The 139,217-nt window shown below is 47.5% G+C and overlaps 14 protein-coding genes and 4 non-coding genes across 31 annotated transcripts; 8 read left to right on the plus strand and 10 right to left on the minus strand.

The window, feature by feature from the left end:
- Positions 1 to 1,825: 1,825 nt before the first annotated feature.
- Positions 1,826 to 66,229, minus strand: LOC1269819 (homeodomain-interacting protein kinase 2). 9 transcript variants are annotated; one of them, XM_061640621.1, is made up of 11 exons: positions 66,126 to 66,229; positions 64,039 to 64,259; positions 48,359 to 48,469; positions 25,827 to 26,098; positions 16,159 to 16,479; positions 10,603 to 10,703; positions 10,314 to 10,523; positions 9,799 to 10,245; positions 9,123 to 9,725; positions 7,751 to 9,033; positions 1,826 to 7,685 (listed from the first exon to the last, which is right to left on the minus strand). In XM_061640621.1, the coding sequence occupies exons 4-11, from the start codon at positions 25,989 to 25,991 to the stop codon at positions 6,748 to 6,750; spliced, it is 4,068 nt and encodes a 1,355-aa protein (XP_061496605.1). In that variant the 5' UTR covers positions 25,992 to 26,098; positions 48,359 to 48,469; positions 64,039 to 64,259; positions 66,126 to 66,229; the 3' UTR covers positions 1,826 to 6,747. The 9 variants fall into 9 exon arrangements, with proteins under 9 accessions (XP_061496605.1, XP_061496604.1, XP_061496608.1 ...); XM_061640620.1 differs by having other exon boundaries at positions 64,905 to 66,216; XM_061640624.1 differs by having other exon boundaries at positions 25,827 to 26,101; positions 64,039 to 66,216.
- Positions 66,230 to 66,641: 412 nt separating this feature from the next.
- LOC1269830 (coiled-coil domain-containing protein 102A) lies at positions 66,642 to 78,945 on the plus strand. Of its 5 annotated transcripts, none has more exons than XM_061640663.1 (6): positions 66,666 to 67,151; positions 74,509 to 74,619; positions 75,144 to 76,154; positions 76,220 to 76,494; positions 77,018 to 77,831; positions 78,106 to 78,945. In XM_061640663.1, the coding sequence occupies exons 1-6, from the start codon at positions 67,053 to 67,055 to the stop codon at positions 78,112 to 78,114; spliced, it is 2,319 nt and encodes a 772-aa protein (XP_061496647.1). In that variant the 5' UTR covers positions 66,666 to 67,052; the 3' UTR covers positions 78,115 to 78,945. The 5 variants fall into 5 exon arrangements, with proteins under 5 accessions (XP_061496651.1, XP_061496647.1, XP_061496652.1 ...); XM_061640666.1 differs by lacking the exon at positions 66,666 to 67,151 and adding an exon at positions 74,393 to 74,415; XM_061640667.1 differs by lacking the exon at positions 77,018 to 77,831 and having other exon boundaries at positions 66,642 to 67,151.
- LOC4576724 (lysozyme c-1-like) lies at positions 67,429 to 70,892 on the minus strand. Its single transcript, XM_061640685.1, has 4 exons — positions 70,418 to 70,892; positions 68,024 to 68,699; positions 67,796 to 67,948; positions 67,429 to 67,723 (listed from the first exon to the last, which is right to left on the minus strand). The coding sequence occupies exons 2-4, from the start codon at positions 68,154 to 68,156 to the stop codon at positions 67,587 to 67,589; spliced, it is 423 nt and encodes a 140-aa protein (XP_061496669.1). The 5' UTR covers positions 68,157 to 68,699; positions 70,418 to 70,892; the 3' UTR covers positions 67,429 to 67,586.
- Positions 68,997 to 69,789, minus strand: LOC1269833 (lysozyme c-1-like). The gene is made up of 3 exons (XM_308483.5): positions 69,511 to 69,789; positions 69,284 to 69,442; positions 68,997 to 69,191 (listed from the first exon to the last, which is right to left on the minus strand). Exons 1-3 carry the CDS (start codon positions 69,635 to 69,637, stop codon positions 69,043 to 69,045), a joined length of 435 nt encoding a protein of 144 aa, XP_308483.3. The 5' UTR covers positions 69,638 to 69,789; the 3' UTR covers positions 68,997 to 69,042.
- Positions 70,698 to 71,374, minus strand: LOC4576725 (lysozyme c-1-like). Its single transcript, XM_001237085.3, has 3 exons — positions 71,213 to 71,374; positions 70,987 to 71,145; positions 70,698 to 70,892 (listed from the first exon to the last, which is right to left on the minus strand). Exons 1-3 carry the CDS (start codon positions 71,370 to 71,372, stop codon positions 70,744 to 70,746), a joined length of 468 nt encoding a protein of 155 aa, XP_001237086.2. The 5' UTR covers positions 71,373 to 71,374; the 3' UTR covers positions 70,698 to 70,743.
- LOC4576754 (lysozyme c-1-like) lies at positions 71,780 to 72,499 on the minus strand. Its single transcript, XM_001237084.3, has 3 exons — positions 72,277 to 72,499; positions 72,063 to 72,218; positions 71,780 to 71,985 (listed from the first exon to the last, which is right to left on the minus strand). The coding sequence occupies exons 1-3, from the start codon at positions 72,404 to 72,406 to the stop codon at positions 71,837 to 71,839; spliced, it is 435 nt and encodes a 144-aa protein (XP_001237085.2). The 5' UTR covers positions 72,407 to 72,499; the 3' UTR covers positions 71,780 to 71,836.
- On the minus strand, positions 72,814 to 73,610 carry LOC1269831 (lysozyme c-1). The gene is made up of 3 exons (XM_308481.4): positions 73,329 to 73,610; positions 73,110 to 73,262; positions 72,814 to 73,032 (listed from the first exon to the last, which is right to left on the minus strand). The coding sequence occupies exons 1-3, from the start codon at positions 73,459 to 73,461 to the stop codon at positions 72,896 to 72,898; spliced, it is 423 nt and encodes a 140-aa protein (XP_308481.1). The 5' UTR covers positions 73,462 to 73,610; the 3' UTR covers positions 72,814 to 72,895.
- Positions 78,946 to 85,965: 7,020 nt separating the features above from the next.
- On the minus strand, positions 85,966 to 86,038 carry Trnav-aac (transfer RNA valine (anticodon AAC)). Its single transcript has one exon. It is a non-coding gene; the product is annotated as a tRNA-Val (tRNA).
- A 2,168-nt stretch (positions 86,039 to 88,206) lies between these two features.
- On the plus strand, positions 88,207 to 88,279 carry Trnav-uac (transfer RNA valine (anticodon UAC)). The gene has a single exon. It is a non-coding gene; the product is annotated as a tRNA-Val (tRNA).
- A 2,189-nt stretch (positions 88,280 to 90,468) lies between these two features.
- On the minus strand, positions 90,469 to 90,541 carry Trnav-uac (transfer RNA valine (anticodon UAC)). Its single transcript has one exon. It is a non-coding gene; the product is annotated as a tRNA-Val (tRNA).
- A 1,843-nt stretch (positions 90,542 to 92,384) lies between these two features.
- LOC1269826 (retinaldehyde-binding protein 1) lies at positions 92,385 to 93,563 on the minus strand. The gene is made up of 2 exons (XM_308476.5): positions 92,762 to 93,563; positions 92,385 to 92,675 (listed from the first exon to the last, which is right to left on the minus strand). The coding sequence occupies exons 1-2, from the start codon at positions 93,479 to 93,481 to the stop codon at positions 92,400 to 92,402; spliced, it is 996 nt and encodes a 331-aa protein (XP_308476.5). The 5' UTR covers positions 93,482 to 93,563; the 3' UTR covers positions 92,385 to 92,399.
- Positions 93,564 to 94,678: 1,115 nt separating this feature from the next.
- LOC1269825 (alpha-tocopherol transfer protein-like) lies at positions 94,679 to 98,741 on the plus strand. Its single transcript, XM_308475.5, has 2 exons — positions 94,679 to 96,744; positions 98,137 to 98,741. The coding sequence occupies exons 1-2, from the start codon at positions 96,028 to 96,030 to the stop codon at positions 98,398 to 98,400; spliced, it is 981 nt and encodes a 326-aa protein (XP_308475.4). The 5' UTR covers positions 94,679 to 96,027; the 3' UTR covers positions 98,401 to 98,741.
- Positions 98,742 to 100,188: 1,447 nt separating this feature from the next.
- Positions 100,189 to 102,118, plus strand: LOC5667212 (retinaldehyde-binding protein 1). The gene is made up of 2 exons (XM_001687900.2): positions 100,189 to 101,205; positions 101,278 to 102,118. The coding sequence occupies exons 1-2, from the start codon at positions 100,507 to 100,509 to the stop codon at positions 101,536 to 101,538; spliced, it is 960 nt and encodes a 319-aa protein (XP_001687952.2). The 5' UTR covers positions 100,189 to 100,506; the 3' UTR covers positions 101,539 to 102,118.
- A 3,539-nt stretch (positions 102,119 to 105,657) lies between these two features.
- LOC1269823 (alpha-tocopherol transfer protein) lies at positions 105,658 to 107,530 on the plus strand. The gene is made up of 2 exons (XM_308473.4): positions 105,658 to 106,554; positions 106,627 to 107,530. The coding sequence occupies exons 1-2, from the start codon at positions 105,814 to 105,816 to the stop codon at positions 106,879 to 106,881; spliced, it is 996 nt and encodes a 331-aa protein (XP_308473.3). The 5' UTR covers positions 105,658 to 105,813; the 3' UTR covers positions 106,882 to 107,530.
- Positions 107,531 to 109,386: 1,856 nt separating this feature from the next.
- LOC1269822 (clavesin-1) lies at positions 109,387 to 117,074 on the plus strand. The gene is made up of 3 exons (XM_308472.5): positions 109,387 to 109,652; positions 114,387 to 115,129; positions 115,934 to 117,074. Exons 2-3 carry the CDS (start codon positions 114,401 to 114,403, stop codon positions 116,186 to 116,188), a joined length of 984 nt encoding a protein of 327 aa, XP_308472.5. The 5' UTR covers positions 109,387 to 109,652; positions 114,387 to 114,400; the 3' UTR covers positions 116,189 to 117,074.
- Positions 117,075 to 121,091: 4,017 nt separating this feature from the next.
- Positions 121,092 to 126,953, plus strand: LOC1269821 (clavesin-1). Of its 2 annotated transcripts, XM_061646626.1 has the most exons (3): positions 121,329 to 121,347; positions 121,403 to 121,565; positions 125,244 to 126,953. In XM_061646626.1, exon 3 carries the CDS (start codon positions 125,244 to 125,246, stop codon positions 126,216 to 126,218), a length of 975 nt encoding a protein of 324 aa, XP_061502610.1. In that variant the 5' UTR covers positions 121,329 to 121,347; positions 121,403 to 121,565; the 3' UTR covers positions 126,219 to 126,953. The 2 variants fall into 2 exon arrangements, with proteins under 2 accessions (XP_061502609.1, XP_061502610.1); XM_061646625.1 differs by having other exon boundaries at positions 121,092 to 121,565.
- A 4,943-nt stretch (positions 126,954 to 131,896) lies between these two features.
- Positions 131,897 to 137,718, minus strand: LOC3290357 (uncharacterized). Its single transcript, XM_564869.4, has 3 exons — positions 137,634 to 137,718; positions 137,325 to 137,543; positions 131,897 to 134,018 (listed from the first exon to the last, which is right to left on the minus strand). Exons 2-3 carry the CDS (start codon positions 137,325 to 137,327, stop codon positions 132,207 to 132,209), a joined length of 1,815 nt encoding a protein of 604 aa, XP_564869.4. The 5' UTR covers positions 137,328 to 137,543; positions 137,634 to 137,718; the 3' UTR covers positions 131,897 to 132,206.
- A 1,295-nt stretch (positions 137,719 to 139,013) lies between these two features.
- Positions 139,014 to 139,086, plus strand: Trnav-uac (transfer RNA valine (anticodon UAC)). Its single transcript has one exon. It is a non-coding gene; the product is annotated as a tRNA-Val (tRNA).
- Positions 139,087 to 139,217: the final 131 nt, after the last annotated feature.

Raw genomic sequence — 139,217 nt, forward strand, 5'->3', positions numbered from 1 at the left:
TATGTTAATTTTATTATCACAAATATGTATTTCGGTTTGATGCGTTTCATTGTTTTTTTGCCTACCTCCTTCCCTTCCAACGCGCTTCTGCTGCTTTGTCTCGCGTGTTTGTCCTTTGTTCTGTCGATTAAAGTTGGATTATTATCTGCTTTTTGTTTGTCGTGCTGTTCCGGAACTACGCTCAAGTCAAACACTGGACCACCATGCTGATGATGATGAAAAGCCGGAGAGAAAATGGAGATAGACATGATAGATGGTTAGGGGGAGGGAATGTAAGAGATAGAGAGAAAGATTTATGACTACTACCGAATGGAATTTGTCAAGAAACTTCAAACGCGATGAGTTATGCGGGGGAGAAAGAGAGAGAGAGAGTGTGTGTGTGTGCTGGCGCCGTATGTTTTTGATTACAAAACGAACAATTCTTACATGGGTTTTCCCTATACAGTCAGTTTTACAAGCATTAGACATACAGACACAAACACACAGGCGCATACTGCAGTGTGTTCGTAAAAACGGGGTTTGTTTCATTCATTCAGAACCACAAATAGACGAGTAGAAAGTACAAAGGTAATTATCATATCTCACAACACACACACACACACACTCGCACTATTTGGGAGCTTTTTACTGGCTTTTTTGCTAAATCCTCTGTGTGTCTCCGAACGATTATTTGTGTTTTGGAACGAACATGCATGTGTTGGATTGCGGCCCACCCGAGAAGACCGCGGGCGAGTTTGCATAGAAAACGGAGGGAACCATTTAGAGATAGAGAGAAAATACGATTAAAATCCTGATTGATCCTTGATCCACATTTACGTATCAACACACAGACACAGACACAGACATACGTATACACAGCCTACAAACACTACTAATATCCGGCCTTCGTTACGTGCCTCTTGTGTGCATTGAACACTATTACTGTTACATACATCTATCATCTAGCATCGTGTTTGTTGTTGATTATTTTCTTCCCTTCTCGTGTTGTAACGTCCAGTTAAAACCTTCCCTTTCAGCTGCCCCTTCGTTCTTCTCTCTCTCTCTCTCTCTCTCTCTCTCTCTCTCTCTCTCTCTCTCTCTCTCTCTCTCTCTCTCTCTTGTCTCAGTAGTTGTACAGCCAGTTTAGTACTAATAACTCGAACAAGATGCAAAAGAGCCACCAACAAAACGCTACTATTAATTCTTGTTTGAATTTCACCTCTATTCAATGTGTTTGTGTTCTTGTAACTCACTAGTACTCTCAGCAAACAACGGAGCAAGGAGCCTTTTAGTACTTAGTCTGCCCATTTAAAAATACAAACAGTCCGAACATTGAGATAATTTTGGGTTTGCCTTGTGTGTGTCTCTTTTTGTATGTCTTATTATCTGCGTTTGCATGCACATATAAAAGCCCACGGCAAACAAACGATCCCTTCGCTCAAAAAGGTAGCATAGTTTTGTGTCTACGAGTGTTTTATGTTTTGTTTTGTTTTTTTAACAATAAAATTAGAGCTAACAGGGTCTCGATTATTTGCTTATATACACAATACGTACATCCAAATTTGATCACATTACTATCGTTACTATTCAAACTGCTTCTACTGTGTCACGGCTATATTGTTCAATGCAATCAAACCGAAAAGCTTCACACGTAAGTTCATTACATTAAAATTAACCTGAAAAAAAAAGAAAAGAATACAAAAAAATTAGAAAACATACAAAAAGTAAAAAAAACGAATACCTGTGTAATAATGTTCGGAATAACGGAATAACATTGAAATATATAAAAAAAGGAAACAGAAAAGGAAACAAAAAACAAAATCATAAGGACGCATAAAAAAGGGGGTTTACGTTTTGTAAAGATTTTTTCACTTTTTTCTTTTGACTTTATTCACTGCCCGAGGGCAGAGCGTTTTGTTGTTTTGCGTTTTGCGTTTCGTTACCATAAACTTTTTATATGCATATATATATAAACGTTGTATGTTGTTATACATTTTACCAATTATATTATACTCTTAATGCTTGCTTTGTATGCTTTGTTTTTGTTTAGTGAGTGTGTGTGTGTGTATCGTGTTTTGTTCTCTATAAGTGATAATAGGGTCAATGCATTTGTGTCCACCAATATATCGCTTCCTTCCCGTTTCTGTTTGTTGTTTGCTTTTAAATTATCTTGTTCCATTCTTTCACACGTATAATTATGCGCGTATTTTATTTTACCGAGGGTATAGATACAAAAAAGAAAACTGATACAACTATTAACTCTGAGCTTGATTATTTTTCCGCTTGTAGTATTTGTTGTAGTATGTCATATGTTTTTCTCCTAATATAAGGCAATATTAATAGTTACATATCGTACAAAATAGGCAGACAGGCGGGGTATGATGATCGGGGAGACGTTTCACAAATATATATTTAAAAAAAACTAAACTAACCGTGTTGTAGTGATAAAATATGATTTTTTCCGCCCATTAATTCGAACAATCCAAAGAGCAACCCTGCGACGGACCTGTGCCGTGCTTGTGCTCGGGGGGCGAAAGTGTTGGAACTACACAACAACCAAAAACTGCCCCACTTTTAAATGTTTGTTGTTTGTCGGTTACGATACAATTGATAATCGAGCTTGTAATGGCTAGTAGTAGGGTGTGTGTGCATTTAGTCAAAAAGCAATTTTTTCGTTTAATTGTATGAACGGACAGCGTTCTGAACTGACACGCGTACACGTACAAATGTGTATATATATTATCTATATAGAGGAACCCTTCCTAGAGGTGGCCGAAAGTACAAAACACGAATATATGAAAATTAACCAGTTATTTTAACGCTGTGTTTGCTTGCCTTCTTCTCTCTCTATCTTGCTCCTATATCACTCGAGTATCGAGCATTTATTGGCTTGGTTGGTGTTTTGTTCTACAGTGTTTTCCTAGTGTTATGTTTATTGTTATAATCCCGTATCAGGTATACCATCTTTTAAACTGGCTGGCGCGAACGCTAATGATGCGCTGCCGCTCTGCTTGCTGTTTTGATAAACGTAGTTATATTAGTTGTTTTATATAAATTGTGAGCACAAAATAAGGTAATCGATTAGTAGTAAAACAGAAACGCATTTGTTTGTAGAAATAAAACGAACATTTGTTCCGAATAGATACAATACACAATATCAACCATTTTCCCTTTGACCGTATGCGTTTGTGTTTGAGTGTGTGAGTGTGGGTTGCCGGTTGTACTACAACCACACACCACCGCATTTTACCGATTAATCTCGTGAATATTATCATATGCATAGAGTTACGAATACTGCTGTTCCCCCCGGGAAACAGCTAACACTAAAGTTTTGTTTTATTTGTAAGGAAAAGTGAAACACTAAATGAATCAACTCGCTGGCGAGCTGCCTAACCCCAACAACGGAAGGTACTGTACATATAGAGCCATATTATTGTGCCCGGTGTCAATCGAGTCATCAACAACAAGCACAACGAACCACAAACCGATGAATTACACACGTGAGTGAATGAGAAAAGGGTACAGCAGTAAACGATAAAAACCTTAACACAATAAGCTAATGAAGTAATGTTATAGCCAGTCTCTCTATATATTGATTAGTTTGTTTGTTTGTTTGTGTGTTTCTTATATGATTATAATTAAAACAAAAACGAAAACGCACGTAAAATCACTCGAATGACAAATGAAGTCACCGATCAAGATGATAGCTTCCCTACTGCTCTCCTCCTCGAAGGTGCGATGGAAGGTGATTCGTTACATTATTATAGATATATATTTAGCACTTATGCATGTTTAATAAGAAAAGAAAAACAATACGTAAACTAGGACAGTCTGACTCTGCTGATAAACGGTACCACCTGCGGGTTGTGAATCAATAGTTGCTTTTTTCCAGTATGCGACAACCCGTTAGCATAGTTTGGAGGACACTGTTCTGCAGAAACCGGTAGAGATCTTGCTGTGGACGTGTGGTGAGCGAAAGCGTTTTCCGTTTTCATACGTGCTTTCACACAAATGCAGCTGCAAATTGGGCTTGCACAGCGCCCAAATGCTGCAACGAAACGTGCTATGCAAGCAAGCATAAGGAACGCGCTTCGTAGGTTTAAAAAGACTTATCTCACCGAAGCAGCATGAAAAGCGGGGGAAGCGAACTTCCGTTCAGTCCATATGCAGTGGTGTGTGTGTGCAAACTATTCTAACATTAGCCCGTACCTTTAATACAACGCAAAATGATGATAGTTTTTACATGAAAGATAGCTCCCGCAGGATGATACCTTCCCCTATTGATAAAACGAAAAAAAGCTAAACCTATATGTACCCCTGTTAGATGTTACCACCAACTAAGCCCCTCTTCTCTAACTCTCTCTCGCTCGCTCTAGTTACACTTAATGTAGTTGTAATTGTTATTTTTTGTTTTGTTTCATACATAAGGCAATTTTCTGTATTAATTTATTGTTGATTAAACATTGGTGGATATTTCCACATGTTTGTTTTTACGCATATTAAAATAGAGTGTTAAATTCATCCCATACGCTCTCAACTAAACGAACGCACACAGCACAACAAGCCAGTTCGTGTGCAGTTCTTGTTAGCCTGACTAAAGCCATACGTGAGTGTTACCGTCACTTGATGTGCCCCAATGGTGTTGGTTGTTCTACACTGTTGGATATTCATGTTCATGTAAATTAAATGATTTTACTTTAATGATCCCTTTTACTGTCTGACATCTATTGTCAACAGAGTACGCAAAGCAATGCGTACTTGCGTCTCCAGCAGAACAATTGGATAAATACAATAATGCATTTCACAATACGTGATCGATAATCATACAAAGCTGGTCAAACGCACTACACGCGACAAACAGATCATACAGGGACTGCCATCTTCCCGCTGATTAAAATTGGAAACAAACATCACAAAAGACAAATTTCTGATTAAGCTACTACACGCACACGCACACGCACACACTGTGAGTTTTCCTTCCAAATACTTAAATGCGAATTGTTATGCTTCCTTTAGACCTCCCGCTGCTATAATAGTTTACAATTGTTCAACAGGTACCAACTATTTTGAAACGTGTGCCGTTGCGTTGCGCTACACGCAGGTATACGATAGCCTTTTATATGCCCTTGCTTCCATCGTTCGGTGCTACATGTACTCGAGTTATACTTATGGCGAAAGTGAAAACAGAGCCAATTCAAAAGACGATACACAACCATAGGTGCAAAAAACAAATGTAATGAAAACCACATTTCCGCCATACAGACACGCGCACTGAACCTGCTACAAACATACATTTATCGCCTTGTTTTCGCATGTTTTTGCGCTACTGAATAATGTTGCAGTGAAACGTTTTCACCCAATGCTATCTCAAAACACAAATGCCTCACACGTAAGGTGTTTCTCTAGCTATGTACACACACACACATATCCTCTCACTCTTGGCCGCTACCCTTTCGATCAGTCGTTTAACCGTGTGATAACTATCACTGCCTCACTCCTCTACCATATGTTGCTGCGTAAATTAGAGAATTTTAAAAATACAATATAGAACTAAACCCCCTTCCCCTTTCGCTTTCCGCTAAAGGTAAGATAGTTTTGCACTATTAAAAGAACCTAATCGGACAAATATAGCAAGAATGCATTACCGTAACATCGCCTCCTCCTCTGAGCCATTCAGTTCTTAGTTGTGTGAAACACCGAAACATTCATGAACAGTATAACGTTTATCCTAGCTCAAAGCTGCTTCCTTCGTTTCCTGTACAATTATTATCAATGAATTCAAAGTTTCCCGCTTGTAACACGCCTGCACAGACGGGTTTGCTCGAACCAACGGCTGCCGGCTGTTTCCAAACAAACAAGAAAGAAACATCGTGTTCAACATACGTAGAGCAATGGTTCTATGTGGTGCAAGGGACAGTTAGAATACTACTTTGCATGAAACGTAGCACATCTTTGTAATGTTCGCTATCAGAGACAGATAGACATACACACACACACCATACACTCTAAACACTAGTACAACTTGCTGGTTTTGCTCGCTTCAAAGACGCGATACACTAATGCGATATTACAAAATATAGATTTCAAACTGAGAAGAATGCTCCCGCAACAAACACATTCAATGCTGCAGGCAAATAGTAGACAAAAAAGCACGTTGAAAAATGAAGTATGAAAAGAGCTAAGTAAACATAATCCTCATCTCTATGTAAGCACTACCGAACGCACCATACGTACACGTGTACGTGCGATTATTCAAACGATGGGCATATAAAAAACGGGAACCTACAAAACTAAACAATTATCGCTGACATGGACACAGCTACTCTAAACGCCCTTCGCCGTTCGACAAACAATTTTACATCCCATGCTTCTACACCAATCGTAGAAAGAAAAAGGAAAAAAGTTAATACACAAAAAAAGTATAACACCCTGTCCTCTCTAACGCTAACGCTCCCCAGTAAAACTGCTCCATATAAACGCGCCAGCATGACCACAAAGAACACCGGAACACCCCAACGTCGGCCTGCTTCACATCCTTCATCCCGTTGCCGTTGACGGTTGCCCGAACAGACGGGTTGCGGCAGAGATTACGTTAAGACGACGACCAAATACGTGTTAAAACAGCACACAAATAGACACACACACACTAGTTTAGGGGACGACGACGTCAACGGTGTCCGAGTGCTTTAGGATGCGTGCAGTTTACGCGAGACGGAGACACGGCGAAAGAGAGATAGAGAGAGAGAGAGTGAGGGATCCCCGAGCAGCTTACTCGCCGAACCAGGCGTAGTGGTGCTTGTTGGCGATCTGTGCCGGGCTCAGCGGTCCGAACTGGCCGTACTGGGCAGTCGGGAACTGAATGTGCGCTGGCAGCGGGTGTGTGGGCAGCACCTGCAACGGAAAAGACGGGAAGCGCTCAGTGCTGGTCGTGCTGTCCTTGGACGCGTACGGCGAGCTAGTGCTAAGCGGTGTCTTCCGCACCTGTCGGCTGGAGGCGTTGTGTGCCGGCGGCGGCACCACCCGATTGTACGCCGTCTGGTAGGGGGCTGCCTGCGAGACGAATACCGCCGATCGGCGGTACATGTCCCCCTGGGCGTACATGTCCTGCTGCTGCTGGGCCTGATGCTGATGCTGCTGCAGGATGGCTCCGGGCGAGCTGCCGAGCGGCGTGTTGGCGCTCGGCTGATGCTGACGGTACACGGCCGCCGTCGGGGGGCCCCAGGAGGTCGCCCCGGTCGGCGTGCTCTTGGCGTGAGCATGCGGCGGAGGAGCATGCCCGAGGGAGCCTCCGCTGCAACCGCCTCCTCCACTGCCGCCACCCTGATGTTGCTGCTGCTGGATGGCTGCGGCGGCGGCTGCTGCTGCGGCTGCCGTTGCTGCGGCCAGCGAGGACGAAGACGATGCTGAAGACGACGGGATGTACGAGGACGATTCGCGCTTGTGTCCACCGCCACCGTAGTGGGAGGACGAGGAGGACGATCCCATCGTTGGTGGGGCCCACGAGGAACGCTTGTCGACCTGCTGCTGCTGCTGCTGCGAAGGATACTCGTACGCGACAAACTCGCTCGGCTCCTGTTTCGGAACGTGCAGTGGCTGCTGGCTGCCACCGCTGCCGCCGGACGAGGGCAGCAGCAGACATTCGTTCTGGGCCATCGCAAGCAGACGCTTCTTCTGCGACTGTCCGGCGTGCTGTTCGTACTTAATCGCTGTAAAGACAGAGGCTACTGTAAGTCAATATTATACAGAGAGAAAACGTTCAAAGGAAACTTACGCTGATGCTTTGGACTGCGACGTTCCCCTTCGCCATCGCTGTCCCCGAGCGTAACGCACGCGGTCGCCGACGATGACACCGCCGTCGATTTGCGCTGTCGACCACTGCTAGAGCCACCGCTACAGGATGCACCATTGCCGCCGCTACTACCGCCACTGATGACGCTCATGTGTTGCTGCTGAGGTTGTCCGTACTGCTGGTAGGACGACGGTTGTGGTTGTGGTTGCTGCTGATGGGCACCGGATCCACCGCTGAGCTGGTTCGATGCGGACGAATTGTGCGCAACGTTTGAGGAGGACGAGGACGTCTTAATACCCCCGCTGCAACCGTTTCCGCCGCTTCCTCCCCCTCCTCCACGGCACGAGGACGACGATTGATGTGTGCCACGCGTACACGCCTGACCCGAGGCCGCGTTGTGCGACGAGCCCTTCGAGGACGAGCTCGTGCTGTGTTTTACCTCCGGCGACTCATCCTCACTGTCCGAGATCGTAATCACAGCCGTCGGCGACGGTGTATCGTGAATTGTGATCGTCTGCTGCTTGCTGCTGCCGCCGTAGCTTCCGCTGCCACCGTGCCCGTGGTGACTGCTGCCATGATGGCCCGCACCACCACCACCGCCATGATGAGCGTGGCCGTGTCCGTGATGGATGTGTCCACTGCTGCCGTGGTGATGGTGGCCGCTGCCACTGTGGTGGATATTTCCACTGCCTCCCATCACCACAGACGATCCACCAGCACCGCCGCTTCCACTGCCACCGTACGACGAGGTGGAAGATGACGAGTGATGCAAATTGCCTGCACCACCGCCACTGATCGGACCGGACGAATCCACCGGCTGATAGTGCTGTTGCTGATGGTGATGGCTGTGGTGACCACCGCTGCCACTGCTACCACTCGCCAGCTGCGGCTGCTGCTGCGAATGATGATGATGGTGATGGTGCTGCGGGGCCGGAACCTGAGCCTGTGCCTGGGCTTGTTGTACCGGTGGTGCCTGCATCTGCTGGCTGCCACTAGTGCTCGGGACCTGGGATTGTTGCTGCTGCTGTTGCTGCTGCTGCTGCTGATAGAACGCGGACGTCGACGAGGACGAGGATGAAGCGACCGCACTGCTGCTTCCGGCTGTCGCACCACTGCCCGTACCATTGTCGTGGTACTGCGGGCACATGTGGCTCCGGTTGTACCGCTGGTGGGGCGGAGTATTCTCCTTGACACGCTTTTTTACCGGCGACAATTGGTTGTTTTCCTTCTTGTCGTGCCGGGAAACGCTGGAATATTTACGAACACTAAACAATATTACAAACCACGCTCTCGGAAAAAAGACCCGCAAAAAGATCCCACACAAGCCCTATCGGGGCCCGGGGCAGATACTTACACCAGATGATGTACGGGCGACTCCTTCTTCGGCTCGTGATGGCTCGTTTGGATGTTGAGGTGCGGGTTCGGGTAGATTCCTTCCAGCTTCAGGAACGGTGCCGAATCGACAATGAGCGAATGGGCCGGCCCGGGCTGCTGCGACCAGGACGGTACGATGGCGACCTGTCGGCCCGACTGCGGCCACGCCACGTTCGGCTGGACCGCGTTCGTGAGCAGCATCCGCTGGCCGGAGGACGGTTCCACCATCGACACGGGGACGGGCACGTTCACGTACTGCTGCGGCGGCACCTGCAACGGTGGCTGCATCGACGTACCACCGACGACCACGTGCTTCGTGGGGCTCGGCATCGTCTGATAGCCGGGCGGACACAGTATACTCGACACGAGCTGGTGCTGGAACGCATCCGGCCGGGCATTGCTGTACTGGCGGCCCACGTTACGCCCGCCGTAGATCTGGTACAGATGGTTGTCGTAGGTCGGGGCACGCTCGCGCACAATCCGCTGCACCTGGTTGTTGAACGTGATCGTCATGTTTTCGGTCGTGTTCGGCACAAAGTTCGTCACCAGCGTGGCCGTCGTTGGTTGCACACTCAGGTTGTAACTGGAATGGTTCAAATAGGAAACGTTTACATACGTTTGCCAACACAACCCAACCTTATTGCACAATTACTCACGTGTGAATCATCGAGTCCGTACGGCGACAAACCTCCATCATCTGTACCGACGCCTTCACGTTGTTACAGTGCGCATAGTCCACCAGGTGGGCCAGCGTCGCGAACGAGTGGTTCAGAGCCTCGCCCGGCGTAATGCGCCGCTCCTGGTCGATCGTTAGCATGCGCTTCAGCAGATCGATAAACTCGCGCCGGTCCGTCTTTTCCGCCAGCAGCTGTCCACCCTCGATGTCGGTCGGCACGTTCACCTGCCCGATATCGTCCAGACAGTTGAAGATGTACTTGCGCGCCTCCTTGCTCTTGTTGTTCGTCTCCGCCTCGTGCTCCTCGGGCGTTTTCAACCGCCAGAACGGGTACGTCGAGTCGACATCGCGGTAGAAGAACTTTGCCGTCTTGCTGGCACTGTTCAGCATGTGCTCAGTCGGTAGACCCTGTGTCTGCGATATGTACCTGTGGAATATGAGCATGTACAATGGTTAGTTCTGCCGCCTTCACCTTCCCCCACTATCCATACGTACCGGATTTGATCATACTCAGACGATCCGGGATACAAGGGCCAACCCAGGAACAGTTCCGCCACCACACAGCCGAGCGACCACATGTCGATCGCCTCGCAGAACGGCAACCCGAGGATAATTTCTGGTGCACGGTAGTAGCGCGACTGCAGGTACGTATTGCACACCGTTTTGCTGACGTGCGACGCCGATCCGAAATCGATCACCTTCACGCTGTTGACGAAACGAACAAAAACACAGAATCAATCGATAAGTATTTCCACACGGCTGCTTCCAGTTCCAGTTCACTTACCGGTACGGTTGTCGGTTTGGATCGACCAGCATGATGTTTTCGGGCTTCAAGTCAGCATGGATCAGGCCCAACTGCTTCAGCTTCAACAGGGCAGTCAAAACCTAGAGTTGGTCGAGTAGAAGAGAAAAACAGGAACTTTATTAGACGAAACGTATTAACAAAACCTCCATATGCTTCCAAAAAATGAAACAAAACCCCGCCCTAGGTTCGACAAAATGTACAGTGCCGTGCCAAAAACCTTTACCAGACGAACTCCATACCAAGCTCCAACTTTATGAGAGTTTTACATTTTACAACCCGCTTTTATTAGCCCATCCCGTCCCGAACAAAACATAAAGCACAGCATCGCTCAAAACAATGATCTCGAACAAAACACACCCATTCGAACGCGCCCGGAACCTTGGAACCACCGCCAGCAGACGCCAAAGGGTCTGCCGATTGGTCTAGCTTGCCCGGAGCCAAAGCAGCCGTCTTCTTCCCTTGCTAATCGCGTAAGGCCCCGCTCTCTCTTCCTCTCCCTTCATTGTTGGTCGGAACCCATCAAAAAGTTGCAAACTTTCCACATCCACTATGCTTGCATCTCTCGTGTGTGCGTTTGCATCGCATCTGCGTTGTGCAGGGCGCGCTTGCTAGACAAACCGAAGGGTAACAACTGCTGCTAAGTACATTATGACTTAGCGACCGGGCAAAAGTGCGAAGAGTGCGTTCGCCAAACGCACCGAGACACGCTCATGGGGTGGGACTTTTATCGACGGCGAGAGGTGGAAGCATAAAGCAGTCCACGATAAGTGAGAGATGGAACGGGCGCGGTACACAGGCGACACGGTCCGCCCTAAAAGCATTATTGGCAAACCGTCAAACCCGACCCGACCGCTCGCTGCAAATGCAAACGATCGGAAAAGTTCCCGGCCCAGGCCAGCCGGGATTAGATTAAGTATTCATGTTCCAAAAACTATGCAACCCCTTTACCCGTCTCTAACGCTCGTTGTTCCCACCACACTGCCATTCATGCACCAAAGGGGGAGGCACACACCGACACGCATCGCCGATGAACACACACACACACCACCACCAACCATTCAGAAGCCATTCAGAGGCGTAATGAGAGCGCGGCAACGGCACACAGAAAACAAAAGTTTCGTCGACTAATTTATGCAATTTACGGTATTCAAATGATACCGTACGTTCCCTCCCTCCCCGATATGCCGACCCAAAAGCGCCCGAGGCCCGAGTACGATCTCACTTTTTCCATTTTGAAACACGTCAGCGCCTCCATCAATTGCTGCCTGTTCGTTGGACTCGACGGTTGCAGCAGCATCATTAACACCGTTGTGTGTAGTCGTCGTCACTGTCGTCTTCGGCGGATAAAGTTATCATTGCCATCAAATGAATATGGTCCTCCCGCGGTCTAATGTTAGTCAAATGACGCACAACAACGGGCTCGATGTCCTCCCTCTGTCCGTGTGTGTGTGTTCTGAATTATTTACTCCCATCGGTCTGGCGACGACACGGGACGACCGTTTCGTACAGAACATCTCCCATCCCCCAAATCGGTTACATTTCACCTCCGAATACACTAAATCAAGCCACCAAACGGACTTAACATTGCTCAAAAATAGTAAAAAAACACAAACCTTTACGAAAGCCCTCTTCCTCCCTCTCTCTCGCACTTCGCTTCACAGGGAGAGTTCGTTACAAACCTCAATTCAATTGCAGCCACCTTACTGTAACACACTCGTGCAATTACGCCATAAATTCAGTTAATCGTGTGTGGTGGTGGTGGTGCTCGGTTGGATGCATATGATTTAAATAAAAATAACTGCTGCTGTTGGACAATAAGCGCTGCACAATCTGGTTGCTGCTGTGTAACATACACACATCGCGCACAACCAACGCACAATTAAGTCGGGCTTGAAACACAGATTTAGTTGCACATCGCGACCACAGAGAGTGTGTGTGTTAAGCCCAGCATAAATTTGCTGCCAGCCAACAGCGCTTTCTATTGACTGTGCTACGCAAATGCAACGGCTGCACGCAAAGGTGCGATGGGGAGAAGCGATGATCGCTGATGATAAAGCAAAGTTTTGTTTTATAATTTCAAACAATCAGTGAAACGTCCCTCGGTCTAATGTGCATAATGAAAGCTAAAGACCTTTCACAGCATTCCAACCCTTGGGACATCCAGGTGCACGCTACAATGTATCGGTGGTAGCAGCAGCCGCCTTATGTCACAGCGTACGCACACGTGTTCCCTCTATATTCCGCATGTCGATATCATCGCACCAACGCACACACCACAAGGCCCCCAAAGCTGTAGCAAATGTCGCCGTACATGGCGAAGAGTCGGATTGGTAACGCGACGTCTCTGGCCTCTTTTAACGCGTCCCAAACAAGATGAATGGCGACCGTCCTGTGTGTGTTTGTGTATCGAGAATCTCGTTATACCATGTAAGGAAGCTGAATCGCGGGTGTATCTCCGTATTAACTATGACACAACAACTCGCATCGAAGCAACTTGTCATATTCGAGTCACCCGATGAGGGATTTTGCACCGAAATTTGGTAACAGCGCACCAAATGTGGCGACTCACTTGCAGGGAGTTACCCATTGCACTAGTGAGGTTCGCAGAAAATTGCGGCAGAGACGCATCTACACGGTCAACATTAAAAGCAAACTGTAATGATAATTGCATGCTGCCTGCCCGGGAATACCGGGATAAGAGACCAGTGGGTGTGTGGGACGCTGAAATTGATGATGATTGCGCTTATCTATCATGTGAGGTGAATGATGAGAATCCCTCCTTCCCTTAGACAGTCTTCTGCGTGTTGCCGACGCACAGGAGGTCGAGACTTCAAAGTAGATGCATTTCCAGGCACCAGGGGGTTCTCCAGGGCGGTAGTTGGAGCAGATGGTTCTCGATAGTGTCCCACTATAAAGCCACTGCTAACGGCAAATCGATGTCAATTAAACCTGGAAGCCCTGGACATCACCGCATGGGTAATTTCTCGGCAACTTCCAAAGGGTCCTCCTCTCTCTCTCTCGGTGCCTGCTCCAGAGCTGTCATAATCTGTGGGCAACATTGATGTGTACCAGCTGTCACTGGAACCTGTCTCCTGCTGCCCGTATCGATTGATTTGTATTCATCATTCCATCTCCGATGGACTGATTCCAGCGGCAGGGTGGGTTCGACGAGCATCGTACACATAAAAACGCACCGATCGGCCCGGTTGGTTACCGGTGGTGGTAGTAGTAGCAGGCTCCCGAAATCCCGTTAGCAATCCGCAATCGGGGTAGTACCCTCCATCATCAGCGGAGTTTTATTGGGTCACCCAGACGATCCTCCAGACACGACCAGCGTCAGCATCTGCACAAAATGAAAGCTGAAACGCAACACCAGCTTAGGCCCTCCATTCGACAGACACACACACACACACACACACACACACACCACAATCAAATGCTATTGCCATGAGTTAAGATCTTGCGGTTCGCGGTCACCCTTTTTTGTGAAGTTGGTACACAACTCGTGACCACAGGCGGTGGTGTAAAAAGAGGTCTACAGAAGAAGCAAAAGCCCCCAAACCAATCGTCCCGGAGGACAACCTCCACATCCACCAAATGACACACCGAGTTGAAGAGGACGACGACGACGAACACACAGATTATTTCTTCCTCCGCAACTCGCCACTCAGACAACGAGCCCGCATGCAAATTTCTCCGCCTTAAGGGAAAGAAAGATGAACTCCGAAGAATTGGTGGTTGTTCTTTTTCACCCATCGCTAAGATTTGCCTGGAACACGGGAGAAGGAGGATCATAAAGAAAACGATCTTGTGTGCGACGGAATCGAGCAGGCAAATGCGAACTTAAATTGACGGTGACGGTTGAATGGAAATTGGGCGAAAACGGCATGTCCTACATATTCGTCGTGATCCCATCCGTGCTGGGTCGTCAGATGGTTTTTTTTAAAGCAACCTCTTCCTCTACTTCTTTAGCTCCGCCAGTCTTGAGATGGCGAAATGAACACCGATCGACAACGACTTGATCGACAGCAGCAAACCAAGCGATCACTTTCATGCAGCGCAATCTCGTGAAGCCACACACTATCAGAATGCATAAGGGCATCTCTCCAACTCCATTATCATGTACTCCCTTCTTTCCTTTATTACGCACATTAAAACCATACTATAAAGCCACATCAGTGCATTGAAAAAACCCCAGGCATTGATAATCACTCTCCCCCGTTCTTCAAGCGCTGCGATGTGTGAGTTGAATCGAAAATGCTGATCACTCTCCCGGGGTCTCCGGTCGGTTCATGTCGAAACATGCAACAACAAACAAGCCATCGCTAGTCAACCCATATACACTGCTGTGGGGTTGTTTCTTCAGCGCAAAACAAATCTCTGATCGTAATCGCGAAGCAATCGGACGAAAGGGAAGTCACAATAACTAAACGAACGGGGGGAACAAAATACCCCACGGGGGGAGAAAAAAAACCCTCACACTGTCCCCGCTCTGGCACAGGGTAAACCAGATACGTCCTAAAAATTAATGTACACTCGCCAAACAGGTTCAGCACACACGCCTGTGGTGTTCGTGCGAGTCAACAAAACACACATTCGACCATCCCAATCAGTAAGGTTGATTTGGGAAGTTTTGTTTTTATTTACGGGTGTGCGACAACCGAGCAGGGAGTGCAAACAAATGCACACACCAAGCCGTACTGTCCAGGCCAGGCCAGGCACGTAGCAAACGAACCTCGGAGCTGGACAAACAAACGATCTTCTCCCTTGCCATCATACTTCATTTGTTCGATGCATTTCTCCCGCTGACATCAGCAAATTGTGGTCGAATTGATGCAAACCTGCTCTCCTGGGTTTTAAAATGTTGACCATTTCTTTTTTAAAAAAAAAACCCATTTCCCGTGTGCCATTTATTATCCTCATCCTTTTCCGCCCTTTTCGGTGACCGAGAGGACTAGACCAACAAATGAACCTCATTAGGCGACATCATTGCCAAAAAAAGGCCCCCTCTTTCAACGCCACAGGAAGAAGAGCAGCGCGCGCGTTCTTTTTTTTTTTTTTGGGGCCTTTAGCCTTATCTTTACGGCCCGGATGAGCACATTTAGGGGTTTAGAGAAGAAAGCAAATCCTGCGGGATGAAGATGAGTTAGGTTCGATACATGGATTAATTAATACCGGGCAGGAAATTGAACTCAAGAGTGGGGAGCCTCCGGGTATTATTGGGTTCAAACAGCGAGATGAGGAATACATTAAAAACGCTGAGCGTCTAGTAACCACAACAATCTTCACATTTCGGCTCTGTAGAAGATAACAGCAAACAAAAAACCACAGACCACAGACCAAACTGTGCTCTTGATGAAGATTACATTGTGGCTTTCCTTCGCTTCAACGCCCAGGAAATTGTGGGTTCTCTAAAATACGTAAATCACCGCCTTTTACGACCGTCATACCCGCATACGACTTCCGTTCGTACGAAGATACCAAGGATCTATCAGATGTTTCCAGAGAGAGAGAGAAGAGGACACGACAGCTTACCTGTTGCAGTATGGGCCTGATGTACTTCAGTGGAAGCGGCGAGAATTTGTTCTGCTTCAGAAAGTCGTACAGGTTCTGCTCGAGCATCTCGAACACCAGACAGGTGTGGTTCTTGTGCTGGAAGCACTCGAACGCCCGCACAAAGTTGAACTCGTCCGCATTCTCCTGGCTGAGCCGGCTGAGGATCGACACCTCGATCTGGCCCTGCCGCGCATAGGACGGATGGTTCTTCAGGATCTTGATCGCGACGATGTCGCTCGTGCCCTTCTTCCAGCATTTTACCACCTGCCCGAATGTGCCGCGGCCAAGAAATTCTAGGACCTGTGTTGTGGAGAAATATAGAGAAGTGAAAGAAATGATTAATTCATGCGCGTTTTTTTTTTCGTTGTCTTGGCGAGAAAGTTACGCTAATAGGTTCCGATTTAATACAACGCGCCGAACTGATCGAAGCAAACGGCCCAAACAAGGACATGGACCTCGAATAACCGTAAACGATGATGACGCGGGCACATATGTGTCTGTGCGTTTGGAACGGGTCACAGCGATATTAAGAGTTCATGCCAAAAACAGAAACGCACCCGACTCCTCTTTGTTTGTCTGCTCTCCATCACCACAGAACGAAGTCACTCAAGACACAAGTGGCGGTCGCCACTGCACAGAAGCGATTTTTTGTGCATCCTTTTTCTTCCTCCTTCACCTTCCTCCCCACCAATCACTTCAGCCAGACACAGGAGGTGGAAGGCCATTAATTTTCCCGATTTTGCCTAAACTGGTCAACCACCGCAAAGCGCAACCGGTTCTGCTGCTGCTGTTCTGTGCAATAATTCGCTCACGCCGGGTACGCGTACGATCGCCCCTGGGCACCGGGGAGCAGGAAAATGCTATAAAAATTCGCCTCAGCACCCTTTCGTAGGCAGTCACAGTGTCGGCCGATGAAATTGTGAAAGTAGCGCGAATAATCGAAAAAACAAAATCAAATCGACCCGCGGACGCAAAATATGAAAGAAAGAAAAAGAAACACCCGGTCGCGAACACCGGGCCACCAGCAACAAGAGCACACCGAAATGGTAAAACACGTTTCGTGTTTGGTGTCCGCTCAAAGGGTCCAGGTGTGTGTGTGTGCGCCTGCTGAGTACGCGGTCACGAATAAAGCGAAGGTAAAAGGTTCTTGTTTTTTTTCGGGCAAAAATATAACCCCCGAAATGCCCGCTCCATCTATCCTCCTCTCCACAGTTCGGCGTTTGGTAGGCACAACGCGAGGAAAGATTGTTTTTGAGGTCATGCTTAATGACTGAGGGAAGTGTGGGCCTGTTTTTTTTTCGTTGTTGTTGTCGATGCTGTTGTTTTGAACACGGTTTCCTTAATTTTTCCGGCAGCGTGTTTTTGCTTGTTTTTGTCCTGCGCGAAACATAACCATAAGGTGGTGTAAAAAGGAAAGGCTCAAGAACACGGCCCCAAAACGGCCCCAGCCCAACGCTCCACAAGGGTTCAAGAAACCTGTCCGGTTGTTGTGAGCGTTCGATAATGGGAATCAGTAGAACCTAACTGGTTCCGGCCGTTCCACAAACGGGACAGCGACGACGACAAAGCCGATTAATTCATTTCTATTTGTTTTCCTTGCTTTTTGCATGCCTCTCTTCCCCCAGGGCAAGAAGCAAGAAGCAAAAGGCAGAGAGTGGTGGTAGCCGCCTTTCCTCCAAAATTGGAAAACTGCTGCTGCTGTTGTGCTGTGGACGTTGCACCTTGCTCTTAATTATGAGCTGTTTTATGAAAGTACACAACAACAAACCGTGGGCATGGGGGGCAGGTCGGTCGTCGGCCGGTCGCTGCAACAATAAATTCCAGTTACTCTTGGTAAGCATATTTACACCAAAAACGTTTGCCTTCGGGCCATTTTTGTGCAATAGCTTCTTGCTCGTTTTACCTCTCTTTTGCAAACCACCTTCTGTTAACCTGAACATCATAAACATCTGATAACCATCTTGCGGGAAACCCACCCCGTGTGCTTTACGGGACACCTATTTGTTGCACCGCGCGCACCGAGTTACACACAAACCCCGAGAGAGAGAAAGAGTGTGAAATCCTTCGCACCGAATTGTCCCATAATTCAAAAGGCCTGGGGCCTGCCTAATGCTCTGTTTTGCCTAATGTCTTATGTGAATGCGCCACAGAGAACAGGGTGGCTGCTGTGCTGTCTGTTTGCAGTAGAGTTGGCTGCAACTTTTTGCAACGTTTTGTAAGATCTTGATACATTCGCGGATGAATTTCTAAAGCTCACGCTGCTGTAAGTTATGAAGCAAAAGCGTTCCAGAATTTGGGCTAGAATTGAATGCTAATTTGTATGTACCTTTATGCGCCACCGCAGCTTGCCCCAAAAACAGTTTCTCAATACGAAAAAATCCAAACAACAGATAATAGCACCCTCAACAAAATATCACAGCAACGTGTGTCGACATACTGCTGGCACCTAGGCACAACCAAAAGCACTTCAGTGTTTCGGGGTGCCACACCAGACCGTACACAGTTGCACCAGCAAAATGGTTCGCCATCGTTTCGCCATTTCCCACAATGCCATCTACCAGAGAGCACCACACTGCCCAAATGCACCCAGCCACAGACAATTATCTGGCAGCGTTTTACAGCCCGTTCCCTCCATTTTCTCTGTACCTGTGAGTCGAACACGGAGACACTCTCTTTTTCACAATTGAACAAAAAACAAAATCGAAACGGTAGCAGCAGCAGCAACAGCAGTTCGATTGGCCATCAGTAGCAACCTCTAAGCATAGCACCCGTCTGCTCCAAAAAAAAACATCAATGACTCTCCCCGGTTGGCCAGCCAGCCAGCCATCCAACACCAACCGGTGGGCAGTGTAGGTGGGTAAGATTTTGATTGGTTTGACCAATCTCACATGATGTTTGCAACAATGGAGAGCACAGAGCGGGATCGGGTTGGTCTGTTGTTTGCGCGTTCGCCATCGTTTGTTGACGCAACCAGCCACCCAGGGTATACACGATTGCAACCCCTGAGGGGGGGGGGTGGTTATTGCAATTAATGGGGTTTTTGAACTCGCCATGAACTGAGGGAGCTGCCGGGGTGGAATCTTTCGAAATGTCAGACGAGGAAAAAATGATTAGGAAAATTTTGCACCCAAACTGGAAAGTGAGTCGTGACAAGGGGGGGGAACTACTTAGTAGAGCCCCCTATGGATTGGAAACATTGAGTTGTGAGGGTCCCTAAATGTGTTTCCAGAATGAAACAAAACTGTGTACCTCAACTCCAAATTTTGAATCCAATATCTTGATTAGCATCGCGATGTACTACACTTTTGTAGATGTAATTCCCAACAAATTCCAATAAACATTAGTAACTACTCCCTAACCTTCATTCTCATTTCATCAAGATCGGAGAAGGAAACATGAACTCCAACTCCACGGTTTTATGATCCTTACTCCGGAGCACGAGACCCCGCAGCACCCGAGATTTCTATTTCAGTTTGATTGACTGTACCTCTCCACAAACGTTCGTTTTGTCGGACGCACATAATCTCCGCTACAACATCTTTGTTGCTTATTGCTCCATCAGCCGCCGCTCCGGGTTGCTACACCACGTCCAAACAGTGGTTTGGCTTTTGCCCGTGGCAATCACAGCCTGTACCCAATTATTGCCAAATTTATCAGCTCCCCTCGCCTTCAGAACCACACACATCAAGACCTACTCTCTCCTCTATCACACTCGTAATGCGAGGCCTCACACTCCATCTATCACGGAGCACAAACGCTCACGGGCAACTTCGAACACCGTCCGACGGTTAGTAGCAGCCCCCCGCTCGTGTTGTAGAGAGGAAAAAGCCAAATAGCAACACATGCGAGATTTGACGGGCACAACAATAAGACGAGTTTAGTGGGTGGATTTCGGCCGCCACAGGCGATATTGGTTAGGTTAGGTAGTCAACGATAAGATAGCGCGGTTTTGGCGAGTGTTTTTTGAAGATATTTTGCATTGTTGTATCGGGGTACAAAAGGGTACAAACAGGAGGGTCTCTCGTAACGGTCACACACACACACACCCCTCGAGTAACCCTGCCTAATCCCACTTCTCGCCCTTATTGTCGTTTGAAGTTATCGGACGTCCCGATCAAAGTAACCTCGGTCGACCTGGCCCGGACGCCGAGACACGCCGAGATCTCCAGCACTCCATGCCAAAAAAACTCCCGACCCGCCTCACGCTAATCTCCTAGCTCCATTCCACCGCCGTGTGTCAATGCGTCAAAGTTGAGGCTGTCAATTTGCTCCAACAGTCCGTAGAAAAGCGTGATGCACATAACAACAACGACGTCCCTCCCGCTATTGGATGGTGTGTGTGTGCGGGACTTACGTAGATTATAGGAGAAAGTTTCGAACATATCGGCAAGCATATGCGCCGCCAACAACGACGTACAGCAGCTACTTCTCTGCTCCTCCTCCTTCTCCTCTTTCTCCCTTTCACCATATAAACTGCGAAAACACAGAGAGGTCGCGCTGGTCCACCGTGCGCACGCCACCGTACACAGATAATGAGTGGCGGCGGGTCCAACAGACACACTCCAACTCACACACTTGGGCCAGCTGGGCGCGATATTCATGGCACATCATCCAACCGACCACGCGAGAGACTCCGATAGCCGGCCGTGTTTGGTGGAGGAGAGTGTGTGCTATGGAGGGACACAACTATTTGTTTGCGTTTCATCACACAACGCGCACAGTGTGGCGGCGGTACACAGTCCTTCAGTAGTCCTCCCTCCACTGGCGAGGAGGTCGTGAAGTCGATGGATGTTTTTAATGAGCTCTCCTGCATCAGCAGCAGCAGCAGTAGTGCCGCACATAAGACAATGGAGGACGACGATTGTTCAGTAAAAACCACCGACAAACTATGCCCGCATCATTCATATCGCAGCATGACGGCGGGGCAAAACGACGACCAAGCGAAGAAGAACTGCGTGCGGAAGAAGCATGACCACCACTTTGCATATACATCGACGGGCGGGCGGGCGGACAATTTTGAAAACAAGAGAAATCGCCGTCGATCACAATTTGCCATCCGAAAATTGTTCGCTCGCTCGGGCCACATCTACACCACACTACCACGGTGGTTATTGGGAAAAACGCGACATCTGTGGAGGGGAGTTTTGAAGTTGCGACGATTATTATAGTTGTTTTGGTGGAGGGTCGTTTTATTTTCACAAACGTTCGCATATACTGTCTGCACCTGCACTGAAATTTGATGAGCACCAGCCGAAGTCTCATGACGTGTCTATATTTACCTTTCCCATCACACATACACCTGGACGAGAATTAACCATTTGTGTTCCCAAAAAATGCAACGTGTACACACCCTAATGAAGGCACACACACACACACACACACATACACATTGAATTGCAAATGTAGGAACTTCTCCTGATGACTTGCCGATCATTTAGACTCCAAGTATTGAAGTTCCTGAATTTCATAACCTCGCTTTATTTCTGATTACTGAATCTTTCTATCAACACTTTTCAATCCCCGTCTGGCTTCGTGTTCTATCAACCTTCTCGTGAAGATGTAAGCTTGGATGGAAATCGCTCACCACAGACACCGGATAGAGCACAGACCGAGAGATTGGATATCTTCGGCACTTAAATCAGAAAAATCTGATGAAGATGTTGCGTAGGTTTGATACAGGCATTGGGACACGGAGAGAGAAGGAGAGAGAACTAACAGGATGGACAGGAAGATGTATCTTCAGAGCATACCCCAATGTTTATTTCCAAGGTTTCCTTGGTTTCCTTCCGGGCTGAGACAAACTTACTAACCGACGACACTGATGACCACAGATGCATATCTGAAGTATCGCACAGGCCCGCAACCACAATACCCCAACCTCTCCCTCGTTGACTTCGGAGTGTATGATGCCAATCTGACAATGGCCATATTGAAGCATATCGACTCATAGCTCCTACATCCCTTTTCCTCGATCGAACCCTCGACGAGACCAATGTCCTCCTCGACCACCGGGCCGTCGTCGTAGTCGGATTTCTTATGCAAAGGTATCGGTATCGCTTTCTTATTTGCAAAACCCCTGCAGCCGGACACATTCTAGTTTTCTCCTGCGAGCCCCGGGACCGGAAAAATGAAAGAGCGAAACAGAAAGGAACGCATATCCAGTTTCGCGTCCAGCATTTTCCTAAAGACAAACCCTCTTACCACCGAACCCCGAAAGCCTTTACCGTCACGGCCGAGACGACGACGCTAAATCCTACAGATTATGGGGCAGACTGCTTTGGGGACTCGACTGCTGCTCCGAGGGGAAAGGTTGAGCAGTTTAGTCCCGGTAGCCTCGTCGCTTCGTCATTTTATGTCTGGCAAATTTAACACGATGGGGAGAATGGGAAGAAAGGAAAGGCGTTAGGGATTTCTTTGCCGTGTCGAGCAACACTTAACTCTTGCCGGGCCGGCGGCGGCCCAAGAACACAACCCGAAAACAGTAGCCCCTCAGCCAGCAGTTCTCTATTATCGGACCCTCAACAATCTATATTGCCGACGCTCAAGGTGGCTCTTTAGTATGTCTGGAGGACACTTTCGATTACCAAATCCGGCCCCAAAAGTTTGCCGACTCGGCGACAAATCATTGAGTGCCTGAATTAGCAAAAAACCGGGCGTCTTGCGTTACTCGAATGGGAAAAAAGGAAAATTTCACCCAAAAGCATATATCTTGATAATGAAACTTGCTTGTGCTGCCTTTATTTACACAACCCAGTCAGTCATCTGCATAGTTTGTGCAAGGGATACTCCTACCAATATGTTAGAGGGTTTATGAATGCGCAGCCACCGTTTTATGAGTGAAATGCGTACAACATTTGGTAGCTGATTGAGAGACCGGAGCCAATTTCTTCGGAGGGCTACGTTCTGTGAATGTGTATCCGGTGTACGTTACTGTTTCTTTGCACTCTGCAGAGTGCGAGACAACATGGCTTCTAACATTAAACATACACATACGAAGACACAGACACACCCAAGGTCGAACGCAGTGCAACACAAAACGCGCGCCCGCTTTAATACACTTGGCATCATAAAAGGCACAACATTGCGCGACCAAGTGTGCTACACACCCTTTCCTCCAGGGACAGTGTAGTGTCGTCGTTGGTCACCCTTTTGCGTCTCTCTAACCACTATTAAATGATGACAACGACAGCAACGATTGCATCCGGAGCCTTCTGTCCTTCTCGGTCCTTCGTCCCCTTCGCCCCAATATGCTCCCCAACGCCACACCATCAACAAAACGAGCTGCTGCTGCCCTTCGGTTATTCTACAGCCATTTCTCGGATAACAACGGAATGGGAGGCGTGTGGTCTACACTCCACACGAAGCAAGGGCAATGAACGTTGCAATTTGCGTCAGCTAGCGGGTTTTCTCTTTCTTTTATCATAATGGTTGTTTGTTTTTGTATTATTGATATTGCAGCAGGCTCTTGCCATGGCGCTGCTCCCTTTTTGGGACGAGAGCTTTTGCCTGAGAGGTCGTCGAGGCGTTTTTCAGGAATACAGGAAGAAGAGAAGCCCATCACACATGAACGGACACACCAAAGGTGCAAGGGCATTTACCGTTTGCAGCCAGAGACAGTTATTATACAGATCTGTGCTTGTTGTGGTACGCAAGAGCGGCGACGAGCTTCCCGAGGTTGGTTTTTGCGCCCTCTGGTTTTAACTGCAACCAGTGCGCTGCTTTCCGTTATCTTTTCTAGTGCCCGGGCGCCACATTGCCCTCTTCTGTCGGGGGTTTTTATCGACAAAGCGGGCTGCCGGCACAATCACGCTTGCTTGCTAGACTAGCAGCCGAGACCTGTCTTAATGTGTGTATGTGTGTGTTACTGCTTCAAGCACAGGAAAAACCATTCCCCAGATTAATTAAACAATCGCCACCGACACGACTTGCTTCGGGTATTTTGTTCTTCCTATCCCGCACCCCCTTCCAAGGTTCACGCGTGGAGCAGGTGCTGGTAGAGCATTAAGTTCTTTCACCGTTTGTGCATAAATAACATAGAAAAAAACAAGTAACGAGCTATTTCACCCACCAACAGCACGAGTGGAAAAGTGACCCTCACGCCACGTGGGGGACACGACGCGGCACTACAAACAGACACACACACAGGCACACAACGACGTACGTTGTCTAATTTTAGAAAGCCGCACCAAAAATCGACCTCACACAAAACCAGTGAGTCTCCAATAACCCTTGGCCACACACACACAGAAACTGGCTTCAGTGCAAATGATGTGAAGTTTGTGGTTTTTGGAGTTTGGAGCAGAAAGAAAAAGAGTACGTCCTTGTTATGCTGGCGAATTCCAAACCAAATGCTATTTCACTAAAGGACCTGTTTGAAACAGCAACTCCAAGGAACGTCACAAACGACGAACGCATAAAACGCGAAGTACGCCTCTTGGAAGGACACACACAACGCCCTCAGGTCCATTTGGCTCGCTTTACCCCAACGCGTGCTGGAGATCCAAGCGAGCCAACGCCGTTAATTCGACCGACACACGCGCAATCACACCCCGGCGTAAAAGCCTTCCGAAAAAGGCATTCACAAAACGTCCATACAGCGTGTCCTCCGAGGCGACGGACGGCGCGAGGACAAAACTTCCCTTTTCCTCTCTTTCACCCCTCAGAAAGGCGCTGTCGATTTCTCTAACCTGCCAACGACACTAAAACACACACAACCACGTACATGCTGGACTCACGGGCAAAGACGGACACAACGCGTTTAATGGCCGTCAGTCATTCGTGGCCCGGGCACTGATTTACGACTCCGACGACGAGGACGAGTGGCTTCTTGTCTTGTTCAACTAGCTGCAAGCAATGGACGCTTTGCGAAAACAATTATCACGAGCCCAATATTCTGAGCCACTGTGTTGTGTATTTTCGCTTTAACAATAATTTCTTGCCAGATCGTAAGCCAAGCCACAAGAAGACGGCAGAAGAGAGCGTGTGTGGAGTAATCCACCAACAACATCCAAGAAAGAGGGGAGAAAGCTACGGCAAACAAACAGAACAACTTCTCGTCGGCCACAGTCAGCAGCAGCAGCAGCAGAACGAGCAGTGTTTTTCGGGGAGGGAAAAAGCGTAATAATTTGCACAAACATTCATTAACCTACAAAGTGGCACCATAGGCGCGCAAAAAGTTTGGAGCGGAAAAGTTGCTAACGTTCCTGTCAGAACGCGAAACAATAATCACACACAGCCACTGCCAAAGCCTGCTTCAGTGTCAGGGCAAAGCAAGGTGTACAGTTAAGCGTAGATGTAGTTGAAGGAAACGACGCTTGTTCCGACGACAGCTAATTACCAGCTCAGGTACAATGCTTTTGGGCTTAATTTCGGTCTAGGAACCGTTTATACGCGTGAAATCTTCCGTGAGGAGCAACTAATTACACTGCCAAACTGTTATAAAACTGTTATACAGTAATTATTCTAGGTGTTGCCCGCAGAAGATCTCTTGGATGGAGGGCTATAGTTCGTTGCAGCAACATTTTTGAGGCAGCATTTTACCATTATGTCCCCCGAACAGGGTCAATAGAAGCGTTTTTCGTAACATTTAATCATTGTAAGCATAAAATACCCTTTAATATAGAATCCTTTTCACTGTTTACACTTACCTCATACTGGGCGGAGAGGGAGTAGAGCACCTCGTGCTGTACCAGCTGGTAGTCACCGTCGGCACCGCTGCTGGAACGCTTGCTGGAGGTCTGCGTGTTGGCATGACCTCCTCCGGTTGCAACCTTTGAATGTGCCGTCTTGGAGCCGTTGGACGGGGCACCCATAGCCCCGGAAGTTGCAACCGTGCCGCTGCTGCCGCTCGGTACGCCGCCGCCGCCGCCGCCGCCGCCGCCACTGGTTGCACCACACTCACCGCAACCACAAACGCCCTCTGCTGCGTAAAGGAAACAAACAGAAACGGCGTTACATCACCTCATTAGAATTTATAACACAATTCGAATCATGATTAGAGCGCGCACACACACACACAAGGGCGTTCTACATATGGGAGAGGAGGGTGGAGCATTTTTTTGTATTGCCCCGCACTTACTGCTGATTCGGAGCTTACAGCACATTATTCAAACACACAACATACAGAAGAAATACAGATATAAAAAAGGAGCACGAGAATTAACTATCACATTTCGTTGCTTTTTTACGTTCCACTTGCTGCTCGATAAGGGGAATGTGTCATTAAAACTCGTTTTACTGGAAACACAATTTTAAACTATGCTGTCATGCAATCCTTTCCCTCCTTTTTCATGTCTGTTTTTGTGTGTGTTGTTGTTGTTCTTCTTTCCACGTTAAACCTGTTGTTCCGCTGCTTCGAAGGGTGGACAACATTGGGAATTGTTGGTAACCTTTTTCGTACACCAAAACAAGTTCTAGCGGACCTCTCTAGAACCAACCGGTCGAGGCAGTAGCACACCATTCAGGAGGACATGCACCAGATAGTTACTGTTACTTTTACAAACACTTTTTCATAATTGAATTAACCCTACTCCTTAAGAATCAATACACAATTTCCCTGCTTTTAATCTCCCAGGTCGTATTGATTCAATTAAATTACATAAACCCATCCAGCGCAAACCATTCTACTGCCATTCGTGCCTAGAACTGTGCAACGGGTGGAAATGGGTGAAATATTTATCCCTCCGCAGTAGCAGCCAACCAACCACCGCCAGCCATAAGTCAAAGCAAATGGTAACACAAAGTTGGGTGGAAAAATTGGTTTATTTATAAAATCGAAACCCCGCCTGTGACGCAAATCGGGCCCCATCCCACACACAAACACACACGCCGATGATGTTGACAGCAAAAAAAAAGAAGAGGGAAGCGCGTTTGTGACGCGCCAAAACCAGTCCAAATAGGTGGCAAAGAGAGAAGAAGGCAGCGCTCGCTGTTGATGTTAGTCTTTTAATATACCCTAGGAGAGACGTTCCTAGGCCCATATTTGCTTCGCGAATCGTTTTTGAAGGATATGTAACGGGTCGTCGTGTCAAAAGAGCAATGGGTAACGCGGATGCACTCGCAGCAGAGTTCACATCTTGTGCGCCGACCATCTGCAGTATAATTTCGAAGGAAGAAAGGGAAGAACAGGAAGCAGCTCTTCGTAAACAAAGGGCAATCTAGCCGATGATTGTTGTTTGTTGATTTGCATAAGAAATTCATATTACTTGCTGGATGATCGTGGCTACGCTTCTGGCTTTGCCATCTTAAAGCTGATTAAATCCCCCCAGAATATCAATGACTTTTGATTCGGAGCGAAAGAACAGCCTCGACGACTTCTATCCTTCTATTCTTTGGTACCATCAATCATTGGATTTTCCCCCCACCCTTTCGATTGATGACTATCTATTTTTCCCATGGGAAAATCAATCAATCCATGACCGTCAGCGTCTCTCTTGGCGAAGGAAACCGTTCTGACAGTTACATAACGTTCCATAACGAGCTCATATTAGCTCCAGCTGTGAAGCATAATTAGTTGATTTAACTTTGGAAAACTGATCCCCCCCCCCATGGATTATCGTTCGCAATGGAACAAACAAACCCTACGAAAAAAAAAACGCCACACATTTTCACATTTTTCCACGCAAACGCGCAAACGGAAAGCTGAGAAAGTGGTCTGCGCGCGCTTGCGATTTTAATGGTGACGCGGAATGCGGTAACAAATTGTAACCAACGCTGGCTGGCTGTCTATTGCACACGCGTTCACATCTCATGCGGCGGCGCTCGCCACTTTCTACCGATAAAGTGACAAGTAGCAGCAGTTTTGAGGCGGCGGCGCATTGAAAACATTAAGCGAGCGTTGAGGTAGCAGCAGCAGCAGCATAACGCAACTACCGTCTGATTTCTGTTTTGCAGCAAACAAACAATAATAGCAACACCAAGCACATCTGGCTCCGGGTGTTTTTCCTTCCAACCGCGTAACGGTACGGGACATACAAGGGGAGCCAGGCCCCAAAGACATTGCGCCGGTGTCAATCAAAGAGGCAACCAGCAGCATAATATCAAGCACGAGAGAGAGAGCCTTTTACGGCATGAGACCCTAGCAAAATTGTACTTAAAACTGTGAAGAAATTGCTTACCCAGCAGCAGTAGGAAGGAAGTCGCAAATCGTCACCTGCACAAAAACGACCTGCCGACGGTACATCCGGTGGCGAATGGGCAAAAGAAGACACGGCGGCGGGCGCAGGGAGAAGAATGTGTGGGACTGGCAATTAAAAGGAAATTTCAATCCACACACATGCAGCCTTTTCTCAGCGCACAGTTTTCACACTGTCTTGTGGCGTTTTAGTGCACCACACACTGTAAATCTTTACCGAAACGCATGCTATTCTGACCGGAAAGCAGAACCGGTTCTTCAGCACAGCACACAAATAAAAATTTGCGACTGTGGCTACGATCGCCTCCCTGGGACGACCTTTCTCCGAGCCGAGTTCAGAAGAGGCAAAATTGTGTGCGATCAGCGAAAAAGTAGGCCAACGCAGAAAGGCCAACTCCTGCACAGACACACCGGAATCGGAAAGGAGACACCTTCTTCTCACGGGCGCGGATTCAACGGATAGGATAACAACAGCATCAACCCAACCAAAACCCGTCCAATTTATTTTATTTCGCTTAATGCCCTTTTCCGATTCCGAGTTGCCGTTTTCATTCGGCTTGGTTCTGTGCAAAACACCCTTTCCCCAAACAGATTGTAATACGAACATACGCCATTGACATATAAAAAGAATTATCGTTCGTCTCCTAAATCCCACCGATATACTAGAAATATATACATGTGTGTAAAAGCCTTCCAGGGCGCCTGCTGTCGCTTTCGAAATCACCGGCTGTGTGTGTGTGTGTGTGTGTCAACGCCGGCTGTCATTTGTTGGCGAACGAAAAAAACCTGTATGCTTATGAAGCATGAATCTTATCACCATCACCACCCTTCACCACCTTCCCACCGCAGAGTCAAACACACAGACGTCAGTGAGGACGATGTTGTCGATGCAGAAAAGCCATTCCGATTGTGGAGCACCCGCCGCCCCTGCCTGCAATGCCCCCGCCCCCCACCACAACTCGCACCGTTTTCTAATGACCTCTGGCAATTGCGGCGCAATTTCGACGTTCGGCCATGCGAGCAAAACTATATCGCGTCGCATCATAAACCACATGCACACACACACATAAACGTATACGTAAATGCCACCTCTTACGATGAGCCGCGCGTGTGTGTACACTCCCCCCACATACTACGCGGGACCAAACTGCGCCGGTGGGGAAAAGCAAACAGCCAAATAATCATAACCGTTACATGGGGAAAATGGGCTGGATGAGACACAACGCACGACGCGCGGACACACAAAAAAGGGAGGTGATAATAAATCGAATCACGAAGAGGGGCAGGCAACAGCAGGGCAAAAAATATTCCAAATATCAGCAAAATGTTGTGCCTGCTGCTTCCCCTTGCCCGCAAGGGGGCGACGACGACAAGACCCTTCAATCAAACGGCAAGCCAAAGGCGAAAAAAGGCTCGCGCGTTAGGGCGAAATTAAACCGTACGTATCAGCGAGTTTGATACAATTTACTGGAACAGTTTTTTGTGTGCAATTATTGCAAGAATATACCAAACAGTGTCTTTTTTGTGCGTTGAGAGGGACGTGTGTGTTGTAGTGAGGCAAAAAGCAGTCTTACACAAAGCCAACATTTCCGTCTTACTTTGTAATAAAATGCGGCCAAAGAATGTAGCATCGTGGCGTGCAGAGAAGAGATGGTTCTGTGGTGCCGTCACACGCGGGGGACGTTTAACGACACACCCAGCGGAACTGTTTTATAGTGCGATATTGTTGTGGAAAATCATTAAAATCGTGCTCGTAATTTTCAAGCATCATAAACTCCAACTCAACCCCAAACGGCACCAACGCACACGTGCTGGAAAGCGAAAATTGTCACAAAATCGGTTACAACACGAAATGATCTTCGCCGGTAGTGGGATTTGAAATCAAAATGACTACAAACGCAGGAAGGGCATTTTAAGTACCGAGCTAGTACAAGGCAAACATGTTACTACGGAAAAGATGATTCTCTTTATAGGTCAACATACTTCAAGGATCTTCTACCCCGTCGTGTGGACGTCATAACTCCAGCTTCTCTTACAATGTACACCACCAGCAGCAGTGTATCGTACGCATCTTATAAATAGATACTTTTGCATTATCAAAGCACGAAGATCCATCTCAATTAACGTCTTATCATGACAGCCCACAAGAAAGGACGCCTATTTTTGCATCAAGCCTCATCAAAAGCATAATGGCATCGAACTCGCACGCAAGAAAAAAGCACGTGAGTGTGTGATTGTATCTTCAGCAACTGCAAAAACGGTGCCTAGACAACCACCCAGGTTTTGCAGAAAAGCGACCAATGTCCTCTACCCTCTCTTAGACGAAGTATCATCATGTCCCTTTCTGTCCGATACAGAGTGCTTTGACTATCCCAATACCAGCCAGGACAAGGCAAGGCAAGCCAGCACAATGGTTCCATCGTTGGTGCGCAAAAATAGCGCATTGTTGCGAAGAACTCTGCGGCTCGATCGATTATAGGAGAAATATTGATAAACGATAAGTAAGTGAAGCGAAAGGGACGCGCGCAAAGAGAGGTGTGGACTGTGGCACGCTAAAGCTTCCGACGTTCCTGTTCCCTTCCCCACCACAACACACACACACGCACGTATGACTAGAATAGAAAATGTTCCCAAGTTCACCCATTCCACCTCCTACACCAAGGTCATCCCCACTGAGGCAAGGAAAAAACAATTTTGCAAGGCCCCGACAAACATTTGCTTCCACCAACAGACGGACGATGATGACGGAGACGGTGCCCGCTGCTACTTCGACTACTACCACCCGTGTGTGTTCCAGACAGTTTGCTCGCTGTGTATTAGGGCACACAATAACACACATCTATCTTTCCGCCTTTTGCTATTGTTTGCGCAAGATGTCTTCGCTTCTCTCCACGATAAAAGCGCCACCTGAACGAACCGTGGGTGTGTGTGTGAGCAGACACACGCTAGTCCGGGATTTACACGGTGCCGCGCTCAAACATGATTAAGACTTGACGCAGCGAACTGACGCAGAGAGAGCCGCACGCGTTACAAACTTTTTCGTGGAAATGTCAGTTTTCGTTTATTCCACCCTGTAACTAACAGTTTCCTTCTCAACGGGACCAAAGAAAGAGGTGGTATGGAGTTAGGTGGGGGGATCATCGTTATTTGATTTACACGACAAGAAAAGAATAGATTGATGAGACGAGCGGAAGTTTGACTTGTGAAATGGGAGGAAAAGGCAGGCATCGCCCGCGAACGAAAGGAAAAGCTTCCAAAGAAATCCGCAAAGGACAAACACCCCAGGAAAGGGCCGCTTCAGATTGGTAGTTCTCTTTCTCTCTCCCTTCTCTCTCTGTGCAGAGGCTTTTTCCTCTTTCACTCTTTCCCCTTCCTTGGTCTTATTATTTTATTCGCTTCAAATGTAATATTTTATCCAAGGTTTACATTACACCGCGCCGACGATGACGTCCGACAGTATAAATACACACAGCCCAGCCATCGTCTCTCTTGGGGTGAAAATTTGCCAATTCGGGCGTTGCGTGTAACGAACCGATTTAGAAAGACTGCTTTTGGAATGCCACCTCACAAAATCCACACTGCACAGCACAGCCCAAAACTTGCCAGTGTGGAACCTCCAGCAGCGCTACGACAGCACACAAACACACACCATAATGTTTGGGAAATCATCCACCCAGAAAGGGAGAACGGTTTCCCACTTAGAAATCGCTACATAATGACACTTGGGAATCTAAGAAAAGGTAATTCTTTTGAAACTCAAAACGCGCTAACAAAACGCACGATCCCTTCAATGTGCCCTTGACGGATGGTGCTGTGCCCGCTGCTGCTGCTGCTGCTGCCAATATAACGAACCGAGGTTAAAAATAATAACTTCCAACGAATAAAAGCAGACGACGCACTCGCACACACATGCGTACAGTGCGAAAGAACAGGAGAATGGCGAAAGAATAACACCCAAACCGGAAAAGCATCATTTCTCGGGAAGGGAAAATACCTTTGCTATTTCCGGCAGCGGTGTTTTTAAAGGTGAAGCGCGAGGTGAAAGAAAAGATGGCGTAAAGCAATTACGCCGCTGCCCGTGTATGTGTGTGTATTAGATTAAATTATTTGCACCAAAGTTAACTCGAACACGGTGGAATTGGTGTTCGATAAATCGATTATGCTCTTAAGTTGCAAGATATATTGTAAGGCGCATGTGTACGCAGCACTTTACATGAGAATGAATCGTTTTAAACCAACAGCACACTTAAACCTTTTCAGTTTTTACTCTACCCAACCGTAGGATCAGGCCTCAGACAGGCGGCATTTGGTTTTGGTGCTATTAACGAAGCAAAAGTTTACCGATAATTAATCCGCGTGATATAGGACCGCTGCGCCAACTAAGAATCCACCGATAGAGCCCCAAAGGGAGCAGCGGCGACTGACTGGTTTTCCTTCAGATCGGATCTCGTTTTACCAGCATTAGTGCCGTCAGACGAGGGCACCCATTCGATGATGGAGGCCACCACTCGTCGTCGTGGAATCGGCGCCTCCAGTACCCTTCCACATTAACCACCTGCAGCTGCGGAAGGTTGTTGACGACGCGCGTGCTGTGTGGAAAAGTATTGACATTTGTGCGTGCGCGATACCTGTCAAACGCTATCTGTCAATGTCAAAGGCACGATCGCACCAGCCATTCAATACATTATTTTAATGATTCTTTAAGCTCATAAGCACAGAAAGCTTACACATACGAGGCTTTGTAGCAATCCCGCATAGTGAAATGTAATTTTAATTAAAATAATTCCATATCATTTTCATACAGCGTACGCTCGCTTGTTGCTCGATAAATAGCGGTGCAAATGATCAATTCCCCGAACGCTATAAAGGCTTCGGCGAAATTGGATGCGATTTTTGGAGCATCAAATACGAAAACACAACGCCACAACAACGCCGATGCGGTGCGGAAAATTCATTTCCATACGATAGATAATAACTGTGCGTGAGGCATCAAATAGCACACTCACACACATTTCAGCACACATCGTGCGGTAAAGGGAGTGGGTGTTTGTGTGTGTGTCTGTGCTTGATGATGTTGTTTTGATGCTTCTGTGAATTATGGAAAATTTGAAATCTGATACATTTTCATTTCACTCCACTCTCGCATCCAATTTCGGAAAGGCTGAAGCCTTACCGTACGCAACTGTAAGCGCTTCTCACAGTGTAGCGCGCCCGCTTGGAGTTAAACTATTCCCAAATGCGGTAAACATTTATTAGCACCTTTCGCTTTGCCGCCACGGTGCGTTTGGCGAGGATAAATCAACCGTTGAGCCAACGGCAGCTTACACATTCCCACTTTAGTTCCGCTAACTACAATACCGGGCAGCTGCCCAAGATAAAGGCACGGAAGGTTCACCTCCAATCGAAGCTCCCCCTTCCGCAATAGCGTATCGTTTGCGCCCGCGTTACAATTAATCGCGACGGAATGAATCTGCACAGACACGTGATGTTCATATTTCTTTCTTGCCTGCGATGGGGGGGTTCAATTTAAAGGAGCACAAAGAAGAAACATACCATCCGGTACAGTTACATCTTTGCCTCACGCACCGCCCACCGCCTCTCGCACTTTTGCCGGCAAACCGGTACGATTAACTTATCGAAGTGAAATAAATTTATTAGCCTAGTCGAACAAATAATCACGTTTCAATGAAACGCACTTTTTTTTCGCTTATTCTTCACTCCGCACACAAGTGTACACAACAACGGAAAAAAACAACAACAACCCTACCGCAAGCAGAGGCGTTGGGAAAAAGGCTTTCTCCTTTCTGTCCGGAGAACTTTTGTGCCGTTGTGCGGAGCTTTTTCACTTCCTTCCTCTACGAACGAACGAGGAAAGAGCGGGGTAAGGGCGGGTTGAAAGATATCGGTGTCATGTCTGAAAGCCAACGGTGCCCGCGCGCCCTGCTATTGAAATTATTTTACAAACAACATCTGCGCGCCGCTGCTGGTTTGTCGCTGGTGTGCAGCGCCGGGAAAGAAAGAGCGCCATTTGACACGCATTATTTCTTCCCCACTTCCCGCTCACTGTCTGTAAACTAATTTGCTATCGCTGTGTGCAACGAGGAACGGGTTTTCGTCCGTTTCCCGTCTGCAACAACGGCGACCATCAACCAACCAACCTACCACCCCCCCACCAACAATGACAAACGGTTCCCAAACGCAATCTGCTGGGCCTCTGCAAGAATCTCTCCAAGTTGTGTGCGCCCACGTTAGGGCCTACGACCATTTTCAGACCTTGGAAGTTGGAAACCAGATCAGACAACGGTTCAGACTGTGCCAAGCCCGCATATCAACGGTGCCGACAATACGTCTCCGTTTACTTAAGCGACGCAATTATCTGTGGCCAGAGTGTTTCCAATATCTTCCATGGCGAATGCAATACTGAGCTCTTGTAGAAGAGCTGAAATTAAGCTCACAGATCTGGATCTTTTACTCTTCTGTAGCATAAGGCGAAGACGAGTATTTCAATCACATCAAATGTCCAAAGATCTTCAGAAGATTTGAAGTGATGAAGGCTTTCAATTCTGAAGATCTACAAAAGAACAAACCATTGGAGATGTTGGGATGTATCTAAGACCAGCTGTAGTATACAAGAACGATAACGTACTGATAAAAATAACATGTCATCTTGGAGCATCCGTTAAGAAAAAAGATTTCCAATAACACAGGTAACTTCCATGGAGACATTAAGCATTAACTATTACAAGGTAGTTCAGTGGTAGTGCTGTCACTTCTGTTTCACAGCAAAAGCCACAACACACACACTTCTTGCTGACAGCTAATGAGCCAATAAGTGCCAATGAAACAAAAACACAAAATCAATCCACCTAACCACTGGCCTGCACTCCCGGAGTAAACCGGCAACCCGCTGACGCTGCCCTTCGGCGCCGAACCGAAGACCTGAGAGCACGGGGTGGGTCCGGTCTGTGCAGGGTTAGTGTCAAACGTGACAAATTGCCCTTCGCTCTCTCTCGCGCTAGGCAAATTCAATGCAATCTCTCTTCGCTAATTGCACCTGATTCAAAGGCTGATCATGATGATAATTTTTAGCTCACTCCCTACCACTGCCACCGACGACCGCTTGCTATCGTATGCGCGACACTATTGCAGAGCCAGCCATTTGTCAGCAGCGAATAAATAACGGACCTCGAAAGCCCTTATGCGCGCTTCAGGGTCGGAGGATTTATAATCGAAGCTCATCAGCGCTGCTCAGTGGTGCACCGGGAGCGAGACGATGCACCAGGCAGCAGCTCAGCAACCAGCAACAGCGCTAATGGAATCAGCGCGCCAATATTGCGTAGGCAAACCTGATTTTTGTTTATTATTGAAATCGGAGTGCGATAGCAACTCGATGAAGCTCTGACCGTACGCGAAGGTTTCGATCTGCTGCCAGGCAAGAGAAACTTGTTCTTCGTTCAATATGGCGGTGTCAGATCTGGTTCTAGGTTCTAGATAGCCGTGATCGCGTTGACACACACAGTCCCAACACAGAATGCACACACACACACACACGGAATGCACGGCCATACCTGTCGACCTGGCAAAGCAATCAAGATCTGTGCTAGATCCTAACATCTGTCACATCTATACGACTTCAAACAGACGCACGGCGACCTCATGAGACAACGCATGTAATATTAGAATAGATTGGCACCATCCACCACAAACCGCATACTCAAACGTCTCGATTATTCACTCCTCTGATCTAACGAAATGCAAATAACCGCCAAGTCATTCCGCGCCCGGCACACTATGCCCCATCTCCCAGCAGAGACACGCCAAACAGATATGAGCACAGACGACGATGGCGACTCGCCCAAAATAAATTGAAACGGGGCGCGCACACAAAAAGAAGGAAGAACACCACCCCGAATTGACTGCCAACCTACCGACAGTCATATAAATGCGGCAATGTCACAGCAGTTTCGGTTCGGTATCTTTGGGTTAAGGGCCGCCGAGTCTCGCACTCTCCAAAAATGCACACACAAATAGGTTCATCAAATTGCCATAATCTCCATGAGCTCAGCAAGAACGTGTACTGCTGCTGCTTCTGCTCCACTCATTCGCCGCATTCGCCGTGTATGACAGTGACAAATGAAGGATCGCATTTTCGCGATCCATCTCGACTCTGCCGGTTGCCGGTGAGTCATCAGCCGATGGCACCAGTAAATGTAATGTCTTGCTGGGCCCGCACAAGGCAATTGGACAGGCCACACACCCACGTGTGCCAGCAGTCTACAGGTGAGCAAAAAACAATTAATAATTACACTGAGCATTGAATGACTCGTGCCAAACCAATCATCTGAAGCACCAACGCTTGACACTCGGGGCTCATTAATATCCCAAACTGTGCTTTCTGGTGCCTCACAAGACGCGCTCCCGCCCCTAAAACTACACCCTATGAGCTCGCGATAATCGACACGCTCACTTTAACTTTACACAGCCTGCTCTCCCACCGTTTCGGAAACCTTTCAAGACAAGCGTTTATCTACCAGCGTAGTTCCTCAAATCAGCAGTAAGTCACGGGAGTTCCAATGGAGAGTGTTCCAATGTCTTGGCAGAATACTGATGAATTTAAAACAGACGTCATCACACCTTACCTGCAAAAAGATAGAGCAAAACAGATGAAAACAGATTAATTATTTATACTCTCCTCCGGGGTAGGTGCGAATGGCATTAGTGTTGATACTTGTGAAACGGCGAAAGAAAGATTAATGAGAAATAAAGTACCTCTTTCACAGAGAGGCCAGGGAAAGACAAAACTAAAACTAAATCACAAATCTTTACTCAAAAACATTGAAACTGATTGATAAAATAGAAAATCTTTCACGCCTAAGGCAACGACGACAGAAAAAAAGAAAGGGAAAAGCTGTCCGTACAAACAACCTGTCCAAGCACTGGGGAAAACTGCCGTCCAGCGTCACCTGGCGCACGATGATATTGAATTATTCATAGGAAATTGAACAAAATATTGTTTTGCCGAGATTCGCTTCTCGTTCTTCGTGTCCTCGTGCACATTTCGTTTGCCGGTCCCTTGTTCCCTTGGACGCTTATTCTTCTTCTCTGTGTCTTCTTTTATGATTGTCCCCCTGTCTCTCTGTGGCTAGCGAGCAAGGGATATCTTCCACTGTTGATGAGGGCCCTGGGCACAGAAATAGACTTCTTACCGGGGGCAAATTACATTTATATTGCCTCCATTGCACTCGCAAACCGACACTCACCTGCACCTCTCTCACCACCACAGAAATCGACACAGAAAATCGACAAGCCTTCCGCAGCGAACTCTCTTGCGGCTGCACATAAAACCAGGTGCGACCCTGACCGAAGCGCGCACAACATTCGACGAATATGCCTAGCGTTAGTAACACAGACTCTAATTTCCCGTCACTTCCGGACGGGGCTCTACAGCTTCCTGCTTCGTGCTTCCACGTGCCTTGACATGTACAGCTTGCCTTGTTTGTAGGTAGATTGTGTGTATGCATTGCGCAACAAGTGCACACGCAACCTTGCACTTTACCTTGCCTCTAGCAGGATGTCATCGGCAGCCTCGGCCTTCGACAAACCGATCCATTTCCCCTGGGAACTTACATCGAAAGACGCTCTCTGGAAATGCGGTGTGTACGACGTCAATCAAAGGTCTCACCCGGACACCACCAGCAGAGCAAGGCTATCGAGTAGTCAGACTAACACACGTATCAAGGACACTATAAGCCCTCGTCGTTAGACAATCAGTCTGTCTTTTGTGACATTAAAGGCAACACAACTTCTTGTATCGTATCGGAACGTTTACAGGGAAATTCATGCAAGCGTAGGATGAGGACACATAAGCAACACTAAGCAGTGTTATCACATTCCCAGGAACTTTGGTGGACTTAATGTTCGGCGTGTTCGATAATAGATATTCCAATGACTTCTATTTCAATTACGAGCTACGTGGAATCAGCGTACATACAGTTGTATCTTTGGAGCTCATTGGTCCGTAAGGATGTTTCCGATCAGTTTCGTTCCAGGATTAAACCTTCCAGAAATTAGTTTTCCCCAGGCATCTAGGGTTTTAGCAAGAACTTCCTGCCCTTCCAACATTTCGATTTCGCTCTGCATCACATCACACAAGGGGACATTGGAATGAATATCTTTTCCACAAATAAAATAAAAGTGTAGCAACGGCCTTTACCCATTCACTCAAACCATTCACCAGCATTTCATCAGAAAGTTAATCAAAAAACGCCATCATGCAATAAATTCAACCGTCGCACACTACTTTTCCCCTTTCTGTACTGCAAATTGACGTCACAAGAAGCGTCCAATTCCCAACCCAACAGTCCCAACAAGCACTCGGGGTCTAAAAATCAGACTTCACACGCCAGAGCGCCCATAAATCGTTCGACATGTTTGTTACACCACAACACACCCGTGACACGTTTGCTGCCCCCACGAAACAAAGGGATGACAAAACAGTGAATGAGTGAGGGGGTGGTGTGCCTTGTTATTTTGTCTTGTATCCTTTTTTTTCGAGTCGGCAGGTTCGTCGGTCACCGTGGGTACGCGGATGGACGAAAGTGATTTATGCTTCGTGCTTGCAAGCAATGAACCTTTTTCTCTCCTAGCGAGCAAACCCGGGATGATAAATTTATTCTAATCATTCAAGATCCTATTACAGCCCGCTGGAGGAGCTTTTTTTAAAACTGGAAACCCCTTTTTCCCCCCGTCTGTAACAATGTGCGTCCAAGCGAAAACAAAAAGCCCTAAAATCTTAAACAAAAGCTAGCCCAATATCTCCTCTCTTGCGCCAAAACAAGCAATCGAAGGGGACACCGGCGCCTAAATCCCCGGCCCGGATAACTAATGATAATCAACCAGGATCCTTATCATCATTATTGGGGATGTGTCGCATCCCCCCCCCCCCTCCCATCCACCAATCGCGCCGCAGAAAAGGTCACCACCGTTCGAGGGGTGTCGTGTGTACTCGGGCGGGATAAAATTGTTGATTGCTTTCCTTCGCTGATAATGAATTCCCGATAACACAAAGAACCCTTTTGCTTTGGCGGGAGTCTTCCTTTTTCGGCCGGTTCGATAATCAGATGGTGGGCAGCAGTGTAGCACTGTCCGAAAATGATACAAAATAAAGCCGGCTCTATATTTAGAGGATGCAACCGGAAAAAAAGCAACCGCTCCAGCCATCATTCGGGACCGGCACAGAGACATCAAACGTAAGCTCCCGCCCTGTCCACCCTGAAAAGGGCACCAGAAAGACCAAGGACCCTTTGCTTTGTTGAAGAAACAAACAAGAAACACACACAAAAGCTCCAAAAGAAAAAGAGCTTTTCCTTTGCTCGGTGGAAATTATTATTTCTTCACGCTTTTCCAACGGATAATTGAAAACCATCTGTGCGAACCCCGGCCAACGGTTGATGGGGGGTGTTTTCATTGCGGTGGGTTTTCACCGCAAGGAAAATGTGGCTCCCTGACCCCCTCTTGGAGGCAAACAACAGGATCGAAGCGCAAATATATGTGTGTGTTGTGCTATGAATTGTTTCTCACACACACAAAATTGCTGCAGCAGCGCTATCTTTTTACGATTTGGATTTGTTTCGCTCTGCGTTGTTCATCGTGTGCGCCTTCTTCTTGTATATAGTGTGATTTATTTCCAACTGAAGAATATATTTCCCCCTCCGCCCGGGGCTTTCGGAAAAAAGGTTATTTATGTATTTATTCGAGTAACAAGCGCGTTGCGCTACAATCGTAAATCATACACTCATCACGCCCGCCGGTACACCGCGCGAGACACCGAACGCATCAATACTAAAGACACTCACACACACGCTTGCCTGGCAACAAACACGCTGCGCTTAATGCGTGCGTGTGTAAACCCCGAGCTTCTTGGCAGTTTTTCCGACCATACCCCTCCCTCCCCACTTATATAGTGATGGGGGCGCGCATCGCATATGTTGTTATTTTTATAGGAATGCGAGCGAGCGAGCACCACCACCAGCAACTCCCCAAACCCACAAATACAGCACTCACACACACTCTCTATCGGTCATTGCGTTGGGAGTGGGATTCTTCTGCCACCCGGGCCTTCCCTTCCCATGGGGTGTCTGTTTTGTTCCATCGACACACACACCCTCTCTCGATACGTGTAATTGGCGCTTCGTCATGTGCAACACTTCTGCAGCATAAAAACAGTTTTCGCGCTGAAAAATAACTTACTTGTCTCCTTAACAATGCATTATAATGGTGATAGTAATAAAGCAACAATCCGCAGCTGCTATCGATACACGCTGCCGAGGGAAAAGCTTCACACCAAACCAAGGTTGTCTACATGCAATTTCCACGGCATGATTTCGTTTCACCGTTAGCAAATCGAGTGCATTTATTATAAGTAGAACAAGTTCGAAACTTTAGGCCTCTTTTAGTCATGTTTAGTAGCCAAATAATTCAACTTTTACTGCAACATTGTATGACGACAGTTGCTTCGGCAGCCGACAGACAGCGTTTGCATCTTATACCGCACCGATTTCTTACGCAAGATATGCTTCGATGTGCACCGGCTGTATAAATAGCCGAAGCACCGTGTCTCACGCCGTCTTACAAACACTGCACACTGTCCACCACCTTTGCCACTTACTAAACAGCCGCTTGCCAAATGACGAACCGGTCCGATTAGCTTTTGGGAACCGTGCCGAAAATTAACCCACAGCACGTTGACCCCCCTGGCTGCTTGCTGCTGCTGCACGACCCACTCTTGGTACCACAACCTCAACTCAATGATTTGTATTAAAAACAAAACAAAATCTCCGATCGATTGCATAAAACAAGTACGAACTCGAAATTGGTCACACTCCAAAGCGATCTCACTCGGTGGCGCTTTCCATTTGCTATCGATGTATAAATACATTAACGACTTACTTACTACATTGAAGCAGAGAGCAGAGATAGCAATGCTATCTGGGGGTAAACAACAATCAAGCCTTCTGGCTGAAGCTCTCTTTCCCGCCCACACACTATCCACTCGAAAAGCATAATCTATCAATCAAATGAAATGCCGCACAAACGGCGACACTGTGTCACTGCTGCTGGGAAACTCGATCGAACTTTTATCGTCACGCCCCCTTCACTCACCCAAACGGAAAGAGAGCTGGGAGCCCGACCAGACCTTATCGAACACCGATTCGATAGGGTTTAATTAAGTTAGATCTACACCTTCATCTGCCACAAAAACCCGCCCGCTACATCTCAACAACACGTAACACGAGTCCGCTGCGTGATTGTCAATTACCTCTTGCTCGGTCGCTCTCTCTCTCTCTATCCCTTTTAGTTTATGTGGAAACAAAAACAACATACAAAAAAAACCCCAACAATCATCAGCAACCCAAAAGGATTCATTTTACATAAAACAACCAACGTTCATGATTGAAGCCACTGAATGGTATCAATTTGTACGCTTTCAATTCATTCCGCCCGTGGCTCGAGTGAAGTGGGTGGCACACTTTACTCCTACCCACACCCCGTTTTACCGCTTCCTCTCTTAGATGGGTGGAGAAGGCTTCAAAAAACGGGTGGATGGTGAGAGGGGGGGGGGGGCTAGATTTTTCGTACAAATCCGATATTCCAAATTGGATTTGCCAAATGCTATTATTTCACCTTTCCTTTCGTGTGCCAACGACCGGATGGGACTGCCGTCGCCGGCTAGAAAGTAGTCAGCAAAATGTCGAATTTCAAACCCATTTGCCATACACTGTAAGACATCAACACACACACATGCAAAAAAACCGCAAAAAATAACATCAGCAAAAAAAGCCATCATACATACGCGCTGCATGCTACAATGTTACAAAAAGTGACACATTTTTCCAAACGACCGTGAAGCAACTCACCCAACCCCCATTTCTATACGCGGAATGAAACATCAACATACACTAAAATACATACATGTACAGAAGCATGTTGATGGGACGCGCGCGGCAGACCACTCTTGCATTTCGCATGTCAATCAGGCGTGACGGAAAAATTATTCCACGCTTTTGCACAATTATTTGCTGAGCCCCCAAACACCACCACCAACACCGGGAGCGGGAAGATAAGGTGCTGGGACGTGTGGGACGGCACACAGTACACGCACACGCGTTCTAGAAGTTGAAATAATATTGACAACGTGCGTTCGACGGCAAAACAAACTGATGGAGTAATGCGTTTCGTTAGTGACAAACACCATCCTCCTCCCGGTACTGGCCAGTAGCCAGACATTTTCGAAATAAGACCCGTTTAAGCAACGCACAACAGCGTAATTTGATGCGAAATAGCAACGTATTACATTTGAGCAGTAAATTGTAGAATAACGAATCGTTCTATTCCTGAACGATTTCAATTATAAAGCGATATTAACGTCAACATGATGAATGTGTATTGTGGTCGTAAGCGTTGCAGCATGGTTTAACATCCCAATCGTCCTAAGATCAAATCTCAACTGAAGCTCCGCGAACAATTCCGTTCTCGTGGATCGATCAGCACATGATGCTCTCAAGTGCTGATAAATAAAATAAATTAATTCATGTGATAAATTAAATGAAATAATTTAAGTAATGAAATAAATACAAACCTCTGAAATACAGAACGAACTCTTTCGTATAAAACATTTACAACGGCCCATGAATGGGAGGACATCTTCCTCTCTGAATCTCTCGAATAAAACTAATCACAAAACCCAATGTCTGTCACTAATGCATTTCAATCCCTCACCAACATAGAAACAATCCTCTTCTTCGCTTTATCTCCCCTGCAGCTTTGTGAGCAAAAACGCAATCTCCCAAACACACCCATTACTTTTCCTGTCCAGACCAGGACAAAGAAACCTGCACCCCCAACACTCGATGATTTAGGCAGGCCGGGCAGCTAGCTCATCATCATCAAAACAGCAGAGGACGACGACTTAGCCCGGCAACCGTTTTCCTTAACAAGTTTGGCATCGCATCATGCCCCCGATTATATGGCGCGGGCGCGCGCACTCAACTATAAACCTCACAAGAAAACTAACAAAGAGACCCATTTCCCACTTTCCATTGAGAGGGTTCCTTCTCCATTCACACACCCGTATCGCTCGAAGACAGAAACCCTTTTTCCCGGAGGCTGGTGGCATGATAATGATTGGCGCGCTACTTTCCTCTCATCGCACAGGGGGGCAGCGCAGAGCAGTTGACGTCATTCGACAGCCGGAAAATTGCCATTGTCTCTCGCTCTCGCTATGTGTGTTTCACGACGGATTCCTAGCGACAAAAGAGCCGTGCACACAAAACGGTCACACAAAAAAACATCCCGCCATAAAGTGAATCAGTCTTATCTCTTTCCTTCCTGCAGTGAAAACATTCCAGCGGCTCACCAGAACCGTTGATAGTCATTGCCGGGAAAAACCCCTCGGCAGAGTACAAGAAAACTCCCGCCCCGAGTGCCCAACCAATTCGCCACTGTGGCCGGTTTTTCTTCCTTGCTTTCTTGGGCGCCGCCTGGTCGGAAATAGGAAATAGTTGCCGGTTTTTTGTTTCTTGTTTGGAGCAGGACGGGAGGAACCATCGGCAAGTTTTCCCGCTTTGATTTAACTGCTTTGGCGCGTTTTAGTTCACAAAGGAAAATTCGCCCAATTTGCTGGATGCGCGTCTGGATGGCGAGGGAAATGGGAACGAATTTTGCGCAAAACGCAACCAAACAAACACATCCGCCTGGACGGAGGGAAGACTTCCAGTTCTCTCGTGCTCGCACACTTTTTGGGCTTTCCCAGGGTGGACCTATTTTTCTATGGGTAGTTTTTTTTTCATTTCCATTCTGCTTGGTAAGGAGCCAGGGAAAACCCTTCGCGCGCTCACAGAATGAGTCACCGGTGTTCGTGGTTCGGGAGTGTGTGATTTGGCAGTCACAACCGGCCCTCTTCCCTTTATTCCTTATCCCTGCCATATATCCTGAACGGACGACTTTCCCACCCGTGCCGGCGCACGATTTGGGCAACGCTTCTTATTTCACATTCTCACGCAGTTTCGACTAACAAAGCCTATCCATTTTATTTTTGTTTTTTTGATTTGGCCTGCCAAGTCGATCCTAGAGCCCTTTTTCACTGGGATACCCCTCATGGCTTGTGGTTCTTTGTGCGATTTGTGAGTATGTGTGCCATTCCAAAGGGGCAAACACTTCTTTACTTTCACGGGCTTCTTCCCCCCGCATGTATAGTATAAAACTGGACAATGGGAGAATTTTGTACGGCACAGAGTTTCGTCTTTGTTGCAACACCAACCCCGTCTACATCGACGTTGAGGTTCTTGTTGCGGGAATGGGATGGGGAAGTACTTTACCTCATCAATTTTCCCACCAACTCATTACCAACTCACCACGCCCTTGTCAGACCACCGCTGGAGCCACAGCAATTTGTCGTACGTTCTGTGCGTTCTGATTACACCAACAAAAAAGGAAGCCACACACCATCATACCAAAGTGTCCATAGGAACCACATTTTCTCTATTGAAATTCATTGTTCTTTGTTGTGGCCCAAATTGTTACCAATTTTATGCTCCCGATTATGGCTTGATCACAGACGTTCGGTGTCCCTTCAGCAAGAAAATTGAATTTCTCAGTAATTAAACAACAACCTACAGCAGCGTGAGCCTCCTCCCAAAGGGCTGCAAAACACACACTATTTCCTTCCTGCGAAACGTTCCAGCATAGAAAAATGGCCGTTTTTTAAGAACCTCTTGAGAGAGAAGAAAAGCTATAATTACCAAGCAAAAGGTAACCATCAATACAATGGCAAAAAGAAGTGCTTATGCTTCTTCTCGAGTTCGAACCAACCATTCGGCGATCCCTGAACACAAGAAAATGTGTGCGATTCTGAAGCACTTCTTTCCCCCGGAACGTGCAGTGTTTTTGGTACACAATTCCATCTCTTCCCCCATCTCTTTATGAGGTAAAATATGAGCCAAATGGCGGTACACGGAAGGCTACAAATTCCTCTCAAATTATAATTACACGTGCACTCCATGGCTGTTGTGGGCTGGGCGAAACACTTGAAACACAGGCACAGCATGGAGGAAGGAAGCCTTTGCCAAACTCTCTCTCTCTCTCTCTCTCGCTGATCAAAGAACTTCTCTTCGAGGGGTTTCAAGTTTTGTGCAGAAGTGCTTCGCAGAACATTGCTCTTTGCAAACAGAAGTTGTGTAAAACAATAATCGATTAGCTCGTGCTGTAAGGGAGCCACTATTATATATAAAGCTCAATATTGATTTTAGAGATTTACCTTAAAAAAGATCACAATAGTTCAACAGAATAACATGATAAAAACCATGATCAAAAGAAGAGCAATTTATTTGTAATCGAAGCATCACGAACACGAACACAAAACGCACTGAAGCGTAGTACACACAGCAATTCCGGAGTGGAGAAGAATTTCTACAAACAATTCCGAACCGATCAGTCGCAATCGCAAAAACACCCAACACCAATCGACGATTTTTCGACGATCAACGGAGGGAGGGGTTGCTCTCTTCTGTTGGCCATCAAAGTTCCCCGTCACGCTATTTTGACGTTGGCCTTTTTTGGCCTTGAAAATGCGATTGTACCTCAAAAACGCGAGCACGATTACACTCAGCGCACAAACACACACACTATTCATCCCCCCAAAAAGAAGCACGCCCACCACACCAAACTCAACCCTCTGTGTGTTACACACTTACAACCGGGATACGCGGAGTATATATTGCGAAAAACGTAATCGTCACCACGCACTCGCGCACGTTTTACCTTTCAAATTCGGCTGGCAGTCAATCGAACAAAGACTCGCTTTAATTCCACACCCCAGAGTTAATACAACATCCATCATTGGCGAGAGTAACACTCGAGGGCAAGGATCAAATTGCCCCCCAACTAAAAACGCAGTTAAAATGCCGTCATCTACGGGAAAAACTCATCCATCTTCAGAGTGCGGTTGAAATTAACCCTAAGACAACACAACACAGCAAGCACAAAACACGACTAATTGATCTGGGCCCCAAAAAAAAGCTGTAATCTACACCGCCAACGCCGGGAATCGTAAACAGTTACGCAACCGTACTGTGGGCGGCAGGATAAAAACAACCAAATACGTTGAAGGTCGAGTAGAATAACTTTAATTTATAGACATGTGTACCATGGTTCTTAAACAATAGAAAATTCCACCCCACATCTCAAAAACGGGATTGTAAAAACATTTCAATCGAATTCTTTCTCAGCAAAAATCGAAACCAAGACAGCAATACCACAGCACACACATTCCTTTTAGCCAACGAACCACAAACAAACGGAAAGTTAGTAAATATAAATGCTGTTTTTTTTTGCTTGCCTGCTTCTTGTTCCCACCCTTCGCTTTGCTCGCGCTTTGGTAGTGTTTTCATTTTAACGACCTTGACTAGTCCTAATCATCGGGTTTGACTCTAATGCGACGCACATACCACGCCTAAAACACGTTTCACACACACCGGCATGACAGACGATACCCTTGCTTCATTTTATTTTATTTTTTCTCCCTTCTCTTGCTTGTTTGCCCCATGCAGTTCACACCGGTTAGCTATCAAGCAGCCCCCGAGGGAAAAAGAGGTCTGGAAGGAAGAGTTGTTGTATTTGCTTTTCCCAACGTTCTGCCAGCGGTAAAAACGTTCTTTTTACCACCCCGTGTCCATGCGTTTTAGTATTAAGACCTTAAACGACACACATACACAGCGAGAGCGGGAGAGTGAAGTTCTCTAACTATTCAACATGCCACGCCGATTTCGATGGGAAGGTAAGCCGGTAAATACAAAATAACCAACAACATCACAACGGCCCGAATGGACGGCCATTGCTTCAAATCAAACTGTCAACCATAAATGGCCACATCGCGCGCGCTTTACCATAGCCACTCTCCCCCCGCCGTTTTGAAACCGTTTTGGACGGCAGAGCAACAAGATTAGGGTAATTGCCGGGCTGGACCAATCGGCCTACGCGCGTGTGACGCAAAGAGAGTCGCCGCGCAGCCAGGGACTGACTGGCTGGCAAACGATGACAACTCTGGCCGCTGGGATGATGAGGTGCAAGATTGCAGCAAACTCTCCCCCCCCGACCACCCCACCTCCGCCATGGGTCGTCCGTAGCCATCTGCCTCGAGGGTATATGACACCGAAATGCTTACTTCACCAAGACGTTTCAAGGCGAGCGCCATGTTCGATGTCATCAAAACGTTTTGTACGTGCGTTTTTTTTTAGTTCTCGTCATTGTTCATTGGCATATTTATTTGTGAGTTGTTTGTTTTTTTTTCCTCCTCCCTCTGCCTTCTGTGGCAAGCAGATAAGTAGTGCTCGGGGAATGAGAAACCATCGAACACGATGACGCGATGATAGATGGGCGCAAGCCACGAGCAGAGACCGGTGCACCTTCAACTGAAACCCACATAGGGGCGATATTGAACCGGCTCTGGGCTCTCTTTTTTTGGTTCCCATAATCTAACCCTTCCACGGTTTCATCTTACCGTCGTGGTCGTCGTCGTCGTCTGTCTCTGGGAGGTTGTTCTCGTGCTAGTCGTGCTATCACCTTGAACGGGGATCGAAGGAATAACATCCCCGCCGTAAGCAATAACATCCCCAACACCAAAAAAACTCGGCCGTCCTCTGCCATGGCTTCCCCCCGTCGCCCGACCGACCAGGTTGCATGACACAGAACTGTCAACACGAGTTCAAGGATGCTGATTTGGAGCGTCAAACCTCGCCAAACAATCGTGACGATCGTGACCCGACCAGCAGAACTAACTATATTTTTCTTTTTGTTCCAAATGTTCCAAAGAAACTTTAAATCTAAACGCAACAAAATGGAAGGCACCACAAACAAAAAAGCTCATACAAAACGTAATTATGCTCACGCATGTGTGCTTTGCAGAAGAACGTACAGAACGGAAGGAAAAAAAACAAGATGGAAGAAAGGTAGAAGGAGCAAAAAGGAAAATGTGCTTTTCTTTTCGCTTACCTGACAATACCTCCAAAATTGTGGCGGTTTTTGTTGGATACAAGCCAAGTGGAAAGAAATGCTACCCTATCGCGCGCGCGTACGTCCGCTTACTGGACCATCAATGCTTACCTGTAACGAGAGAGCAACGAATAATGATTAGATAATTATTTTTTTACGATTAGAAAACATAACATATGCTGCGAATTAGTGTGCGTGGAGCTTTATTGTATTTATGCACGCTTTAGCAAAAACAAATACTCAAACCCCACCCCGCTCGAAGTGACATTGTTGTGCGAAGGGGTTTTCCTTTTCGAGTTCAGGTGTGTGTGTTTGTGTGGGTATATTTCGCATAACAAAGTCGGAAAACATGAAACTGTCATTTAGCGTGCACCCGCACACATGTCACTGTCGCGCATAAAAAAGCTGTTTTTAACTTTATATTGAGATGGGAAACACCACGGAGCTGAAAAACACACAGCAGGGCCACCCCCCTCCCCCTTGTTAAAATGAGAAAAACACGGCCAAATCTCACTGTTTGCGAGTAGGTGGATGAGGGTTTTTTCCACCCTGCTTGTGGCCGCCACGATCGCCCCCGATGATTGATAGGTTATTTACGGCGTCACAAACATTCGCCCGAAACCACATCTCGCTAGAGCTCGGCAGTGGGATGGCCCAGACCTTACCTCTGCGAAAAAATAATCTCATCAATGTTACAACAATTTTCAACGCAATAATTTCACGCCCGCCATGCAAAGACGTGGGTAGAGAGAAAGTTGGTGGAAAAAATCGGATCCACTTCTAGTACAAGAAACATCAAATTTTCCATCATTTGCGTCGCGTACAAACACAGACACTTCGAGAATCCATCCTATCAATACACACATATCGAACAGTAGCTCTGGGCAGTGTAAGATCTAATTAGTACATTCCCCGAGTGGAAAAATCCCAAACACAACAACATCCTCCTCAACAGCGGGAACGAGGGAATTGGTTGTCGAGGCAGAGCGCGAGAGTGAGAGAGAGAGAGGTGTTCGTTGAACAAACAAGCTGCCGAAGGCATCTCGAAAGGTCATTACTAAACGTCGCGTCCCACACGCACAAATTTGTCGTCCACTTGTGTTGCCGAGACAACGGGAGACTCTCCGCTCGCAGCATCTAATGGATGGCTTCCCCCTCGCAATCTAATGGAACTCTCCCCCCATTGCGCTCGTCCAATTCCCAGAGCCATCTTCATCCTCCAAAACAGTACACAGAAGACGCAATGCTCTCATTTACTTAGCTGCTCTGCATTTGTTTCGTCCTGACGACAATACCATTAGCAGCCCAGCAACTATATCCATCAGGTTACGGTATCCACACGCACACAGCACCCCGACAACAAATGGACACAAAAATTTGGACCCAAGTAAGTGTCTCCCTAACACTCAGTCTTCTCACACGCTGTTGCCTACCGGCAGATGGTGATAATAGCGAATAAGCACAGCTTCTTTCTTTGCTGCCTTTGTTCCAGTTTCGAGATGCCGCCCCAGTATAACCTTTCCCCGATCGTGCGGGAGTGAAAGGAATCGAGGCCAAGCCGGGAAGACCTGAGAAGAGTCTTCCCGGGTATACGCGCCGATAATCCATCACCCCGAGGGCGCCGCCACGCAGTTGTTTGGAGGCCATCGAAAATGGAACACACTTTGCCGCTCGCTGCGAGGCCAAAGCAGCAGCATCGTTAAATGATGCACGCCAATCATTTGGCACACTTAGGCCCTCGCACTCACTTGCCCTTACATATCAACCTTTGGATAAATGCGTTATTGTGTACACAACAACAAAAACTGTAACCATTCAGAGAGATATTGGGGGCTCCAATATTTCCATCAAACTCCAACAAGTCAGCGGGAAGTCCCAAGACTTTCACTTTGCGCGTGTGATTGAGAGGGTGTCTGCATGGTGTTGAAAGACTAGCGTAGTGCTCTTCGCTGTCAACTCGCAAGATTGTTCACCCAGGAAGTTGATGGCCGACGCTCCTGCTGCTGCTGCTCTATTTGTCCAAGGTTGCCTCAGCGAAACAACACATTGACAGCCTATCATAGTCGCCTGAGTGCTCCGCTCTGTCAGAGACATATGCGCACCCACCCTCGCCGCCAAGGATATGCACCAGAATGAAGTGGGGTTTTGGATGGGCTATTAGAGCAAGGACAACAAGTCTGGAGGTCTCTGAGGCCTTTTTCGGAACCTAAGTTCCGAAAGCTACCAAGAAGACATCCGAGCATTGTATGAAACAATCAACCTGCTTTCCTCGTCGGAGACGTTTCTTTGTGATTCTTTTGCTCGGAATTATGACGAATGTACTTCGAAATCGCAAAATGAACTCTTTTTATTGCGCTGTTTTACATCCTTTTTGTAAAGGCAACATCCTGGTGCCACACAATGTCCTACCACACGAGTAACAACCATGGCTCAAAACAAAAGATCAAACTGGAATTCAATATCCCATTTGTCTTCCGTTTTCCGCTCACTTCCTGCAAGAGACAGAGTAGTAGGAAGAAGAGAGTTTATCAGAAGCACCCAGAGGAATCTTCATCTCCTAAAAAAATGGAAATAATTCTCTACGTCTTCTTGGCAACTGGAAGGCACCACATCAACACACACCTTCTGTCCCTCGTCGCTGTGGTAAGGAAATGAAATATTGATTTTAAAGTAAAGACTTTGCCCGCCCTGCTGTATCGATGGACGCGAACGTACCCGAGGCTCATTTGAATTGCAATTTCGAAACTTTTCGGTCACGGTTTCAACTGTTCTCGAGGACAACTTCGACTCCCCGAACTTGGGAATAATTCGTTAAGAATGTCTCAATAAATGGTAGGTAGCGGCGTTAAAACATTGAAACATTCTCGAAACATGTTGGAAAACATTCGAAACAAGAATATGATCTAACCGCGCTGCAATATTCGTCTTTAGATGTAGAAACTTCCAAGAAGCTATTGAATCCTTGTCGTCGTCTGTCTTATGTAACGTGAAGCAATCTTTCCAGCATTTTCGAGAAGCCCCTTCAAATGATTCTCGGTAAGCAATCCAATCTTAGAAGCACAAAAACGTCCAAAGTTCAAAGTTTTGAAGCCCTTCAATGGTTTCCCTGACCGAAACTGTTGCTGCTAGGTGACCAAAACTCACGCAACTCAGTTTCCTTGATAACGGACCTTTTAAAAAAGCACCTGGATTCATATGCTAAGCAACGGTGTTACGCCACAAAATGGTACCGCGCGAGATGACCTCCACCCGAAACCCGAACTTTACTCATTTTAACTGTTGATAACAATTCCAGCAAATTCCAGTCTCTGAACCACAAAGAAGATGCAATGTTTTTTTGTTAACCAAACCACAGCGAACAGAAGTACTTTACCTTTTTAGGAGACGTCAGATTCGAAAAGGGTATGAATTATTCAGCCGACAGACTTCTGTGTACTGCCTGCACGGAACCCATTCGTCGGCGGCGCACCTTTTGCAAGCTTCGCACATTCATTTGCATCGCATTCGAATATAAATCATCTTTGGCACCGGATGCACTTTGTTCAAATTATCAACGAATATCTAACCGCGACTGCTCGGGCGGGTCTCCTCCTCTTCTCCCTTTACAAGATTAACTTCTCGCTCCTTCTGTGTTTGATGTTGATGGTTGAAGGGATGATTGTGTCACTTAATTCAAATGCAACCAGCCGTGGCGGTACATGTTGTTGTGCACATGGTAGCAGACACATTGTAACAATTTCCACAGCAAACGTCTTTATAAAACAAAGCGCAAACAAACTTGACGATCGATTCACCCTTCAATTCAAGCTGAAGTAGTAGAAATGACGTTTCATCTCCCGAACCACTTCCTTTTAAGCGATTCTCGCGACCATTAGCACATGTTGCACAACCGCGACCACAGTTCCTCATTAACGCGAGCGCCCGTTCGTCCATTAGCGTTTATCGTTCGATTAGTTCTTCCAGTTTAACATACCCGATTGCAGTGGGGAGAACCACCACCCCAAAACCGGAAGCTTTCAGAGCGCCGAACCCTTTCCCTTTTGCCGGCAAAACGTGTACTTGCAATATCTGCAAATAATGCATTTCCTTCTATAGAGACCAACTTTGTCCATCGTCTGTAACGATTTTTCATTTTTCAAACTGCCTCTGCTACTGCTACGCTACATAATAAAGCGAACCCCAACCCCAATAGCAACCCCCGGGGGAGTCAGCTCTCTTGCGTTGACGTTGATGACTGGCCCGACAGAATAAAGTTCGAGACCTCTCCTGCAGCTGGGGGTGGGATGTGGTGTGCACCAAACGTCGACAGTAGCAAAAAAAATACTGTACGTCAGAACCAACGGATTTTCCCTTCAATGCAATCCGTCACATGTAGCCGCACATGATGCGGATGCAACACACACACTCACCGAACAGGGCAGACGGTGGCCGCAGCAAACAGGCTTTCACCACCTCTCCCCGCGTGTCATTTGTTTTCTCCGCTTTGCCTTCCGTTCTGTTTCGCCGTCATACACCTTCATTCCAACACACCAAACGAAACGAGAGGTTACATGGGGAGAGCAACCAAAACCGGGTTACCCGTCAGCCGTTACTACGCCATCCCTGGGCTGGGGTGACGGATTTTGCAAAACACAACTCACCGACCGGAGACGTGGAGGCATGAAAAAGCCGACTGCTAAAAATGCATCATTGCGCTCGATGCAACGAGTCTGTGTGTGTGTGTGTGTGCTTGGAGATTTTTCCCTTCCGGGTGGTCCACGTGAGTGCATTCTATCTCTCTCACACACACACACGTTCCATCACTTCACCTTTTTGTCGACGCAAAAGCACACACCGACACGCTTTTCTTGGAGGGAATAAAATTAGATGCAAACCTATTTACGAAGACGCCGACAAAAGCGCAGTGTGGTGTGTGTGTGTGGGTGTGTAAAGGTGCAGCGCTCACGTTGTTCTCATAAACTGGTTGACCTATCCGAAATTAGAATCCATCCCGAAAATGTGAATCAGACGGTGGACATTAAAAGGATTTATGTTGCAGTAAACATTCGTTTTACTTTGTGCTGTTGGAAAAGCTAACAGTTTGAGATGAAAAATGATGCAAATCAGGAAAAAGGAAACGCGACTTTGTCCATCGTAACGGATGCTTTAACACAGCTCTATCGCAGTAAATGTGCAAGAGATGCATAAAAAGTAAAAAAAGGGCCTCAGCAATGTACTGAAGAAGATCTTACTTTAGCTTTGCCCACTCTTGAGCCTTACAGGGTTTTCCATGGGTACTCATAGTTGTGGGACACTTCCTAGACTTTTTCCCATTGGAGCTGAACTTCATGCGTTGGAAATTGAACTCAATGGCACCCTTTTTTGAACAGGCTCGTTGAAAATTCCTATTAGATTTGTCTAACAAGGGTGCTAGAGAGACCAATTCCAATTACAATAAATTCATTTCATGTACGAAAGAGTTACTAAAGTTTCCCACAGCTATGATAACTCCTGGAAAACCCTGTATAACCACCCTCTATCAATTTTTCATTTTCTCTTGGCAACGAATAAAACTAAGAAAGATACAAAATATGATGTGACGTTTTTCCTTGCTTTGGTCGCCAATTCCAAAGCAAAAGCAAACAGCAAAACGGAAAAGCTGGAAATGGAAGTTCAAGGCTGCCTCCTCCGTACCCTCCAGCTGGGCAGTAGGTGGAATGAGCCTCTATCTCCACGGCGGTAGGCAAAAACCTTCCTTCCCATTGGGTTAATGGTAAGTAAACAGTTTTCATCCTGCACTCAAGGGGGAAGGAGCATCCCCACACACACACAAACAGTAATAGATCTCCACTGCCGAGCAGAGACACACGTGGTGGTGGTGATGGCGGACTGTTGGTTCTGCTTTTTGTTCCATTTGCTTACAAAATCTGACAAATCCTTGCAAAAGTACAGTACGGAAGAGGAAAACGTGATTTAATGGTGGGGAGGGGGAGTTGGTGGTGGAAAATTTTAAAAATAAATCCCACACTCCGGGACAGCACAACAGCGCACAAATGGAGGTCGAGTAATGTTCCATTGCAACGTGGGTTTTCGGGGCATAATCAGCTTCCCCGTGTGCTTAACAGTGCCAACGACACACAAAGACACATACACATCCCGTTACAGGTTGTGGCATTGGAATATGTGTGACAGTGCCGACGTAATGCGAGATGAAATTTACTAAATGTTTCGAGTGGGCCCAGCAGTAATTACAGACTCGGTCGCCGACAACCCGGACTCGGGGCTGTCATCAAAGGCCCACCACAACAGCGATCGAGCGATACAGTGTGTCGAGCTCTGGGACCGATGGAAGTACGTACACACGCACTGTCGAAAATTAGATGCGCAAGAGAATGCAATTAGAAGGACGTTACCCACCGTTACTCCCCCCACCAGCCAATGGATCCAGCCATTCCGCACGTCACGCATAACCAACAGCGGGGGGGACGACATCACATCAACGGCACACACACTTACACTATTAACCTAAATTGTCAGCCCAGTGCCAGTGTGTGCGAGACGACCCACAACCCCAACACGGCTCCTCCTGACGACTTCCCGAGCGCATATTAGCGCATCAGTGACACCCCGGGAGCAGCCCAAGAATGGAAGCTATTTTAATTGGAGAAGAGCTATAAAAATAACCATAACAACCGAAACAAGAGACCCCTATAAGGTTTGGGTTTCAAAAATAGAACACAGAACCAATGGCAGCAATGAGCAATCGGTGAAGTCATCACTTTAGTTCGCTACCATTCCAATATTGCACTTCCAAAATTACTTCACACAAACTGTTCACTTCAAAAAGTTTTGCCCAGCGCAGAAACGGAGCGCCGCCACAATGCCACTCTGAAGTACTCTCACAAACTCAGCAACCAAATCGGCACAAAATGCATTCCGACACAACAAAAACTGCTCCGAAAACACACAGAAATAGATGCGCCGCCTTTCCTTCCAACACTGACAGCTGTCAGATTTAACCCAAATTCTGCTCAGCCCGTTCGTCCAAAATAAGTACCGCGCCCGAGAGAGAGCTAACGGGGTAAAACAAACAACAGCAAAAACGTCTGCTGTGTGAAGTTATTATGCTGGTGGTACGAAGAATATTACGTTTGGGGTACCGAACTTCAGAAACCTCATCAGGCAGCATATTAGGCTCGAACCATTTGCAACACAATCGATTGAGACAGAGGGAGCGAGCGTTGTTTTGCAAATGAGTTCCAAGAATTTTGAAGTGGAAATCTATTAGGAAGCATGTTTGCATCTATTGGGTAAATGGAGACAAACACATTTCCAAATATTGCCCTACACTTTGATGGAAGGCCCTACATTTGACGATTCTTTTCCAAAACCCATCAAATTTAACACACCTTTTCATAAGTTTTCAATTAAAAGTTTCACCCGATGTCTTGCCCCCAAAGATCCAAACATCCCTTGTTCGAGATATTCAACACGTTACGCCTACGAGTCGGAAAATAAAGGTCCCAACCTTACAGAAACTATCAAAGCGAGCCCATTTTCGTTCGATACACAAGCCAGTAAACGCTTCACAGCTACCCTTCTCCGCCTCTGAACCAATGAACCGTAACATCCTCCAGCAAACTAGGCAAGAAGAAGCCCCAATTACCACTCGCACAGATCAGAGAATGAAAAAAACATGCTAGGACAGCAACAAAAAAAACCCATTCACACCCCATAGCGCAACTTCTTGCCTCGCTTTGGAAGACATTCAGGTTGTGGTTGGTGGTGGAGAGGGGGCTTCGAAAACTAACGCACGGAACAAAACAACAACAACAAAGAAAGCAGGCCATAAAAGAAGGCGCCATGATTATTTCCGACGATGCCCCAAAGCCCACGGCCAAACGCTCCCGGAGCCATGCCAGGCCAGGCCAGGCCACCTTTCTTTCGCTTGCTCTATTTTCTTGGGTCTGTTTTTTAAGCACTCGTCTTTCTTTGTTTCCAACACCAAAGTTCCTATTCATATGGAAACTCATTTTCATACTACTACTACTACTAGCAGCACCCCAACAACCACTCTGCACATATTCAGACGCGGAGGAACGCGATCGCGGAAATAAAAACAATCGCAAATCGTTGCGCCGTTAAAAGTGGGCCTGCAGCTCCCAACACCTCTCCCCCCTTCGTGACCTGACCGATTTTGACACGACGTGCAACAGATGAATGGTGAGGGGATATTGTGGAGGTGTGTGCCCCCACTGTAACAAAGCACCGCGTACAATATATCACTCCCAACGCGTACTCCCAAACAAGGTAGCCGACCTGTAGGTGCATAACACATGCAGGAGATGAGAATCGAAGATCTCACTCGGTCTTCCACAACCCCTTGAGGTGTTGTTGGTGGACTGGAGGAGCAATGGGTATTAATGGCCTTTGCTCCACCGGATGTTGACTGTTTGTGTCGGCCTCATATCCCGTCGGAAGCCTCCGGAAAACAGGAAGAATCACTTCACTCTAGCAGCGCTGCTACCGGGATTCGACCTCTCTATGACCTGGAATATCTCTAGACGTATTGATGGAACCGTACAAGTGCAAGACCACCGGCAAGACATTTTTGAAATTCAACAAAACTCCGGACTAGCAATATTTCCTTCATCCCAAAACTCCACCACTCAATCTCAACCATTGGGAACAGTTCTAAAGTTGAAGACATCAAGTGCGCCTACTGCTATACAAAATTTCTTCCACGGGCTAACAAGGTCTTCTTTCCTGCCAACTGGGAAAAAGTTCGTTGCCAAGCGTAAAGGTTCCTCTCTAAACGATCGTGAAACACTTGAAATTTATACAGCGATCTGTATAGAGCTGTACATCTCACGTAGGCACAGTAGTATGAGAATGCCCAATGAAGCCCAACACCGCCCGGGCACAAAAGGTACACCCCACCAACACACACAATATAGCCGTGAAGTTATTCAACTCTCTCTACGGCCATCCCACACACGCCCGGGCACAGCGAAGAAACAATGTAAAAAGATCAACAGAACTTCTGCCTGCGCCGCTAGCAATAACATCGCCAGCCGCCAACATTTCGCCGGAAGGAAAGAAGCCCTGAAAGTCATATACAAGAACGTAATAAGGCACCACCAGAGCACACCTTCATACACGCCGAGCAGAGAGAGAGAGAGAGATAGAGAGAGCTAAGCAACAACAGCACACACAAACCGAGGGAAAAAAATCACACCTGCGAGACCACGCAACAGAATTCTGCTTTTATGGAGGTTTTCTCCGCTTCTACACCTCAGCAGCACCTCTTTCGATACACCTCAGTAGAGTGTTGGTGTTGAGCGGGGAACACTCTCGACAGGAAGTAGCGCATGGGCTCCCGGGGAAGAACGCGAGCCGAGAAGTCTGCCGTCCTCTCCGATCCGTGGCGTTACGAAACGTACTAAAGTTACACGGGAAAACCAAATTATCTTATGCTGCTGCTGCTGCTGCTGCTGCTGCTACTACTGCTTCTTACAGCCACCTTCTCCTCTTCTCTAGCGTGAGCTACGAAGAAATCACGCCTCAGAAGACTTCCCTCTTCCAATGGCTCGCCGCAAACTCTCCACCCTTCGCCGACCACTGTAAGGCTATGTGTTCCGATGCGGTTGATTACTGCGCCTCTAAAGAATCTCCAAGGAAGTGGGCTCTCCAAGGAAATCTACAGCGGAAAAAAATGCCTATGCTAATGGTTGGCAAATTTTAAGCAGCTGTTCTTTGATGGTGGGAAATGAGAAAATTTCACCCACTCCATGTACCGAGGGAACGCGCTCTCTTCGGCCGCATCAATAAATGAAGTAAATCAAACGCAAATGATGCGTTGATTCGTACATAGAGCCGCTGGGGAATTATTCAGTGGGCGATGGTTCATTCAAGTAGCACATTAAGCTCTTGGATGTTCAAGCAGCCACATGGTTTATTGGATACACGCGCTGGCTCCTACCATTGATGGACGAAGTTCAATTCCCAGATCCAAGGAGGAGACACCATCCAGATGCGGCTTAGTTATCATCAAGTCCAGAAGGGCCTACATAAAGTCCAATAAAAAACCTAAAAACATGATACTCCAAACGATCATAAAATGACAAGTATTTAATCTCATGCTTATCAAACTTTGTTTAATCAAATATATTACGACCCCAGCGTCTGTTCCAATTTCAATAGGACCTAATCTTTCTCTCTCTCCCTTTACTCTCAATATCAAATCTAATCTTCGGTCAGCTTCCAGTCAATTCATTAGTCTCCACACCACCACCCAGGAAGACCTCCAGAGAGAGGACTTCAGTGAATGTGTGTTTGGGTTTCTAATAATGCTATACATGTTTTTTTCGGACACACAACATTTCGAACGTTTCAATCTAGATCTCGGGAGTTCCCAAAGAACAACCGTTGGTTTTTTGTTTGTGAAAGCGCATACTACAGCCTCTCTTCGTTCGTTGGGACTTTCTCTGTGGAATCGCTTCATCTCAGAATAAATAACCTTATCACGCTCGTCCGATCGAAACACCCAAAAAAAAGACGATTTGATGAACGGAGTAAATAAAAACTCTGAAACGGAAATTCAGACCAACCAACAAAAATCTCATCGCACACACACACACACACACACACTCTCTATATAATAAGGTTTCTTTTCCAGAATCTCAGGGTTTCAAATATTTCAAGCATTTTTTTAAGTTTCCAGTTCAATTCTTCTGCGCCCTTTATAACTCCAACACTGCAATAAACCTTTAATATAATGTGATCTTCATAAAATACAAATATTATAGCACACATTCAAGACACCTACGTCAAAAGCGCCCCCTACAAACACACCTCTTTACTTCAACAACCACGCAAAACCAACCAATTACAAACAAAACAGGTTTTTACTGTGCGCTGCCAGTGCATTCGCAATAAAGTATTATCTTCCACCATCATCTCCTTACTTCGATCAACACCATAACTGAACCGACGCTGAGAGGAGGAGCATGAGTACCAAACCGTGTCTCGGGCAGCAATAAAAAGATTAACTTCTTCCACACAAACACAGCCGCAGACCAAAACGGAGCGGAGGCTCCATCATTACACCTCAAAAGCCGTCCGGTGTACACTACACACCTTTACCTGGGGAATGGTAGTACCTTCCTATGCCCTTCGCAATGGTTCGCCGTCTTCTTATCTTCTGCGCTATTGTGTTCCGTGCCTGCCTGGCTCACCGGACTGGCTTCCCCCTCCCTCAAGATTACATTGTATGACGCGAGGCGAATTTATATAAAAATATATATTGATCCATCTCGAGCGCACCATTCCCCCCGCGATCACGTTTCAATCAACGGTTGAAGAAGTCAAACAAACAAATTCAAGTGCTCCCTAAGGGAGGGTATGTCTTCTTCCAATTATATTAAGAACCCTTTGCAAGGGATTAATTGAAAATAGTTTCTACTTGTGAATTCGAAAGAAGAAAAAAAACACATTTCAATTCACACCCGGTTTAATTTGACCACGGTCCAAAAGTCAATCAATCTTTCGGTCTGATCACCTACTCGCCCGTGTGCTCGTGATCTTCCTTCGAGACAGGGCCCCGAGGCCGGGTTTAGAGTCGAGAAGCCGATTACGTGTTGTTTTCGTGCTGCACGGAAAGCGAATCCCCGCACCGAAACGCGCAAGCTATTTTCGTCATTTGGCTCTACTGAGAAGCTTCGTGCAAGTATAAACATTAAACAGCAACCCATCGCAACAACAGCAACAACGAAAACAAAATGAGAAAAGTGATTTAATAGGAACACTACTTTGTCACGAGAAGAGTTGAAAGAAGATAAAACAGTAAATATATAAAATATTAAAAAATGATTTTTGAACAAAAGTTAACATAAAACTCCTTCATAGAACGAACTAATGATAGAACAAAAACATTAATTCGTGCCACTGAAACAAAGCATCACCTCTAACACAACCTTGACAGATTGTTACTTGTTATTCGTCCTCCCACCCCCGGGGATAGAACATCTTCTTCGTCATCGGAAAAGCCCAGCCAAACTAACTGCGCACCAACACTAATACGACACAGAAAAGCCGGCAATCGAGGAAAAAGACAAATTTGCTGTGTGAGTGTGTGTGAGCACATTGGCTAAAGGAAAATTCATTCAAGACCACGTCCGTTAGAAGAGAGCCTCCCCGCGAACATGAGAAGGAAAAAGCATGTCCAACTCATCGCCATCACACACACACACACACAGCCGTGCACGCGCACGGGGTGGATTTTCTCATCGAAATTTCCCATCGGAAAACCGCCTCCCACACACACACACACACAAATAATGCCATTGGCCTGGGCTGGGAAAATCCAAAACATTCTTTTTCCTCCCATCCACCCACCCTTCTTCTTTGTGCCAACACAATACAAACACACATACGAAGCACATCGATACTGCCGAGAGCCGGTATATGCGCGCGTTTCGTCCTGGGCGCGCAATAGAAAGGAAAATCATATCAAAGGTCAACAGCATTTTCCCGGCCACACACACATACACACACATACGTACAGCAGGAATGCGTTAGATGATAACGCTCTTGCGCTCTCCTCTCTCTCTCGAACGCCTGCGCTCACATTGAAAGGATGCGTGGATCTTTGGTTGAAAGTGAGAGGATGTGAAAACAGGACAGGGTCCTGGATGATTGCACTTCCTCGCCAATAATGCGTCACACCAAACGGGGAAGGGAAAGTAAAAATAAACCGACCGATTCAAAATGGAGCTCCGGTTGGAGTCGGAGAGGCTACGAGCCTGGGGCCATCATCATAGCCTTGGGGCTGCATAATAATCCTTGTAAAATCCGGAGAAAGAGAGTTTTGGCGTTTCTCTGGACAAGCAGCAGAAAGAAAAACATTCTATGGCTGTGTTGGTGAAGACAAAGGCAAAGAAAAACAACACACGTCATAGCGAACGAGAAGAACAAAAAGGATTACGAACAGAACGACGGCGCGAGAGATGAATCGTGATTTGCTCAATGGCTCGCTATGGGCGTGTGTGTGTGTGATTTTAGGGGGCTCCCGAATGGAAGAGCATGAATGAATTTGTCTCAGAATGAAGCAAACAAATGGCCTTCCTAGATAAAAGTGTCGCAAACCAAACTTTTCATTCTTAGCTGGGGCTCGATTTCGATGGAAAATTGTTTCTCTACGAGATAGAATTATAGATAGTTGGCGATTTAAAATAGATATTTATTTTTTTAAATGTATCTTAAACAACAATATGGGAATATATTTTACAACATATTTTTTCCAACAATATCTGATCAGAACGTCATCTTGACATCAAATGATCAGTTGTTTTTTTCGTATGCTTTCCCCAGAGCAGCTATCGTTTGTAGAATGTTTGATATAATTTCATAAATGCGTAGCATAACATACACCACATTCTTTGTCGATATTTTTTCAACACTAACATTAAGCCCTTTTTAATAACAACATCGGAATTGCTGCTGCATTTCAAAACAAAACGATAAAAAGATTTAATAAAGACATAAATGTGTCCGAACAGCTCAAAGTCACTAAATCCTCCGAACAGTCTCCACTTGCCCACACACACACACGCACCAATGCGTCGCGAGAGATCAAAAATAAACCACCCCCAACCTCAAACGCCACGGCAACCAGGAATGTAAAAACCAGGCAAACACACTCAACCAACAGCCGGGGAGCATGCAAATTGCCAGAGAGGAAAAGGAAGAAGAAGAAAAAACCCCAACGTCGATTATAATCCCACACCCCTTCCAAACCACCCCCAACCATTCCCACAAGCAAGAAGTAGGAAGAAAAACACCCCCAAAATCGCATTACCCAACCGCAGAAACGCTCTACGTGACGGTCTGTAGCTGTGTGCGTGTAACTCCACAAATACCAATACACATCACACACACACACTCACACACAGGTTGTACAATTTTCGTTCTAGCAGGTTTTCCCAAAAGGTGTAAGCTGCGAACGTTTCAAAGATCGATCGAGACGGCACTGACGAGGGTGATCGTGTGTCTGTCTGTGCTAGTGTGTGTTTCTCTGCTTGTATGCAACAGGCTTACTTCCACCTGCACCAGCGAGCTCATTCTTTTGTTCCAATTTACAATCACAATCACCGACCTACGCCTGCCTCCCTTCTACTACAACTCGAGAACAACGGGTCACATGAACCACCCTCAACCCTCAGAAAGTGTAAAAAACAACGATCAACCAGAACGGGGGCTGTGTTGAACTGTTTCATATGGTTTGTGGACCCCCGGATGTGTGTGCGTGTGTTTATCGTGGTCTGGTGCAGAGGAGCTACCACCACAGCGGATCCTCTGTGTGTTATTTGTTCGTCTTTTTCACCAAAAAGCCGCCCATGGAAAGGGAAGCGAAGATAATGAAACTATCCGCTGGTCATTCCGCGGTCATTTGCAACCCTTTGCCACCCTGTTCGAGAGGAGTATGTGGTGGTGGTGGTCAATGGTGCGCTCGCACACACGCACCCAAGCACGCACGTACGCACGCACAACCCCCGTACAAGTGAATGTACACCACCCGCTCGCTCTCCGGGGTCCCCACACCCTTAACCCTCCTCCACCTCTCAACCAACAAACCCACCCTGGTTGAAACCAAACACAACACATACCAATGCAGCGGCTTACCAACACCAACACAGCTACGTGCGTGTGTTGTTTGCTGCTGCTGCCACCATTTTGGGTTTGTCTGGCTTTCGAGTGGCGCGCGGCAGAGCAGGCGGCGACCACACACACGCAGTAAGGGCCCGAACGGGGCAAAACGCGGCCTACGTGCGTATTATTATTATTTCTCATCGCTCACCCCAACCCAACAACCACAGCCACGATTCCCAATGAAAAATAGAGGGCATAAGCGCACACTCTCACACACACACACACGAACAAACGTGTACACACTCACACTCTGGTGTGGTGTGTCCGAGCGAGTGTGTGAAAAGGTTGGAAAATTAAAACGGTTACGATGCGAGAAAAACAACACCAAACACAAACAGCCAGCCAGCCGAGGGATGGATAATTGGGCGAATTCTAGGAAAATTTATAAATGGTTTTTGGGGAAATTTGTTAGAAATAAGCTTATTAAAAAGAAATTGCATTTCAAACGCCAGGTACGGTAAAGGTCGTTAAGTTAGTTTTTCATTTCAAAACCACCATGAAAAAAGGGATGGAAATGTAAACTACTGAACATTGAACATATTTATTCTCACAACATGATCAATTTCTATGGTGAATTTAGGAAGCTTAGTACGGTGCAAACAGGTCCCCCAAGTACTGAGTTCAAATACAACCAAAATTTGGCAAAACAGTCTACAAATTTGACCAGTAAAATAGAGAATTGTGAGGATTAAGGACTCAAAAGCATGATTCCATCATATGCCGTTCTATATTCTAGTTTGAAAAATGCATTGAGGAAATGTATCCTATTGGAAAACACATTTCTGAGGAATATGGAAGATTTTTGGTATTAATAAGAGTGTTTTACGAGCTTCCCAGAGACCTTTTGTATTGGAAATCACCAACGAGAAATCTTCATTGCAATACTTTTGCTCCACAAAATCAAGTGTTTCATCTTTAAGAGAGTTTATAATGAAAATACTTAAAATTATCCCATAAAATAATGCTTTTTTCTCTGCCTTTTTCACACTTACTCGCTCTTGTTCACGCCGCCGTCGGTTACGCAGTTCGCAGTGTGCGTAAATTACACGGCAGCTTTGCTCTGGTTTGATGTTGGATGTTGTTTCGTGGCTTTATTCTGTTCACTGTTTCGTGAGTTTAACACTTCTGCTGCTGCTGCTGCTGCTGCCGCCTGTTGCCTGTTCTGCTTCGTCCCTGGAGATGCAACAACAACAACACGTTGCCACCACCGTTGCTGAAGAGTAGGTAAGGAAGGAAGGAAGGAAGGAAGGTGTTGCGTTGTATGATTTTGAACTGGCCCACTGGTCAACCTCCCCGCTACACACAGCGGCCCTCGAGGGGGGGTGGAAGGATTTTTCAAACTTGGAATCGTTATGTTTTGATAGACACGGGAGGGAAAATCTCGTTCTTCTTTGCTGGAGAAGGGCCGGGAGGACACGTTGGCACACGTACAAATGATATGCACACAAACACACGCACCTCGATGAACGCACACAGAGATAGAGAGAGAGAGAGATTGGGATGGGACACACAAACAACACCTACATGCACACACTCACGAAAATGATGAACAATTTTGCCTTTTCGCTTTCTTCTTTTCTTCTTTTGCTTTTTGCGATCGCCAAGAGAAAGCTACGTTGACCGCACACGCACACGAAATACAAACTCATACACACACACAAACACTGTACGCACACACCGCACGCAATTTCGGGACACTGATGGAAAGGACCGACCGCGAACCGGAAACAGGGTGATAATGACGGAAAGAGAAAGAGGAGCTGTCCTTTCGGAAAAGCCGGAAATGATTCGAAAAATCCAACGGAAGCAAAGAAGCAACTTCCCTATCAAACACACACACACAGAAACTAACACTCACATACAGGCAGATGGACGCGGAAAAGCCGGTGAAAATGCGTTTGGCGTTAATTCAGCAGCAGCTGCTCCTTTAATTGGCGCGATGACACGAAGGTGATGAGGAGAAACTAAGAAGAGAAGGCGCTACACCACATCTACAGGACTGTTTCGTCCGCTGCTGCTTCTGCCTCTTCGCAACCGTTGTTGTTGTTGTTGTTGTTGTCTAGCAGCGCTTTTCCACCGTAAGGACTGCCGGTGGCAATCCCGCTTGCCATACTGTTTTCCCTCGCCAAGGGCCAAGGGAAGCTTGTGTGTGTGCCGGGTAGTGGTCACACGCTCGCTAGCACACCCACACACACAACTACACACACACACGCGAGCGCGTTCGATGCGATGCCGTCCTTACTACGCCTTCGAAAAAAACACTTCAGCTAGCGGGGCGAAATGCTGGAAGGAAAATGACGGCTTTTCCTCCTTCGTTGTGCTTCGTTTGACTCTTTTCTCGTTCGCCGCAGTAGGCCTTGCTCGGGTGAAGAGACGGAGCGGAAGAGAGTGAGTGAGATCGAGTCAGAGCGAGAGCGGGAGAGGTTTTTCCCGGAACTGTCCCTTCGCCCTTTCGGACCAGGGAGTTGCTGGGCAACGGCGGGGTCCCGTTTTTGGCCTGTTCGCTTCGTACAAGTCGCTTCCTCTACAGTGGGGGTTTCCCCGCTTCCCGTCCGCGGATGCCGAGGATGGTGATGACTGCTTCCACCCACCTTTCACACCAAAGTTGGGACGTTCTGTGGCAGCGAGCTGAAGGATCACGTTTTTTCACGCTCCTGCGACCGACCAAAACGAAAACATACGCCAGCAACCAACCGAATCGCGCACACACACGCACACACTACCACGATTGCGGGCGCCACCTCACCAGAGCACTCACACACTGCCGCAAACCTCGCTCGTACGCACGTACCCACTCGCGCACACACATACACACTCTACCGCATTCTATACACACGCTCGCACACACACACTAGCGCTCGTTCACCTCTGCGTTGCTTCTTCTGTCCCGATGGGCACCATTTTCTCGGGCACGGTTCACGGATGGGTTTGGGATGCGCTGTACGGGTGTACGGGTTTTTCCTTGCCGTGATTTTCCACCGCCGCAGGGGTTTCACATGTGCGCAGTACACTTTCAGGGGATGGGGGGGTTACGAGTGATGCAAATTTTCTCCACTCCAACTCGACGCTTCACGCTTACATCATATCTTCTGCTTCGCACGAACGGAGAGGCCTTCGCTGTACGTCCTCTCGCTTCGAATTCTGTTTGACGTTTGAGCTATTTTTGCCTTTCGCGTTTGACGTTTCCTTCGGGGCCTTTCTTTTCCAACATTGCATTCGCTATCCTGCTCACGCGTAGGCGATTCGGGCTTGGACTGAACAGCAATGTCCGACGGGAACATAGCTGTCTCTTTTCCCCCTTCTTCGTGAAAGCCTTTTGAAAGCCAGGCTGGCTCACCACACACGAATTGACAAGTAAACTCCACTCGGCATTATGACGGCATAGAAATTTTCTCCAAAAATTGTTTTCTAGATCATTATTTAACATTTGTTTTCTACCCTGACGGCAAAAACGTAAAAAAAAACTATGTTTTTGGCGAGTTTTTGCCGTTTTTTAATAATTTCTCCGTTTGTTTACAAAATGTGTTCAGCCTTCCCAGTACTCAACCAAGCAATCAAAACACACCTTCATTTTTTCAGTTTTTTTTTTGTTTTCGTTTGCTTGTTGTCATCATCTGTCAAACGGGTTTTTTCATCGCCCAAAAAAATGGCAGACCGCTCGTATCGATTGTGTTGTTTTTCGGTGCAAAATCATGTATAATTCAATTAAAAGTGCCCGAAATCGAGATGAAACAGTTTCGCTAAAGCATTCGGCGATGATATCTCAAATTGCATTCTAAAGATCGTGTCCTCCGTCAAAAAACACGAAAGGCCTTCGCCTAATACAACAACAACAACCGTGTGTGTGTGCCAATTGTGCACAAATTACCGCTGAACACTGAAACGGTACTTGTGTGCTGGCTGGAATATTGGAAACACCCGTTAGCAGCTCCAGTTTTGGCCAATCTAAACACACACACGCAACCTGAGTTTGTGAAACAATTCCCGGCTTCCCTTCCCGATCCAAATGTCGCAGAGTGCACCGAGACGGCATCCTCCCAGTGGCAATGTCGAGGTCAGCAGCATGTCAGCCAAGTTTGTTGACACCGAGTGGGAGGCGCGGGAGGTAAGTGAACACTTGAACGCATCACACACACTTACCCTTTTCTTTCGAACTTTTCCGGATCGCTAATGGCACGGTGGAAGAGGTGGCACCACCCTACCCACTGCTTGGGACGGTGTTCTGCTTTTGTCCGCTGCACAGTGCAGATGAAGAATTTTCACCAACCAGTCGAACATGTGTCTGATTGCGATAAAAGCGACACTGACACTCTCTACTGACCGGGCACGTTGGTCAAAGAAGCTGCTCTTTCAAGAGAAACGATGTGAAACACTCACCAGTGTACGATTTGCGCAAGTTGTTATTATTTCCAACCGGGGGTGTAGCTAAGAATATATCGCTCAATGTGATGGCTGGTCATTGCCGCATGGTTTTACAACAACCGATGACGACAGACTGCAGCAATGCACTTGTACCGAGTAGGACAGGCAAGAACGCGCACTAGAAGCACTCGCGGATGTCGGGCAATGCTTTTCCTCTGCAGTGGTCCACCCACCCGTACCAGGCGTTGAATCCATGGTGGCTGTAAACCATCTTGGCACACTTAATATCTTCTGAGATATCGTCGGTCAGCAGATCTGCAACAAACATTCACCAAGAGATCATTTTTGCCACACCGGCGCGCGGATGGTCGGACCACTCGAACTTACTTTGGCACGGTATATTGCACAAATTGGATCCGTAGTGCGAGTCACACCAGTATGCGTTATTGATCTGAAAGATGCCATAGTCGGTCGAACCGTCGGTGTTTTTGTGAGTCGCCGTGGTACTGTATGAGCTTTCCCACTGCACGAGACAGGCCCCTTTTGAGGATGGATAAGTCACATCATTGTAGGAAAAGGAACAAAATCTTCTACAAGCCAGCTCTGTATACTTACAATCCGGCAACAATTTCTTCGAAATACCCCTGCTGTACAGCGCTTTGACCAGCTCACACTTGGTAAACGTTTTAGCCTCACCAACGGAACAGCTCACAGCGATGGCGATCAAAACTGCGAAAGCAAACTTCATTGTAAAACACTTGCTGAAGAACTGCAACACAAAACTGATTTGCTTTCTGATGGTAGCTCCAGTTTTTATATCACTTTTCTTACTGCAACTATACTTCGCTCATGTAAACATAATTCAAATTCATTACTCACTTTGTAACATAACTAAACTGCAGAGATTTTGCTGAGTTTGTGTATATATTGATAGCGAACTTCGGTAGGCTTATCATACCCACCCTCACAGCTGCATTATGTTGTAATCAAACATCCATTGGGAATTCCTTTGGGAAGTTGTATAGTTGGGAATTCCTGTTTTGTTATGAAAACATTGACTGTTTTATGCCAACAAGTGAATGAATGAACCCTCTCCGCCGAATGAAATGAAGTTTGTTATAGTTAAACTATTACAATTCGCTTATTCTCGCCTTTCATAGCCGCCATTATGAACCTTACCAGATCAAATTTGGTGCAAAGTTTTCAACTATTTGTTCTCAAAACTGTCAGCCAGACTGCCACAAAATACAGTTCCATGTGGATTTATGTAATTTTGAAACTCTTCTAATACCTTCCTTCAACATTTTTCATTTTATACCCCCAAATTCCGCATCACGCAAGATCTGTTTCATTGCCCGCCTTTGCTCACTGACGGTGTCGAACTATAGAAGGTATGGTAAATATTTTCCGCTTTGCGTATTGCCATCTTCCTTACGCTTATTTACACAAGTGTGTAGTACTCCAATCGACCTCCAAACGATCTTCCAATATCGATCGTCCAAATTGAATCGTTGATCGTTGAAAAATTGTAAAATATATTTAGATAAGAGTGATATGTATTGCACCTCCAATCTGGTACCAAAGTATGTTATATCTCACAGTGCCGGAAATTTATTTTCAAACCATTGCTGCAATCATTTTCCCGCTGCAAAACATTCGTCCACGGAAGGCTTCGGCTTTCCGCGGCATTTGTCCTTCCATGCATTCCAGGCATTGAACTGGTGGCGCCGGTAGATAAACAGAGCGCATCTCATATCATCCGCAATGTTATCATCACGCAGACCTGTTGATAAAATTGGTGGTAGAAACAACAATTCCATCAATCCATTGTCCTGTTTAAGAAGCTGCATCTGAAGTGACGGCAATCGGACTTACTCGAGCATTGCAGCTTGCACTCGTTGGCTCCAACCTTGCCCTCAGCGCACCAGTAGTAGTTGTTGATCTGGAAAATGCCATAATCCTTGGAACCGTCCCTATTTTTTGTGTTCAATGCACTCGTATCGTATCGGCTCTCGTTCTGAATCAAGCAGATCCCTGTGGAGAGAGGGGGTCATTTGTTCGTTAGCAGAGACAAAGATAATAATTTCAATATTTTGACTTACAGTCCTGAAGTTGACTTCTAGGGAATCCATTCGCTGCTAACAGGCGGACCAGCTCACATTTGTTGAAAACTTTCCCATAGGTTGTGCCCAGAACGGCCAGCAGGATTGTCACGAAAAACAGTTTCATCTTGATTGATAGCACTGCGCTTGCTGAAGTCTTCCTCCAGAATGTCGCATTTTATATCCCAAATTTTACACCAACTTCTGCTAAATCGTACGATTGTGTGGATCTGTGTTTACTACCGGGGGCTGTGTTTACCCATTGGCTGTGTTTCCGTACGAATTTAGCAAATATTGTCCATCTTCGAGACGAAATATGGGAAGGGGATCCGAGATTTTTCCGCCTAAACTTTCGTTGAGGAAGTGTAATCGTCATCGGTTTAGACACAAAATGTTTGGGTTGTGTGTTTCATTTCGTTACTTCCTGTGGCTAGAAGTGGGAGGCATAGTTTGCACAGATGTGTACGTACACACTAAACGACCTCTAAAGAATTCCTCAAACTTTTCAAAACGAATCTTGGTTCTCTATTGGTTAGGAGACTGTGGTGGATTGCTTATTGCATATCTTAGTTGTAATCAAGTAGCCATTGGTTACAGCAACCGTGGTTACACTGAATATCGAATAAATGTAGTTAGTCTTAGTTCACTCTTAGAACGGTGTATATCGTCTTTCAATCGCTCCCACATTGGTGACCCCGACGTGATCTCCGGATTGTTATTAGTTCTCCTAATTTGAAAATTCGTGAACGAACATGTCTACCGAAAACGATTCTAACGAAGAAACTTCCCCTGCTACTGCAGCCGTTTCGTTTAAACTACCGGAATTCTGGAAAAACGATCCATCGTCGTGGTTTTCGCAAGCTGAAATTAAGTTTTTTTTGGCCTCTTTTTGAAACTCTTCTAATACCTTCCTTCAAAATTGTTCATCTTATACCCCAAATTCCTCACCACGCAAGATCTGTTTCATTGCCCGCGTTTGCTCACTGACGGTGTCGACATATAGAAGATTTGGCAAATATTTTCCGCTTTGCGTATTGCCATCTTCCTTACGCTTATTTATACAAGTGTGTAGTACTCCAATCGACCTCCAAACGATCTTCCAATATCGATCGCTCAAATTAAAAATGATAACAGATATTTAGATAAGAGTGATATGTATTGCACCTCCAATCTGGTACCGAAGTATGTTACATCTCACAGTGCCGGACATTTATTTTCAAACCATTGCTGCAATCATTTTCCCACTACAAAACATTCGTCCACGGAAGGCTTCGGCTTTCCGCGGCATTTGTCCTTCCATGCGTTCCAGGCATTGAACTGGTGGCGCCGGTAGATAAACAGAGCGCACCTCATATCATCCCCGATGTCGTCATCACGCAGACCTGTTTGGTAAAATTGGTGTTAGAAAGAAAAATTTCATCAATCCATTGTCCTGTTTCAGAAGCTGCATCTTTAAGTGACGGCAGTCGGACTTACTCGAGCATTGCAGCTTGCACTCGTTGGCTCCAACCTTGCCCTCAGCGCACCAGTAGTAGTTGTTGATCTGGAAAATGCCATAATCCTTGGAACCGTCCCTATTTTTTGTGTTCCATGCACTCGTATCGTATCGGCTCTCGTTCTGAATCAAACAGATCCCTGTGGAGAGAGGGGCCATTTGTTCGTTAGCAGAGACAAAGATAATAATTTTAATATTTTTACTTACAGTCCGGTAGCTGACTTCTAGGGAATCCATTCGCTGCTAACAGGCGGACCAGCTCACATTTGGTGAAAACTTTCCCATAGGTTGTGCCTAGAACGGCCAGCAGGATTGTCACGAAAAACAGTTTCATCTTGATCGATAGCACTGCGCTTGCTGAAATCATCTTCCAGCATGTCGCATTTTATATCCCAAATTTTACACCAACTTCTGCTAAATCGTACGATTGTGTGGATCTATGTTTACTACCGGGGGCTGTGTTTACCCATTGGCTGTGTTTCCGTACGAATTTAGCAAATATTGTCCAGCTTCGAGACGAAATATGGGAAGGGGATCCGAGATTTTTCCGCCTAAGCTTTCGTTGAGGAAGTGTAATCGTCATCGGTTTAGACATGAAATGTTTGGATTGTGTGTTTCATTTTGTTACTTCCTGTGGCTAGAAGTGGGAGACATAGTTTGCACAGATGTGTACGTACACACTAAACGACCTCTAAAGAATTCCCCAAACCTTTCAAAACGAATCTTGGTTCTCTATTGGTTAGGAGACTATAAAAAAGGTCTGCATTGGATGCATTCTGTTTCAAATTGTCGCGTTTTTATTCGCAGAACATTGTTTAATGATTATTATGATCATTTTCCAGTTGCAAAGCATTCGGCTACGCCAGGCAATTGCTTTCCTTGGCAGTTGTTCCTCCATCCTTCCCAGGAATTGAAAAAGCTACGGCGGTAGATACTCCTCGCACACCGCATATCATCCGAAATATCGTCATTAACCAGACCTGCAGGCGAAATGGATCGTAAGTTAGTTAGGAAGTTCATCAGTAGCTACAGGTTTCGCGGTGATCATTCATCTTACTTGAGCATTTCAAATGGCACTCATTTCCAGCCATCCATTCGTTGCAATGATACGCGCTTTGAAGCTGAAACAGTCCATAATACTTGGAGCGATTCTTTTTAACTGATCTAACCGCGGTCGTATTGAATCCACTCTCGTACTCTACAAGACACATCCCTGGAGGATCACAAGAAATTACCGTTACACAATACTAACTCGTAACCATTGCACTTACAGTCCGGTAGCTGCTCCTTGGGAAATCTATTCGCTGCCATAAGCCTTGCCAGCTCACAGCGGTTGTAAATTTTGCCACTGCACGAGCCCAGAACGGCCAGCAGTAAGGCTGATACGAAAAACAGTTTCATTTTGGCCCCAAAAATACGCCTCACAGCACTGCACTTGTTGAAATCTTTTTCGTAAATGTCTAATTTTATATGCAAGAGCTACTGTGTACTCTCCGGCCGGGAGTTTCTGCACAGTTTGACAAATGCAAAGCGGTTACCATATATTGGGTCACACGTGGCAGAACTGTACTGGTCTGATGGACTAAAACAGCAAATGTATGTGTTTTGCGTCCAATATTCCTTCTTCATTTGCTTGTGCTTGGAAGAAAAAAAACACACACAAACGAAATGTAGTTTACACAAGTGTGAAGATACGCTCTCTCAAGACCTCAATATAATCTCCGAATCTAGATCTCGCAAAAGGAACACCAATCCGAAGTTAGTTGAGGCGTTTCTTTCTCAAGCATAAGACTGAATTCGAGTTGTTGTACATCTTGGTGGTTATCTTATTTACTCAACTAATGGCTTTCCTTTATTACTACATTTTAAAATACTGAAACAAAAGCGTCCTTAAAAACAGGAACTAACATTCGGCAGCTTCTTGCCATTGCAGTGGTTCTTCCAGCCGTACCAGGCGTTAAATCCATGACGTTTGTGGATCAGCTTGGCACACTTGATGTCATCCGTAATATCGTCGTTTAGTAAATCTGCAGAAAACATGTGCACAAACACAGTGAGCGTGAGGGTTGCTATGACACCCCTGGTCCCGGCAGGATACACTTACTTTTGCACGCGATCTTGCAGTCGTTTGAACCGTAGCCCGAATCGCACCAGTACTTGTTGTTGATCTGGAAGATGCCGTAATCGGTCGAACCGTTCTTGTTCTTGTTTGTCGCCGATGTGCTGAACGCACTCTCGTTCTGCACCAGACAGACCCCTGAAGAGTGTAGAATGAGTCAAGAGTTAACGCTGCTACAACCACCAGCACTGGGGCGTCACTTACAATCCGGCAACGAAGCTTTCGCGATGCCATTGTTGGCCAGTGCCTTTGCCAGTTCACATTTGCCGAACGTTTTAGCTTCGGCCACAGCACAACACGCGACGATGGCGAGCAAAACTGTGGAAAACACTTTCATCTTCGAAGATTCGCTTTGGCGTACGTACCTCTGAGTGAACAACTTGAACTGGGAATGATTCCTGTGAATGAAACGTTGTCGGGTTTTATACCGATGCCGATGCCACTATGAGCCAGTATTAGTGGGCATAATTTTAGCCTCAACGTCTTCTACTATCAAATGTTATTCCTTCCTTTTGATAAGAAGGTTACAATGGTGTGGCCGTGTGTGCGTAGGAAGTAGTATCTGTCTCGTACAGTGGGTTTGTTCTTATCTCGGGATGCTATGTTGCATGTCTACAAGCCTTCCAATTACGATCGTTTACATTGCAATTCTTTACTATATTATGCCACAAAGTATGAAAGTTTGATAAAAGTGTAGTTGAATTTTTAGTAAATTATTTCAAAATGATCTTCCGGTTGTATCAGTGTGTCGAAATGCTCTAACCAAACTGTCATCAATTACACGTTAATTATTCATACTATTTTACCCTTGCAACTTGCGCCACTTCTCTTTACACAGCTTGTCGTCGGTATTCCAAGTTTGTTTGACCAAAGTTTTGCAAAGCTAAAGTCCCAATGTGTGCACACACACACATACCGGAAACCCAGAAACAGAAGCAAAGGCGAAGAAGCAACCAAGCCCAGCAGCTCCCCCCCCCCCCCCCCCTATCTGTCTGTAGGGGTTGCGCTCGGGGATTTTCTTGACGGTTTCGGTTCGGGGATTTTTACCGGCATGTCGGATCTTCTCTCGTTCGTACTCTCGTTCCGGACACGTTTTACTAAACAAAATGACTTATTTTTACGACTGTACGTTGTAATGTCTGTATTTTGTTTTAAATCTTTTTTATTTATTTCTGTAACGTATGCATTGCTGCAGCTTGTTGCGCCCTGTTTGTACAGCTGTCTGGCGTCATGAGTGCATTTCTGCTCAATGTTCCCATATTTCGAGATTTATTGACAGAATGTCTAGCATGTAACAAATACAATATTTTCTAAAAGAAAAAAAAAATCGTAATTAGCTCATCGAATAATACAAATAAACCCAATTCATCTTCTTTATTTGCAGTCCCAGCGCCAGCGCGAACTGGAGGAAGCACGCGCACGGGCCGCCCAGATGGAGAAAACGATGAAATGGTGGTCCGACTGTACAGCCAACTGGCGCGAAAAGTGGAGTAAGGTAGGTCCTGTCGGCGGGGTCCCTTTGCGGAACCAAACACAACACAAGTCCATCGCGCACACGACGATTCACGTTGCAGGTGTGTGTCGTTGTTTTGGGCCTGGGAAGCGAATAGGAAAATATTAAATCAATATTGTTACCTCGAATGCCGCGACTTTTGCTCGTTAACGGAATATTCCCTGTCCTCTCTCGCCCCGCACCGCTAACTGTCTTCCCATGGCTGGCCATGTTTGACCCGAGCAGTCGTCGCTATCGGAATGTAGCATCATGTTGAATGCTACCAACCGTTAGTGCATAACAGTAGGCTATGGGAAGTGGTTCAGAGTAGAGGCAACATTAACTCAATTCGGTGCTAGTTAAGCGTTGCAGTAGTTGAGCAAAATGCAGTCCTGTTTTTCAGAAATGCTCGAAGAGCTCGAGAAGGACACTTCCCGTGTTTTATCGTTGATGGTGGTACATTTACATGCTCGTCTAATTGTTGTTTTGTCATAACTAATTGTCTTTGTCCTTTCTCCACTTTACAGGTACGAACCGAACGCAACAAGGCCCGCGATGAGGCGAAACAGCTGCGCAGCAATCTGGAGGCGGCCATCAAAGAGTCCAACTCGTACAAGCGGGAAAAGTGCGAGCTGGAAATGCAAATCACACAGCTCAAGAAGGAGATGGAAAAGGTGCACACGCTCATGATGAAGCATGCGGGCCGGTTCAACAAAGCCTCCCTGGACGCAGCGGACGAACCGGACCGTGATGGGCGCGGTGACAACAACTGTTCGCCAGACATCTCGTCCGACGGGCTGAAGAACGTCAACAGCGAGGATGGTTTGGTGACGAAGCTGCCGAACCTACCGGACGACGGTGCCGGTGTGCCGGTGGCCGCCAGCGCGAACGCCGATCTCGACATCGAGGAGTACATCCTGCAGGGTGGCGCCATGCCGAAACATTCCGTAGAGTTTAAGGACAAGAGCGAACAGATGGCGGAAGAGCGCCGGCTCATCCAGCAGCTTTCGAAGGACGACTACGACGAGGACTATCTGCTGCAGAAGATCACTATGCTGCAGCTGCGGCTGGACGATGCACAGAAAACGATTCAGATCGAGCGGGAGGAGAAAAATGCCGTGCATCGCAATCTGGAAAAGACGCGCCAGGACATGCAGGAGCTGCGCGACAAGTGTGAGGAGCTGCGGGCAGCGAAACAGGATGCCGTGCGCGAGCTGCTGACGCTCCAGGAGCAGCACCGGGTGGAGATGCGCATCACGCACAACTCGCTGCAGGAAGAGAGTATCGCACGGGAAACGCTGGAAAGACGGCTGTGCGAGCTGCGAACCGAGCTGGAGCGACTGCAGGCGGAAAATGCGGCCGAGTGGGGCAAACGGGAGCGGCTCGAGACGGAAAAGCTCAACATGGAGCGGGAAACGAAGAAGCTACGGGCGGAGTGCCAAGATTTGCAGGAACGGTTGGAGCGCAAGGGACGTCCGCTGGTGAACAGTGACGTGGAGCTTCGCTCCCTGCAGCAGGAACTGCTCGAAAAAAATAAGGTAAAGTGGAGGACTCCTTTCGAGAAAGAGCGACGCGTTTAACAAAATCTTTTCTTGCTTTTCAGGAGCTTAGTGACATTCGTCATTCACACAGCAAAATGAAAAAGATGCTGTCGGAGGCAAACACCGAGCTCGGTCACGCGGTACGCCGGGCGGAGCAGTACGAAACGGAGGTCAAACGGTTGCGATCGCGTGTGGAAGAGCTAAAGCACGAGCTGGCCTCCGCGGAGGATGAGCTCGATGCCGCCTGCAATCACGTGCGTCGGCTGCAGCGCACCAACGAGGAACTGAGCGGACAGACTGAAGGCTTGCAGGTGCAGATACAGCATCTTCAGACGAGGTAAGACACGCGGCGCACACACTTTGCCGCACAGCATTGCTTGAAGAGTGGCCCGTAACTTTTTCCGACTCCTTCTCTGCACTGCATTAGTGAGCTGGCACAGCGCTTAGACAGTTAGACAAACAGCTAGACACTCCACTCCTCAATAACACACTGTGGCAGAATTGCGGTTTGTACATGGGTTTTTGATTGATTTCTTCCTATTTTGTGGCCCTGAAACACGAAGCAAGCGATACTAACAATGCTTATCTGTCTCCCCAATTGAGTCCCCTTCCATTGACAGTGCGAAATTTCATTTCATTCCACCTATTTTCTGTACAATTGTGTTCTTGTTTTTCTTTTCCCTTCTGTTTTCTACCCGATTGGTCCTGGTGCCTGGTGTACTATTAACAACCTCTGATTCCACTGGTACTACTCAACATCTGCTTTAAACCTTTAAACCGTACTAACAACGATGCGCTCATCGCTGCCTTACTAACCCCACTACGTTCGGCGACTACTAACGCCATCGCAAAACGCGCAGTGGCAGTCCCAAGCAGCACGAGGTGGGCAACTATAAGGCCACCAACCGTTCAAACTACACCGCCAACGTGAGCTACAAACCAAACATTAACGATCTGAAGCAACTGTTTGACAATTCTGCGTCACGACAGTTTAGCGATCGTGATCGCGCTGGAGCCGTCGGTGGTGGTGGTGGCCCATCGAAATCGTCCGGCCTACCCGTACGCGAGCAACCAGCGTCCCTTTCGTCCAGCGTTAACCCACAGCAACCCCCATCGTACATCCCACTCTCATCCGGCTCCTATTACGATGCCAAACCGAGCTACATCGAACACGATGCACCATCGCCCCCTTCGCTCAACAACAACAAGTACGAGTTCGAACGTGCCAAGCAAAAGTTCGACAATATAACGCGTGCGGCGGCAGCCGCCAGCAATCCCGGCGGCCACAAGACGCGCGCCTCCTCGGGTGGTAATGGGCAGCCATCCTCCAAGCAGCACAACGCTGCCGGTGGATCGGCCATACCGAAACGAAACACTTCCTCCAGTGGACCGGTTTCGTCGTACTACGAGCCGAATGTATTCCCCAGCGGTGGTGGCAATGGTCGGGCAGCTCAGCATGCAGCCGATGATATGCCACCGACGAAGATTCAGAGCCACATCAACGAAACGATACAGCTGTTTGACGTTAGCCCGGGTGCGTACGATCAGTCGCCGAGTGCAAACTGTCCTCCACCGAGGGGAAGTATGGGACAGCAACAGCCCCACAAACCGATCAACATTGGCAAGATGAACGATGTCAATCTGGATGGGTTAAAGGTATCGGAAGACGATGAAGTGAGTACCGCCCGTCGTCCGCTCGCCCGTTAGCAAGAACGCCCTCCGGCATGCCCGGGGCTTCCGTTGGTTTTTTGAATGTGTGTGTGTGCGGTTTGCGGTTGTGAAGCTGCCGTTTTGTAGTGTTGTGCATGCTTAGGCGTTGGGATACTTCTGCATGCCTGTTTTGTTCCATAATATGTAGTTGTTGTTTGTTTATCCTCGAAGCGACCGACGTGTCGGAAGTAGCTGGCATACTAATAAGTGCGTTACCGTTGTCTCACCCTCCCAACAGACTCCGTAGCTCGCACGGCTCGACCAGTCTCCTTTCGGCCAACGAAGATAATAGCGATAATGAATGATTTGTTAAGCGACTTGACTGGACGACTGGAGGACCGGTGGGAATACAACGACACACAAACTCTCAGGCAAGAACGACACAATGGTACAGGATATAATCGTCCCAACATTGCCACTTGGGCCACAGTATTACCCAAGAAGTCTTACATACATCATCCACTACTGGTATGCTCTCTAAATGAAACCCCAATTAAGCAGATGCAAACGACACTTAGGTTCAGTCGTAAACTCGTAATACTCTCGTAGATACTGTAGCAGAGACCTCAGTACTTATGCGGTAGCGATAAAGAAACAAGTATTAATCACGCAAACGATGATTCCTCATCAAAATTTACTTCGGTTTTCTATTTCCTTACTACCCAGCAATATGGTGTAAACTCTCCAACAAAACATATAGTACAACAGCTCGTCCCCAGTTTTAGCGAGCTACAGATCATAGCTTATTTATATCCCTTGGAACAGAAAAGTATTGCCAATACGCAGTTAGCTCACAGATCATTCTCGTTTTCGTGTTTGGAAAGGTTTTTTTTTTAAATTATTTTGGTACCAAAAATATTCAAATTTAACAAATAATATCTTCTCGTCTTTGTCTTGAATTATTAATTTTGATTCAAAATTTCGATAGTAAAATAAGATAAGAGCGATAGTGCTGAACAGAGATTATTACAAATAGCATATCTTCTTGGCGTATTGTTTTAGAGTGTTAGAGTGTTGGCGTGTTTAGTAGCTATAGTTTATCGTACTCTTACAAATACAAAACTCCTTATACATGCAACTGCAGAGTCAGCCACGACAAGTTAACATCCGAACGATGGCAGTAGACACACAAACACACGACACATAGTGTCAAATAATCCTATTTATTTACTCCATTCGTGAGTGTCGCTTAAACAAAACAGTTACAATTAATTGGTGCTGGGCAATCAGAGGTTGCATTATCTCCGAAAAGGGTGTATATATTTGATTGTTTGTAAGTAATTGTAAGGCTTGAAAGTAGCCCATTCCGGTGCGAACCCCTTGTGCGGGGCCGGTTACATAAAGAAATAACTCTCCCTGCCCCCGCTGTGCCATTGTGTTGTGCAACGGGGTGGGAGTTTAACTGGCAGTGTCGCATTTAGACCCAAACATCAAAACCCTCACTCTCTCTCTCTCTCAGCATTTGCCATTGGCTGGTGGTTTGGGTCGACAGATTTTACTTCGCCCGTTCTCACCGTACACGATGTTGCAGGAGAAGGTGAAGTACCCGCAGGTGGACGATTTGGTGTAGTACGTCGACTCGTAGTTCTTGCCCGGTATGGCCGGCACCTTGCTCTTCTCGTCGATGCCCGTCACCTGTTTCGTTACCGAAATGTAGCTGTCCGGATGGCCGGTCTTTTGCGCCGATCCGGCTTCCGGTTCCGGGCCTTCCTCCATCTCGTCGGCAGTCGTCGTCGTCGTCGTCGCAGTTGTTGGGCTGTCCTTCTTCGTGGGCAGGTAGCGCGTAGTGTACTTGGGCGTGGTGCTGGAGGCTGCGTTCACTACGGTTTGCTGCGTTCGCTCGGTCGTTACGGCGTGTACGGTCGAGCGTCCGTTCTGTGTTTGCACTAGCCGGAAGTTGTCGCCGTGCGGTACGAACGCGGTCTGCTTTTGCGTCGGTCCACCCTGGGTGAACACGCGCCCATTTCCGCTCGTGCGCACCGTTACGGTTGGCGGTTCGGTTACCACGTACGCTACGGGAGTCGTTTTGATGGAGGAGTTTGCGTCGGTCGTAGACTTGTCGCCACTGCGCGTGATCTTCGAGGGCGTTTCGTACTCATCCTCGTACTCTTCCTCCTCGTCGTCGACATCTTCGTACTCTTCCTCTTCGCCCAGCGGCGGCAGTGTAGTGCTGATGAAGTTCACTGCGAAAGGAGTAAGTCATTAATGGAATGGTCAAGTCTTAGATAAACAGTTGAAAAACTTACCTAAGCTTTGCTGGGATGTTCGTGTCCTCATGCCGTTGGTGTCAACCGATTCCTTACGAACCGTGGTACTAGAAGAAGTTTAAGAATTGGAGAAAGAGAAAGACGAATATTATAAAGAGTTCCTTTAACGTGCGTCTCATGTAGACAATCAGCAAAAGTATCGACCATTACCCCGTAGACTTTCCAAACAGTCCAATCGATTGGAATAGAGGTTTGCTCTTTGCCCGATAAGTGTCCACCTGTTCCTTCGTTCCCGACGCCGCCTGTGCTGCACCGTGATACGCAATGCCGAACCTGTTTCAAGGGTCAAGCAAGATTAATAATATAAATACTTGGATTTTCCATATGCTTGTCTACAAATACTCACTTGAAATTGCCACTAATTTGCGACTGACTCTGGCCAGTGTGAGCACCCGACTGGGCAGACGCTTGTCCTCCGCCGTTGAAGATATTTTGCTGATCAACCGTACCTTCGCCTTGCGGACGGAAACCAATCTGCGCCTGCGACGAAGTTTGCCCCGGCCCACTTGATTGTGCATCGGCCAAACCGCCCTTCTCATTAGCCACCACCTCGGATTGACTTTCGTGGCCTAAGCCACCGCTCTGGGACGTAGCGGAGGTGCCTCCCGTCTTCGAATCAACCTGCACCAACGATTGCGATTTGCCAACACCGCCCGTACCTTGAGCAGAGCTTAGGGCGCCTTCCTTTCCACCAGACACTTGCGCCTGTGCCGCACGATCCTTGTCGCTTGTTTGAGCGCTGGCACTGAACGATCCCGTGCCCGTGTAGGTACCGGAGACCTGCGTTTGTGCAGTGCCTCCATTCTTACGGCCTTGGGCAGAAGCCATCACTTCGCCGTTCTTTACCGACGATTCGGCTTGTGAGAATGAATCGTCTTCCTCTTCCGGTAGTTGAATGGGCTGTGGAGGTAAACTGCCTCCTCCGACTCCCTGATCAACAGCTGCGGGATACTGATCAATCGATGATCCACCACCGGGGTATTGCTGTGCAGTTCCCGTTCCTGGTGGATAGTAACCAACGCCACCAGTACCCGTGCCTGTTCCAACACCAGCACCTCCTGGATACTGTCCAGATCCACCAGTTGGATAAGTACCACTTCCAACTCCTCCTGGGTATTGTCCAGTGCCCGTTCCAGTAGCTCCTGGATATTGTCCAGTTCCACCAGGATATTGTCCAGCACCTGCACCAGTACCTCCAGGATATAAACCAGTTCCTACTCCGGTTCCTCCTGGATACTGTCCAGCTCCTGTACCAGTACCTCCAGGATATAAACCAGTTCCTACCCCAGCGCTTCCAGGGTATTGCCCAGCACCACCAGGATATTGTCCAGTTCCTACTCCGGTCCCTCCTGGATATTGTCCAGCTCCTGTACCCCCAGGGAATAATCCAGTTCCTGAACCAGTACCACCAGGATATTGTCCAGTTCCTACACCCGTTCCTCCTGGGTATTGGCCAACACCGGGTCCTCCTGGGTATTGTCCAGTTCCTGTGCCAGTGCCTGCAGGATATTGTCCAGTTCCTGTGCCAGTGCCTCCAGGGTATTGTCCAGCTCCTGTGCCAGCGCCTCCAGGATACTGTCCAGTTCCAGTGCCAGCTCCTCCAGGATACAGTCCGGTTCCAGTGCCAGTGCCAGCGCCTCCAGGATATTGTCCAACTCCAGTGCCAGCTCCTCCAGGATATTGTCCAGCTCCTGTTCCAGTGCCTCCAGGATACTGTCCAGTTCCAGTGCCAGTACCTCCAGGGTATTGTCCAACACCTGTTCCAGTGCCTCCAGGATACTGTCCAGTTCCTGTGCCAGTGCCTCCAGGGTATTGACCAGTTCCAGTGCCAGTGCCTCCAGGGTATTGTCCAACACCTGTTCCAGTGCCTGCAGGGTATTGACCAGCACCTGTTCCAGTGCCTACAGGGTATTGTCCAGCTCCTGTGCCGGCGCCTCCAGGATACTGTCCAGTTCCAGTGCCAGTGCCAGCGCCTCCAGGATATTGTCCAACTCCAGTGCCAGTGCTTCCAGGGTATTGACCAGCACCTGTTCCAGTGCCTACAGGGTATTGTCCAGCTCCTGTGCCAGCGCCTCCAGGATACTGTCCAGTTCCAGTGCCAGTGCCAGCGCCTCCAGGATATTGTCCAGCTCCTGTTCCAGTGTCTCCAGGATACTGTCCAGCTCCTGTGCCAGCGCCTGCAGGATACTGCCCAGCACCTGTTCCAGTGCCTCCAGGATACTGTCCAGCTCCTGTGCCAGCGCCTCCAGGATACTGTCCAGTTCCTGTGCCAGTGCCTCCAGGGTATTGTCCAACACCTGTTCCAGTGCCTCCAGGGTATTGACCAGCACCTGTTCCAGTGCCTCCAGGGTATTGTCCAGCTCCTGTGCCAGCGCCTCCAGGATACTGTCCAGTTCCTGAACCGACACCTCCAGGATATTGTCCAGTTCCAACACCCGTTCCACCTGGATATTGGCCTACACCGGTTCCTCCAGGGTATTGTCCAGCTCCTGTACTAGTGCCACCGGGATATTGCCCTGTTCCAACTCCGGCTTCCCCTGGGTATTGGCCAGTTCCTGTGCCTCCAGGATGCTGTCCTGTACCTATGCCTGTTCCTGGATATTGACCACTTCCCATACCTCCAACCGTTCCAGGATGTCGGCCTCCCGTGGCTCCTATTGAAGAAAATGAATTCGTTTATTTAATATGTTGAGTACATTACTTAGGCTTTTGTCCTTTACGTAATACACTCACCTCCAGGGTATTGTACTCCACTTCCTGCTCCTGTAGTTGTTCCCATACCTGGTCCACCGGCTGGGCCTGTTGGATATTGACCACCAGCAGTGCCTGGATATTGCCCAGTACCACCAGGATACTGACCAGCAACAGGGCCAACGCCACTTCCTGGATATACTCCAGTGCCTACCGATCCAGGATGAATCACCGTCTGTGGTCCTACTCCAGGATGTCCACCATGAACGGGAAGATGATGAACGGTTTGTTGCGCACCACCCGTTCCTACCAGCACAGTTAATCCTCCTGGATGAGCGTACACCGTTTGCTTCGGAGGTCCGTGGCTGTCCGGTGGTCCAGGTATAATTTTCACCGGTCCGTGTCCATCTAGTCTGCTATCAGAACCAATCACAGTTTGTTTTGAGTGACCCGTACCAACTAAAACCGTTAAGCCACCTGTTGGATTGACCACGGTGTGATCCTGACCGGGCAATGTAACAGTATGCGGAGCGTTGTGATAGACACCATGTGCGCCTCCTCCTGGAAGTGGCGGTCCTACTAAATGAGGATGAGGACCATGGCTACCGACTGGTCTTCCAGATGCATCAAGTCCTGTCCCTGGGGTGCCACTGCCAAGTGGTCTTCCTTGTGCATCATAACCACCGACAGGCCTTCCTTGAGCATCATAACCACCGATAGGCCTTCCTTGAGCATCAGTTGCCGGTCCTCCGATAGGCCTTCCATAAGCGTCAACACCTCCAGTAGGTCTTCCGAGACCGTCATGTGCACCTCCTAATCCAGTTCCAGGTCCCCCAGGCCGACCTTGAGTATCATAACCTCCAGAAGGTCTTCCGTGACCGTCTACAGGTGCACCTCCAGTTCCAGGACCTCCAGGCCTACCTTGAGTATCGAACCCTCCAGATGGTCTTCCTTGACCATTTGTTCCTGCTCCTGAACCATCCACTGGTCTCCCTTGGCCCTCAGTACCTGCTCCTCCTGTTCCAGGACCTCCGATGGGTCTTCCGTGAGCATCAACAGCTTGCCCTCCAGTTCCAGGCCCTCCAATCGGTCTCCCATGAGTATCGACTCCAGGTCTTCCAGTTCCAGGCCCCCCAATCGGTCTTCCATGGGCATCGACAGTTTGTCCTCCAGTTCCAAGTCCTCCAATCGGTCTTCCATGAGCATCAACACCGGGCCTTCCCGTTCCAGGACCTCCAATCGGTCTTCCATGTGCATCAACTGCAGATCCTCCTGTTCCAGGTCCTCCAATCGGTCGTCCATGCACATCAACACCAGATCCACCTGTACCAGGTCCTCCAATCGGTCTTCCTTGGGAATCAACTCCAGATCCACCTGTACCAGGTCCTCCAATCGGTCTTCCATGGGCATCAACTCCAGATGCACCTGTTCCAGGTCCGCCAATCGGTCTACCATGAGCATCAACAGCTTGCCCTCCAGTTCCAGATCCTCCAATCGGTCGTCCATGAGCATCGACACCTGGTCCACCTGTTCCTGGACCACCAACAGGCCTTCCATGACCATCAACACCTAGTCCTCCAGTACCAGGACCTCCCATAGGTCTTCCGTGAGCATCAAAACCTGGTCCTCCTGTACCAGATCCTCCAATAGGCCTTCCATGAGCATCGACGCCTGATCCACCAGTGCCAGGACCCCCGATAGGTCTTCCATGAGCATCAACACCAGATCCATCTGTTCCAGGGCCTCCTGATGGCCTGCCATATCCTCCTACATCGGATCCCATAGGCCTTCCTTGAGCGTCAAATCCTGATCCACCATGCCCTGGCCGTCCATGACTGCCCGCACCATTGCCTCCCATACCCGAACCGCCAATAGGTCTTCCGTGTGCGTCAAAGCTGCCCACTGGTCGTCCGTACGCATCCAATACAGCTCCACCAGTGCCAGGACTGCCGCCAGGTCTACCGTCGTAACTTCCTGCACCTCCTGGACGTCCATAGCCATCCAGTCCACCACTACCGCCTGGTCTCATCGAATGTCCGTTGGTTCCTGGTTCGTATGCATCTGGCAGACGCAACTTATCCACCGGCACTTTTAGCGGATCGGGTCTGCTATCTAAGAGAAAAACGCAACATCTTCAGTAAGGTTCAATAGGCTTTTGTCAGCGTTGCCATTCATACCATAGATGTAGCTGCCTCCACCATCAACCGATCCATAGCAGGAGCTGCAATCACCGCCAAGCGATTGGCTCTGCGCTTGTCCCATACCATTGGAACCGACTACATAATAACAAACAAATCAGTTTCACTCGTTCAACATTTGTTTTATGGAATCAAAGGAACACTCTTACCAACTACCGCTCTGGAGCTATGTTGTGTTGCCTCGGCTTCAGCTTTACCATCTTGACTATTGCCAAAATGAAGATACTGTGATTGTGTTTGGCCTCTGAAACTAGTTTTACGATTGTGTTTTTGTTATTAGTTAGATATTAGACCTTTACTAGCTTCCCAATGATACGTACTTTCCGCGAATATTTCCATTCCTCTTCACTCTAGAAAGGGGGCTGTTGTCTATATCGATTGATTTGGAGAGTTCTTCGGACGGGTTCTGGAGGGTTGGGAAAGAATGAACTATTAGCGCAGGAAAGAATGAACTATGCGTTAAGAGATTACTATACACAGATATGCTTCTGAATGCACCATTAACTCGTTATAGAACTAATGACCATCAATTTGTTTTCCAAGCCTAGACTCTCTTGCAACTACAATCGACGACCAATTTCATTGCGGACCAGTCTGGTATTATGGAGTGTGTTCTGCAACATGTCCACAATGTAGAGCATCAGTCTATCATGTGTTATCAGTTCAGGAACTCACTTTTTTTTATTCTACCCGAACACATTCGTCTAATACACGCTACTTCGTTTTTTCGCAACTGTACAACGCACAGTTCGAACAAAACGCAAGACAAGGCCTCGAAGATTAATTTAGAGCTATAAAACAGCCGAAAGTAGGACAAGTACGTAAAAAGATCACATTGCTAAGAAAATGTTTCCATTTAGGAAGGAACCAGCCAGCCAAACGCGATTACTAAAATACAATTATCACGAGAGCAAGAGTGTGGCGGCCACAAAAAAGTTTCTCTGTTTCCGCCCGGGATCGAACCGGGGGCCTTCCGCGTGTTAGGCGGATGTGATAACCACTACACCACGGAAACAGCTGTGATGGAGGGCGATTCAACTACCTATATAAACCAACCAACCTCAACCAAAATGTTGCGGTGGACTTCAGAAATGTTCAATATATAAAATTTTATGCTTTAATTACACTTACAGAAGTTAAAACTGCCGAGTGTGCCGCTGTTGCGCAAAGCGCAAACAATACTAGCGCCCAGCGCGTAGGGCGCTCCATTTGATGTCGTCACCACAGTGAGTATTAGCTTAATTTCTATTGCTTCCGTCACGTTCCAGGATGTGTTGTTTTAATGTAAATTTACATTAGATTTGCACTGAACTTTTGTTCAAACATCACTGTTTTCTCACACTCGTTATGAACACTTCTTCTCGGTTGCGTAACACAGCGGTGTACGAGAACGGATCTGTAGAAAAGGAAACTAATTTAACTAACAAGTCGTTCGTTCACTTCAACACCTTCAACAATATACACTCCAACTGAAAACGGCACGCACTGGCACCGAAAAGAAATTTTCAAACACCACTTCAATCCATTCACCTCTCGAGCGAGGAAGAACGTCTTGAACACTTCACGAAATAGAATACGGATCACGAATAGAATACGTGTGGGTAACTTTAGATGCGTTCACACACGGCGGGCCCTTTACTTCTCTCACTTTACACGTTTCAGACTAAAGTCATCAGACGATTTTTTTCCACACAGCGACAGCGGCCGATCAAAGGCTGATTGATTCCATCTGCCACCGGAAGCGCGGGCTCTATGACACTACCATCTAAGAAGAAGGTCCCAACACAATCCGGCAGGCCCAAGATGCGACCGTTCCGGGGAACAGTCCGACGGCAAGTGATTGGCACATGGGATGCGATTTCAAACCTGGAGGCTGCAGAGAACTCCAGAAGCCACCCCTAGTCGAAAGATTGCTCTCATGTCTCTCGGAGCTGTTCGATCGTGCAAGGGCCCAGCATACCAAGAACTCTATGGTACTGAGCTATGCTGCATTAGCCATCGCTTCTTCTCTCCCAAGTGATGAAGTCTCAGCAATTAATACTCGCGCTTGTTTTCCCCTACGACTCCGAGAACCTCAATGAACAGGAACCTCTCGTGGTAGCGAATGCTGGGAATCAAAATGTGACACACGATCGAATGCGATCGTTACTGTTACATTATAAATTCAGATGCGTTTCGTATTGGGACTCTGGTCATATTTCAATTAAATCCAATAAGGACAATCATAAGTCCACACACAACTTAAGACAAACGGTATGAGAGATGGCCAATATCTGAGAAACTGTTTAATGGGGATATTGAACCCTTTGTAATAGTAGTCATCCTAGAAAGTGTTCTCTGTCAATGACGTAGATCTATTTTCCATGTTCTCGTCCAACTCTTCACGCTGTTCAGAAACACATGGGAATCGCAAGCCTTTTTAAAACCAATCTTTCCGTACGTTACCCGATTAACATTAACCCGGTGGTCTAAATACGCGTGTACATGTCTCTAAAGTCGCTGATAAGAGGACAACACCGTGCAATATATGCAAGGAAACAAACACACAGAGACCCCGTCTAACAGCGTTCGAACGCGTGCGTTATCATTTTGCGCGCGCATTATTAGCTCATCGGTTAACTACTCTACTTGAACGGAACGGCAGAACCGTTGGAAGAAGAATTCCTCCAGCCAAACACGACGACGACGACGACACACAAATCAAATCTCGCCCAAAGAACAACAATCTCAATAGAAAGATGATGTGGAGGAACAAACACATATTCGAACAATCATTTTCCAAAATCGTACGTAGTCATTTATAAATAATGATCTAACGTGTAGCTGAAATGTGTCCTGATCTATCTTCATACTCAACCGTTTATTAGGGACCTATTTTAACGTCAACCTTTAGAGGGAAATACGTTCCCGCCTATCCCCCAGAATGTGACATTGACCCCTGGGGTTGGATGTTGCTTCCGAAACAGATTGAATCGTGTGACGGCCGCGCGCCCATCCCCTATCAGTCGGATTGTTTCTTTGCCGCCAGATTTTGGACAAGAGTGTACTTGCCTCTGGCATCCTGGGAGGATGTTGATTCGCGCAAGTCGTGTCTCTGTGTGTAGCTGATAATTGAATGGAAAGGTACGCGTGAAAGAGGCACGGGCGAAACTGAACGGTTGTAAGTGCAGGGAGAGCATGGGTGGTTCCATAGTGTAGCGGTTATCACGTCTGCTTTACACGCAGAAGGTCTCCAGTTCGATCCTGGATGGAACCAGAGTGTTTCTTTTTGACAAGTGACGATTCGTTGTATATAATTTCAGCGATGTTTTGCTTGTATCTTGTGATGTGTTTATTTTTTTATACGAAACGAATCAATAGTCTTTTAGTCTTTTAAAGGAAATGTAACGTTCAGCTTTACACACGTTTTGCTTACTTACCACAAAGAACATTTCCCATGATCTGGTGCGTTACGCTAGCCCTTCCTCAACACTTGATGCGTCTTGATTGAATCGCGCAATTAGTGTCAAATTTTGAAATACACCATGCCCTTTTACGGCTCTATGCGGTGTCAAAGCACGCGTCCCCATCTCTTGTGGTGTGGCATCTGCTTCCAAAGGGCTTGCCTGGTTCGTCCCTAAGCGCAATAATTGATCAGAACTAATTAAAACCGTTCACACTGAAAAGAGTGGCAAAGAGTCATCACTTAATTCAAAAATCATTCCCGTTTGCTGCCGTTGCTTCTGGCCCAAACAACAACGTCTGGTTTATGATATCTCGTTCGCCCGGTCGTGTAGGGTGTGTTGTTCTAAAACTCGATTGAATGGCTCAGTTTTCATCACCATATTTAGAGCGCATTCTGTTTGAGTGGCACAGCATTTCTTTTTGCCTACTTCCATCCCCCCTCTCCTCTTTTCCCGTGCGCATCCTTTTACCCCAGCATCGCCTACCAGAGATCGCTGCTTCTTTTCTCACTGCTCAAACCCCTTTTACGAAGAGCAACGTAACGTGCGCGGGGTGTTGAAACGTTGATACGATCGAATTAAACGCTTGCATTAAAACACATCGAATCGCGCACAACAAACACACGTTGGAGGAAAGGGAAAGTGTAACACCACCATTCATTCTCAGCCCTTTGCAAAGGGAAGAAAAAAGGCCTAAAACACTTGCAGCAGCAGCCTCTCCACTACTGCTGCTGCTGAAGATCGTGATGAACTAATTGAATTAAGGGCGCGCGCGATTATGATGCGATTAATCGCGGCCCGATATTAAGTGACAGCACGCTGCACTTCCCCAGCAAGTAGCGCGATCGTGGTGAGTGTGATGTCACAATTCTTGACGCCCTTAAAAAATGGCTCAACTCACCCGACTCTGGGACGTTTAATTACATTTCTAACTCAATCGATCGCTTGTGTTGCGATGCTGCTACTGCTGCAGAGCGTTTCGAGCTATAGCGATCGTGCTCTGTTTTACGAAGGGTAGTAGCTTAATCGTTTAATCGGCAAAAGTAATTGGAACGAACGATATTAAACCCATCATCCGGCAACGAGCTGCGTGACCCCGGAAATGGGAGCAAATGAAGCATGCAGCAACCGATTAATTTTCATTTTTTCCGTTTGACAATGTAGCGCTAAGACGCTTGATTTTGTAAATATTGGATATGGGCTTTAATTTCCTCTAAGTTAGTGGTTGTGTAAGAAATTTAGGAAAAATAGCACATCTTGTGCAACGTTTCCTTGACATCGTTGGTCTTCTAACATTTGTTTCAAACATCAAAAGACCTTCTGCTGTGTATCAACACAGTCTCGACCTCGCACGTTTACGATAGCAAAAGTTAAGACCAAACAAGCGGAAGATCAACAAAAAACATCTGACAACTGAGACAGGGGAGATGCGGTGCAAGATGAAAGCAAAAAACTGCAAACAATTAGACAAACACAATACACGGCAAACATCAATCATAAATGTCTGTTTTAGTGGTTAGACATGACGACGGAGTATATAGCAAAAGATCTGATACAACAATCACACAACAATTTGCCTCAGCTTCTGATCTCTTTTCTCGCAAGTTAGAAGAATGCAGCACACACTGTTGTTTTTCTTGCATTTCCTGTATCCCCCAGTTTTAGAATGCAATCCGCTTTTTGTGCTACCCAAGCGCTTGCTGGTTACAGGTTGATTAGCATAGAATTGTACGAAAGACGGCACACACGAGACACGCGAAGGTGAAATGTTTCACGCCAATCTCCGACAGATCGGTGCAAAACGTTTGCCTTGCTGACAAATTGTTTTTCTATCTATGCGGGGTGCGTAACACATTTGTCATCGAGTGTGTCAAGTGTGGAGTAACCTTAAAAAAGTAATTTGCATAAGAAAAACGATAAAATCACACGATACTAAGAAGAGAAGTGGCAACAATACGTAGGGAAAAATAGAAACCGTGCGGAGTGGGGTAAAAAGACTTCTTGGTTCCATCCAGGATCGAACTGGAGACCTTCTGCGTGTAAAGCAGACGTGATAACCGCTACACTATGGAACCGCCGATGGTGAAGGGGCGCTCAAAGCCATATAAAAACGTAGACGCTCGGTCATGCGCAATGAAGCGTTGCTAGTGAATGATGAAGGTGATGGTACACGAAACACATTTGCTGTGGTTATGATGTTCAACGCTATTTTCAGATTAGTACCATTACATTTCACCCATGAATTTTATTTGTTAATGTTTTGACTAATTTTTAGTTTTATAACTTAGAAAGCTATCAAAATTAACATTATAAATTATGAGATTCATTATGAGCATAAATTTGTTTACTTCTCTGGTACAGCATAGTTAAACTAATTAAATATTATTTATTCTCTCCCCTTCACCACGTTCCGTTGCAAAATTAAATCAACACCAACGAAACAAATCAACTGTCTGGCCGAATCGTGACACGATTTAATCATAGCCAATGAGTTTCGGAACGCCTCAAACTTGCACAAACTCGATTATCACCCTCGCGCCGAAAACTGATTGGAAAAGTGCATTCTATCTACGATCGTCTGACCTTCGGGCGGATCAAACCTAACGACATAAGGGCTACCACCAGACAGTGGAGGGCACCCCGCAAGACGATTGCCATATCCGAGACGAAAATGTCTGTTTGTTTGAGGAGAGATTTTTTTTTTCACCCCGTGGTTGATATTTTTGGCTGCCGCTTACTCAAGCGTAGTTTCGGTTTTTCGAAATGACCGGTTGGAAAATGTGTGCTTTTCGCTAGTTCATAAATTAAACCTCGCTCGTTTCTACCTCCCCTCGGAAATAGCCGACGGCGGTGTTGGTGATGGCACAAGTCGAGTTTTTTTTTATTCAAACTGATTGTTGTCATCACTGCTGCGTGTTAGAAGAGGCAGAGTCTCGTTTCGTTAAGTTACGTATGATTGATATCGCGAACGGCGATGATACGGCGATGGAATATGTCAGTTTTGCGGTAGGCTATGGTTCGGGCGTTACGTTTCGAAGGTCAGAGTCGCTCGGCTACGGATGGTGAAATGCTGCACCTGCCCCAGCATCATCGGAACGTCCAAACGGCTTGTCAGCGAGGTACGGAATTTCATCAACAAACTGTTGTAGTCAAGGTCAGTTACAGAGGCGTAACGCAACAAAGAAGGGGTTTGGCCGACGGGACGTGTCCACGCTTCGGACGCTAATTCTAGTGTCTAGTGGGTCTAGCCATTAGGAGAATGCGCGCGGATTGCATTTCTTCACCGGCACCGCTTGTCGATGCATATCAATGATCGGTCGTGAGACTGTGAGCACGGTAATTACACCCAACCACACGATTACAGGCTGAATGATTGCAGGCATTTTGTTGCCTACGAATAGGTCCCATTCACTATCGGAATGCAATTAATCGTTTATTGTCTGTTATCGATGCTAATTGAAGAAAGTGTTTACAATCACCATGCGGAAAGCAACGCTTACAATCTAACAAGCCCTAGCGCTAAGGTGCATCAACATTTGTAGTGTGAACGTTCATTTCTTATTGTCTTAAAATTGTTACAATTGCCACTTCCTTGTGAACAGAACAACAAAATACAACGCTAGAATGCAACTTATCAACATATACGGCACGCAACGGCACGCAAACACACCTTCACACTACTGCGATCAGGTATATCGATCGCAATTATCTAAGATGTAAACTCTGACCGACCCGAGCGCAAGCCCACGTTATGACACCGGCCCGGTTCTAAGGGTCGTGGTGGTGCTGCTGCTGTTGCTGCTAATTGACTTACTCTTTGGTAGTAGATTCTTCACCGTACCGTGCACCAATGACGACCATCTGGTTCTCCGGAATGCTACGTAACCGGATTGGAAGACCGAACACCCGAGTACCCTCCGGCGATGGTCGAGCTCAATCGACGGTCAACTTCCGGAAGCTTCCAACCATCGACTCCTCGCCGGGGAACTCGTTGCGATGGGCGGTGCGTGCTGATGAGCCCGAACTACCTGGCGCCGGTATGGAAAGATCCATCAGGAACTGTTCCTCGAGCTTGAACCATTTCGTTTGCTTCTCGAACATGTCGCGAAAGTTGTCCGTAGCTTGCTTCAAGCTTTGCTGCCCACCGCACGTCGTCGGGAGGAGCGTTTGATCGATCGCACTGTGTAGTTCTTGTTCGGTGCGATGGAACTGCGAAGAGTAGAAGAAGAAGAAACATAGTTAGAAACAGGTGGCTTATGGAGTTCACAAGTTCACATGGAAACGACATGGTGTACCTTGAATCGGTCCCTTATTTTCGGACTCAACAAGGGCAGCAGCAAGTCTAGCAGCATCCAGGTGATCCTCGGCACCTTCACCATGTGCACCTCCTTCACGAACATCGTCACGACCTCGTTGATGGAGTCGGCCATCATCTTCACTTCGCTCAGGCCCCACATCCCCACATGTGCCATCGTCATGCCGGAACAGTCCACCACCCATACCGTCCCGTGCACCTGTGTCCGCTCGTACTCCAGGCACGTGTTAATGACGAGCGCACCGAGCCTCATCTGCAGCAGTGCGGTCGTTTCTTTCGGATCCATTGCACCCACGCGCACCAGTATGACCGTACGTCGCTGTCGGTCCTGCCCAAGCGGTACGATCGCATCCAGCTCCACCATACGCTGCACGTTGGGATGGAAGCTGCTCACCTCCGCACCGTACAGTGTTCGCATGCGCATCAGAAACGCCAATCCGCCTTCCAGCGTTGCGCAAGCATCGTTGACGTTAAACTTCCTGTACCGCAAAAACCGCAACAGAAACACCGGATCCGTCCGGCAGCGTACGATTTGCGGATGTTTCGCGATAAACTCACGCATCAGCGCAAGGGATGATTCGCGCGTGTCCTCGTTTTCGTGCAGCTCTTCCGCGGCCCGCACCAAGTCACGCTCGTCCAATGTCGTCCGATACGGTGCGTACGTTCGAGGACGTTTGTCCATCACGTCTTCGTAGTGCATGATGTGATTTCGGGAGGAAGTAACACCTTTCGAGGTACAATTTGAGCGCGCTGCGTACACTGTCACAGAATGCTGTGAGGGTTCCTTCTAATCGCTGGTGTTGCTAGAACCGTGGCTCGAGCCAAACTGTGGCAGCGTCCAGCGTCCGGGGAGCAGGTTAGTGCGATCTTTCCAGCCCCAGTTTTTTTTTTTTTTTGCGCTGACCTGAGCCGGGACGGGGCCGCCACCTTTGCTAATTGTCTAATGCAGGTCCATGTTTCACACGCTCATTTGCAATTATATGATAATGATTGGTTTTGCGCGCGTGTTGGTTGGATCTTGGGGCTCGGGTCTCGGGGTGAAATCGGGCTTGCTCCAGAAATGTGCGCTGAGAACTTCAGTCAACAAGATGCCGCTACCGGGTTAACAGCTTTCTAGTGTTCGATCGATCGAGTCGGGTACGACGACATGCGGGGATCGGTGTTGTGATATAAGGAAGTTGCGTGACGCCATCATCGCCCCTTTCGGTGTAAGGTGTTTTGTGTTTTGTGGCTGTTCAACTACGACGAAAATAGTTTGCCTAAAGCTTTCTACAGCTTTCCACGTCAACACAGTTTCCCATCTCAAACATGAACCGCAAACAAAACCCTAATCTAACGATCCAAAACGATCGACAACGTTTGCTCTCGCAACAGGCAAATTGTGCTTTGTGTTGTGTGTATCTATTACGATCGGGTCGTTGTGGCTTAAAACCCACTAAAAAAAGCGTAATTAAAAGACGCAGACGACGGTGACTCCTCCTGCGTTACAAGCGGATTGCGGATCCAGAGCAGAAAACAGAAGCCCCCAATTGTGTGTGGATGGTTGCACAAAGCGATGACGATACAGAAAAGCTGCGTCTTAACAGTCAACTTAACACAGCCATCGATTTCGCAGTCATGAGATTGAGCTTATGCAATACCTTCACGTGTGTGTGTGTGTGTGTGTGTGTGTGTGTGTGTGTGTGTGTGTGTGTGTGTGTGTGTGTGTGTGTGTGTGTGTGTGTGTGTGTGTGTGTGTGTGTGTGTGTGTGTGTGTGTGTGTGTGTGTGTGTGTGTGTGTGTGTGTGTGTGTGTGTGTGTGTGTGTGTGTGTGTGTGTGTGTGTGTGTGTGTGTGTGTGTGTGTGTGTGTGTGTGTGTGTGTGTGTGTGTGTCGGCAGCATAGGACAGTACGATCTTCTGTTACAGAGGGCCAAACCCTACGGTGTAACCACTTTAACCTGCCACCGAACCCGAGCCATATCCTGTGCGAAGTGCGGCGTAAAAGAAAGGCCCTCACCTATTCTGCCGATGCGAAGTCGAACTCTCTGTCCTTCACACACTTATCTGTGACGACGCTGGACGGTTGACCATCTCGTTAATAGTTTCGCTATCCTTTACCATCGTGATCGGTGTGTGCGTGTGTGTGTGTTTTCAATATTCTCGGCATACGAGGAGCTACACAACGCAGCCTTGTTTGCATGTTTAAAAGATCCATTAAGCCGGACACGGACATCCAACAACACGAGCTCCTCGTCCCACGAAAACAAACGCTGTTTGTCTATGATGCTAATGTTGTCGAAAAGAGATCATACGCTTGTCGGAATGCTGGGTGACTAGTGCGCTAGTGACAACCAAACCCCGGAAAGTCCCGCTGCAGGGTCTTAAAGGCTGGTATACTGGTTTACCTTTGCTTAGTGGCACCAAACAGGACCTTGAATTTGGTTGCTGCTGCTGTTACTGCTGCATCCTTTGAAACCAGCTTGACCGCGCGTGCCTGCTTCCCGGGGGCCCTGTGCCAATGGGAATGGAATCAATGCAAAGGTCAAACGGGCCTTTTCTTTCTGGTTTGGCCAAAAAGGGTGAACTTGTGCGACTGCGAAACGGTCTTTCCAACGCTTCGTTCGGGCGTAACGAACGGAACGCGCATTTGCGTTTGCTATCTGCGCGTTTTGATCCCAATAAACAGTGTGGCACCCCCGTTGATTGCCAAACCGCCAGTTCGATGGATTTTGCATTTCGGCACAAGGCTACGCCAACGGCAAAGTGTGTTAGCCAAGCGTTGATTGTGGTATAGTTTTACCATATGGCATCGTGCGGAGTGTCCAACTTTTTGGACACTGACTAAGCTACCCCAACCTCTCCCGGACAGACTCTTTTGCTCCCGATTTTCAAAGACCCCCTCGCCAAGCATGTCGCATGAAGACGAACCGTCTCATCCGGCGCTCGGCGTTCCGAAAACCAGTTGCTCCACGTGATGGAAACGATGGAAAGACGAAGAAGTTCGATGGTTCGACAATAGATCCCGAGCCAACGCGAAACAGAAGACAAAGAAAGACGGACAAGCACAACCTGCGACTACCTGGCCACGCCGTGCCGTGCCGTGCCTCTCTGCGGTGGAAAGGGAAAGTGCGTTATTCTTCCACCCCGACGACGATTGGGCTGTAAGCTTTCGCAGACCGAGCGCACCGACCGTCAGTGTCAGTTGGTGTTTGGAGGTGATCGTGAACACAACAGGAACAACACAACACAGCACCAGCAACAGCATCATGACGGTCACGTACGGTGTCGAGAAGTGTCCGGAAAAGTTCGACGAGTATCGGTGCAGCCTGCCCGAGCAGTACCGGAAGCTGGCGGCGGACCAGCTGCGCGAGGACGATCACATCCGCAAGCAGGCCATCGATCAGATGCGCCAGTGGATAGCGAAGCATCCGTACATCCGCCGCTGCCGCACGGATGCCGTGTTTCTGCTGCGCTTTCTGCGCCAGCGCAAGTTCTCCATCCCGAAGGCGTGCGAAATGCTGGAACGATATCTAGCCCTTCGCCAGACGTTCCCGCACTGGTTCCAGGGGCTGGACCCGTTCGAGAAGACGATGGTGGCGCTCGGCGAGGAGGAGGTGTTCCACGTGCTCGGGTTCGACGCCAAGGGCCAGATCGTGATACTGATCAAGTCGCGCAACTTCCGCGTGGACAAGTACGACCTGGAGGATCTGATACGGTTTCTGCATATGAACATGGAGATTTTGTCCTGCGACGAGATGGTGCAGGTGGCCGGCGTGGTACTGATCGTGGACTGTTACGAAGCATCGATGGCACACTTCACGCTGTTCCGGCTGAGCGAGATGCGCAACATTGGGCCGTACATCAACCACCTGCTGCCGATCCGCTGCCGGGAAATTCACGTCATCCGGCTGCCGAAGGTGGCCGCATCCATCGTGGATCTGCTGTTTGCCTACGTCAGCCCCAAGCTGAAGCATCGGTTCTTTGTAAGTAGTAGCGGATGACAATGGGTGACGACCACAACGAACCTTGGGCCGGCGATAAAGACGCAGTGCAGTGCGGTTCACACCTTTCCGAATTTGGAGCGCCTGCGTTTTGTTGTGACCGTTTGTGAATTCATGTGCGGGGTTGGTTTTTTTGGGTGCCGGTGTGTGTGTGTGTGTGTGTGTGGACAGTGTGAGAAGAAATGAGACGCTTTGAAGATTTGTAGGCCACCACAATGTTTGGCGCAATCGGAAAAACGGTACTTACGCAACGCCGCTGACTCCGTGGAACGTGACAAAAGGCCTCCAAACTAACTAACGTTTTGGTGTGGTTTGAGTTGTGGATTGAGTTGGGAATTCTCTCAACCCCTCCAACGCCCTCCAAGAAGTTGCAATGTCCGGCCCTGTTGGGTGGAAATTGGCTTGTGTGTGTGGGGGGGGGGGCTAGACGTTGACATTTCAAATCATCCGATCAAGCAGATCCGATCATGCGATCATGCGAGTTTATGCTTTTTTGGAGAAAGAGAAACCTCTTGGAGGATGTTGCTAAATTGGCGAAATTGCTTGCCCGCGTGTCGTCGAAAGAGAGAAAGAAAAGTAAATGGATATGGGGACCATCTCCAAGCTCCCAGAAGACAGTTCGATTTCTAAATCGGAGTGACTAATATACATAATGTATGCACAGAGAAATCCAAATTCGGTACCGACAAAAAACTGTCTAATGTGCCTTTGCAAATCAACATTAGTAGGGGTTTTCCAATGAGACTAAACTGATAACGGCTTGGCAGAGCGTCTGCAAAACATCGTAAAGGAGATGGTTTGTGTGGCAATTTCCTTTGATTTGGTTTGCTGTTAAATGAAAGGTTAGCTTTAAAAATGACTAACGAAAACCTTTGATTTGAACTCCAATGACGTCCCTAAACTTAGTATGGAAGTCCCAGAGGCTGAATTAGCTATAATAATCAGCAGTTTAAGTTGTAAATCAATGCCACACGTTAGTTTTGGGAAGGCAGGTCACCTCACCTCAGCTTGATCATAAAAGTTATCATCCACACGCGAAAACAACCCAAACTGGGAGTCAACCAATGAAGATCGTCCAGGACCGGTATCGCCGTTCGCGCATTATATTTGTTGCGAGATCTGTAAAGAACACGATCTAGACGCAGAAACCAGTTTTAAGATAAAATATCCCGTGACGTTCGCGGGAACATTGACTTTTTGGGCAACTAATTCGCCCACCCATCGACCAGACACGTGTATGTTGGTTTTTTATGTGTCTGGCGGTGAAAAGACATCCTATTAAGCTTGGTCCATTGAATTGAAAATGACGTAAACCCTTGCCAGCGATATTGACTAACAAACATGTTATGTTTCTTCCTTTGTTTCCCTCAACAGTTCCACAAAACCATTAATGAGGCGGTAAGCTACCTGGGCAAGACGCTGCTACCAACGGAGTACACCGATCAAACCGAAGAACCGAAAGCCCTCACGCACGTGTACAGCAAGCGCATCCGCGAAAGCCGCGACGAGCTGCAGCTGCTCGACCAGATGGAGATTGATGTGGCCAAGTTTTCCTCCGTGTGGAGCAAGACCGGCTGTGCGCCGGGCGGTATCGACGCGGGGATGGTGGGCAGCTTCCGCAAGCTGGACATCGACTAGCGTGTCTGTTGCATGCGCAACGTTTACGTTATTTATAAGTGTATTTCCGGTTCCAACTCTCTTCCACACGCCACTTCCCATCTCCATCGCGACGGTATCATATCGGTAGGCTCATAGGGTTGTATTGTATTGTATTATGTTTAGTGATTAGCTGTTTTGGAAAGCATAACTCACCTTCCATCCGTTTTGTGCACGGTGTCTACCACATACCGAGTCGGTTTTATTCCACTCTTTAGGGTATTAGAAGTTAGCTGCACTAAGGTATCTGCAGAAAAGGGCCGCTGTAACGAGCTCACGAATAAAATGATTATAATAAAACACTCAAAACCAAAAAAAAACGTTTGAAAAATGTGCGTTTGTCGCCTGCAGCAGCAGCAGCTGCTCTCCAATCAATCATAGCTGGAACACAGCAACGCCTCTCAAACACCATCCACACGGGTTCGGGTATGATTTAACAGCCTCCAAATAGTACCTATCAATCGGTCTTTGTTTACGATCGGTTTCTCCAGACATGCAGACCGCGCGATGGTGTCGATTGTCCCCACGGCCAATTTTGACATTCGTCGGCCATTGTATGCGCCGTGTTCGAGGTGTCGTTGGATTGTCTATTTCACCGCGGTGCACCCCGTACACATTCCTGTCTTGATGAATGACATTCATCTGTGTCTCGTTTGCTTTGTGTATATGCGTTTTTGGGAAAAGGAAATAGGAGAGTTTCTTTCGTGTGTTTCGGGAGTGTTTCCAAATTGTGATTGCATGACTGGAATGGATGTTAGCGTAAACGGATAACATGTATAATCTGTTCGATGCCTAAAACCTTTAAAGAGTTTTTCCGTGAACTAGACTAGAAGACAATGCTCGATCAATTGCCTAGAGGAGTTTGCCTTTATGGCTAAAATCGGGTATAAATTGACAAATACCGAGAAAAAGGTTTACAGGGATTATGCAACGAACTCGGATTTGGTTCAAACTACTCATAAAAGTAACTGAAAGTTGTTAAACATTAAGAGGAATGGTTTGAAATACGCATTGCCTACCTTTGAGGTGCACTTGCTACAAGGTATGCAATACGAAGCTCAAACACGCCCAAAGGTATGCAATCTGATGGCATTATTCAATTCACTCGAGAACATACTACATCTTTTCAAGGTCGTTTTGTGTTCTGATGATCTCTATTTATTTATTTTAAGTATGCTCTACCTTCCTATACACTAAACGCTTGTACAGAGTCACGCCCTTACAGAGTTCGTTTCCGTTTGACAACAATCGAACAGCATCTTGCGAGGCGCATATAATTGATCTACCCTTCCGATATACGCACACTCATTCTTCCATCAGATAGGTGTCCCCACCACCATCTCATTACAGTGATATAATTCTAACAATGTAATAACGCACACTGTCATATCGCAACCATCATTACGGCAGAGATTTGTGATACGAACCCTTCAACGCGCGCCAGCAACGCCGTAGTATCTATCTTCTCCCATTGCGCTCTTCTGCAATCATTCACAATGATGTGATATTTACGTCCCTGTTCGTGTGTGTGTGTCGGAAAGTCTCCATCTCTTTCCATCACCCTCGTCCCAAAGTAAACAAATAAACTATAAACGCAGCAGTTGCTTCAACCCGAGCTCACCGCATCTCATTCCCTCCAGGCTCATCATTGACAGTCACTTGCGGGCGGACGAATATGTTTGCTGCCGGTTTGTACGAGAGAGAGAACGGGTCGCGGGTGCGTCAGTCAGACACAGTCAATTAAATGTATCTCCCAAAACCCCTTTCAGTGAACCCCCGTGAGCGAGCTGGAAGTGGGTTCAAAAATCCGCTCGATCACCGACTCCAGCAACAACAGGCACACATTTCAACGGTTACCTCCCGTCATGGGGTGGCAAACGAAAAATTACAAAAAAACACATACCCACTGCCTCCATCGTAATCGTCCGCGAATGACGTTTCCGCGGTGAAGCCAGGTTGAGAAGGGGGAAGAGTTGTATGTTATTAAACAGAGCGCCGACACAAACACAGCAAGCCGGGTTCTCGGGCTGAACCGTGCGCTCCCCAGTAGTGTGTTCCGTTCCGTGCGGAAAAGATCGGTTTGCGCAAATGGCCCAACGTGCTGAAACGTTCTTCCCGTGCGATGGGCTGTCCGGCCAGCTGGACCAGATTGCGGCCACGGAACTGCGGGAAGAGGACAAGCTGCGCGACCAATCGCTGGCCGCGATGCGTGAGTGGATCCGGCAGAATGGGCGACTCCACCGGTGCCGCACGGACGATCGGTTTCTGTTGCGGTTTTTGCGCGTGAAAAAGTTCTCCGTGCCGATGGCTTGCGAGATGCTGGAACGGTATCTGACCATGCGTCAGACGTATCCACGCTGGTTCGCCCGGCTTGATCCGGAAGATGCGGATCTCGGGGCGGTGCTGGATGCGTGCTGTTTGGTGCCGATCGGACGTGATCCGGCGAGTGGACGGATTGTGATCTTCGGTGTGGTGAGGAACTTTGACGCTCAGCGGTACAACTCGGACACGATGATACGGTTGAACATGCTGGTGGCGGAAGCGTTGCTGGACGAGGATGCGAACCAGATTGCCGGCTTTACGCACATCTTCGACAATGGCGGCATGACGATGGCACACGTCACGTGCTGGACGCTGGACAACCTGGCCGGCTACTTGCGGAGCGTAATCAACTGTGTGCCGGTGCGGTTGAAGGAGAACCATTTCGTCAGTGTGCCCACGTTTGCGGCACAAATCAGCAAGTACTGTTTGTCGTTCGCGAGTGAGAAGCTTCGTGCCCGCATTCATGTAATTATTACCTGAATAACTGTGTGACAAGTTGACAATGCGTTTTTAATGAGCGTTTCTTCTCTTACAAAGTGTCACAGCACGGTGGATGAGTTACGGGCGAAGGTGTCCCCGGAGCTGCTGCCCCTGGAGTACGGTGGCAACGGTGCCACCCTGAAGGTGCTGAACGAACGATTTAGAGAGTTTCTTCGGTCGAAGCGCACTACGCTGCTGGAGCTTGACGAGATGGAGATCGATCTGAAGGATCCACGGGAAGCGGCCGTCCACGAGGATGTGGGCGAGGTGGTGGTCGATGGTGCTGTTGGGAGCTTCCGAAAGCTCTCGATCGATTGAATCATCCCCTGGCGGATCTTCTTCCTCCACCTCAATGTGATAAGCTGCTACTGCTGCAAGGTTATCTTATCTCCAAAGCTTGGTATAAGGCACTCGAAGGCAAAAACAAACCAATCTCGCAGCCAAGAAGCGTGAAGGAGACATGTTTGTTTAGTTTTTTTTTTGTTTTGGTTTTTGATTTGCAGTCGAATTTTTGTTTAGTCACGGTCCGCCAAATGACGTAGCATTTGGCAAATGTTAAATGACAAAGTGAGAAACGGTTTCGTACGGACGGTGTATCTATATGCGAGCGCGCTTGTACAAAAAAAGCAACCACTCATCCTTTCTAAAATTCTATTAAAACTGTGTTTCATCAACATCGATCACAACACTTCAGAATAGGTCAATGGCAAAAAACGAGTTCTTGCAAACGCAATTATAAGTGATTGTTTTCATCGATTCTGGGGTGTGTATGTGTGCGATTCTGATTTCTTGTAACGGTGACGTCAAAGGGAGCTAAATTCATTTCAAACAGCATAAGATTCAGTATTACGTTTAAGCATGGTTTTGGAATGGGTCCAGAATAAAATGTATTATTTTACTTACACTGTACTTGATCTTCCCGAAATGTGATTAATAACAGTAAACACAACAGTAAATCGAACTTTATGAATATGTTATTCAAACATGCATAAACTTCCTAAAATTGCCTAAAATCTTAAAGAATGATGACGATTGTATGTCTTAGAAGGCCTTTGATCTATTAGTGAATTCTTTCATCTATGGGTTTTAATAGAGGTTTGTTTATTTCATTTGAAAAGCTCTCCAACAAAGCTCTGAGAAGCTCAAATGAATCGAAGCTTTTGTCCGTCTTTCCCGCCAAATAAAAGCTTCCACTATGGTATCCAAGGGGTCCATCAATGTGAAGTTTTGGATGATCATTGCAAAAATGTGGTGTTATTAATAATAAACAATAATACAACCGAAAGTATGTTTATACAAAGTATTACAATGTATAGAGATGCTCAGAAGTTCTGATAGTTGTGGGGTACTTTTTTGGCTATTTCTTTAAGTGAACATTATTTGATGAGAATTGAAGTCTATGGCCTATCGGAAATTCCTATTTAATTTGTCGAAAATGGGTGATGCAGAGTCCATTTTGCTTCACATTAAGTTTATTCCCCAGTAAGAAAGAGCCAAGCAAATGTTCCACAACTATGAGAACAACTGAATTGAATGAACTCTTTAATTGATCCCGTCTTGCAGTAGTGATGGGTCATCGGAATCGCACCCGCGGCTCGGAATCGCTTCCGAGCATTGCTACTTTGGCTCCGATTCCGACAAATTCAAACCGTCGATTCCGACCATAGCCGTCCGGAGCCATCGGGAGCCATCGAAGCCGTTCGGAGCCGTCCGGAACAGTGCGGAGCCGCTAGTCGGCAGCTGGAGCCGGTCGGAGCCATCGGAACTGTTGGAGCTGTCCGGAGCCACTAGTCGGCAGCCGGAGCTTTTCGGAGCCGTCGGAACCGTTGGAGCCGTTGGAGCCGTCGGAACCGTCCGGAGCCGTCCGGAGCCGCTAGTCGGCAGCCGGAGCCGTCCGGAGCCGCTAGTCGGCAGCCGGAGCCGTCCAGAGCCGTCAGAGCTCCGGACGGCTCCAACGTCTCCAACCGACCTTTGTCGGCTACGAGGGGGCTCCAACGGCTCCAACGGTTCCAACGGTTGTGACGGTTCCGACCGATTCCGGACCACTCCGGGGCTGCCGACTAGCGATTCCGGGCGGCTCCGGGCGGCTATGACGGCTCAAACGGTTCCGACGGCTGCGAAAAGCTCCGGCTGTCGACTAGTGGCTCCAGATGGCTCCGGACTATCCCAGGACGGTCCATTCTGGGCTTGAACCCATGACGGGCATGTTATTGAGGCGTTCGAGTTGACGAATGTACCACGGGACCGCCGTGGTCATGTATCATACCAATTTGTAATAATTGATCAGATATCACACAGATTTTAAAAATTGCAGCAAAATTATTGATTACACTTTTTAATGTTCACAGCAACGCAAATCGTAATCTTCAGCTCTCCTCAATCTTCCTTCACAGACCGTTATTCAATGTACTGCATCTGCATCTGTAAAAATCTTCATCATCCGTTAAAGTAGATATGACCATGTAAGGACTCATATCACATTGCAACAGGTTTAACGTTAATTTTACACTTTATTTCTTCGCCAACGTTTATTCAATCCGTCAATCCGGTAGCACATACGTTCCGTGCCTGCATCCCATCCTGGAGGTTAAGGTCGTGCATGTGTGCATGGCACTATCACGTCAATATCAGCCCCGATCCCCACCAACCGGTGCAATGTTCAAGAAGCACCGTAAACACCGTCACGCCATTGAATATTGCACCCAGGTTCGAACGCTTCGACATACAGACACTTGACCAAAGCAATGCCACACCTTTCACGCCACACCCAGCATCCGCCAGTCCGCTAGTCGGCGCGTGCGGAGAGTGGGAGCCGAAGCACTTTTCATCTCATTTATCCATCCGTGCATCGCATCGCGGTCCTAAAAACGCAAAAGGAACCACCGAGCAGCGACGGTGTGCAATGGCAGTTCAATTGGTCAGTTGGGTAAGCACTATGGCCCCAAAAAAAATGAAACCTCCAAACGCACCGCAAGAGCATCAATCTTGGCAGCAGCATATTACGACATACGGGGCTGAGTTGGTGATTTTTGCTTCTTTTTTTGTTTGTCTGAGGGATGCCCTGACCAGCCTATTCAAAATTGTATGAGTCTTTCCCCTTCTTCGATCGCTCGAGCCGTCAGTATGTAGTGAAAGTACACAGTGCCAAAGCTCGTGGAAAAGGACCGCGAATGGATTCGGTATGACAATTGAATAATTGAACGATGGCGCTGGCGCTGGCTGGCGTCGTCGCCGTTGTCGGGCTGGCTGATCGGAGGGCTTTTATTTGGAGTCTCCGTTTGCTCCATCCTCCACCTCTGGCGAGTGTGTGTTATTTTACCGTCCATTTGTAATCCCGCGGTTCAGCAACCATCATCATGCTCGTATGCTCGAGGCGCGTACTAATACGAAGAACTTGCACTTACCCACCGCTTGCGTCAATATTTCCCTCCAACTGAATGGATTGCGTAAATGGATGAGGATCCCAGGTGGTAGTGGTGGATTGCAACGTACCACCGAAATGCTCAAATATCCCGTGGCATAATTTATGAAAAGAAATTGTGCTTTTCTGTCTGTGGGATGATGACGATGATCAGGTAGGGAAGGTGCGCGCGTGTGTAAGGTTAAGCTTTATTTGTATGAGAGTTTGGGTAAACGTCATGCGTGCTTATTAACGCATTTGAATCGTATTATTATTATTTGAGCTTTAAAAAAAGCAAACAAAGAGCTGATTTGGGGTCATTTTACGAAATAGTATGCACAGAAATACAAATTTCGCTTATTTTTAAATAATAAGTGCAACTACAAAAGTTTTTCGGTAGTTCGTTGATGTTCATCTGAAACGAGAATTGAACATGCTCCATTTGTTGCACTAATTTGCTTACTTACCACCTGCTCCATGCAACCAGCTCATATAGATCACGCTAAATTCAATTATAACTCACGATTTAATCCTTCTTTACGAAACTTACCCACAATTATTGAACCACTCCTCAACAGAAATGCTCTGAAATCCCCGCATGAATAATGCATCTAATAGTTCACTCCACCCCCTTTTATTTGATTGCTACTTTCTGTGCAATATTTCCATTTGCACCAACCACGTCATAGAGCTGTTGCACCGGATCATCCATTACCCATCGATCGTTTCGCCAACCTCGTCAGCGAAAAAGACGCTGTAAAATGCATCACTGCTGCTCTCTGCTATGCACTACAACCAAGCAGCTTCACTTGCTCGATCATTAAACTACTCGTATTAGACTAGTCAATTGTCACCTCTGGTGTCGCTATTGCCATTCTACTGGAAACGCTTTCTTTCGCGTGTAATACTCACCCCACCGCATCCAAACACATGATCGCCACCAAAACAGATGCCCCACGCTGCTTCCCTCCATACTACAACACGCGCAACACGTCACAAGCACCCCAAAACCCGAATCTTTAATTATTAAACCATCGATCGTGTGGCTCGCAGGTTCATTTCGTCTCGATCGGTCGACCGGTGCGGTTGGGACTCTCCCGGTGAACAGTGTGTTTATGCGTTTGTGTGTGCGTGTGTGAGTGATTGTTCTTTCATTTGTGTTTGTGTGTATCAGTACTAGTAACATCCCAGTCATGCCCAGTGACGAGCTAGTGGTGCTTCCGGCCCCGAACCTGGACAAAGCGCCCGCCCGCTACGATAACGAGATCGACGAGCTGGACGCACACTGTCAGCAATTAGCGCGGGACTTTCTGCGCGAAAATGCGACGATTCGTGACCAGAGCCTGACCCAGCTGCGTGACTGGATCGCGAAGCATCCGAACATCAAGCGCTGCCGCACGGACGCACGCTTTCTGTTGCGCTTCCTGCGCACGAAGAAGTACTCGTTCATCAATGCGTCGCACATGCTGGAGCGCTATCTGGCCTGCCGGGTGGTGCATCCGCACTGGTTCAAGCGGCTAGACATTGAGGATCGCGAGATGTGTGGGCTGGTGGAGGCGGGCTTTCTCTATCCGCTGCTGGAGAAGGATGCACGTGGCCGGACGGTGATTTTCGGCGATGCTGGTACGCTCGATCCGAAGGTGTACACGGTTGGGCATGGCAGCCGGATGCATATGCTGGTGGGCGAAACGCTGTACGACGATGCGTCGGTGCAGTGCGCTGGGTTTGTGCTGGTGTACGATCTGTCCGGCATTACGATGGGCATGTTGGGGCTGGTGACGCTGAACGATATACGCGATCTGGCGACGTACCTGAACAATGCGGTGCCGATGCGCATCCAGGAGCTACACTTTGTCAACACGCCGAGCTTGGCGCTGAAGATCGCGAACTACACGCTGGCGCTGATGAACGAGAAGCTTCGCAATCGTATCATGGTAAGCAGGAGGCGACAGTTTGTAATGGTTTAGTGCTTTAAGTAGGAAAATCTTTCACTTCATTCCACGCAGTGTCATCGCAGCTGGGAAGATCTGCACAAAAAGGTGGACAAGCGGCTCATCCCCCAGGAGTACGGTGGAAAGATCCCGAAGGAGGATCACATAGCGGCGTTCAAGCAGCGCTGTCGCATCTACCGTCCCCAGTTGCTTGCCCTGGACGAGATGGACTACGAGGTTGGGCGCGATATGGACAGCTGCAAGAAGTCGCACGTGGCAGAAATTGAAACCGGAACGGTGGGAAGCTTCCGCAAGCTGCAGCTCGACTAGTGAGCGTGCATTTAGTTTGTAATCCAATCTGTAATTCTGTTAGACTGTGATGTATGTATCGTTTTGGTTCGTTCGCAATATGTATACTCTCGGGGATTTGTGTTTATTTTACAATTGTAGACAAGTGGGAATGGTTCGCTTTGTTTCCCCTTCTATATGTTTGTGTGTATGGCTATGAATGGCATATTGAAATCGAGCTTTGGACCTTGTAGAAAGAGTCACAGAGAGACGAGAGTAGTGGTAGCGTCTGTTGACATTACAGGCATTGATAATAATTAGCACCTGACGTGATGCTACCACCGACGGATGGGGACGATGGAACCATAATCGAGTGAAACAAAACGTTTCTTTTTTTTTTTTTTTGGTCAAAATTTGAATGACCCGGCCAGTCCGCAGTCGCCGATGTGACTAGAAATGATAATCTTTATTCAAGGATGACCCTCAGCCAAGGTGTGAAGGATGAAGTTTGGATAACACAGCGTCAATATTACGCTGTGCCGGGTCTCTTCAACGCTTCTTCGGCTGGGTTTTAATTAACTGTTTACCTGCAAACCTGCAATCTTTAACGCCCTAATAAGCTCATAATAATGTATATATTTGTAAACATCATTCACTGTGTAGCAAATAGAACAATTTTAATGAAAACTGGTTTCGGTTGTTTGTGTGTGTTTTTTGGCAAATAATATGATCCCGGAAGAAATAGCAAAAAAACAACACATCAAGCGTGGGTTTCCCAACGCTGATTATGCTTTCTGTAGCAGCACCAAGTCACGTCTTTCTCCGCATCCTTCCTGGTTGTTTTGTTTCTAACGTGTTTCACGTGCCTAGAATAACATTTTAGCCTGCACACTTATTGACGTCACAAACATGTTCTCCCGAGCCCGAATCAGGGCCCAAAGAGAGAAGGTGAGTCGTTTGCCAATGACTAACGAATGAAAACCATTTCCTGAAGCGCCTAAAGCTATGCAATGTAATCAAATAGCGTACAATATGTTGCATACGCGATCGGACTTTGTCGTGCTGTGCAATTGCATATCAACAGGCGTGCTATAAAACCGTTCAAATTCTTTCAATACCGTTGCAACTCATGATCAACGTTTTGTTGTTGCGAACATCATCAAACCGTCTTCCCTCACTTAACAACAGCTCTTGCTCTCTTGCTAGTACAATGTTTCGATTGCAATACTCGCCAATTTGCTCTATAAACAACGATGAGTATGAGTGCTGCATTTTGTCACTTACCCTTTTAACTGCATTCTCGCGTGGAAATTAGATTAATGGACACTATTAGCACCCGGCAGGAAACAGCATTCATCATCCGCAACATTGTATTTCCGGCTGGTATTCCAATAGCGAAGATCCACATGGATTGAATTGCAATCATGTGCGATACTAAGGGTAAACAATGCGCTTAAAACGGTTTCTTGGTAGTTCAACTATCTCCAAGTCTTGAATTGTTTCTTGCCAAATTTCTTCCCCACCCCTTTCAATGTAATCAATCGATTTAATTCAATTATTCATTACCAACCGTCCAACTATCCCTCGTGCCCTCATAATTCACCAATCAGCGTGCACTGCTCTCCCTTCCTTTGTCAAATGGCATACCTTAACGACCAGATTTTACTACCCATACGGTTTACAGCGCACTTAGCCGTACTACGTGCAACGCATCTTACAGCGCAAATCGTCGTCCGTCGTCAAGCCTGGTTTCCGTAGCCCTTACAATCAACGCTCATCCGGTAATAGGACACCAGCGTTTGGCAATTTTTGATTGATTCTCGGTAAACTCATGAATTATGAATAGATTTTGTGGGCCGAAAATGAAGAAGAAGATTACGAATAGACGAAACTATACACACACACAATCGCGGTTTAGCTGGTACGTTTCGTATCGTGCACGTGTTCGACGGCGCGGTGATCGAAACGCCGCGCTGACCTTAGGCCACAGGCCACAGGTGGGGGAGGCAAAGAACATACACATAATGGCGCGTATGCGAAACACAATTCGGGGTGGAGAAATTGTACGGCAGAGCAGAGGGCGGTGGTTTGGGCCGATGGTGATCTAATCAAAACAAAGCCTACTAAAGTTACTAAACGCTCTTGCGGACTTGCGCCAGCTCTCTGCGCTGTTGTGAGCTACATACGCAGACGAGAGAACGTGTAGCAACGCGGTGAGCTCTCACTACAGTGTGTGTTCAACACAGTATGATTGTTTGTGGTGTTTAATAAACAACCTTTTTTAATGGGTGTATAAAATTTATGGATTTTTATAATCGTTTATTTATTTGAGAGAAACTAGTGAAACCTTCTTATTTGATTTTTCCAACTTTTCATGCGTTTTCCTTCCAATCACCCTTTTCCAAAGCACACACCGTTTAGTGATCGACTTAACCCTCACGCAGCGTGCAAAATCCCCCTACCCCTGGGCTGGGCCAGCGATCGAGGCCGCTGAAGCACTCTCACTCTCACAACATACACACAAACACCCGGTACCCGGTCTGGAGCAGCGTCTTCGACAGCCAATTCCTGCGTTGACCGCCGTACCGAACGGTCGTGTGCATCAACGCTCCTTGTCGTCGTCGTCGTCGTCGTTCCAGCTCGTGATCGGTTTCGGGTGCGCGTGAACAGTGACCCTCGCACAAAACGTGTTGAAAGTCGGTCCACACAAAGTGCTACGTAACCGTTTGGTGCGTTGAAGAAGCGGCAACAGCAACGGCATAATCCGACCAGGAGTACGGTGACATATTCACGAAAACCCGCCAGTTTCCAATGTGAGTGCAAATCGAAAGTGAATTTTTGCGTTAAGATGGTCAACAGACCTTCAACCCCAAAAAAAAAGACAGTAGGATGGGAACAACTTCAAGTCCTAGCAGTTAGACCACAGCAAACAAAAAAAAAATGCAACGATGATCTAACACAGTGTAGTGTGTTACCTGACCTTTTCCGGTGCAAAAGATTTCGGTTAATGAGCGGGACATAAAAACAAAAGCACCACCAAACACTCATTAGGCAGCACGCTGATTAGGTCAGCCCCAGACGGCGCTCCGACCTTTTGACATCCAATCTGCAGTCGGCAATCGGCTCGGGGAGGGTGAAATTTAACACGGCTGCAGGCATGCATGCACCGCCGGTCGCCAAGCATTAGTGCATGGCTACGAGTATAGTAATTGGCAAATCTGTTTTCAGTGTAGCGCTGGTCACGGTTTCACGGTTCACGGTACTCACAACCCCCCTCTGCATGGGCCAATCGATCGATCGAGCGTTGATCGCGAGCCACCGTGCGATGGTGCAACTGCCAGATTAGCCCAACACGCTCAGTGAAGGTACGGGGAGAGGGGAGGAGGTGGAAGTTGCACAGGCAAGCTTTATTTTGTTTTATACCACTGTTGATACTGTTACCAAAGGCCGTATCTTGTCCCCTCTTACCATTACGGGGCTGCAAAACCTTTCACTTGGGCTTGTGTGTATGAGTGCGTGTGTGAGTGTAATGTGTCTTTGGGTTAGGAAAGGGGAAGGTATTGGAAACGGAGCACATATGTGTGTGTGTTTGTATTTGTCCAAGATCTACTTCTTTGTTGAAGTCAACTTTGGAGCATTGGAGTCTTTCGCTTCATTGAGCTTTATGCAGCTCAAGTCGCGTTCGATTGCATAACCTTCAAGCTCGCCCAACTTGCTGACCTGGACTCCAAAGTATGGGTGACCAGATCCGTGCAGCCTGTGGACTGCAAAGAGTTCAAGAAACTCGTACCACTTATCGCAGTTAGCAGAGACGAACAGTCTGTCGAAGTTCTTCCTCTCCCAGGCAAAACATGATGCCAGCGACATCTGCTATCCGTTTAAAGGTGTGTCCCAGACCCAAAGTTCGGTGTGACATCCCAACACACTTGATAAATTACTCCACCGGTCGAAGATGACCAATATCGCTAAACGGTTTGAGTCAGGCATCCTAATAGCTGGGCCATTTATCATCGGCACAGACCAGAGCGACAACACAGCCATGTGTACAGTTCGGTTCCTGGTTTTGTGGCGCATATTTCACGCAAAAGGAAGCAAACAACGTCGGTAAACACACATACACGCGAACCGAAATCTTGGCGAAAGATTCGCTCGCATCTTTGGCAGGTGTGCGAACGACGCGGTCCGATCCGGTGAATGCAGCATCATATTTATGGCCACGGCGACCGTTGGCTGGTGGTGGAAGTGTGTGGAATTTTATTTTTAAAGCCATCATTAGATACACGTTTCCTTGGCAACAGTGTGCCGCCAGCATCAGTTGGTTCCAGAGGTTTGGGGCGGATTTAAGATGACGACCACCGCCTACTGAGCTGGAGGTGATAGCAGCGAGTAAGCCGAAAAACAGCTGAAACATAAGAAGCGTGTGTTGGGCGTTGTGACACACAGTTGCGAATTGGCGTGATGTAGGTTTTTCCCCCTTCAATAAATTGGCCAGATGACACACTGTAGCGTAGACTTGTGTCATGATTTCACAATAACTCATTAAGTTTGCTTTAGTATGATCGCGATCTACTTGGAATTTGGAAAACTGAAATCCACACCCCTTGCCCAATGCCACTACGCGAAGATCAACGATAGTTTTGCCTCTGCTTGAGAGGTCACCTTCAATTTCCACCGCTTCCGATTTGGATTAATTTTCGCTTCTATGTTTTTCGGGCGAAGTCCACCGGTGAAGAAAGGATGACGATTTTTTTCTTTTTCGACACACTCATCGTCCACTAATTTTGCCATCATTCGTTACGGCGTCCGAAAGAGCTGCTTCGCAATCGAAAGCGAAATCACGCTGTTGACGTGAAAAAGGCGGCCGGCTGATCACGCGAACTAGCCCTTGTCCACATCCTGCCGTGATGGCGTCGGTGACGATGCAAAATCAGTTGACCTTAAGGTTCGCTTACGATCGAGGGTTTTCGTCGCCAAACTGGCCAATCTAAGAATACGAAAACAATCAATTAGATTGCCACAAAAAAAACGAAAAAACGGAGAAGACGCAATGTAACATACCATCTCATGCATGGTTATTAAGTAAATAGCCGACCGTTCACTGTTCAGCAGATGCTTGTACGATCATCCGTGGGGTAATAGGATTTCACGCATTACGACTTCATTTTCGAGGGGCTTGAACCATAACAAATTGCCAAAACACAGCTCCCCAAACGAAGATACTTTGTGGAAAAAATGAACTTGAAACACGCGATCGCCATCGCAATGCACATTTTTCTTTGCGATCTTGTAACGATCTGTAATACAATCCATCTGGCGGGTAATGACAGCGATCGTTACTTTTAACCTCCACCCGGGGGAAAATATCAAATGACGTTTTTACCTCCCCCTCCCCATGTTACCATATTTTTAAATACCGATCGATCGGAGCACACATATATAGGGCCGATGGGGGGCCGACCGCTTTGTCGGTGGAACTGGAGCAGACACAAATTCTTCCCCACTTCTTCCGGAGTGTATGAGTGGAGTACTGGCGGAGCGGAGCGGTATAAATAGATTATATTTACACGCATGATAAACCGTCGTGCGTACGTTTCGGTGGGTGGAATTCGCCGTGATTGTGTGGCCAGCAAGCGCATACAAAGATCTTCCCGCTTCTCCGCCTTTAAATCCGATGGACTGTGGATTAATCCGCGCTACGGATAGATTAATTACACATTCTTGACTCGTTCGCTGCTTTCTGCTTTTGCTCTGGCCAGCAGAGGAGTGATGAGTGATCGTGATTAAGCATTCTGAAGCGGAAGCATTCGCCCGGGGTTCGTTTTTCCTTTTTCGGAAGCACACGCGCGGTGGGAGGTTTTCCCCGCCGTTTTCCTCTGTTTGGCACCGGAATTGGCACGAGTTTTGCGGCATATTTAATGCAGTTTTGCTTGGACTGTATCAAGAGAAGGAAGCATCATCCTCTCTTCCACCCGCGCCTAGGAGGTACCGAGTTTGGTAATGAGTTGTGATTGCGTGCCGAGATTCGCTGATGAAGATGTCTCCAATTTTTGGAATGGATAGAGAGTTAATTTGTAAAAGCAATCGTCTAGGGGGGGGGGGGGGGGGGGGGGGGGGGAAGGAAACTCAACAGGGCAATATTGGATTCATTATACGCAATAAATGGGTTTTTATTTGGCTCACTGTCGAAATGGTGCCTGGCACACGATTGGAATACGAAATGATGTTTTCGAAACCGATGCTTACTTCTAGCTGAGGAATGTACATTAAGCAGCAACTTTGGTTGGAAAGTCATTTCAAGTGGTTTATTTCAGAATTTGCTGATATGATGAAATAGTTGGTGGACATCTAGAGAAGAGAATCTGTTTTTAGTATATCTAATTGTGTAATTTTTTGGCTCGCCGTGTGTACACTTGTCTGTTGTGTCCTAAAATTGCTATTGTTTCTAAGTATTTCCATGCATAAGGGAGGTTTTGCGTGTCAAAAGTTGAGGAATTAGCTTCAATTGAACACAACAATCATATCACTAATTAACAAGACGTTGAACAGATCCTGCATAGCATCTTCATGTACAATGTCTAAATATTCCATTTTTTGTAACATATTCGTAGACATCCACCACAATACCGCTCATTATAGGGGGAGCATTGGGCCATCCAATTGCCAATAGCAGTTCCTCCCATCTTCAAGACGTTCAAGGTCTAGCAGCTAAGCTCTTCTTTTGCGGCCTAACGGATCATCACTTCGCTCCAACTCGTAGTCGAGGTCAAGTTCATGAGCGTTCAGAAGATGTTGGTTGGCTCCCTCCTGGGTGTTGTGGTTCATTCATCATGGACCTTTGGATTTTGTCTCACCAAAACGTCGTCTAGGGCGTGTATTGTTTGTGCTGAAGTGTACCAGGAAGAACTGTTAAACGTTTCCGCTCAACGCGTTCCAATCGCTGTCGCTAGTAAAATACTTCCGCTTGTTTACGTGTCAACTTTTGACACACTTCTAAGCGCAAGAACAAAAAGCGCTTCAAACACATTAGACGCCCCTAGTAGGTTTAATGTGCCCTGGGGGTATGACAATGTGCTCGATTGGGAATCCATTTTGCAATCGCCGCTTAATACAGCGCTTTGGATAAACAGTTTGCCGGTAAACATCATAAACCTGCTGATTCTCCTTCGTGTGGTCTAATATTTAACTTAAACCCACCGCCCCTTCAAGGAACTTTGAATCTTTGCGCTTTTAATTGCATCGCTTAACGCTCGCCATCACTATGTCCAATATTGATGCTTGGAACTTTATGCAACCGTTAATATCTCGAATCAGCGTTTCACAATAACAGACAAAAAGGGAAAACACACATGTTGACCGTCATATGTGGCCACTGTTCGTTTGTTTACGAATCGCTCGCTCCCTTCTCAAGGTCAACGCGAGCACGAGAAAGTCCACCAACTCCCCGACCGAACGGTTGTTTCTAATTTATTTCACCCCGTTACAAACCAAAAAACCCGCTCCAACTCCAACTCAATCAATCATTTGCTCCGTATCCGTATCCCCCACAGTGCGCACCACAACGATGGACAACGACACGACGGTCTACAGCAACTGTGCCAGCCCGGCCACCTACCAGCCGTACACCTGGACACTCTCGGACAAGCTGCGTAAGACGGCCAAATCGGAGCTGCGCGAGGACGAGCATCTGCGTACGCAGGGGTTGGCGCAGATGCGCGAGTTCATCGCCAAGAGTCCGCACATCAAGCGCTGCCGTACCGATGCGCTGTTTCTGTTGCGCTTTCTGCGCACCAAGAAGTACTCGATTCCGCAGGCCTGTGCCATGCTGGAGAAGTACCTGACGGTGCGCCAAACCAATCCGGTCTGGTTCGAGCGGATGGACGTGGACGATCCGGAGATTGCGGCCATCATCGATGGTGGGTACATTGTGCCGCTTCCCGAGCGGGACGATCATGGCCGGCAGGTTGTGCTGTCGGTGGCTGGCAATTTGGATCTGAGCCGCGTGTCTTCGGCACTGTTGGCGCGCGTTCACTTCCTCGTGCAGGAGGTGCTGGCGGACGACGAGCAGTCGCAGATCTGCGGCTACGTGCATTGCGTGGACGAGCGGGAGCTGTCGATGAAGCTGATGGGCATGTGGTCGCTGGTGGACATCAAGAAGGTGGCGGACTGCATACAGAACGGTTTGCCGAACCGTATCAATGGATTCAATCTGATTGGAATGCCCTCGACGGCCGCCACACTGCTCGAGTTTTGTGTATCGCTGTTGAGCGATAAGCTGCGCAAGCGAATTAACGTAAGTAATGGGATGAAGTGGAGTGAATGTTGGAGTAGGATAGAGATCTACGCACTAAAATTTTATGTAATATTGACGTCTTATCTAGTTGAATGTTCTCAAAAAGTGTCTAAGCTTCTCAAAATTGTGAAGATCGTGATCTTGTGTATATAACTTACTTAAAACATCATTTCACCACAAACTGGGACGCATTTGTCTTGGGATGTATCCCTGTCTGGAAGACACGCATAAAACACGGAAGATCTTCCTCATCCCGCAAAAACCAGTCGAACTCCCTCCTCCAACAACAAAACTGTCTGGCATCCCATCTGCATTGCAAAATTTTGCCAAACCCGAAGATCACTCGATCGGTTTTTTACGCCTCGAACCGGTTTCTTTTTCCTTCAAATGACATTTCGATCGTTCGAATCATCGGCAGGCCCCCAACGGTTTAAATCAGGATTTGCAAAGAAAAGCTCCCAAGTCAGATCACGCGGCTCTATTGCCAGGGTCATCTACAGAAAAAAGGCGTTCAAACAGTTTGCCAAACAAACTATTGGAAAAAGAAGCAACCGCTTTGTCCACTATCAGAGAACCTAACCTTCACAAGATTCCACAAGATTTTACAGGACTAGAGCACGCCTTGGAGCGTCTTGGGCAAGAAAGTCGTAGTGTCTCTCTCCAATGACAAAAATATAAAATATACTGCAGAGGGTGGAATATATTTGCATTTTAAGCTAGCTGCTCACATTTAACCACACGCATTTTTTGTTCCCCCTTTTCCCTCTCTCTCTCTCTCTCTGCTTTCCTTTCCCATCCGTTTAGCTGTTCCGCACCGTGGAGGACTTTGCCGGCAAGATTAACCGCAAGATTCTGCCGAAGGAGTACGGCGGTACCGTGCCGATGGCGGACATGATCGCTCAGTTTAAGGACCGCTGTCGCCGGAAGCGCGCCCAGCTGCTGGCAATGGACGAGATGTACATCGAGCTGTCGAAGATGCCGGGCCACTGTGCGGACTCGTGCCGTCGCGATCTGGAGGCGGGCATGATCGGAAGCTTCCGCAAGCTGGAGGTCGATTAAACGCCGCCGCCTAAACGTTAAGATTGTTTGTAGGCTTAAGAAGATTGTATTATATTTCCAATGCACCAATCGGATTGCTTGCTAGTAAGATAAGAAACGAAACTAAACGCTCCTTCTAAACATATTGGACAGAACAGTGAATAATAGTACTCATGGAGGGGAACTTACTTCAATTATGGGGATGGGTATACATTATGCTCTATCATATCATTGGCGCATTGATGGATTGCTTCAGCGTTGATTATGCTTAACCTTCGTACCCACTACCGAGACCCTTTTGTAAGATTTAGAAATGGCCACTAGGAACCCGAACCCGTTTTTTTTCGAAAAAACAAAACAAAAAAATGCGGTAACCTTGTTCAGGCTGCAAGGAGAGGACTTTGGAGCAGGCACTGCACACGCTCTACTTTCTACTCCCCAAACACCAAAACTGTGATTTTGTTTTACTACTACTACTACAGCTACTACTATTTCTGTTGTGTGGCTTTTTTCTCTTATAAACGATCATTTTCTTGTACGTCGTAACACGGCCACGGTTGGCGTAATGGCTGTCCTCTGCGATCACATTGTTCGGCAGCGCGGAGTGGAGCTTGGAAGCCGTGTGGTAAAATTAACCACCACGCTACTCTTGTCGTTGAGCACACAACTTGGGACAAAACTCTAAACCCTGGGATCGCGTAGAAAAGGCGTAAGCTCCGACGCGTATATACAGGGGAGTGTGAGAGCGAGCGATTACGCAACGTGCACAACAATCCTAATTGCTATCAAAGCAACCCCTGGAGGCAGCCGCAGGCGCGTGCAAGTGGACGCGAAGATGAGGATGTACACGGTACAGTAAATCATAATCGAACCTACGAATAAAATGAAGGAAGAAAACAGAAACTAACCCACGCGATCGGCGAACGATTACGGCACTTTCTTCATGTGTGGTGTGGTGACAGTGTTTACTACTCCGAGAAAGAAAATGAAGTGGGAAGCAAGTGGGGAGCGGTTTCAACACGCCAATAGAGGAAACTCGACTGTAGCGCACTGATAAGGAAGCGTAACAAGTGAAGCTGGGTAAGTAGACACGTGAAGTACACGCCGAAAGAGTTGATCGTAATAAAAAAGCAGGAGTAAAACACGGACGTGACCGGTGACGGTGGTGAAAAGTGAAGGAAAATTAATGGCTTTCCAGGGATTGCTTCACCATCTTGCTGCTGCGGTCTGCCTTTACCATTATGCAATGCGGTGAGCCCCCGACTTCTGTGTGCAACGCGGCGAGATTTACGAACTCTTATTTTATTGACTTCCTGTACGGTGTGACATCCATCAAATAGACCCAGCGAGAGTGTGTGTGTGTGTGTGTGCTGGACTGATCACCAAAAATGATTAAATGATCTCGCAAGAAGGTCGACTGCTTTCCGCACCAAACCCACCACCGAACAACCCTTATCTGAATTGGCAACCTTTACTTTGCCACTTAACCTTAGACCGCCCTGGGGGACGAGGACGAACTTCGAAAGGCGTCCGAAAAAAGGCACTCGATACGGTAGCTGCCCGGTGCCGCCCGAAACTGTTCAAATGAACAAAAAAAAAACACGTCCACCCTGATGCCGAACCACCGAACCTCTCTTTCGATCAAAAGCGAGTGTGTGAAAAGCCGCCAAACAGGTTCGCGTGCAGTCGCGGGCCGTGGAGCGATTGGTCATTTTCCAAGCCATGGCCATCGCGTATCCAACGCGTCACAGCGCCCATACCGTACTGTTGTTATACCACCAGTGACCAGCACCTGTGTTTGTGTGGCTCAGATTGGGGTTATTCACACGCGCCGGGGCCCTTTTGAACCAGTGCACCTGTGCAGTGCGTACTTGTGCTAGTATAGATGGAAATTTAAGTGAACGAGTGGGTTCTATTCACGCGGCTCACTGGGCGCACAAGTTGTTGTGGTAGGCGCCACCGCTATCGCGAAACGTCCGGTGCAACTGCACCGATTGGTGATGTTTGCCTCAACCTGAATTTTCTCCCGAATGCAATGCGCACTTGCTAATTGGTAGATTACGGGGTGGAGTTGAAAGTGGGGCAAGCGGTTTTAAGGCTTAGTGAAGAACGAATGTTAGAAACTTCTAATTTCGTTAATGATAACTTTTTACTTTTTTTAATAATGAAGCGGGTGGCGGACGTTCTTTGAAATAGTTCTTATCATTTAACATTTTGTGCAGATTGGCTAGCATTTCAAATATGATTTTTTTGAATTCTACATGAATTTAGCTCTTTAAAATAAATATTCAATATGATTTTCTACACTTAACATTGATAAATCATTCGATTACATTACTAACGATATATACCAACGTCTTAATTTTTCGCAAAATCTCTTTAAAAGAAATTTACAGGGCTTTTCAGGGGTTCTCATAGTTTTGGGACACTTCTGTCACTCTTTCTTATTGGAAATGAAGTTCATGTGTTGGAAATTCCTATTGGATTTGTCCAAAAAGGTCGCTGGAGAGTCCAATTTATATTACATTGAGTAAATTTCACGAAAGAATGATTTAATAAAGTGTCGCACAGCTATAAGAACTCTTTGAAAACTCTGTAAAGGCTCAAAATATTCTTAAATTTAGCCACCAAAGAAGTATCTAATCAACGAAAATCGTTCACACTCTAACCGTCTCTGTCTGTTTATTATTTGAAAATGGAAAAAAACATCGATCCTTCATGACCGCAGTTCATCCCATTGTGGCTAAAAACATCGAAACATCGCCATCTTTTGTTGGGTGCATCCATAAGTTTTGTTGGTTTTTCGTTGGGAAGTGCATTAGTAATTTGAAAAATAATCCAGTTCCTAGAATTTCAAGTACGTTTGTGTTTTTTTATTAATTCATTTGGTATGTCTTATGACAGAACAACTTGTCCTATTTGCTATGTGATCTACTAAATAATCGTTTCCAGTCTATTTACTTATCCATATTGCTTCACGATAACCAAACTTCGTGATGTAATGATGTAATGAAGCAATCAAAGCTTCCAGCTTCCCTATAGTAATAATCCACCTGTTGCCCTATTGTATCTAATTCCTTTAATGACCCTACAACCATTCCATCATCCTTTCGTTCATATGTTTTGCTCCTGCTAAACGACGCATTTTATGAAGCTTCATTTAGTTTGAATCTTTTTTCTTCGAACGGTGAGCTAAATTATAAATTACTACTTTTCATTTCCTAGACATTGGCAAAAAACAGAACTAACTTTATTAGTCGCATCTGGCCACAAAAAAAGGCTCAGAAGCTTCTCGTTGAGCTCCTCTCATCAGCCTCCATCAAGAAAAACAATCCTGATGTTTTCTTTTCTCATCTATCGCATGGCTCTTGAGATAAATCGCAACTCGCCACGATCGCCCTGGCAATTCTTTTCCATTGCGCTCGAAAGTGAGAGGATCATTGTGCGGAACCTACGAAACCGCACCGCACAACACGTCGCCCTTGCGAAACGAAAGTGAAATTTCCCAACCTGCCCTCTGCTCTATCTCTCTCTCTCTTTTTCTCTCTGTTCACCGCATCACAACGACACAGCGAGAACGGGGAGGAAAATTGCACCCCGACGCACATGCAATTGCACACATTTAAAGATAGGTTGGCGGGCGCGTGGGGCTACCTGATTGGTAGCCTCCCTCTCTCCGCCTACTGCACTCGATGATGCGGTTCAAACGGTTCTTTTTCCTCCATTGCCTTCCGTTTCGCGTGTACGCAACTTTCGCACGTTCATTGACCCAAACGCAATGCGTGTGACGGTCCCTGGTAAAGACCGATAGTAACCATTCAGACCTGATACCGGTTTTTCCTCCTCACTAACGCTCACCGGCTGGTTGGTTGAAGTCTTTTCTCTTCTCCCCTCCCCACCCCCTCGATCGCACTGTCGGAAAACTCCGTTCGATCTGCCCCGTTTTCTTCTGCAACAAAATTCGAAACAAAACGGCACCACTTCCTCGAGCTCCCAATTTAGGTTAAGGTCTTTAACCTTTACCATGATCTTGCCAGTACTTTCGCTCGCTTCGGGCACGGTTCCGAACGGTGCAGCAAAAGAGAGTACCGGAAAAATACAAAACCACAGTGGGGTGGGAAGGCCTACGGAAAAGAAAATGCTCTCCACCCTCTCTGGTGTGCGCAGTCCGATGCAGTGGAACAAATATTCCATTAGCTTTTGGGGGTTTGAATCGATAAGCATATATAATTTTGTTTTTCCTCCTACTACCGACGCTTCTAAGTAAGCTGTTTAGCTGTGCTTTCCAATTGCGCACTGGAAAGGCGTTGCATTTATTGATTGTTTTTCTCCAAATTTAAAATCGTTCAACCGACTAAAATGCACGCACGTGGAACGGCAACGGTTTCTTTCAATTTTGATCCTAGCCTAATTATCTGATAAATTTTAACCAATTAAAACTTGCTGTTATCAAGCGAGTTGACTTACGAAAGACTTCAACGAAGGAGCAAACGACGAACCTGCGGCTGAAAAAGCTCATTATGAAAGCTTTTTTTGTTTGTAGTGCACAGTTTATTATTTTTTCAGGTATTATAAAAATGATTCATTGTTTTTATCACAAAAACAGTCTCACTGACAAATACACGTGTCCATACAGTTTCTGCTCAAACCTACGCAATGGCAATCCGCAAAGCGAAAGTTACTCGTGTCTTTCTCTCTCTCTCTTTCTCTGCCTCTTTCGAACCGTACCGCCACCGCGTGTTGCCAAAGGTTACGCTTGCTATGTTTGTGTGGCTCAGCACTGTCTCTGTGTTGGTGATTGTACACGTTCCATCTCATCGATCTCTCGCTCTCTCTCCCTCTCACTCTCACTCCATCTTTCGCTCACGGTGGAGCGTTCGGGTAGGGACCGGCTCCAGGGCCCAGGTGTTCGAACCAGTATCTGGCGCTACTACCAGCACGCATGGTCACAGTCTGCTTTGGTCCGTCTCGGAATTCGGAAGTGTGTTTCTGCACCCAACCCAATCATCAGAAGAAAGCCCTCCCGCCCCCCAAAACACCGTTCCCTTTCCTTTCGGGCATCCAACTCTCCCCTCTTGTCTTTCACGATCACACATTTCCTGGATCTTCCCGTTTCCAACCGCAAACGAGCCGGTACACGTTTTGTCCACCTTCAAATTGTGCGTGGTTTTGTGAAGAAGGTGTGTGTTTTCGGGTGTGTGTGTGTGATTAAAGTTTCCTCTTCAAAAATTAAAGGTGATCGTGAAACTACATTCGATAACTACAGCACCGGCACGAGTATCCTGTGTATCCCGAGCTTTGCCGAAGAAGCGAAGCACTCCCGCCCTCTCACCCCCATTTCCCACCGATCGTTTTGGAGTTAATTAACACGGATTAGCAGCAGAACTGACGTACAAAAGTGAGTTTCATTCAGCAAATGATTTAGTTCGACGTGTTTGATAGTGACGTCAAACGACGTTGGGCTCGAGCAAAACGTCACACGACAAGGCGCGATCGGTCGAACCGGATTTTATGTCATAAATTCAATACGCACACAGTGAAGATACCGAATTCACGGTTTCAGACCTGTTGGACAAAGTGTCGTCAAATAAACCTTGGACAAAGACGACACCGAAGCGTACGACGACAAGAGGTGTGAAGTGAACCTTTTTTCCAATTCTGAGGGATAGTCCCTTAGGTAGGTTCCCCTCGGTATTGAACGCGCTTTCGCGCTGGGTGTGGTGTAGCTACGCAGAAGTATTTCCTTCCTTTTCGTCAGCGCAAACACGGAACGGTGTCACACCTTCTGCTTGATGGTGTGCGCGATCTTATGCCTATTTTAAGTCGCATAGCAGAGGCATAATTGATGGATAAGCGGTTGGCAATGCTAGACCGCTGAAACGAGTCTACACTTACGTCACAAAAAGCGTACCGATCGTTTTGGACTCGTCAAATGTCGAGGTCAACGCCCAGCAAACAACAAGGGCATGGCTGTTATCAAGATTAGATTCAGAGTAGCGCTGGAGGCTGGATTGGGGCATTACGAGATCGAGCTGATTTTAAGTAATTATTTCAAAGTCGTTTTCCACACAGTTTTGAAGCAAAATTGGGGACAAACTCTCAATTAAAATTGCTTCCTGTGCTTCCATTTTGTGCTCCAAATATTACAAGCAATTATTAGACCTATCTGCTCCACTACAGTTCCACCTACATCATCATCCCCGAAGAGGGGCTTTTCCATACCGCACTTTGATGATATCTTCCAAATTCAGTGCGTTCCCGTTTCGGCTCTCGAATTTGGAAATTTACATTTCATCAGATAGAGCATAAAATCATAACTGAGCTTTTTTTTGGGTGGTTTAAGGCTGGCCTAATTTAAGAGCTTGGTAGAGAAGCAAAAACTGCCACGACGCCGGTACGTCGGTGGCTGCGTCTAGTAGCGGAAAGAGTATAAAAAAACAGTTCATCCCCAAAAATACCTAGCCCGCTTTTACCTCACTTTGCACTCTTGCAACATGGCACCAGAAAGAGAGAGAGAGAGAGAGAGAGAGAGAGAGAGAGAGAGAGAGATAAAAGGCACTCATACACTGTCTACAAGCGAACGGAAAGACGCTGAAGAAAACGCGACGCTTGTAGCACGCGAAAGGCATCGCGTCGCGGGGCCAAACGAACCTCACTAAAAAGGGACCGGTGGAGAAAACTTTCTCTTTTCGTTCCGATACCAACCAACCAGCGTGTTGTTGTGTGTATGAACTGCAGCCTCGGTACCGCGCACGAGAGGCCTTACTTTTTCAGAAACACAAAGGATAAAACACAATTTTCCAGCCAAAAACAGAAACAGTAAAAGTCCAAAACTTTCCTTACGGTGCGTGTTTGCAGCCGCGCAACTTTTTGGGGACGAGTTTTCCCTTACGAAAAGGGGGTGAAACTGCACGCAGAACCGGTCCGGGGGATACGAACCCGTACGACAGGGAAATGGAACGCGCCAACTGCACATTGACCTCTGGGCTGCATTGCTCGAACGGCCCACAGCTGCATCGCACGATCTCACTTTCAAGAACTTGCGGCTGAGAAAGGGCTGTAGTGAAGGCACGAATGTAGGTTAGTGCCGTTCCGTTGGGTTTGTTGAACTTTCGTTGTTGTTGGCTGCGACACCAAATAAGGTCAGAAGTGGAGTTTTCCGCGCAGAAAAAGCGAACCGGGCAGGAAATCCTACGATCGAAGCTGAAGAAGAATAATTTCCGGGACAAGACAAATGTCACAAAATTGCTAATTTTGTAAAACAATTCCTTCTTTTAGCCTGCACACAAATAAGCTCCCTTTGTTGGGCGACGAACACGTGCCTGTTGCAGTGTCACGGAAGCGACAAAACTTTTTCCAACCGCCCCAACATGAATGTTAATCGCGTCGTGAGGGTCGGAAGGGCCATGTATGGCTGGCTGGTTGGCTGGTTGGTTGGACAAGACAACTCGTTGTTAAAGTTGTTTGCTGTGTGAGCTAACAATGCATCCATCCAAAAATCCTTTATAACGGTGCATTGTTCCCCGGTGCGTCATAATGTGCGTTGCGTTTCTCGAAGAAAGCCGTAAGTGTTTAATTGCCTACGCGCAAACACAAAGCACACGTTTTTTTGTACCAAATCCGTTACCTCCGTTGGCTCAGAGGATGCCATTAGTCGACCAAAGCAGCAGGGAAGGAAGTGCGCACGTAATGTTAATTGTTTTACACAAATGTTTCTGCTTTTCCTAATGGTGCGCACCTGGGGCCATTAGCGTCTGTGTGTTGCGATTTTTATCAAACTCGCTCGATTCCGGGTTCGATTGAACCCGAATCACCGAGTAGGTGATTTAGTGTAAAGCTGCCCATGCAGAAACAATATTTAAATAACCCCCATTCAAGCTGATTAGGCATTCTGTGGCGTAACCATGTGCGCTAGAAATGGCGCCATGCGCAGACGTTTTTTTTTTGCGCATCTATTCGACCTTATCCCCGTTATTGTGCAAGCCTTTTAAGCTGTAGCGTCTGCATGTATGCGTTAGTCATCGCTTCATATCTCCGAAAAAGGGATCCTCGGAATGATGAACCACTACAACGAAATGGAGACGCTCTGGGTGGGTTCAACCACACGCTCACGCGAACACTACGCAAAGAGCCGTTGAAAAAGAAAGTTTCGCATTCTGTCGCACTCACATAACCTCACTGAACGCCTAGTGGCTGCTGGAGTAGGTAGATGATCTGTCACAATGTACGAATGAGCTCCCAACACTCACTCACACACACACTAGCAGACTTCCATTTACTTTCCCTTGCACGTTGAACCGGTTCAGATATGCTATCTGCTAGCGGAGGTCTCAGGCCGCTTGTTGACGTAACAAACACGCGTGATGTGTGTCAATGGTTGTCGCAGATAGACTCGGTTGTCTCACTACCATCTCAAAGGCGCCCCTCTAGCTCATCCGCGCTTGCAGATTTGCACAGTTCAAAGCGGAGTGAAGTAACTAGATCAGCTAGTCAAGCTTGCCATGACCGAAAAAATGCGATCACCTGCCTCAAGTGATCTACTGCTTTGGAGGTTTACATCAAAGAAGGCGTGACCTTATCCATAACGGTTAGAGTGTGCAAGGCTACCTGAAAATAATTATCGTAAATGGACACATTACAGGGTTGCTCGCTTAATCTCTAAACGGTGTAGTCTCCGCGCGCAGCAGTCTTTTACGAATGTTTAAAGCTCTGTAATGTTTAACAGTACAAAGATTATGTCTCCAAATAATGTCACTACTGCCTCAACTACTGGTGAAAGATTACAAAACGCAATACAAACACTGTGCGAGTTACGATCGTACGATGATTCTATAATTAGCACTGCCATGCGATTATGAATCTCACCCTGACCATACACGACGTCAGCGCGTAAACACAATCGAGCAATTTCATGCTGTAAATGGAGTGGCAAATAGCGAATCCAACACCACCACCACCTATACCACTAAACACGTGCCGGCAATGGAGAAAGTTATACCAGCAGGCATGCGTCATTTCAAGGTTGATCCAAACTACCTCCAACCACTCACTAATGTACCTTCTTCTCCCCTTCCAGATGACCAATAAAATCGACCTCAACAAAGCCCCCGAAGCGTACGCACCGTACAGCTTCGACCTGCCGGACAAGTTCAAAATTATGGCCCAGGACGAGCTGCGCGAAGATGACGACATGCGGGAGAACGCCCTGAAGCAGTTCCGCGAGTGGATCGCCAAACATCCGCTGATCCGCAAGTGCCGCACGGACGCACCGTTCCTGTTGCGCTTTCTGCGCACGAAAAAGTTCTCCATCCCGGCCGCGACGGAGATGCTGGAGAAGTACCTGACCATCCGGCAGGTCTATCCGCACTGGTTCTTCAAGCTGGACATTAACGATCCCGACCTGGAGGCGATCATCGACAGTGGCTACTTGTTCGCGCTGCCCGAGCGTGACGAGCACGGGCGCAAGATCATCTTCTCCAATGCGGGCAAGTTCGATACGAGCCGGTTCACGTCGGCCCAGCTGATCAAGATCCACTCGATGGTGCTGGAGGCGCTGCAGGACGAGGAGGAGTCACAGATCTCGGGCTACATACACGTGACGGACGATTCCGAGCTCAACATTGGCTTCCTGAGCATCTGGTCGTTTACGGACATTCGCAACTTGGCGCACTGTGTGCAGAACTCGCTGCCGATGCGTCAGAAGGAGAACCACTTCGTCAGCCTGCCCTCGTTCGCGAACAAGCTGTCCGAGTTTATACTGTCCGTGCTGAGCGAGAAGCTGCGCAACCGGGTGTTTGTCCACCGGGGCTGGGATGAAGCAAAGACGAAGATCAATCCCAAGCTGCTGCCGAAGGAGTACGGCGGTACGGTGCCGATGGCGGAGTGTATTGCCCAGTTCAAGAAGCAGCTCAAAGAACGTCGTGATATTGTGCTGGCGCTGGACGAGATGGAGATCGAGATCAACAAGAGTACGATCCCGTGGGCTGACAGTACGGATGCGGACATTGCCAGTGGTGTCATCGGCAGCTTCCGCAAGCTGGAAGTTGACTAAGATTTCAAGGCTCTCTCCCCTATTTAGCTTGGGCTTTACTATTTTAGGGGAGGGCGTTCGTTTCGGGGCGCACGGTTAGATTCTTAAGCTTAGTAAATGTTTGTTTCATGGTGTATGAGTGAAGAGTTCCCAGCAGTCCCCGATTCCTTTAGTATCCTCCCTCTCCATTACACTTAATTTTTAAGCAAACCGAGCAGCGACACTAACAGTGACACTCGCTACGCCGGGAAGGTGGAATACAGTTACCAAAACAGTCGACCATTCGTGCCGGTCCGATATGCGCGCCCACAGGCGCATCGGACAGGCAAGCAGTGGATCGCGTTACTTCTTAATTCGCTCCTACCGTACGATTTATCTGTTGCGATTTGCGTTATTTTTTGTCCTTCGTTTTCCTCCACATGCTTCCTGTTGAACATGGGTTTGGGCAGTTGCTGTTTGCTAGATCAACGGCCAACAAAAAGGTTCGCGCTGTGATCGAAGGTTATTACGTTGCCTTGTGTATTGGTTCTAAATTATTATCGTTGGCTAGGCCTTACGTTTTATCCTTATCGGTGTTATGTTCGTTTCAGTAGCAGTTACGATCGTACAAGCAGTATTGAAGCGGGAAGCACGAGAACACGATCGCGTTCGAAGGTATGGAAGAAACAGAGAGAGCACACGCTGACACATGATTGTAATCGTTAGGTACTAAGTAAGCACAACAGATAAACAAATATATTCAATCATATCCTTTTACGGGGAGCGTTTAGTGTTCTGAGATCCTTTCCTTTTACTGTACTAAAACGATTGGGTTGTTAAACTCGCAGCCCGCGCTGTTTCTTGCACCCAAATGTATGCAATCAGCGTACACCTCAGAGATAGGCAACCCGCATCACTACAGTGCGGATGGAAAAATGAACCTGAAAGGGAAATAACATTATGATTTGAACCTTTGGCTACAAGTGATAGGAACAATCTTTCGATTGTTTTATTTAAAAATCCGAAATAATAGAAAAAATGTTGTAGAAACAAATATCTAACTCTAATCAAATAGCTCTCTTAAGATACAACGCCGTATCTACGTGAAGTAAATTTCGGATCTACTGTACCTTAATTATCGTTTTATTTCTCAAACCTTACAGATACAAAAATGGTGTCGTAATAAACAAAACAAAATCAAATTTTCTTCAAACCTCGTGTAATCGCCGCTACATTTCTCACCACACCGGCTACGCTGCGACCCTCTCTCTTTCTGCGGCCGCTCGCTCACGAACGCAAACCACCCGTGTTTCGATGACATTGACCGCCAAATCGGTCAGTGGGCCATTATTTTGTCTCTGCAGTCGTGAGAGGCAGGGTTGTTGGCCTCGGACAACCGGCGGAGCAAAGGAGATGAGCTGACAGACGCGCACACTGCGGATGCAGCTTGCCAGGCCGCCCACCCTTAATGTGATGGTAATTTTACGACACCCAGATTAGGGGAGAGCGTGCATCTTTAGATAAGCCTTAGCGAGAGATCAAGCCTCAAAGGATAAGATTGCATTGTCAAGGTTCAAGGTGTTTGGTGACAAAGCGCGGAACAGGCGCGTTGGTTTTGGAATATTTGAACACATTCAAACACCGACACATCGGAAACGATTCTAACTGCTAGGTAGGACCTAAAAGTGAAACCATCGACCTATCCCACGGTACGTGCAAGACACATGCGACACCATGGTTCGACATTTGCACAACATTGCAATTACGCGCCCGTCCCAATCAATCCAGCCCACGTGTTTCGGTGTATCTCCTCGACGCTGATGACAGGAATCGCAACCGGCACGTCGCTCATTACCGGCAACCTTTAACCCCGTGGTGGCTTCCACAACGCCTTCAATCTCGAAGGCGATGGCCTTCAGCTAATTTGGTCCCTACAGCTGGAGCCTCACAGCGTCGAAACAACACACATTCGCATTCATCATCGTCCGTGTCCGATTGCGCCATCCGCGCACATTGCGTACATTGCGCACTGCAGCCACCCTCGTGGAAAGGAACTCATGCTCATCTAATCTCGGCTTCAAACGGCTCCAAACGCCGATCGGTTGCAGCAGATTGCGCCCTCAATTATGCACCGAGGAGGATGCTCCGAAGCAAACGAATCGCAAAGCTTCACCATCCTTTCATAAAGACCATGCTGACCCACTTTAATCACTGCCAAACTTCCATTATTCATCTCCGGCCCGCAGCTAATTGGTTTGTTTCAGTATCACATAAGCGATCGGTTCGGATGGATATCATTCTTTCTGGTGGAGTCGTCGAGCTCCCAATCACTCCTATCTCGCTCTGCTTGCACCTACTTTGGCGCACGAATGTCGCAAACAAAAATCGACCAACCAGATTCGCTCCCGATACAAATCTTTATCCCATTCACGATCATAATTGGTCCTAAACAGGGCAAGGCAATTGTTACGGCCTGCCAGGCACACGACTTTCCTTTCCGAAACGACCCAAACGTGAGCTGTTTTCCATATTCCTTCCCCATCGTCGCCGATCAGTGGGACAACGACAATAGAGCGCAGTAGCAGTAGCAGCTCCAAAACCGATCAAAACCCCTTGGGGGGACGAGCTCCCACGAGGAAAAGCTCAGCGCTGTGTTGTGCTTCCTGCTTGGGAAAATAAATCGTGTGTGCAATGTCTCGCTCTCTCCGTCTCACTTACCTTTTCTATGTGCATTGCAATCCGCGGCTGGTTGTTGTTTTTTGTTTTGTTTGTGAAAGGAGTAAAATCTTTAACACCTCGCCTCGATCCCGTGCGCACAAACGAAACGAAATGGCTCGTATGGATGATGCAATACGGGAAATTTGTGCACGATCATGTAAACAACCACGCTCTAGGCTCCCGTTTCCCACTTTGCAAGCGCTGAGGCGGAGGCAGACAGACACGAGGGACGAAACAATGCAAACACATACATCACCAGCTTCGGTTTCGTACCAATTTTCGTTTATTGACATTTAAATAATCACGCTTACACGGGGAGGGGGTTGTACACATATCATTTACAAAAGCTCAACCAGGGGAAAAACACACCATGTACAAGAGAAGCGTAAAAGAAAAGAAGCCACACAGATGGCGCCACTAGATAAGGGTGCAACCGATCTACATTCGCGAATGGTAAACGTTTTTCTTTGCGCGCGCGCAAAGATCACTGTGTCGTACATCAGGTGGACGTTAATTGTATAATCATGTAGCGCCGAGTTGATTCAGTGACACGAAATTACAACCTCCGCACCGGCAGCATGTGTATGTTTATCTACCTCCCATCGGGATCCATTGAAATGAGGGATCTCTTTGCTGAGGATCGTTCGGGTTAAAGATCAGCGCCTCCGTTACAGGCAGCGCCGGAGCTAGCAACAACTTTATCAATAACTAGCAGCGCGATACGTTGCGATACGATCCTACTACACTGTCAACAGGCTGTTGGTGCGCTTTTCCCCCCACACCAAACGCTACACATGACCGGTCTTCTTGAGGGTGGCTCGCAAGTACTCATCCAAACACCTTCTTTTTTTTCCTGTACACGAAGAAAAACTGTGGTGAAAACGATTTATGAAGGGTTGTCGTGGTTGTCAGGCGGCTTAAAACCACCGCGCAAAAACGAGAGACGCACCAAAGTTACGTAAACGCGACTAAACGACAAACACAAAAACCCTTTCGTTGAAGGGCTGGTGAGATTTGCTCCTTTAGACGAGACCATCCTCAGCCCAGACGATAAACGAAGACCACCGATAGACGATAAAGTAGTTGATCAGCAGTGTTGGGGGGTTTAGTAGACGAGACAGACTGAGGCGCACAGGATCGCCACACGACAGGAAGATGTGCAACGGTGCAGCAAATTGAAATGGTGTGGTGAGTGTAAAACCGCACGCAAGTAATGAAGATGATCCCGAGAAGAAGATCGTTAGTGGCTTTCGGCACTCGTTTGTAAACGCGTCTTGCATGCTCAGGCAGAAGATCATCAGCGTAAGTAAGCGAGAAACCCACCGCTCCCGCACATAACAATTGCATTTGCGTGCAGTGAGCCGGATTTTGGAACTTGGAAATTGGAAGGTGATTAAGATAAATTAATGTTCACCCCCTAAACGCAGTGAACATCAGCACGCGCATGAACCGAGGCGGCAATAGGTTCGGACGGGATCGCATCTGTCAAAGCACCGTTTATGGTGCGTGCTTTTTTGTTTTTGTTTTGAGTAACGAGCACAATACTCGATCGTTTTCTCGAATGCAATAATGAATAAACTCTCCAAATCTAATCCAACTGTTGGGTGCAACCAGCTGTACCTCCCCTTTTTTGGCGCAGGCCAAACGATTATCGGAATGCCCGGAGGCACTAAAGTTTTTTGGCTAAAATGCAATTAGGAAATAACGATCATGTGGCGCACGCGCACCTACTCCGCTGTGGCACACGCTACGCCGTGCTGCACTATCTGATGCCGCACCATTCATAGAGACGAGATGCAGAGATCTATCGCGGTGAGGAAATCGGTCATTTTTCCTCATCTCATCGCTTACCGGAGAGGCTCGGAGAGCTGCAGACTGCAGCTTGGCCGTGGGAGAGATACCAAGGGAACGGGCACAGCTGTGGCATGGAATGCGCTTTGCAATGCGCTAGAAATGGAAAAACGAATCGTTTTTCGTGGTTTTTAGGTGAGACCTCGCCGCCCAAAACCCGGGAAGCTCTGGTGAAGCAGGTGGAGGTAGTTTTGCTGATGCATATTAGACGTGCGCTAGAGGTGGGTTTGGCCTGAGGTTTAGGCAGGGTACTTGGTAGATGCAGACACAACACCCCCCAGACCGCTTTGAATTCGTTCGTTATGGAAAATAATATTGAATGCCCGCTCCGGCTCTCACCCCCAAATGGCGCATTTGACTTAATTGGGACTCCGGCAACAATGCACCAAACAATTGCCAACAGTTTTGTGGTCGGTTAGCTGGTCGGTCGGCATCGTCGGTCGACGCGGTACGATCAAAGTATTGCGCGATGAGGCAAAGGCGCAACCGAAAATACTAAAACCAATGCTCGCCCCCTTTCTGGGGTCTGGAGTGTGTTTTGATAAGAACGGCCCACCACAACAGTAACCACTTTTGGCGAAGGTCTTGCTTTTTTTGTGTTAGTGTCTGTACGAGGCACCCGCAAGCCCGCCATCCACCGATGAATGTAAAGCGTCTTTACGACTTATTAAGATATTTCATGTAAAATAGCTCTTCCAAAGGAATGTGGCGCTCGTCAGCGTCGGTCAGTTGCAGTTAAACGGGGCCACATTTTACGCATTAATGAAAACGATGATAAATCATTGCGCACTGGTAGTAGTAAAAGACCCAGGCCGATGGTTGCAAATGACCAGGGGGACTGCAAAAAAAACTGCAAAACGATCGCGCTTTCGGAACAATGAGGTTCGTCGCTTGCCACCTTGAATTGTGAGTTAAATCAATATTTACATTCAGCGCACTCCAGCGGCCCAAGCAATCCAATAAAAGAGAGCTGCCCCCACGGTCAATTGGCAAGAAGAATCGGACGCATTTTTACGCACTTCTGCTGAATTGGGTGGCATGATTTGGCAACCGATCACAGCTCACCGCCGTGATCTGCAAAGCGCTGTTGTGCTGCAATTATGAAGGAATGGCCGGTGAATAAACAAGTCAACGCTGCAAAACGAAACATATTCATTAAAAAAAATCAAGGGGGATTTTATTAATATACACACTATTGCAATAAATAGCCACGCTGTACGCAGGGGAAGCCTTCGGACTGGGAGTGACACGGAAAGCAAACCGTGTCGTCCGTTTGATCACGACCTAGAGGGACTGTCAACCGAATTTCGAATTTAACAAACAAAACATCGTCATTATGGCGTTGCGGCAACAAAAAACACGGTTCTCTAAGATCGGCATTGCGGGATGTCCACTAGCTAACTGGGCCTTCCTCTCTTCTTCCTGCATCACTCCCCCGGGTATCCTCACCACCACCTTTCCCTAGGGAAACGGCACCGCTGGAACCTTATAATGATACCCGTCAGCTTCGAGCGTGTGTGACGGTGGGACGGAAGAGCCCGCCGGTACGGTGAGCCCATTTTCCGGCGCCTCGTAGTTGTAGCCATCGTTCGGGTCAGCTATCCGGGACTGGATCTCCGTCTCGTCGGCGCTCGATTCCGAGACCAGTGTCGTCGTTTCGCCGGAAGAAAGCGCCGGCCGGTACGTGGTGATGATCGTATCGTTCTGGACGGCCACGATCGTTGTCGTTGGGGTGAGTAGATCGATCAGGGATGGGCCTGTCGTTGCCTCCGGTTGTTGCTCTGGTTCGCTACGTTCCGTTGGTTCCACGGCTGGGAGATCGGTCGCCGCTTGCGATGGGACGACCGTTGTAACGGAGGATGAGAACGATGGGACGGTTGTGACTTCGCTTGTCGTTGCGGGTTCGTCGTCTACTCGCAGCTCGGGCACAAAATCGGCCTGCCCAGCAACCTGATTCGTTTCCTGCATCTGATTGATCATTTCAATCACGGACGAAGCGTCATCAACCGGTGCAACCGTTTCGTCGGTGAATAGTGGCACACTGCTGCTCGGTGAGCTGGCTGCCGTCGTTGTCTGTCCTTCGGTCGTCGTCGACTGTTCGGGCTGCTCCTCCCGTACCTGACTGTCTGCTTCTGGCTGGACGGGAGCAGCTGTTGTCGTAGAGTCGAAGGATTGAACCACCACAGTCGTCGTAGAGCTGCTTCCCTCGCTACTTCCCGTGGTCGTGGAGGTAGTATCACTATCGTCCGAATCGGATCCAGTCCTCACAATGATCTGGAAGCCATTCATCTCACTGTCCGGTGGAAGATACTCCGGCGCAGAGGTAGAGGGGATCTCCGTCGAGGTAGTCTGTTGCGTCACGACAGTAGACACCGAGCCCGATGCATCGGGATAAACGGACGCTTCCGGCAGCTTGCTGTACGGTGGTTGAGTTTCCGTCTGGACCTGGTACGTAGTGGTGCTGCTTGGGCTCGTCGGATAGGTCGAAGGTTCGGTTTGTGGTGGCTGTTGCGTTGTGGACGGTGTGCTGCTCGGCTCCTTCGGCACCACCAGCTCGGGCAGCGGCTTGGGCGGAAGATACTCCAGCGAGTTCTTTGCGGTCGTGGTCGTCGTCGGTACGGTGGTCGTGGCGAGCTGATTGATGTCACTGGGCTCACCGATCACTTCGTTGATGTTGGTCGGCAGCATTACCTCGGGCTTCTTGTACCCGTAGCCTTCGTCTTCGTCGAACAGTTGCTCCGTTGTGGAAGGGCCATTTGTCTGGGGTGCAGGGGTCGTGGTAGTCGGTGCCGGAGTAGTTGTTGTAGTAGTCGTTGTAGTAGTGGTCGTTGTAGAAGTTGTAGTCGACGGAGAGCTAGACGGTGCGACCTGATCAACGTTCGACGACTCTTGACCATCCTCTGGGGGCAGATATTCCGGTGCTTGGGTCGACACCGGGTTGACTAGGTTCGAGTCCGGATGGACGTCGAGCGGAAAGTCTGGCTTTTGGTAGTCATACCCGACGCGTTCCTCCAGCCGCTTGAACGGTGAAGGTTGGTTTTCTTGCAGCGGCAGCAAGCTGATCTGCGGTATGAAGGCTTCCACTGCTGCTGCTGCGTCACCTGACTTAATTTCCGTCGCAACGGCCCCATTGCCAGTGACGGACACCGAGGTACCGATGAAGCTTTGGCGCTTCTGCTTGTCAGCACCCGTGCGCTTCAGCAGATGCGACACGTCCGGCCGGGCAAGGCCACTGGTCACCAGACAGCCGGTGAGTATGAGAAGTTTCCACATCTGGAAAATAGAACGAACGAGCGAAGGAGAGGTATAAGTAGAAGAAAAACCCGTTCCAAACAACCCCGGTCGTTGTGTCCACATCATGGATTAGATTTATCACACTCAATTGTACTCCGCACAGTTGTGTTGTGTGCAATTGTGCAAGCACAAGCGGTCCTCCATTCACCGACACTTTCTGTGACTTTCTGTGTCGCCAATCGATCGTTGAGCCTGGGCTGCGTAGTTGTGTGCAGATGGAATCTTCTCCAATAAAACCAAATTCAACATGTTTTATTTTTGCGTGCAGCATCGAGCCTTTCACCACAATTAACAAACTCATCTTCAGCCGCTCGATACACGCGCCAGACATCACCCACCGAAAACCCGAATTCAGACCCATGCGAGTTCAGAGCGGGCATTATGCAAAACCCACCACAAACAAGTCGCCGTTCGGCACTGCCACCTATACGAAAGGCATTGCGGTTTTTTTGTGTTGTGTTGTGTTGTTGCCGAATGCAAAACACACATCACCTCTGGATAAACTGGCGTGAACTCGCACCCCACCCCCGAACCCGTGTGCTTCTTCTCCCGAGCTCCAATAAAGATCACCAGAAGATGGGACGGCGACAGGTTGGTTGGGTCGAATCGAATTAATCCCATGACGCCACTACACACCAACGGCTCCAATCTTTACCCGGCTGATCAGACGCCCGACAGACAGCCAGCTTCAGCAGAAGACACACTTACGATGCACGATGATGACGATGGCGACGAAGTGCTCTCCAGAAGTACCACCAGAAGGCCTGTTCACCTACATGAGGTAAGCGGTAACAGTAGGACCAACTGATTGACTGACTGACTCACTGACATACTCACACACACACATCGAACCGATTGGCCGATATGTGAATTAGCATCATCCACCCCAAAAGCTCATCCGCGAAAGTGAAAACCACATAATGAGCACCACCAAAAAGTAGGTTTCTAAAACGGTTTCCTTTCCCGCCATCTCCAACGGCTCACGCAGTGGGATCTTCCCTTCCCGACTGCGTTGCATAATGGACAGGAGATCTGCAAGCGGGAGGTCCAATAACAACATAATGCACTAGCCGGGCGTTATTTGCCGGATCTTTCAAAAGCCCCGCTTGTTAAGCTTTTGCCGATGCGTTTTCGGCCGGATTTAGCCGATCAATCTCAATCGGCTCGATCGTTCTGATCGCTGCGGGCCACAATTTGTAGCCACAAGGCACAAGTATTTTGCCAGTGCGAACCAATTTCAATCTCAACTCAACCCAATACGGGGGGCCCACCTCTTGCTCTCGATCGCATCCGATCCAACTGTTACGGGACCAGCGGTGTGAGATAAAACCGAGCTGACCTTTACCGTATCGATCGGCTGCGCATCACTAATTTAGGTTGCCATTTTTGCACCGAAGTCGGTCAGCTTTGGCATCGATTTCCTTGCGATGATACCCCAATACTCGTAACGGAACAGAATGTCATACGCAACTGATCGCTTGTAGAGGGTTTTTGCCGTTCGATGCGTTGATGCACTGTACCGGCGGGGACGTCTGTTTAGCCTTGTCCAATACCGATCGGCCAATGTCCGAAGTAGACCGTTCGAAATAATAATGTCATTACCTCGGCACATAGACACACACAAAAAAACGTTAGGCCCGAAACTCAAGATTAATGGACAAACATGATTTAATTACTACCAAAGAGGAGACCTTCTTGGAGGAGCAAACTGTAACATTCCCGCTCAGAATTGAGTGATGGTCTCGCTTCATTATCTCGCTAATTGCTACCAGAAGCTGAACGAAGGCGATGAGCTTTTTGGGGGGGGGGGGGGGGGGGCTTGGACCACAAGTTGAAACCCCTAACCATGATTACATAGCGATCTCAAGGGCGCATTGCTCTGCGCTGTGCGCGATCACGATCGATTAATATCTTTATTAGTATCGTAACTTGTTTTCCCTCTGTGTGAATCGCAATTTCATCAGACGTTCAAGATCCCAGACCTTTCAGCTGTCACAGCTGGCCCACAGCCCCCAGGGAGCAGTGCAATTCCCAAAGAATTGTGAAGAAGTGCATCCAATTAGTGTGTGTGCGCTGTCCCGAATTTTGATTAATCTTGATGCAAACGCCTCGACGAAGTTTGGTTTTATGTAACCTTTTTCCGTATTGCTTTCCCCGCATTGGCGCCCTAAACCATCATCACGCCCGCACTAATCGACAGAACAATGCCCTCTGAAGGGGCCCGCTTCGATTCGTGCAATCACCCAACTGGAGGAGGAGCATCGGGAGAGAACAACAACAACAAAAAATTGGTAAAGCACCCAGATGGACGCAGATGGACAGACGGGCAGGGCAGCGAACAAATCGTGTGTCCGATCGCTCCCAATCGGTAGAAAAAGGGAAGGTGACGAGATCAGTGGGCCACAAAAAAGGCCAATAACTACAACAAAAAACCATAGCCTTTCGCTCCGAGAGACCACCGGCGATCCAGCCAGATCGTGGTCTAAATGGGAAAATTCCCATTCCCTGGGTTCGGTCAAAAAACGGTCATTCACGCACATTAGCTTCATCCCACCCGCCGCAATGTCCGCCGCAATGAGGGCGTCACAGTTTTCCCTTTCACTGGTCGGCTGAGGCGCGCGTGTGCATCAAAGAGCGTTAGAAGCTCCCAGCCAGATGCGGCCAAAGATGGATGCGATGCGCTTGTTTCAGGTTCCTCCCGAAACGGGTCAACATCACTCGTCACATCACATAATCATCATTACCAAACTAAAGTGTGTACATCTTTTCTTCTTCTTCTTTTTCTTCTCCCTTCTTGTCTTGCATCTATGGGAAGAAGGAAAGCCAACAAAAACACGATCGAGTAGTGCCATAAATATCACCCGCGAGCAGAGCCAGAAAGGAGTAACGATCGCGGTGCACCGTATCGATTACATTACGGAAGATCGGAATGATCGATCGGATTCGTCCCAGAACAATCGGTCGCAAAGGTCTCGAGGGATCCTCGCTCGTTTGCGGATGCCTCCCGTCAGGGTCGGGACGGAACTGGCTTTGTGCATGGATTGCATAACGGCTGAAACGATCGCGCACCTCGGTTGATCTTTCGGTTCGAGTACTTTCGCCGGGTGGAACTGTCGTCGTTGTCCACGATTTTTGCAGCATTTGGCGGAGGCGAATAACAACAACAATAAAGGGGGCTTTGGCAAGACGGGGATTGCTTTCTATTCGTACAAATAGCCGGCCTAATCCTTCATCCAGAGCTTCAAAAGAGCTTCACTGTCGCGGAAGTAGAAAAAGAACACTCACCATGCTTTTGTTCACGACGCTCTTTGTTTAGCTTGCAAAAACGCTCCAGAATAGTAAGTCTTGGCAAGCGGGAAGGAGTGTCCTAAACTATTATCCACCTTTTATGCACACAGTTCGGTTCACTGATCGCTTCAAGAGATCGTTCCACAATTAACACACTTCACTCATCACAATGCACACCAATGTATTCTCACGATCACTCTTCTGCTCGGTCGGTTTCTAGGGCGAGATAAATGGAGAAAAGAATTACGTTAAAATCTATAATCAAATTACGAATAATCAAAACTACATCAGCAATAAACGACTAACGTTGCCGTGACAGGAACTGGCCGAGAAGATGGTCCGACGGCGTGACTAGCACGAATGAAGCGCAGGACTCATCAATCGACTAGCTTTATATGAGCTTTTTTGGGGTGGCAGACGACGAACCCCACGCTGCTGCTACTACTACCGTGTGCCCGAGTCCGTGGCTCGCTTCACTCTCGCTCTCTGTCGCTCCCTTCTCCCCGCATGGGAAATGCTGGCACTATATAGTGGTGTACACTCCTGCCGAAAACTGAGATGCTTCCCCCATTGGGAACGCGAGAAAAGCTCCTTAAGGAGGGAGGTGGGTAGGTGGGTGCACACGCTCGCCGTTAGTTAGTGGTTGTTGTTGTTCTGCAGCGCATAGTGCACGAATCTGCCGGGGCCAGGCCCCAGCCCCACAACAGCAGCAACAACTACCAAATGGAAGGGGCTGAAGATCGAGCTGGCTTTACTCGGGAGGGAGCCGAACACAGATCAAGCGTCGCGAGTAGTCGCGGCACACGCACAGTACGCTGCTTTAGGCACTCGGCTTAGGCTCAGCTCGAGCTCGGAGGCGATGAAAATTACGATAGTGTGTTCCTTCCCCCTCACCGTATGACCCGAAGATCAATCAATGTAAATCCTCCGTCTGGGGACGGTTTGATTACGTTTTTATTTTTTCGTTTTCTTGTACGACTTATCAACGTCACGAGTGGACACTTTGGGAAGGATTACTTACCGTCATACCATCGTAAAACAGCGAAGCAGCGAGAGTAATTATCATACCACAGTCCTTCTCCACAATCAGCTCGTGCCCGTTTCAGGATGGCCACTCCTGAACTCGCCCTTAAAAACAAAAACAGCCCACAATGGGTCCGTCCGTGTGCCGAACTCGCAAAGCCAAAATGTCAAACTTTAGCATTTGATGGCGCTTCGGCGACACATGGCGACACACAAGAGCGACCGGAGCGTCTTCCTCGAGTCTTCCACAGCAAAACAAACATTGCGCCGCATTCCGCCGGGAGCGGCGCAACGAAACCGCAAGTGATAACTGCGAGTGTGCTTGAACGCGGAAAAACTAATCGTGCTTCGCGCAACGCGAAAAACCTGCCCTAGCGCATTCCAATTCAGCAGCACGCATCCGAAACCCGTGGTTTTTTTTATGATACAGAAGCACAGGTGGGTTATAGAGGCGCCAAAGCAGACGTTTGGCAGTAATCACCGGCAAAACGAGAGAAGACACTTTGCCGTGTGTGACTAAATCAACGTTTTGCCTTTAATTTGCCTTTAAAAATCTGCTCTTAAAACAAGTGGCACGCATGAAAATGGATGAAAAGTGCAACAAAGTCTTCACTTTTAACAAAGGGCCATCGGGGTTTATCGTAGCAGGCTGCCCTTCAGCACGGTTCCATAGTGTAGCGGTTATCACGTCTGCTTTACACGCAGAAGGTCTCCAGTTCGATCCTGGATGGAACCAATTCCAAAACTTTTTATTTAAACAAAAGTAATGTACAAAAATGCGTCCTTGCTCTTCCTCCACCACCAAATGCCCTTTTCTTTCTCTTATTTTGATACTAAACCAACGCATCCATTAATTAATTACGCTCT

This window comes from Anopheles gambiae, chromosome 2 (genome assembly GCF_943734735.2).
Source record: "Anopheles gambiae chromosome 2, idAnoGambNW_F1_1, whole genome shotgun sequence".
NCBI classification, from domain to species: domain Eukaryota; kingdom Metazoa; phylum Arthropoda; class Insecta; order Diptera; family Culicidae; genus Anopheles; species Anopheles gambiae.

What these genes read in the sequence shown, in the direction of transcription:
- LOC4576724 (XM_061640685.1), bottom strand. Translation starts at nt 68,156, where the DNA reads ATGAAGTTTGCTTTCGCAGTTTTGATCGCCATCGCTGTGAGCTGTTCC. An exon ending in GAAGAAATTGTTGCCGGATT is followed by an intron (nt 67,949 to 68,023) that starts GTAAGTATACAG and finishes CATCCTCAAAAG; the next exon opens with GGGCCTGTCTCGTGCAGTGG. An exon ending in GTGCAATATACCGTGCCAAA is followed by an intron (nt 67,724 to 67,795) that starts GTAAGTTCGAGT and finishes TGTTTGTTGCAG; the next exon opens with ATCTGCTGACCGACGATATC.
- LOC1269830 (XM_061640663.1), top strand. Translation starts at nt 67,053, where the DNA reads ATGTCGCAGAGTGCACCGAGACGGCATCCTCCCAGTGGCAATGTCGAG. An exon ending in GGCGCGAAAAGTGGAGTAAG is followed by an intron (nt 74,620 to 75,143) that starts GTAGGTCCTGTC and finishes TCCACTTTACAG; the next exon opens with GTACGAACCGAACGCAACAA. An exon ending in ATACAGCATCTTCAGACGAG is followed by an intron (nt 76,495 to 77,017) that starts GTAAGACACGCG and finishes CAAAACGCGCAG; the next exon opens with TGGCAGTCCCAAGCAGCACG.
- LOC1269823 (XM_308473.4), top strand. Translation starts at nt 105,814, where the DNA reads ATGCCCAGTGACGAGCTAGTGGTGCTTCCGGCCCCGAACCTGGACAAA. An exon ending in AGCTTCGCAATCGTATCATG is followed by an intron (nt 106,555 to 106,626) that starts GTAAGCAGGAGG and finishes CATTCCACGCAG; the next exon opens with TGTCATCGCAGCTGGGAAGA.
- LOC5667212 (XM_001687900.2), top strand. Translation starts at nt 100,507, where the DNA reads ATGGCCCAACGTGCTGAAACGTTCTTCCCGTGCGATGGGCTGTCCGGC. An exon ending in AGCTTCGTGCCCGCATTCAT is followed by an intron (nt 101,206 to 101,277) that starts GTAATTATTACC and finishes TCTCTTACAAAG; the next exon opens with TGTCACAGCACGGTGGATGA.
- LOC4576725 (XM_001237085.3), bottom strand. Translation starts at nt 71,372, where the DNA reads ATGATTTCAGCAAGCGCAGTGCTATCGATCAAGATGAAACTGTTTTTC. An exon ending in TAGAAGTCAGCTACCGGACT is followed by an intron (nt 71,146 to 71,212) that starts GTAAGTAAAAAT and finishes CTCTCTCCACAG; the next exon opens with GGATCTGTTTGATTCAGAAC. An exon ending in GTGCAAGCTGCAATGCTCGA is followed by an intron (nt 70,893 to 70,986) that starts GTAAGTCCGACT and finishes TTTACCAAACAG; the next exon opens with GTCTGCGTGATGACGACATC.
- LOC1269826 (XM_308476.5), bottom strand. Translation starts at nt 93,481, where the DNA reads ATGCACTACGAAGACGTGATGGACAAACGTCCTCGAACGTACGCACCG. An exon ending in AAATAAGGGACCGATTCAAG is followed by an intron (nt 92,676 to 92,761) that starts GTACACCATGTC and finishes TACTCTTCGCAG; the next exon opens with TTCCATCGCACCGAACAAGA.
- LOC1269825 (XM_308475.5), top strand. Translation starts at nt 96,028, where the DNA reads ATGACGGTCACGTACGGTGTCGAGAAGTGTCCGGAAAAGTTCGACGAG. An exon ending in AGCTGAAGCATCGGTTCTTT is followed by an intron (nt 96,745 to 98,136) that starts GTAAGTAGTAGC and finishes TTCCCTCAACAG; the next exon opens with TTCCACAAAACCATTAATGA.
- LOC1269833 (XM_308483.5), bottom strand. Translation starts at nt 69,637, where the DNA reads ATGAAACTGTTTTTCGTGACAATCCTGCTGGCCGTTCTGGGCACAACC. An exon ending in TAGAAGTCAACTTCAGGACT is followed by an intron (nt 69,443 to 69,510) that starts GTAAGTCAAAAT and finishes CTCTCTCCACAG; the next exon opens with GGATCTGCTTGATTCAGAAC. An exon ending in GTGCAAGCTGCAATGCTCGA is followed by an intron (nt 69,192 to 69,283) that starts GTAAGTCCGATT and finishes TTTTATCAACAG; the next exon opens with GTCTGCGTGATGATAACATT.
- LOC1269821 (XM_061646625.1), top strand. Translation starts at nt 125,244, where the DNA reads ATGACCAATAAAATCGACCTCAACAAAGCCCCCGAAGCGTACGCACCG.
- LOC1269819 (XM_061640616.1), bottom strand. Translation starts at nt 26,282, where the DNA reads ATGTGCTGTAAGCTCCGAATCAGCA. An exon ending in CCAAACCGACAACCGTACCG is followed by an intron (nt 10,524 to 10,602) that starts GTAAGTGAACTG and finishes TTTCGTCAACAG; the next exon opens with CGTGAAGGTGATCGATTTCG. An exon ending in ACGGACTCGATGATTCACAC is followed by an intron (nt 9,726 to 9,798) that starts GTGAGTAATTGT and finishes GAACCATTCCAG; the next exon opens with TTACAACCTGAGTGTGCAAC.
- LOC1269822 (XM_308472.5), top strand. Translation starts at nt 114,401, where the DNA reads ATGGACAACGACACGACGGTCTACAGCAACTGTGCCAGCCCGGCCACC. An exon ending in AGCTGCGCAAGCGAATTAAC is followed by an intron (nt 115,130 to 115,933) that starts GTAAGTAATGGG and finishes CCATCCGTTTAG; the next exon opens with CTGTTCCGCACCGTGGAGGA.
- LOC1269831 (XM_308481.4), bottom strand. Translation starts at nt 73,461, where the DNA reads ATGAAAGTGTTTTCCACAGTTTTGCTCGCCATCGTCGCGTGTTGTGCT. An exon ending in GAAAGCTTCGTTGCCGGATT is followed by an intron (nt 73,263 to 73,328) that starts GTAAGTGACGCC and finishes TACACTCTTCAG; the next exon opens with GGGTCTGTCTGGTGCAGAAC. An exon ending in CTGCAAGATCGCGTGCAAAA is followed by an intron (nt 73,033 to 73,109) that starts GTAAGTGTATCC and finishes TGTTTTCTGCAG; the next exon opens with ATTTACTAAACGACGATATT.
- LOC4576754 (XM_001237084.3), bottom strand. Translation starts at nt 72,406, where the DNA reads ATGAAACTGTTTTTCGTATCAGCCTTACTGCTGGCCGTTCTGGGCTCG. An exon ending in CAAGGAGCAGCTACCGGACT is followed by an intron (nt 72,219 to 72,276) that starts GTAAGTGCAATG and finishes GTGATCCTCCAG; the next exon opens with GGATGTGTCTTGTAGAGTAC. An exon ending in GTGCCATTTGAAATGCTCAA is followed by an intron (nt 71,986 to 72,062) that starts GTAAGATGAATG and finishes TTTCGCCTGCAG; the next exon opens with GTCTGGTTAATGACGATATT.